The sequence below is a fragment of the Oryzias latipes genome, chromosome 14, assembly GCF_002234675.1.
Source record: "Oryzias latipes chromosome 14, ASM223467v1".
Taxonomy (NCBI): domain Eukaryota; kingdom Metazoa; phylum Chordata; class Actinopteri; order Beloniformes; family Adrianichthyidae; genus Oryzias; species Oryzias latipes.
Genome location: NC_019872.2, coordinates 18,407,813 through 18,551,991, shown reverse-complemented (window position 1 = coordinate 18,551,991; position 144,179 = coordinate 18,407,813).

Sequence of the window (144,179 nt, the reverse complement as noted above, 5' to 3'; positions counted from 1 at the left end):
AATCTGGAAAAAGTGTAGCCCCACCAGCTGGCAACAGGAAATGACATGTTTTACTTGGAGCATCACTGCTCCAACTAAGATGAGCAAACACACCTCAAAATGACATCCACCTGTTTAAAAGCCATTGAAGTTTACTCTGATAAAAAGCCATATCTTTCAAAGCGGGGCTGTGGTCGTGACAGAGCGGCAAAGTTGGGCGTCTCGCCATGCACACAAATGTTGCTCTCACGTGCACATTCCTTGTCCGATCTCACTGAAAATAAATGGTTATGATGAAGCTTCAATTCTGAACCCATGGATATGACAAGTTTGGACGAGCTCTATAGCGCCACCTAGTTATTGCATGGGGCACATTCTGCCCTGTATTTTCTCAGTGCTTTGTCCGATGTTCATAAAATTACAACAGGAGATACTCACAAGGGTCTTCTCTCATCGTTTAAAGTTTCATGGGTTTACACCTGACAATGATTGCGCAAGCCACCACCAAACAGGAAGTGGTTGATTGCGTTGCAGTCAGATAATTAAAAATTCATAAAAAATCAGCCGTTTGTATCACGACGCTGAGATTTCAGAATAAGATGCCTCTTACATATCTCCATTTTAGATATACAGCACTCGCATGGGTGCATAAAAACGGCTCAATAGCGCCACCTACAATGTTTGTTTTCGCGAGCCCCGCCATGTTCTTTAACATACAAGCTTGATATTTACAGGACATGTTCATCAGATGCAAAACTACAAAAAAGTCTCTTGGTACCAAGCTGTCAGTTGCACAGGAAGTCTGCTAAATTGGTGTCAATATGTCATTTTTTCTGTATTTTGGTCATTTGCAGGCCTCCTTTTAGAACGAACTCCTCCTAGAGATTTGTGAATAATGACTCCAAACTTTGGTTTTGTAAACTAAACACATGTCCGATGTTAAATTGCGAAGCTTTTAAGTTTTTACGGTTGTTTGTGACCGTGGCTGCGCGTCAAAATTGGAGGTCGTTTCGAAAACACGCCATGAAAAGAAGAATGGCCATAACTCAGCCATGCATAATCTAATCTGATCCAAAATTTATGTGCATGATTGTAGTCTGACTCTGAACAAATCTGCAGTGGAAAAATATGGAATAAGTGTAGCGCCACCTGTTGGCAACAGGAAATGACATGTCTTACTTGGAGCATCACTGCTCCAAGTAGGATGAGCAAACGCACCTCAAAATGACATCCACCTGTTAAAAATCCATTGAAGTTTACTCTGATAAAAAACCAAATCTTTCAAAGCGGGGGTGTGGTCGTGACAGAGCGGCGAAGTTGGGCGTCTCGCCATGCACACAAATGTTGCTCTCACGTGCACATTCCTTGTCCGATCTCACTGAAAATAAATGGTTATGATGAAGCTTCAATTCTGAACCCATGGATATGACAAGTTTGGACGAGCTCTATAGCGCCACCTAGTTATTGCATGGGGCACATTCTGCCCTGTATTTTCTCAGTGCTTTGTCCGATGTTTATAAAATTACAACAGGAGATACTCACAAGGGTCTTCTCTCATCGTTTAAAGTTTCATGGGTGTATATTTGACGGTGCCTGCGCAAGCCACCGCCAAACAGGAAGTTGTTGATTGCGTTACAGTCAGATAATTAAAAATTCATAAAAAATCAGCCGTTTGTATCACAAGGCTGAGATTTCAGAATGAGATGCCTCCTACATATCTCCATCTTAGTGTCCAGAGCCAATCACTTTTACACTTAAGGCCTACTGGTGAATGAAGCAGCAGTAATGCAGACATTTTGGAAAGTCTGGGTCAGCTTTACAGTGAGTGATGAAACCTGTTTGTCTATTGATCATAGCAGGAGGCCCGTCTGCAGTCACTGCTACCAGCTTATCTAATGGTACCTTTTTCTGCACAAAAACTCCTTTACCGTGTTATACATTTCAACTCCTCCTATATTTGTTTGTAAGGGCAGTTCTGTCAAGAGTTCTTCTCTTGATGTAAAGAAAAACAAAAAAAACAAACAAACACACAGCTGCGCTGCACTGCTGCTGTCTAGAGAATCTTCAAACTGGATGCAAAACAACATGCGCTTTGCAAGATCCCGGTCCACCTGATCGGCCAAGTTATCAAACATAGCTGACACATGTCTAGACATTGTAGTGGAAATTAGATCACTTCTATTCTTCACATCTTTAGGTTCAGTGTTAGTGATTATCATCATTGCTTGATTGACAACTTTTTAATCTGAAAAGGCCTTCTGGATGAGAAAATGAGCAGGACTAAACAAAGCTTTGTTTGAATTTTTTTTCACAATATATGCAAAAATATCAGTCCTTCAAGGAAACAGATTACAGCCCCCCCCCACCCCCACCTTCCGCCGAAAGGCTGCTGTCATGTTAAATGTAGCTTGCAGCGCCAGAATGCAGAAGGAAGAACGACACAAAACGGCTCGAGCAGGGCATTGTTCATTCACTCACTCGTTCATGCTATATGCAAAAGTCTTTGTCCCTTAAGGCAACAGATTACAGTCCCCCCCTCCCACACCCCCCACAGGCTGCTTTCATATTAACATTAGCTTGGAGCTCCAGAATGGACAAGAAAGAACGATGAGAATGGCTCGAGCAGGGCGTTGCTCACGGGGCGGTCGCTCGTGCCAGGCGGTCGCACGTGCTCGGGCCCGCTAAATGCTACTTGTAGCTTTAATTATTATTATTATTTTTCTTCTGCCGGAAGAATCGCATTTTTGAGGCCTTTAACATACCCCAAAACTCACCAAATTTGGCACACACATCAGGAGTCGCGAAAAATTTCGTATTTTATGGGAAATTGGCATGGGTGCGCAAAAATGGCTCGACAGCGCCACCTACAGTGACTTTTGTCCCGACGCCCCGCATACGCTTTAACGTACAAGCTTGATTTTTACAGGGCATGTTCTTCAGATGGAGACCTACAAAAAAGTCTGAAAGGACCCACCTCTCACTCGCACAGGAAGTCTGATATATTGAGGTCAATATGTCATTTTTGCTCTATTTTGGACATTTGCAGGCCTCCTTCTAGAACGAACTCCTCCTAGAGATTTGTGAATAATGACTCCAAACTTTGGTTTTGTAAACTATACACATGTCCGATGTTAAATTGCAAAGCTTTTAAGTTTTTACAGAAGTTTGTGGCCGTGGCGGCGCGTAGAAATTTGACGTTGTTTCGAAAACACGCCATGAAAAGAAAAATGGCCATTACTCAGCCATGCATATTCCAATCTGATCCAAAATTGATATGCATGATTGTAGTCTGACTCTGAACACATCTGCAGTGAAAGAATCCGGAAAAAGTGTAGCGCCACCTGCTGGCAAGATGAAATGACATGTTTTACTTGGAGCATCACTGCTCCAAGTAGGATGAGCCGACACACCTCAAAATTACGTCCACCTGTTGAAAAACCATTGAAGTTTACTCTGAAATAAAACATATCTTTCAACGCAGGTGTGTGGTCTTGACAGAGCGGCAAAGTTGGGCGTCTCGCCATGCAGACAAATGTTGCTCTCATGTGCACATTCCTTGTCCAATCTCACTGAATTTCAATGGATATGATGAAGCTTCCATTCTGAACCCATGGATATGACAACTTTGGACGAGCTCTATAGCGCCACCTAGTTATTGCATGGGGCACATTCTGCCCTGTATTTTCTATGTGCTTTTTCCGATGTGCATGAAATTAAAACTGGAGATATTCAGAAGGCTCTTCTCTCATCATCTCAAGTTTCATAGCTGTACATCTGAAGGTGCCTGCGTAAGGCACTGCCAAACAGGAAGTGGTCGATTCCGTTGCAGTCATATAATCAAGCTTTATAGGAAATCAGCCGTTTGTCTCAGGAAGCTGAGATTTCAGAATTAGATGCGTCCTACAAAGCTTCACGTTTGAAAAGCAGCACTATACGTAGGAGAAACATTTAACCACCTTAATCACCCTATTGTGCTAAAAGCAAATTTTTGGACATTTTGACTCAAGCAAATAATTTTATCATGACTTCTGTTTAGTTTATCAGCACCAAAATAAAAAATATTTACATTTATAAAATGAACTGGTCAACTCTAGGATTTTATTTATTCAATCTTACATCCTCAAGCTTTTCATCAATCTCCCCTGCTGCAGGAGTGGTGTTAGCCCCCCCCCCCCCCAACCCCCGGCTGTGTGCTCACATGTAAATTAGCCAGGAGTGGCAGACAGAAAGTAGAACAGTTAGAAAGCCTAGTTCAACACTAAAATACAGCAATTTCCTTTGTTTTGTTTGTCTTTTATACATCCTTAGCACTAATCATTGCTTTTTTATTCATCCAAAATACAATTAACTTTATATTTTATCTTTTTTTTTTTTTTTTTTTACAAACAAAACATATGAATGTGCTCCAAAACAAAACCCAGCCTCAGTACACTCCTACAGATGTAACATCAGACAGTAAATGTCTCTTTTATGCTTTTTTTTAATCAATGCTGCAACTTCTTTTCATTTCCTTTCAATACATCCAATAAAATTAAACTACAATGACAACAAACACAACATATAGCAAATGTCTCTAAGAAGATTGTGTATATACAATATGTACCACCTTTAAACACCAAATAAATAACAAATCTTTCTAATAAAATCACAAAAAATGGAACACAAAATGTAAAACCCAAATTAGAAATTGCAATTTTAAAAAGATACATTTTTCAGCAGCTTTTCAAAATCAATCACATATTTTACTATTCTGTGGATGAAACAAAGAAGTCCAGAATAATGTAGCCACTTCTCCAAAGTCTCTGTCACCTTCAGTTTTAAACAAAGTCTGTGAAAATCCATTATACATTGGTCACATGTATTCAGAGACCTGCTAAAAGTGCACAATTGTAAAAGCTCTTTTATATAGACAACTGTTTGTTTGCTTAGAGCTCTAAATATAAAAAAATGCTTTTCTATCACCTAGACACAGGTGGAGAACCATATCAACTGGATTAGTAACAGGGTGGCATGTTTAGGTTTAAACTTACATCAATAGACAACATGAAGCTGTTCATCACATTTTTGACCTAAACATGTAAACACATCCTTGGCTCTGCGGTTAGGAAATGGTAATTGGGAATCTCTTCATACCAGGAGCCAGCCTGAACATTGGAACATCACCACAGTGCCCATCCAGACTGGGACAGCAACGGGGTCCACTTCACAGCCGTGAGGCTGCTATGTTTAACCCCAGCAGTCCCAGCAAGGGAGACAACTGCAGCAACATCCACTGACCAAGCCGGCAAGCCCTGGCAGAAAAGATCCCCACAAGAAAAACACTGGCTCAGGCAAGCTGGTCAATAAAAAAATATAGTTTTGCCAATGTCTTGCAGCTCGCAGATCAAGTGGTTTAGTTTTCCAGTAATGTCAGTCAAGAATACAAGTTCAGATTCACCATATTCATATTCACCATATTCAGCAGATATCTCCACCAATAGCACCTTAAAAATCCTGTTCTGTTTTGCTTTGAAGCTGAGGTTTTTTTTATGATTTTCACAATAGGAGTCATTATGTGTCCAGAGCCAATCACTTCTGCACATAAGGCCTACTGGTGAATGACGCAGCAATAATGCAGACATTTTGGAAAGTCTGGGTCAGCTTTACAGCTTACAGTGAGTGATGAAACCTGTCTGCAGTCACTGCTACTGGCTTTTCTAATGGTACCTTTTTCTGCACAAAAACTCCTTCACCGTGTTATACATTTCAACTCCTCTTGTAGTTGTCTGTTACGGCAGATGTGTCAGGAGTTCTTCTCTTGTGGAAACCAAAGGCTATGCTGTACTGTTGCCGTCCACAGACTCATCACACTGGACGTAAACCCTCTGCACTTTGCAAGATCCCGGTCCAGCTAATTGGCCAAGTTATCAGACATAGCTGACACTCATCTAGACATTGTAGTGGAAATTGAATGAGTTCTATTGTTCTCATTCTTAGGAACAGTGATAGCAATTATCATCATTGCTTGTTTCTTAATCTGATAAAAACCTTCTTCTACTTGATGAGAAATTGAGCAGGTCTAAACGAGGCTTAGATTTAAGAATTTTTTTCATGCTATATGCATAAGTCTTTGTCCTTTAAGGAAACAGATTACAGTCCCCCCCCCCACAGGCTGCTGTCATATTAACATTATCTTGGAGCTCCAGAATGGACAAGAAAAAACAACGAGAATGGCTCGAGCAGGGCGTTGCTCACGGGGGCGGTCGCTCGTGCCAGGCGGTGGCACGTGCTCGGGCCCGCTAAATGCTACTTGTAGCTTTAATTATTATTATTATTCTTCCGACTTTTCCGTCGCCTTTTTGAGGCCTTTAACATACCCCAAAACTCACGGGCAAAGGTAAACAAAAATGGCTCGATAGCGCCACCTGCAAAATTTGTTTTCGCGAGCACCTCCATATGCTTCATAGTACAAACCTGATTTTAACAGGGCATGTTCATCGGATAGAAACCTACAAAAAAGTCTCTTGGGACCAAGCTGTCAGTCGCACAGGAAGTCTGATATTTTGATGACAATATGTCATTTTTGCTGTATTTTGGTCATTTGCAGGCCTCGCTCTAGAACGAACTCCTCCTAGAGATTTGAGAGTAATGACTCCAAACTTTGGTTTTGTAAACTAGACACATGTCCGATGTTAAATTGCAAAGCTTTTAAGTTTTTATGGATGTTTGTGACCGTGGCGGCGCGTCAAAATTGGAGGTTGTTTCGAAAACACGCCATGAAAAGAAAAATGGCCATTACTCAGCCATGAATAATCCAATCTTATCCAAAATTGATATGCATGATTGTAGTCTGACTCTGAACACATCTGCAGTGAAAAAATCTGGAAAAAGTGTAGCGCCACCTGCTGGCAAGAGGAAATGACATGTTTTACTTGGAGCATCACTGCTCCGAGTAGGATGAGCCGACACACCTGAAAATGACGTCCACCTGTTGAAAAGCCATTGAAGTTTACTCTGACAAAAAACCATAACTTTCAATGCGGGGGTGTGGTCGTGACAGAGCGGCAAAGTTGGGCATCTCGCCATGCACACAAAAGTTGCTCTCACGTGCACATTCCTTGTCCAATCTCACTGAAATTCAATGGATATGATGAAGCTTCTATTCTGAACCCATGGATATGACAATCTTGGACGACCTCTATAGCGCCACCTAGTTATTGCATTGGGCACATTCTGCCCTGTATTTTCTCTTTGCTTTGTCCGATGTGCATGAAATTAAAACTGGAGATACTCAGAAGGGTCCTCTCTCATCATGTAAAGTTTCATGGGTGTACACCTGACGGTGCCTGCGTAACAGGAAGTGGTCGATTATGTGCACCCAAATAATAGAAATTTATTATAAATCAGCCGTTTGTCTCAGGAAGCTGAGATTTCAGAATTAGATGCCTTTAATAACCTCCAGCTTTGATATGTAACACTATAGGGTCTACGAGAAACTTCATCACTTGATTTTTTTAATGAAATTTTGGACTGAACAAAGATTTTTAGCATAAATTATGTTTAGGTTATCAGCACCAAGAATTCAACTTTCATAGGCATTTATGTGCTACTGCTTCCTAAAAAAATTCAGAATGATTGAAGTTACAGGTGAACTTTTAGACAACATTTCATCCAAAAAGGTCCGAAAACGTCTTTTTAGGCAAAACTACAAACACCTATTTTTTTTCATAACTTAATCATCATATATCAACACCATTTATTTTTTTAAATGTAGGGATCTGTGTTTGCTGCCTTCCATATTTTTTTCAGAAGTCCAGGTGAAACAGATGATTTTAAAAAAATCCTGATTCATCCCAAAACCTGTGCTTTTTCCGTCTGGACTCCAAACAAGTGTGTTTTAAAATTACTTATGCTTCAAATATCCACACCAAGTTTCACACGCATATAGCTGAACATGTCTAAATGCTTCTTGAATATTCTTTACAGATATAAAATGAACTGGTCAACTGTAGGATGTCATTTCCTCTTACATGCTTCAGTCTTTTCCTCATGCTGCAGCCTGCACCTCAATATGCCCTGTTGCTGGAGTCAAATTTCCCCCCCCCCCCCCCCCCCCACACACACACACACCAGCTGCCTGTTCATATGCTAACTAACCCAGAAGTGAGGTGACAATAGTTTAGACACAAGAGGGAGGGCAGACTGCTTTTTCATTTGTTTTGTATGTCTTTCATAGATTTTTATGAATAATCATTGCTTTTCTAGTCATGTAAAATGCAATTAACTTAATATTTTATCTTTTTTTTTTACAAACAAAACATATGAATGTGCTCCAAAACAAAACCCAACTCTCAGTACAGTTCTACAGATGTAACATAAGACTTAGACAGTAAATGTCTCTTTTATCCTTTTTTAATCAATGCTGCAACTTCTTTTCCTTAATATAAATCCAATGAAATTAAACTACAAAACCAAAAAACACAACGTATAGCAAATTTCTCTAAATAAATTATGTGTATATACAATATGTAGCACTTTTAAACAAAATAATAACAAATCCTTCCAATACAAGCACAGAAAAATGGAACACAAAATTTAAAACCCAAATTTGAAATGGCAATTTTAAAAAGATAATTTTTTCAGCCTGCTAAAAGTGCACAATTGTAAAAGCTCTTTTATATAGACAACTGTTTGGTTGCTTAGAGCTCTAAATATAAAAACAATGCCTTTATGGACGTGGCACGGATGGCACGGATGTTCAGCAGGGTAAACCCCAGGAAAGCGGCGGGACCTGATGGAGTTCCCGGAAAGGTTCTGCGGGCCTGCGCCGATCAACTCTCCCAGGTCTTCACAAAAATCTTCAACCTGTCGCTAGCTCAGGCTTTCATCCCTGCTTGCCTGAAGTCATCCACTATCATCCCGATACCCAAAAAGTCCTCATCCACAGCCTTCCTCACGGACTTCCGCCCAGTTGCACTCACTGCTGTCATCACAAAGTGTCTGGAGCGGCTGCTCCTGGGACACATCAAAGACTCCCTCCCTCCAATCTTCATCCCCCACCAGTTTGCTTACAAAGCAAACAGATCAACGGATGATGCCATTTCCATCACCCTCCACACTGCGCTGAGCCACCTGGAACACAGAGACACCTACGCCAGGATGCTCTTTGTGGACTATAGCTCAGCCTTTAACACAATCATTCCTGACATTCTGGTCAACAAACTGTCTGAACTAGGACTCCACCCACTCACCTGCTCGTGGATCAAGGACTTCCTGACAAACAGACCACAGACAGTCAAACTTGACCCCCACCTCTCCTCCACCCGGACGCTGAGCACAGGCTCCACACAGGGATGTGTGCTGAGTCCTCTGCTGTACACACTGTACACAGCAGACTGCAGACCAGCCCACACCAGCAACACCGTGGTGAAGTTTGCAGACGACACTACTGTGGTGGGGCTGATCTCTGGGGACGACGAGACGGCCTACAGAGACGAAGTCCTGAAACTCTCAAGGTGGTGTCAGGCTAATAACCTCATCCTGAACACCACCAAGACCAAGGAGATCATCCTGGACTTCAGAAAAAACAGAACAGATCCACCCCCACTCTACATCGATGGAAACTGTGTGGAGAGGGTCCACAGCTTCACCCTCCTGGGCACCACCATCTCTGCTGACCTCACATGGTCTAACAACACCATGACTGTCATCAGGAAGGCCCAGCAACGCCTGCACTTCCTGAGAAAACTTAGGAGGAACGACGTCAGCCAGGAGCTGCTGGTAACGTTCTACCGCTCAACCATTGAGAGCATTCTGTCCTATGGCATCACAGTGTGGTTTTCCCACTGCACTGAAGCAGAACGGCAGAGTCTCCAGAGAGTGGTAAAGACAGCGCAGAGGATCATCGGCTGCCCCCTCCCCTCACTGAAGGACATTTACCAGTCTCGCTGCCTCAGCAGAGTGACTAGCATCACCACTAACTCCACCCATTCTGCTTTCCCTCTGTTTGAACTGCTGCCCTCTGGAAGGAGGTACAAGTGCATCAGAACCAGGACAAACAGACTAAGAAACAGCTTTTTTCCACAGGCAATTATCATACGGAATGCACATACGTCCACCAACCACACCTGCTGAACAGTACCCCAACTCCCCCAGGTGACCCCCCCCCCCCCCGCCCACCAAAGGACTGTCGGTGCCACTTACAGGCCCCACCATCCCAGCCCATCTGTGCTCCCACTTTAATTCACCTTACTCTACTGTATATAGTGTGTTGTTGTTGTTAACTTAATTTTTAACTTATTCTTAATTGCACTATACACCAAGTCAAATTCCTCGTTTTGTAAAGTGCGCTCTACTGAACCTGGCAATAAAACTTTTTCTGATTTCTGATTCTGATTCTATTAATCATTGTTTTTTATTCATTCAAAATGCAATTAAATCAATATTTTATCTTTTTTCTTTTCCTTTTTCTTTTTTTTTTATCTCTTATATCCTTTTTTATAATCAATGTTTGAACTTCTTTTCCTTTCTATTGTTATGGTTTCAGTTTGTTGTCTTGTTTTTCGCTTTAGTTCTTGTTCTGTCTTGTTTGGTTCTGTTTCCTGTTTTATTTTGAAAGGTTTCCTGTCTTGTCATGTTTCTTGAGTTTTACTTCCTTTGGTCCCCATCTGCCCTAATCGTGTTCACCTGTGTCTTGTCTGCCCTGTCTGTATATAAGTCTTGTCTCTGCCTTCCTCCTGTGCTGGTCCATTAACTTCTGCTCATGTTGATCACGTCTTCTTGTCTGGCGTCCATGTCCCTTGCCATGCCACAGTAAGTTTTTGTTTTTAGTTTTGTCATCCTGCTCTGCAGCGCTTTTTGTTAGTTAAATAAACCCACTTGCCCTGAACCCGTTTTCCTCCCGTCTCTGCGCCTGGGTCCTACCTGCTCTCGAGCCTCCCCCCCACACGACATCTATACATCCAATGAAATTAAACTACAAATCAACAAACACAACTGATAACAAATGTCTCTAAAAAATGATGTGTATATTTGCAGAACCTTAAAAACACCAAACAAATAACAAATGCTTCCCAATTAAAGCACAAAAAATGGAACACAAAATGTAAAACCCAAGTTAGAAATTGCAATTTGAAAAAGATACTTTTTTCAGCAGCTTTTCAAAATCAATCACCAATTTTACTCTTCTGTGGATGAAACAAAGAACTCCAGAACAATGAACCCATTTCTCTAAGTCTCTCTCACCTTCAGTTTTAAACAAGGTCTGTGAAAATCCACCATACATTGGTCACATGAACTCAGAGACCTGCTAAAATTGCACAATTGTAAAAGCTCTTTTATATAGACAACTGTTTGTTTGCTTAGAGCTCTAAATATATAAAAAAAATGCTTTTCTATCACCTAGACACAGATGGAGAACCATATCAACTGGATTAATAACAGGGTGGCATGTTTAGGTTTAAACTTACATCAATAGACAACATGAAGCTGTCCATCACATTTTTGACCTAAACATGTAAACACATCCTTGGCTCTGCGGTTAGGAAATGGTATTTGGGAATCTCTTTATACCAGGAGCCAGCCTGGCCATTGGAACATCGCCACAGTGCCCATCCAGACTGGGACAGCAACGGGGTCCACTCAGAGCCGTGAGCTGCTGTGTTTAACTCCAGCTGTCCCAGCAAGGGAGACAACTGCAGCAACATCCACTGACCAAGCTGACAAGCCCTGGCAGAAAAGATCCCCACGAGAAAAACACTGGCTCAGGCAGGCTGGTCAAAAAAAAATTGTTTTGCCATTGTCTTGCAGTTCGCAGATCAAGTGGTTTAGTTTTCCAGTAATGTCAGTCAAGAATGCAAGTTCAGATTCACAATGTTCATATTCACCATTTTCAACAGACATCTCCTCCAATAGCACCTTAAAAATCCTGTGCAGTTTTGCTTTGCAGCTGAGGTTGTTTACGATTTTCAGAATAAGAGTCATTATATGTCCAGAGCCAATCACTTCTGCACATAAGGCCTGCTGGTGAAAGAAGCAGCAGTAATGCAGACATTTTGGAAAGTCTGGGTCAGCTTTACAGTGAGTGATGAAACCTGTTTGTCTATTGATCAAAGCAGAAGTCCCTTCTGCAGTCACTGCTACCAGCTTTTCTAATGGTACCTTTTTCTGCACAAAAACTCCTTCACCGTGTTATACATTTCAACTCCTCTTGTAGTTGTCTGTTAGGGCAGATGTGTCAGGAGTTCTTCCCTTGTGGAAACCAAAAGCTATGCTGTACTGTTGCCGTCCACAGACTCATCACACTGGACGTTAACCACCTGCACTTTGCAAGATCCCGGTCCAGCTAATTGGCCAAGTTATCAGACATAGCTGACACTCATCTAGACATTGTAGTGGAAATTGAATGAGTTCTATTGTTCTCATCCTTAGGGACAGTGATAGCAATTATCATCATTGCTTGAATATTTTTCATGCTATATGCAAAAGTCTTTGTCCCTTAAGGCAACAGATTACAGCCCCCCCCCCCCCCCCCCCCCCCCAGGCTGCTGTCGTATTAACATTAGCTTGGAGCTCCAGAATGGACAAGAAAAAACGACGAGAATGGCTCGAGCAGGGCGTTGCTCACGGGGCGGTCGCTCGTGCCATGCGGTCGCACGTGCTCGGGCCCGCTAAATGCTACTTGTAGCTTTAATTATTATTATTATTATTATTATTCTTTTTCTTCCGACGGAAGAGTCGCCTTTTTGAGGCCTTTAACATACCCCAAAACTCACCAAATTTGGCACACACATCAGGAGTCGCGAAAAATTTCGTATTTTACAGGAGATTGGCATGGGCGCACAAAAACGGCTCGACAGCGCCACCTACAGTGACATTTGTCCCGAGCCTCCGCATATGCTTTGACATACAAGCTTGATTTTTTCAGGACATGTTCATCAGATGGAAACCTACAAAAAAGTCTCTTGGTACCAAGCTGTCAGTCGCACAGGAAGTCTGCTATATTGGTGTCAATATGTCATTTTTGCTCTATTTTGGACATTTGTAGGCCTCCTTCTAGAACAAACTCGTCCTAGAGATTTATGAATAATGACTCCAAACTTTGGTTTTGTAAACTAGACCCATGTCCGATGTTAAATTGCGAAGCTTTAAAGGTATTACGGATGTTTGTGACCGTGGCGGCGCGTCGAACTTGGAGGTCATTTTGAAAACACGCCATGAAAAGAAAAATGGCCATTACTCAGCCATGCAAAATCCAATCTGATCCAAATTTGTTGTGCATGATTGTAGTCTGACTTTGAACACATCTGCAGTGGAAGAATCTGGAACAAGTGTAGCGCCACCTGCTGGCAGCAGGAAATGACATGTTTGACTTGGAGCATCACTGCTCCAAGTAGGATGAGCCGACACACCTCAAAATGATGTCCACCTGTTGAAAAGCCATTGAAGTTTACTCTGATAAAAAGCCATAACTTTCAACGCAGGGGTGTGGTCGTGACAGAGCGGCGAAGTTGGGCGTCTCGCCGTGCACACAAAAGTTGCTCTCACGTGCACATTCCTTGTCCAATCTCACTGAAATTCAATGGAGGTAATGAGGCTTCCATTCTGAACCAATGGATATGACAATCTTGGACGAACTCCACAGCGCCACCTAGATATTGACAAATACATTTTATGTCACATTCTGACCTATCTTTTCTCTGTCCTTTGTCCGACGTTCATAAAATTACAACAGGAGATACTCATAAGGGTCTTCTCTCATCGTCTAAAGTTTCATGGGTGTACACCTGACGGTGCCTGCGCAAGCCACCACCAAACAGGAAGTGGTTGATGGCGTTGCAGTCAGATAATTAAAAATTCATAAAAAATCAGCCGTTTGTATCACGAGGCTGAGATTTCAGAATGAGATGCCTCCATACATATCTCCAACTTATATATACAGCACTTGCATGGGTGAACAAAAACAGCTCAATAGCGCCACCTACCATGTTTGTTTTTGAGAGCCCCGCCATGTTCTTTAACATACAAGCTTGATATTTACAGGACATGTTCATCAGATGAAAAGCTACAAAAAAGTCTCTTGGTACCAAGCTGTCAGTTGCACAGGAAGTCTGCTATATTGATGTCAATATGTCATTTTTGCTGAACTTTGGTCATTTGCAGGCCTCGTTCTAGAACGAACTCCTCCTAGAAATTTTGAACAATGACTCCAAACTTTGGTTTTGTAAACTAAACACATGTCCAATCTTAAATTGCGAAGCTTTTAAGTTTTTACGGTTGTTTGTGACCGTGGCGGCGCGTCAAAATTTGAGGTCTTTTCGAAATCACGCCATGAAAAGAAAAATGGCCATTACTCAGCCATAAATAATCTAATCTGATCCAAATTTGTTGTGCATGATTGTAGTCTGACTTTGAACACATCTGCAGTGGACAAATCCGAAACAGGTGTAGCGCCACCTGTTGGCAACAGGAAATGACATGTTTTAGTTGGAACATCACTGCTCCAAGTAGGATGAGCAAACGCACCTCAAAATGACGTCCACCTGTTGAAAAACCATTGAAGTTTACTCTGATAAAAAACATATCTTTCAACGCAGGGGTGTGGTCTTGACAGAGCGGCAAAGTTGGGCGTCTCGCCATGCACACAAATGTTGCTCTCATGTGCACATTCCTTGTCCAATCTCACTGAATTTCAATGGATATGATGAAGCTTCCATTTTGAACCCATGGATATGACAACTTTGGACGAGCTCTATAGCGCCACCTAGTTATTGCATAGGGCACATTCTGCCCTGTATTTTCTATGTGCTTTTTCCGATGTGCATGAAATTAAAACTGGAGATACTCAGAAGGCTCTTCTCTCATCATCTCAAGTTTCATGTCTGTACATCTGACGGTGCCTGCGTAAGGCACCGCCAAACAGGAAGTGGTTGATTGCGTTGCAGTCAGATAATTAAAAATTCATTAAAAAGCAGCCGTTTGTATCACGAGGCTGAGATTTCAGAATGAGATGCCTCTTACATATCTCCAACTTACATATACAGCACTCGCATGGGTGCACAAAAACGGCTCAATAGCGCCACCTGCAATCTTTGTTTTCGCGAGCCCCGCCGTGTTCTTTAACATACAAGCTTGAATTTTATAGGACATGTTCATCAGATGAAAACTTACAAAAAAGTCTCTTGGTACCAAGCTGTCAGTCGCACAGGAAGTCTGCTATATTGATGTCAATATGTCATTTTTGCTGTATTTTGGTCATTTGCAGGCCTCGTTCTAGAACGAACTCCTCCTAGAGATTTGTGAATAATGACTCCAGACTTTCGTTTTGTAAACTAAACACATGTCCAATCTTAAATTGTGAAGCTTTTACATTTTTACGGTTGTTTGTGACTGTGGCGGCGCGTCAAAATTGGAGGTCGTTTCGAAATCACGCCATGAAAAGGAAAATGGCCATTACTCAGCCATGCATAATCCAATTTGATCCAAACGTGATGTGCATGATTGTAGTCTGACTCTGAACACATCTGCAGTGGAAGAATCCGGAACAGGTGTAGCGCCACCTGCTGGCAACAGGAAATGACATGTTTGACTTGGAGCATCACTGCTCCAAGTTGGATGAGCAGACACACCTCAAAATGACGTCCACCTGTTGCAAAGCAATTGAAGTTTACTCTGATAAAAAACCATATCTTTCAAAGCGGGGGTGTGTTCGTGACAGAGCGGTGAAGTTGGGCGTCTCGCCATGCACAAATGTTGCTCTCGTACACATTCCTTCTCCAATCTCCCTCAAATTAAATAGATTTGATGAAGCTTCCATTCTGAACCCATGTATATGACAACTTTGGACGAGCTCTATAGCGCCACCTAGTTATTGCATGGGGCACATTGTGCCCTGTATTTTCTCTGTGCTTTGTCCGATGTGCATGAAATTAAAACTGGAGATACTCAGAAGGGCGTTCTCTCATCATCTAAAGTTTCATGGGTGTACACCTGATGGTGCCTGCGTAAGCCACTGCCAAACAGGAAGTGCTCGATTGTGTTGCAGTCATAGAAAAAAGCCTCATATAAGTCAGCCGTTTGTCTCAGGAAGCTGAGATTTCAGAGTTAGATGCGTCTTACAAAGCTCCAAGTTTGATAAGCACCACTATAGGGGCTACGAGAAACATTTAACCACCTTAATCACCCTATTTGACTGAAAGCAACTTTTTGGACATTTTGACTCAAACAAATATTTTTATCATAACTTCTGTTTAGGATATCAGCACCAAAAAAAAAACAGCTGAGGTTGTCTATTATTTTCACAATAGGAGTCATTATGTGTCCAGAGCCAATCACTTCTACAAATAAGGCCTACTGGTGAATGAAGCAGAAGTAATGCAGACATTTTGGAAAGTCTGGGTCAGCTTTACAATGAGTGATGAAACCTGTTTGTCGGTCAATCATAGCAGGAGCCCCGTCTGCAGGCATGGCTACCAGCTTTTCTAATTGTACCTTTTTCTGCACAAAAACTCCTTCACCGTGTTATACATTTCAATTCCTCTTGTAGTTGTCAGTTAGGGTACATGTGTCAGGATTTCTTCTCTTGTGGAAACCAAAAGCTATGCTGTACTGTTGCCGTCCACAGACTCATCACACTGGACGTTAACCACCTGCACTTTGCAAGATCCCGGTCCAGCTAATTGGCCAAGTTATCAGACATAGCTGACACTCATCTAGACATTGTAGTGGAAATTGAATGAGTTCTATTGTTCTCATCCTTAGGGACAGTGATAGCAATTATCATGAATCTGATAAGGCTTAGATTTAAGATTTTTTTTCACGCTATATGCAAAAGTCTTTGTCCCTTAAGGCAACAGATTACAGCCCCCCCCCCCACCCCACAGGCTGCTGTCATATTAACATTAGCTTGGAGCTCCAGAATGGACAAGAAAAAAACGATGAGAATGGCTCGAGCAGGGCGTTGCTCACGGGGCGGTCGCTCGTGCCAGGCGGTCGCACGTGCTCGGGCCCGCTAAATGCTACTTGTAGCTTTAATTATTATTATTATTATTCTACCGGAACAGTCGCCTTTTTGAGGCCTTTAACATACCCCAAAACTCACCAAATTTGGCACACACATCAGGAGTCGCGAAAAATTTCGTATTTTATAGGAGATTGGCATGGGCGCAGAAAAACGGATCGATAGCGCCACCTACAGTGACTTTTGTCCCGACGCCCCGCATACGCTTTAACGTACAAGCTTGATTTTTGCAGGGCATGTTCTTCAGATGGAGACCTACAAAAAAGTCTGAAAGGACCCACCTGTCACTCGCACAGGAAGTCTGATATATTGAGGTCAATATGTCATTTTTGCTTCATTTTGGACATTTGCAGGCCTCACTCTAGAGCGAACTCCTCCTAGAGATTTGTGAATAATGACTCCAAACTTTGGTTTTGTAAATTAAACACATGTCCGATGTTAAATTGCGAAGCTTTTAAGTTTTTACGGATTTTTGTGACCGTGGCGGCGCGTCGAAAATGGAGGTCATTTTGAAAACACGCCATGAAAAGGAAAATGGCCATTTCTCAGCCATGCAAAATCCAATATGATCCAAAGTTGATATGCATGATTGTAGTCTGACTTTGAACACATCTGCAGTGGAAGAATCTGGAATAGGTGTAGCGCCACCTGCTGGTAAAAGGAAATGACATGTTTTACTTGGAGCATCACTGCTCCAAGTAGGATGAGCCGACACACCTCAAAATGATGTCCACCTGTTGAAAAGCCATTGATGTTTACTCTGATAAAAAGCCATAACTTTCAATGCGGGGGTGTGGTCGTGACAGAGCGGCGAAGTTGGGCGTCTCGCCATGCACACAAAAGTTGCTCTCACGTGCACATTCCTTGTCCAATCTCACTGAAATTCAATAGAGGTGATGAGGCTTCCATTTTGAACCCATGGATATGACAATCTTGGACGAGCTCCATAGCGCCACCTAGATATTGACAAATACATTTTATGTCACATTCTGACCTATCTTTTCTCTGTGCTTTGTCCGACATTCATACAATTACAACAGGAGATACTCATAAGGGTCTTCTCTCATCGTCTAAAGTTTCATGGGTGTACACCTGACGGTGCCTGCGCAAGCCACCACCAAACAGGAAGTGGTTGATTGCGTTGCAGTCAGATAATTAAAAATTCATAAAAAATCAGCCGTTTGTATCACGAGGCTGAGATTTCAGAATGAGAGGCCTCTTACATATCTCCAACTTAGATACACAGCACTTGCATGGGTGAACAAAAAACGGCTCAATAGCGCCACCTACTATGTTTGTTTTTGAGAGCCCCGCCATGTTCTTTAACATACAAGCTTGATATTTACAGGACATGTTCATCAGATGGAAACCTACAAAAAAGTCTCTTGGGACCAAGCTGTCAGTCGCACAGGAAGTCTGCTATATTGATGTCAATATGTCAGTTTTGCTCTATTTTGGTCCTTTGCAGGCCTCGTTCTAGAACAAACTCCTCCTAGAGATTTTTGAACAATGACTCCAAACTTTGGTTTTGTAAACTAAACACATGTCCGATCATAAATTGCGAAGCTTTTAAGTTTTTACGGTTGTTTGTGACCGTGGCGGCGCGTCAAAATTTGAGGTCGTTTCGAAATCACGCCATGAAAAGAAAAATGGCCATTACTCAGCCATAAATAATCTAATCTGATCCAAATTTGTTGTGCATGATTGTAGTCTGACTTTGAACACATCTGCAGTGGAAAAATCCGAAACAGGTGTAGCGCCACCTGTTGGCAACAGGAAATGACATGTTTTACTTGGAGCATCACTGCTCCAAGTAGGATGAGCAAACACACCTCAAAATGACGTCCACCTGTTGAAAAACCATTGAAGTTTACTCTGATGAAAAACAAATCTTTCAACGCGGGGGTGTGGTCGTGACAGAGCGGCGAAGTTGGGTATCTCGCCATGCACAAATGTTGCTCTCACGTTCACATTCCTTGTCTGATCTCACTGAAATTAAATAGATTTGATGAAACTTCCATTCTGAACCCATGGATATGACAATTTTGGACGAGCTATATATGTTCATAAATGATCATGAAGCATGATCATATAATCAAGCTTCATAGGAAATCAGCCGTTTGTCTCAGGAAGCTGAGATTTCAGAATTAGATGCGTCTTACAAAGCTCCACGTTTGAAAAGCAGCACTATACGTACGAGAAACATTTAACCACCTTAATCACCCTATTGTGCTGAAAGCAAATTTTTGGACATTTTGACTCAAGCAAATATTTTTATCATAACTTCTGTTTAGTTTATCAGCACCAAAATAAAAAATATTTACATTTATAAAATGAACTGGTCAACTCTAAGATTTTATTTTATTCAATCTTACATCCTCAAGCTTTTCATCAGTCTCCCCTGCTGCAGGAGTGGTGTTAGCCCCCCCCCCACCCCCGGCTGTGTGCTCACATGTAAATTAGCCAGGAGTGGCAGACAGAAAGTAGAACAGTTAGAAAGCCTAGTTCAACACTAAAATACAGCATTTTCCTTTGTTTTGTTTGTCTTTTATACATCCTTAGCACTAATCATTGCTTTTTTATTCATCCAAAATACAATTAACTTTATATTTTATCTTTTTTTTTTTTTACAAACAAAATATATGAATGTGCTCCAAAACAAAACCCAGTCTCAGTACACTCCTACAGATGTAACATCAGACAGTAAATGTCTCTTTTATGCTTTTTTAATCAATGCTGCAACTTCTTTTCATTTCCTTTCAATACATCCAAAGAAATTAAACTACAACGACAACAAACACAACATATAGCAAATGTCTCTAAGAAGATTGTGTATATACATTATGTACCACCTTTAAACACCAAATAAATAACAAATCTTTCTAATACAATCACAAAAAATGGAACACAAAATGTAAAACCCAAATTAGAAATTGCAATTTTAAAAAGATACATTTTTCAGCAGCTTTTCAAAATCAATCACATATTTTACTCTTCTGTGGATGAAACAAAGAAGTCCAGAGCAATGTAGCCACTTCTCCAAAGTCTCTGTCACCTTCAGTTTTACACAAAGTCTGTGAAAATCCACCATACATTGGTCACATGTATTCAGAGACCTGCTAAAAGTCCACAATTGTAAAAGCTCTTATATAGACAACTGTTTGTTTGCTTGGAGCTCTAAATATAAAAAAATGCTTTTCTATCACCTAGACACAGATGGAGAACCATATCAACTGGATTAGTAACAGGGAAACATGTTTAGGTTTAAACTTACATCAATAGACAACATGAAGCTGTTCATCAAATTTTTGACCTAAACATGTAAACACATCCTTGGCTCTGCGGTTAGGAAATGGTACTTGGGAATCTCTTCATACCAGGAGCCAGCCTGAACATTGGAACATCACCACAGTGCCCATCCAGACTGGGACAGCAACGGGGTCCACTTCACAGCCGTGAGGCTGCTGTGTTTAACTCCAGCTGTCCCAGCAAGGGAGACAACTGCAGCAACATCCACTGACCAAGCTGGCAAGCCCTGGCAGAAAAGATCCCCACAAGAAAAACACTGGCTCAGGCAGGGTGGTCAATAAAAAAATATAGTTTTGCCAATGTCTTGCAGCTCGCAGATCAAGTGGTTTAGTTTTCCAGTAATGTCAGTCAAGAATACAAGTTCAGATTCACAATGTTCATATTCACCATATTCAGCAGATATCTCCACCAATAGCACCTTAAAAATCCTGTTCTGTTTTGCTTTGCAGCTGAGGTTTTTTATGATTTTCACAATAGGAGTCATTATATGTCCAAAGCCAATCACTTCTGCACATAAGGCCTACTGGTGAAAGAAGCAGCAGTAATGCAGACATTTTGGAAAGTCTTGGTCAGCTTTACAGTGAGTGATGAAACCTGTTTGTCGGTCAATCATAGCAGGAGCCCCGTCTGCAGGTATGGCGACCAGCTTTTCTAATGGTACCTTTTTCTGCACAAAAACTCCTTCACCGTGTTATACATTTCAACTCCTCTTGTAGTTGTCTGTTAGGGCAGATGTGTCAGGAGTTCTTCCCTTGTGGAAACCAAAAGCTATGCTGTACTGTTGCCGTCCACAGACTCATCACACTGGACATTAAACCACCTGCACTTTGCAAGATCCCGGTCCAGCTAATTGGCCAAGTTATCAGACATAGCTGACACTCATCTAGACATTGTAGTGAAAATTGAATGAGTTCTATTGTTCTCATCCTTAGGGACAGTGATAGCAGTTATCATCATTGCTTGTTTCTTAATCTGATAAAAACCTTCTTCTACTTGATGAGAAAATGAGCAGGTCTAAACGAGGCTTAGATTTAAGAATTTTTTTCATGCTATATGCATAAGTCTTTGTCCTTTAAGGCAACAAATTATAGTACCCCCCCCCCCCCCCCACAGGCTGCTGTCATATTAACATTAGCTTGGAGCTCCAGAATGGACAAGAAAAAACGACGAGAATGGCTCGAGCAGGGCGTTGCTCACGGGGCGGTCGCTCGTGCCAGGCGGTGGCACGTGCTCGGGCCCGCTAAATGCTACTTGTAGCTTTAATTTGTTTTTGTTTTTTTTGTTGTATGTATGTTGGTCAAGTTAAAAAGGCAGAAGAAAAGCTTGAGTTGTAAAGGGGAAAAAATATTAGAGCAAACACATTTCTATAAATGTTAATTTAAAACCAAATATCAAAATAGATTTCCTGGTTTAAATGCACATAAATGTAAGACTCTATAGTCAGGAAATAGCATCCTATGGCTTCTTTAAACCACTGCAAAGAGCTTTATTGTGGCATTCAGAAGAATCTTCATTAGATAAACATCAGTGATATTTTATTTCAGTCCAATGAGTGACTTTTAGCTCCTTCATGCAATTTGCATGCAGACCCATCATTCTTGCATTGGTTCACTGGTTTCTTGATTCTGACACTAACAGGATTAATTTCAGCAATTTACCCTCATTTTCATATTAAAGTGAGCTTTCTTAAACTGTTGGGCTTTCATATCTCTCCTCTTATCCTTTTAGCAACCAAAGCTCATTTTACTATTGCTTTCCAGAGAACTTCTCATATCCTTGGCAGTCGATTTATTTGCCTCAAATTCGATCAGTCCAATCCTCATATTTAATGTTCTCTGCAGGAATGCCTTCTTTTCTTAAGAAAGGCCATTATCACTCATACAAATGCTTGAAGTAGGGTTGTAGGCGAAGAGAGCATAAAACTTAAGACCGCATCAGACAGTTTAAATCAAATGTCTCTGTTCAAAGGTTACAAGTTGGATCTTTACCCACTACAACCATGTAAACATGTAAAAAAATAAAATGTTGGCTCCATATTATGTGGTCTTGACTATGGCTTCAGCTGGTTCTATATGAATCCAGATGCTAGTTCTATGGAATACTAACATTTTTCATCAAATCAATGGTTTGAAGTAGCATTTAATTAAGGAGTTTTGCTGGACATTCAAGCAACCCCATGGACTTGGTACCTTCAGCAGTGTGAGCAGGTGTCCAGTTCTGCTGGGTAATTAATAGTCATCTCTGTACAGCTTAAGGCTATATGAATTGCTCGATAATGTACAAGTATAAAGCTGCATTGACTGTGGACTCTAGAAAACACACTGGACCAACACCATCAGATGACCATAAGCCACCACAATCTGTGGAGCTTCATGCTAAACTTCAAACAACATGATATTTGTACCTTTCTACTCTTCTTTCAGAATCTTGGATTTTGATTTTCAAATTAAATGCAAACTTTTTTTAAATAAAGAAGACTCTGGATCACTGAGCACCATCCAGTGTTTTTCCTGTAGCACAGGTTGGACGTTTCTAATGTTGTATCTGGTTCAAGAGGGGCTTGGTACAAGAAAGATTACATTTCTACCCTCTGCCTAGTTTCAACTGTGGGGTGGCTCTCGATGTTCCTCTAAATCGCAGTTGTTAAGTTCCAGGCCTCAAGGGCTAGTGATCTACATTCCAAATACCCTGCCATTTATAGCTTCCTTATGGCAAAACCCACCTGATCCAGGTAATCAGCTGCAGATAGAGCTGCATTTCTTAAAAACCTGCAGGATGTTGCCCCTCCAGGCCTGGAATCTGACTCTCCTGCTCTAAATTATTGATTAGCTATCGCTTGACGATCTTCCTAAAGCTGCAGTTATCCCCGTGGCTGCTGAGGGTGTATTTTCTGAGCATTTATCAAGTCAGCAATATTTCCCATGACTACATAGCCCAGTGACCCAGACTGAGAGCTCAAGTGTTCTTTTGACTTCCATAACTCTTTTATTGTTTATGCAATTAATGTCATTCCAGAGGAGTCTAAAGCAGACAAAAGCAGTGCAGTTATGCAACACTTCATGTTGTTACAATATCCTTGCAAAGTTAATATGCAAAGCCGCTTTCTCCGCGTCAGAATCAGCTGATTCAGGTAAATCACAGCCAATATGTCAAAGAGCGTATGTTATTTAGGTGTCATCTCTGCTGTTAAAGGGTTAAAGACTCAGGAAATCTTTGCAGGTGTTGAGTTATTTAGCAGTTTATTTAGAAGGAAAAAGAATAATTCGGTAAGTTTTAATTAGGATTGTTTTTTTTTTAAGTTTGGACATAAAGATTGAAGAAAGAAAGTGACAATGATCAGCCTTAAAAGTTAGCAAATCAAAATGTTTTCAACATAACTCATTTTCCACGGACATAACTTGTGGTGATCTTTTTAAACTTAAAAAGATCCATCTTTTACAGAATAATGTGCATTCTATGTTTTTTTTGTACTATCATAAAAGTCCAATTAATTTAACATAATTGTGTTATATTGTTGTTGTTTGACATCTTTAACTACTTGTGTGCATAGTTTCCTAGTTTAAACAATGAAACCCAATAGAAAGACGGACTTATCAAAACCATTTCTCTTAAATTTTGGGGGTAAACAGATCATCCTTCCATCCATTTTCTTAACCCGCTATGTCCCTTTCGGGGTAACGGGGTTGCCAGTGCCTGTCCCGGCTACTGTAGGGTGAAGGCAGGGCACACCCCAGAGAGATTCTCTAACCTGTCTCAGGACACAAAATCACTCCTACACACACCTAGGGGACATTTTAGAGAAACCAATTAACCTATGAAGTTCGTTTTTGGACTGTGGGAGGAAGGCGGAGTACCCAGAGAAAACCCACAGGGAGAACATGGAAACTCCAAAAGGATCCCAGCCAGTATTAGAACCAGGGCCTTCTTGCTGTGAGGCAAGAGTGCCACTGATCACGGCGCCACCGTGCAGTGTAAACCATTGCGTAAACACATTATTCTTACCTTAAACATGTTTAGTTTAGACTAATAAGGTAACTTTTTCTACTTATTTTTTTTACTTGTCTTTTGGGGCTGTTAAGACTTAGATAAAACTTTAATAAAAGGGCCTATGCTATTCCTAGGTCTGAACAACATCCCTGTACATGATCATGTAAAACCTTTAACACACAAATACATTTTTTTTTAATGAAATTGCAGTTATTTTCGCCGCTCATTTTATAACCTGAAAGTAAGACGATTTGATCACTGAGGTACCGCCTTTCTCTCCTTGTGGGTGCCGCCCAATTCCTGACGTCAGCCTAGAGCCAGTTGTGTGCAACTCGCCCATGGAAACAAACAACATCCAAACTTTTGCAAAGATGAACTTGCATATTGTGCTTATAAAAGGAAAGATTTTTTACCAAACACTGCTAGCTCAGTAGAGAAAAAGGGTGTTCATGTAAGTTGTGCTGGCAGCACCAGTAGCAGTTTTAGGCACGGGCAGTTCAGGCAGTTGCCTGGGGCACCAATTCAAAGGGGGCGGCTGCACAGCGCTTGGAGAAAAAAAAAATCTCAGCCGCTTTGCGTTTCAATTATTGCTTGGTGTTTGGAATGGCCTGAAAAGAGGAGAGGGTCTTGCCGGAGACTCTTCCTGGAAAGGGCTGTTCCTGTTTTATCAACGTCACAATGTGAAAACCCGCTTGCTTTTGTGGATTGGGAGGGGCTGGATTTTTAGAGGAATACTCAGAAATGCATTAATGGATCAAAACACTGTTGTTGTTTTTTGTGATGAATGAACATTTTAAGACACTTAAATGCTCAAAAAAATGGATTTCTCAAAAATTGATTTAGCAAGATATGGGCAGTTTAAAGAATATTTACATCGGTAACAACCTTGTTGCCAAACAGGTTTATAAAATCATATCACAAGGCAAACACAAAGACACGGGAAGAGTGCGGGAAAACAAATTTTTAGTATGCCATATCCTTTTTTTTTTTTTAAATCTTAGTGTACCTGTTGATCAGAAAAATCACCTTACATGCAAGAGAAAAAAATTAAAGACATGTTTAGACTGCTGAACAAAACAGTAACACCAAGACATGTAACAGACTGACCCAAATATAGGACAGCTGGTGCAAACCACCTTTGTGACCTTGACACAACAATGTGGAAAATGACTCCCTGAAAAAAAAGAAAAAGGCCACACTCATCACACTATAACTTAACCCGAATGACATGAGCTGGTCTGCTGTCACATGAAGCACACAACACAATAGATGTGCACCACAGTCGGGTCTAAAGAAGAGCAGAAAGACGGCAATACAATTCCTTTTATAGAGGAAAACAGCAACATAAGTGCCTTCATCTTCCCATTAACAAACTGGACTAAAATGTCAAATGGAGAAAGCACAGATGTGCAGACCATTGTCTGGCAAAAATAATAAGTTCCTGAAAACAGTCTCTTGGATTATAATAAAGAGAAATTCATTTAAGGCTAAAGCATATTATAAAGCTGTTTAATGTTAATATTTTAATACTTTTCCACCAGGATTTAATTCAAAGCAAGCACATTCTATTCTATTCCTATCAAACGCCGTTTAAGACCACTTTCCCATTATAACATTTGTGAGGTTTTTTTCCACGTATTGGCTAAGTAATCACGTCTTTTAAGTGTTATAAGTGTGATCTTTACTGTGTCATCGCCCTGCACAGCAACACGATTCGGTTGGGGTAGAATTGTCAACATAGGAGAAAGACTTAACTTGGTTTGCCTGAAAATTAAATCCTCCTTTGTATTTTCAGTATTTAGACACAAACAGTTGGCTCATTACAGAACATAATTGTTTTGATAGAAAAATCTGCCATTTGATGTGCAGCTGTTTCTTTGTGTAAAGAGGGACTGAGAAGAAAAAAAGAAGAGTAACTGTGACTGCTGTTCAATCCATTATTTATAGCTGTTAGCTCCCAACCCAAGGGTAGACTGTTGAATTTCAGGCTTCTCCAGTCCCATGTCATGATGTCCTTGGGCAATACAATAAAACCACAGCTGCTTCTGGTGAGAGAAAAAGTTAAGAAAACTCAAAATTTCAAGGGGACCTCTGTTGACAACTGTTGACAACTGCTTTATTGTCCCCAGTTCCCAGTTTTTGAGTCAACTTGACAATAACAGATAAATTGTTGTAGCCTAAACCTTTTTTTTTTTTACAGCATGTGTTTGGTATGGCTGCTCCCAAATGATATGTATTTGGATAGATGAGAGGCAGTAAAAAGGTACTCTGATGTGATGTATCCATTGTACAGCTGCAAACCATTTGACATTTAAAATGACTTTAAATTTCAAAAAAAGAATGTGAAAAACGTCCATAGCTCAGTTGATTTATCCACAGGTACCTTTTTAGTAAAATGGCTCTTATCCACAAATGTCCAAAGGTGTTTTGATATCTTCAATTTCATGGAAGTCTGAGTTTGCGGTACAGAGACACTTACAGGTTGATGGAGAACTTGACTATTCACATGTTTTATATAAGTAAAGAACTGCTTGACTAAACCAGACCTGGTTTTATTATACAAGAGCCCCACTAAAAGTAGCCCTATATAACCATTTGTATAATATGCGAATTTCTAAGACCCCAATCTCATTAGCATTATCTAAAATTACCTTAAAAACCCATTGCATATAACGTTTATGTCCTGTAGTTTATTATCTTTCCACTAGGGGCAGTAGAAGGGCCTTTCCTGCTAATTTCAAAACGGCTACTTCCACGCATTTAAAAAATAAATGAATACATTTACTACATAAAAAACTAACAAACTGACTGAACTAAACTGGACATCCCTGCCCTTAGACCCTCCGTCGCGGTAAGGAAAAACACATAAAAAAAAGGATTACGGAAAAATCGAAGAAATCTCAGGGGTGTCCACATGAAGGAGGGATCCTCCCCAAGGACGGATAGGCGATTACCAGAACTCATAGAGAAGAATTAACTTATCTAACACTACAACTACATATTTAAAGTCCAGCAGAGGAGCTTCATCCAGACGGAGTTGGGGGGACAGTTGGGGGCGCGAGTCGAGCCGGAGACAGGATCCACAGCCAGGTGTAGGAGCAGGAGCAGAGACGAACACCCATGTCAATATTTTTGTATCTCAAACTAACATTGATGTTCGCAAAACCTAATCAAACCACACAATGCATCTTAATTGATACTACTTATGTATATCCAATTAATACGACAGAGTTTTAGGGCCACCAGAAAAAAAAAAAGTAAAATAACAAGATTTATAGTCATAAATTCACGAGAAAAAACTCTTACATTTACGAGATTAAAGTTGAAGTGAGCATACACGGTGCAACAAGTGAACACCACGCAGCAGCAGAGCAGACCGACTAGATGAACAGGTAAGCTGAATGTTTAGTGATAATATTCCAAATGTTTGGAAGCTAATTTGTTTGATTTACGATTTATTAATGCTTTATTCATTGATTGGTGGCATGCAGGCTCTCTGTGGCCCCTTGATGAACACATCGGTGTCCCTGCAGCTGTCCACTTCAATCCTTTCTTCCTCCACAAAAGGCAAAATCTCTAAGTCCATGTGACGCTTCTGTCTGAGGAGGAGCAGTTTTCTGCGTTTTCAACGTTCTAATGCTAATATAACAGAATATACACCCATCCCAGAGACACTTCAACCTCCTGCCATCAGGGAAGAGACTACAAAGTCTCCAGGCCAGAACCAGCAGACTCAAGGACAGTTTCCTCCACCAGGGGATAAGGAAACTCAACTCTCTCCCTGCCCTCCCCCCTCTGCCCCCTCCACTCCGTGCTACAAACACTGCCATCACAGACTCATCTACTTACTGTTCTTAGCACTGTTGTCACTTTAAACTGCCACTTTAACCATCTCATTGCTCTTTTGCACTGTTTAGATTACTGTTATTCTTCTTCTTGTTACTGTCATTTAATCTATTTTATTTTATTTATTATTTTATAAGCTGCTTGCACTGTGGGGCGAGAGGAAAGCAATTTCATCTGTGCTGTATGTCTTGTGTCTGCAGCATATTTGACAATAAAATTGACTTTGACTTTGATATTTTCATCTGTGTTTTATGTTGAAACTGGACATTTCATCTGGAGGAAGGGGCGTATGTAACACTGTTTACCTTCTCCATTGGTGTTGTGCGCATGACATATTCATGACGTAATGAGACTGTAAATGAAAAGGAGAATAAAGTTGCGGTCCTCTACACCCAGACGTGTCTCTGAGCTCCTTGTTTTACGTATGAAACTCCGCTTTAACAACACCGAACCGCGGAAAGTCGGCTACACTAACAAGAATTTAATTTTGAGTCGCCAAAAGGTTCAGAATTTCTTTTTGAAACCTATCCGGAAATAAAGCTTTACAAAATGCTCCACATCTTTCATCTTCAGGCAAGGTTGCGATAAAAGGACAACTTTGGCATTTTTTCCTAATTTATGACTTTTTTCTCATATATTTACATTTTTCAAAGTCGAACATTTAGAACTTTATTCAGGAGATTTAACAGTTTTGAATTTTTTTCCCCCGTAAATTTATGACTTAAAAGTCGTAATAAAAAAATTAAAATAAATGCTTGTAAACTGGTCCTAAAACTAAATTTAAAAAATGGTTTGAAAAATATATATTTCTTGTCAATTCTTTTTTTTGTCAATTCTTTGATGTAGTGGGGTTCACAGGGTTAAACTTTGTGTTTTTGTGTTAAACTTTCTGCTATTGGAATTAAGCATTCTTTTTCTAAAGCTTTTAGGTCAGTAATAAAAAAACAAAACAAAAAAAACACTGAACACTCCATTTTAATGTCACTAAAGTCAGATGTGTTGCCCATCCTGTGTTAAATAACACAGTGATGGGCAAAACTAAAACGCTTTTAATTCATTCTGTAGTTCACTCTGAAATTGAGTCATCAGGTGAGTTCTTATTGGAACATTAGTCTGCTATATGTCAGGCAGTCAATACACCAATTCACAATGAATATCACTGTTAGCTCAATTTTACTGGCTTTCTTTAGTTTGCAGTGTTTGTGCTATCATTCCAATCAGTTTTCTCTAAATTGAAACTCATATTTACTCAGGCAAGTTCTTAGCGGCAAGTCTATTATTCTCTTTAATGTAAAGGATTTAGCTGTCAAAGCACAAAACCACATACAGGCCCACACAACCTTAAATTTAAAGTTTTTATCGGCATTTTCAAAGACTTTAAGTTGTGAAATGTTTCAGGGCAACAGCTAAAAACTCCAAAACATAAAGATATTCTGAACGTATCAAAACCAACTCAGATTTATTTGTGGTAACAGAATACTCTGGATAGGACAAAGTAGGTAAGAATGATGGGTAGACGGACTGTCATTTCCACAAAAAGGTTAAAATTTTTGCTCTTTTTGGTTTTGTTTGCCAAAAGATTGATTTGTAACTTATTTTCTGCAATAACAAAAAAATGGTTTTATTAAATGTTGCATGTTTGTTTTTAAACTTGTGTGAGCAAGAATCCAAAAAATAGAAACAACTTCATCTACAACATGTATCCACTCTGGCAAAAAAAAAGAGTTTTTTTTTCAATTTTTGGTTGTGAAAATTGTTTTGCATGTTAACTATTAAGTGATTATCAAAGAAAGTAGAAATTCCAGCCAGGGCCTTCTCACTGTTCTGTGAATGCCAACCACTGCACCACTGTGCAGCCCCATATCTAAATATATATAAGTATGTTAAATACTTAGCAATAAATAAATCCCATAATTGCTTACCCACAAATCAATTTAATAAATATTTAGGTCACTTTCAAAAATCATTAATCTTTGAGTTGTCAAAATGGTTACTTAAATTCAAAGGGAGGTATTATTTGTTTGATTTCTGCTCTAATCTGTGTGCATTTGTTGTATGTATTTAGTTTCATAAAAGCTATAGCAGAAGATATCCTTAGAAACAAGATGATGACATTGCTAACTATGAGGAAGCACATAATGAAGGAGAAGTGTGGAATTCCTAAGTAAACATCAAGAGGCTTTTGGAATTTACTTTCTAACCATCATAGGACATTACTTCCTGCAGTCTAACCATCATTGATTTTTTTCGGCATGTTGTTCTCTTTTTAAGTATCGTCTTCTGTCTGTTCATTTGACATTGAAACTCTGTTTGGTAAATTAATCAGTTTCCTTTTATTCTGCATGTTTCCTACATCTGTACACCAAAAATAGAATTCTATCCACAGGCTATTGAAAGAGAAATTTTCCCAGATTTATACAAAAACTTTAAATATTTCTTTTCCTATAGAATTTAATGCAATTAGTTGTTGCAGATATTTAATGGTATTTTTTTTCATACTTTTTACTCAATACTTGAACTTTGTTTTTTATTCCAAAGTGAAAAAAAGACTGTTTTGATTTCTGTGATATAGGGTTTTTATATAAATGATTGAGTTCAGGGTATTGATAATATTTCATATTTTTTTCATAAGAACAATTTAAACACAAACTATATGGCTAAATATGTAAAATAAAATATGAATTAAACGTTGAATATTTAGTTATATAGGACAGTGAGTTTCATTAAAAATATAAATATATGATTAGACAATAAGTTGAAAAAAAGAAATTATAAATGTGTGTGGATAAAACATGACATTAACCACACATAATAGCTAAGAAGGTAACAAAGATGTGCTGAGCAAGTGTGAGTATTTGACAAAAATCTTTTTTTTAAAGATTTTAAAAATAAAAAGTCATCTTTTTTATTTTTCATAATATTCATTACCATGACGTAATGCATGTTGAACAGGAAGACAACTATTATTTTAGAGGTATTGAGCAAACTCCCTTAATGCACTAGAGCTTTTCCTGAGTTTCTCTTTAGAAATTAGACCTTTTGAATTGCAATAGCTGTAATGGAAAGAGTCCATCAAGTTTTCTTCTGTAAGGTTAGAAATCAGCACAGTGAAACATCATTATGTACTCCTGAGCTAAAGTAACCACTGAATGTGTGAGAGGACCTTGAGGAAACAGACTGCTCTGTCTGTCTGTGGCTCATGTGCCAGTCACCATTAATGCTTGTTGAACCACTATGGCTTTTCCCTCTGCCTGACACTCACTTGTACTCAGTCTACCCTCAGCTGCTGTCACTGGTGTCCTAAAGGCTGTCATCTCCACTTTGTGCTCCATTGCCACTGTGCCTTCTCCCCTGCTTTATTGTTCCCAGTTCAGTCAAGCTTGTGGCTGTTTGTCACTGGAGGTTGATAGCCCCGTTATTTGCTTTAGCTGTCTGCCTTCCTGTTGCTCTGCCCCTACATTTCTGCTCCACAGAGACATTTCATTATCCATCACAGCCTTTAACAACGCGGTATTTCATATGGCGCCTCATGCTCATCATTTTCACGGGATGTGATGACCTATTGTCAAGCGATCAGAAAAACAAAACCGCAGTCTGCAGGAATTCATTCCTGCAAAGCTAAGAAATGCTTGTTTTCCTGCAAAGTCTAAATAACTAGTTCCATTTAGTTATGCAGAAAGCCTGATCATAGGCTTCATAATGCAGTGATGTCTATCAAGAATGCAAGTCAAAATCATACCTGTAGAGGTCAGTATATGTCTAATCTTTCTCTAATGGAATTTGGATATGATGTGCAGTTTTATCAACCTCTGGTTAAATAAAATGGATTTCAAGGTTTAAAAAAGGCAAATATTTCTAAATTAAACACAGATAAAGAAAATAAATATAAAAAAGAACAATCATAATTTGTGGTTCAATTTTAAGGCAAACTTGTGTTGGTTTTGAAATATTTCTGAAAGTGTTTTTAATGAGAAACTAGGAATTATTTAATACAATTAGATTAACTCGTGTATATAAATGTTTTCTGACTGAACTCGGACACTCAGTATAACACACAACTGAATGTGTAATAACCCTGTTCACTATGACACTTTACTTCACTTCTTAAAAAAGCTTCATCAACTTAATAATTTAGATTCAGTTTATTTCTTTTCTAAATCAGCCTTTAACAAACTTCAGAAATGTTAAAAAATATATGTGCATTTGCAGCTACCATAAGGTATTCTTTGATGCAAGGATGATAAAAAAAATAATTTTCTCTGTGTCACGTTCTATTAGCGTTCACGTCAACCCTGTGCTATTTCTCAACACATTGGAGTCAGTCAGAGGCTTGGCATTTTAATCTCATCAAAAGAAAGATGGCTTCTTTAATTGGCACTTCTTCGAGCTGCATTGGAAAGCAGCGATTACAACGCGTGCCTTTAGAAATTGCGTTCTCTATGCATCAACAACAACACTTTAAATCGCTCAAACGTTTGGATTCAACTCTCTTTTTCATCAAAATCTTCATTATTTGCAGAGGTATGTTTTGGTCAAAACATGTCAAATAAGATTCCAATCACAATTTTATGTTTATTTTTTACCTTATGTAAAGTTTTCAGCACATAAATTAGCAAACACTCCCTGAAAGTCGGTTTTCCACTAAGTAGAAGAGCGTTATGAGCTCATACTAGCTTGTGCTTTTTTCAATTCCGGCCAAAAAGGCATTTTACATTGTCTGAGAGTCTCTGATGTATAAAACAATGTTTCTGTTTTAATAACCCTTTTAAAGCATGATTTTAATTTTAAAAGTTTTAAAAAAAGTATAGCTCCCTATTTATTTTTTGGCAGTTTAAGTTTCAACATACTAATTTAAGTGTGCAATGTTGATATAATATCATTTTTTCATGGTGATAAATGAGTAAACTACCACTTCATATCCTAACAGGAAGTTCCCTTTAAACCAGTAAGAACTCTATACTCCGGGCCAAATTGCTGCCCCAGATTTCTTTGCTGCCAGCTATCAGCAGGGCTTGAATTTTTATGTGTTTGTAAATAAAACAAAGAACATCTTGTTAGAATATACCATACTTTCTATTTTCTATTATAAGACAATGATTTTTAATCCTTAAAAGCTTTGCATAAGTCCAATGAGAAAATTGACCAGAGAACTGATGAACTGTAGTCGCTGGTATGGTTGCAGAAAAATATTGCATGGATACTGTATTTTCCACACTATATGGCACACTTACCAGCCTCTATTTTTTTCACAAAAAAACAAAAGAAAAAAATGACAGTGCATCTTATAATTGGAATTTTTCTGGTTGTACTCTGATTTCAAAGTGATTTTGAAAAGTACAGTTTGTGATAATGTTTGTCTTTGAGTCAAATATCCAAAGATTTTTATTGTAATTGTAAACCTACAATGGCACTCATTCAAAAACAAAAGTAATAAATAAAAAATTGAAAAAATCAAAAAGTATTGTAAATAAGCTAATAGCTTTTTTAAGAAGTGAAGTAAAGTGTCATAGTGAACAGGGTTATTACACATTCAGTTGTGTGTTATACTGAGTGTCCGAGATAAATGAGATTGGGGGTCAGAAGAAGGTGGGAGGAGTGGGGGTAATAGAAGCTTTAGCTCTGGGAAAAAAACTGTTTCTCAGTCTGTTTGTCTTTGTTTTCAAAACCCGGTACCTCTTACCTCATCGGAGCGGTACAACGGCCAATGTGCCGTCATTTCATGGAGTGAGTGTTCTACAACGACCATTTATGAATCCACTGTGTTCTGATAATGAAAATGTTGATGGTTTATTAAAAAAAACACTTTTAAATGTTTTGTTCTCACAAAAATTATTCAAATGTACATGATTGTGGTTTATATTCGACAATCTTGTAAGCATCAATGCACACTGGTTTTTCACAGAGACTCCTGGGAAATTTGTAGGGTACCTAATTCTGGAATTGTAGATTAGGACAGCACTACAAAATAGGTAACATACAATATAGGGCAATATGTAGTGAGTAGTGAAGGAATTTAGTCATAGCCTGTGTTGTTTTTTTTCCTGTTTTAGTGACAAGGTTGGAAGTTAGCGTAGTCAAAGTGACGTCTGTTTTAACGATAGTAGTCAGTTTTTATGTGTTGCAAGGAGAGTTCGAAGTTACAGATATTGTGAATACGCTAACATGACTAACCCTTCTAGCATGTAGCATGTCAAAAACAAGTTCTGGAAATACTGTGAGTGTAACTAATTTTTTGTCTTGCATAGTTCAATTCCACTTAATAATTTACCAGTTATTTTGACAACTCTTACTTGAACTCAACACGCTGACGTAGCAGGCGCAGACGAGTATGCCTGCAGAGGTTCACGGGCTGTGGCTGAGGAAAAAAAAAGTGGTCAGAAGTTGGGAGAGCTGTTGACTGTCTTAATTTTTTTGTCAAACAGAATAAAAGAGTCATTGACACCAACCCAGGGTCGTCTTCAATCAACAGCAGAACGCCAAAAACAGGGAACATGACCCATGAGATGAACGCAGTCAATAAAGTCTTAATAACTAATTGACTTATCTCTGACTCTTTTGTCTCACTTAATGCGCCTAATAGTTTAATGCGTCTTATATATGACATTATTTTGAAAATAGACCATTCACTTAAAATGTACCTCATAATCCAGTGTGTCCTATACTGTGGAATATACAGTATATATAAATAAATAAATACATACATACATACATATGATATACATTCATGATAACATTTGATCTTTTATAACTATATCTAATGGCTTTGGAATTTTTGTGAACTACTTTAAGATTGACTGACAGAAACAGGGTGCAGACATCATTTTCTGCCTAGAAAAACTCGGAAGCCTCTAAAGCAAACACTGTGGCTCAGCTAGTTAGTGGGAACCGACGGCAAAGGAGAATTCAGCTGGCGTTGTTTGCATAAAGACAGTCAGTTGAAAGATGTAGTTCAGGCTGGAGGGCTTGCTGAGTAGGTGGACAGGTATTGAGAGGAGGCTGTAGAAGCGGCAGCCAGAGCCAGTGGAGATGGGCTAATTCCACCTCCCACAAATCCTCCAACACTTGATTGCCTGGGTGGGCAGTGTCTGAGGCAATCCCCCCCTGCCCTCCTCTTTGCTCTGGCATTAGACGACTGCTCAGTGGAGAGCAACTGGCAAGCAATGGCCCTCTCAGCTGGATGAAACACTGCAGTTTTTTCCTTGGAGCAAAAAGAAATGGAGCTGTGGCAGACTGCAGGGGATATCAGGACAGTCCTGATTGTCAGATCTTTATCCCCTAGGTATAGGATGTGCTCTGCTATCTTACATCTGGGTGTCTCTTTTGTGAGAAGCAAAACTGCAGATTTATTGGACATAATGGTCAATAATAAAAGTGTTTTTCATAAACCCTTTTAGAGCTATTATTGGTTGGAAATACTGTGTTATGTCTAAATGTCCCGGAATAATATAATCTAATTAAAATCCAATTGCTGGTATCATTGCCACTGTTTAGCATTGCAAAGCCTTCAGTTCTGGTAAACAGCAATTACTTGGACAATAAGAACAGAAATTAACTTTTGACCATAGTGTTTAGTTAAAAGGTTAAACTGCATAAATGGCACCAAATGACCAGACTAAATTTGAATGATATTTAAAAACCTTTTCGCATGCAACGATTAGAAGTGAAAGTAGGTCTGTTTCCATTCCACAGCACAGTAAACACAAACACACCAATTTTCCTTTACTAAATTCTCCTTTTGTACACACTATACACCATAAATATACTGTAGAGTAACATGCACGTCTGGGACTGCATTCCTGCTTGTCATGCAAAATGATCCTGGAGGCATCACATTGTTCCACAGTGTAGTGCACAACACTCCATTGACACAAAATATAAAAAGATGTTTAGCCACACAAAAAGAGTCCTGCAGAATCATGGAATCAATACATGCCGTCCCAGTGGTCTTGTTTCCGGATTTAACAAGTTTTTCAACAAGCCCGACCTGTCAAGTGACTGAACAAACGGTGTGAAAGTATACCAAAGAGAATTAGTGCCATTTTTCAAATGTCGGTGTAATCTGTGGTTTTTACACAATGCAAATTGAAATGGAAACATCCGCATCCTTTTTACCTTCTCTTCATGCCGTAGGACATTACCTACCTGCTGTTGCTGGCTTGCTTTGATGTGATTTGTGTTGTAGGATGAACCACTTAAATCGGACTATAGGGATATCAAACGTTTTACACAAACTTGTAAGGGAGGTGACGTGTAAGGTGTGGCATCGATATTGCCTTAGTCGCAACTGCCGTTACGGGTGGGTATGGGCTATCATGGGCAAAAAAAGGGCAAACCTGTACAGGCACTCAGGTGGCCCGCACACAGGCAGACCCTGTGCTTCAGCATTTACACATAGTCAGTAATGAGCTAGTGCACGCACCTCAATAATGACCAGAGTGCTGCGTTAGGGAACCATTCAAAAGCATCATTCATACGTCATAACTGGTTTAATTTACATTTCCCTTACAATTCACAACACATTTACCCCTAACACGACATTGGTGCATTCCATTTTCATGAAATCTCTTAAAGAGCCACAAGGGAACTGCAAGACACACCCTTAAAGGCCATGTCACACACCTACATACATTGTGCATATTTTTCAAGTATTAAATTCCTGTCTTTCGTGATACATGCGTGATATACACAATTCATGTCTTTACTGCGTTTGTCATTTGTTGATATAAGCAGATGTCTGTCACGGGTTTCAGCCGATGGGTCTTTACATGAATTCAGTTTTGAGCCAGTAAACATTTTTAATCGTCCAAGAATTATGCAGTTTATGCATTTTTTATATGCAATTGTTATGTAACTCTTATGCAATTGTGTGTGGTTTTTGTGAGATGCACACGCAAATTTGTGGCCTTCCAGGACTTTTGCATGTCCACGTATGCCTAACAGACTTTTCATGCATGTACCACTGATGTATAACTTATATATGGCGCACATATTTGTTGCATGTTTTAATGTGCTTTTTCCGTGCTTTAAACAAGTTTCATTCATAATACATCTGGGACAATTTCATGTAAAGACCACAACTTTTCTTACCTTTTCCACGTATATTCACATATGACCAATTTTCATCTGAGCCACATGTAGTAAATGTACATAGTGGCTGTGTGACATGGTCTTAAGACACAGCCTCTCCTGTCTTCAATCGTCTATGGGCGCAGATAACCCAAAAACCCACAAGACCCGTACAAGTCAACCCCTGTAAGGGTGCACGTGACTCAGGCATGACCTTGTATGTTGCCTTTGGATGTTAGGGTCCTTCAATGTTCTTTGAATTTGAGCTTTTTTTCTTTCCCTAAATTTCAATCTGGATTTTGTTTTTTGTTGTACCATTCTTTTGCTTTAAAACCACATTCTCATATGGATCAGTGGAATAGGGATTTGGACAGGCACAGAAAGCAATCTGATTTTAAATCAAACCTTCCAAAGGATTCTGAAGCCAATTACCTAAAATCATAATTATATGGGTTTTTTTTCTTTTATCTTTCTCCTTCCTCCTTATTTCTAGTATCTCAGGAGCAGCCTAAAAAAACTCTATATACTCCAGTATAGTATATTCCTGAAATCAATTCTGCCAGGAGGCCAAGCAAAGTTGTGCACTTTGACATTTTGAGAGAGCTTCCAATGAAACCTGCCACATGTTTTTTTTCCACTAATATGGCAAAGAAACTTGAAGGCCCTGGATTCTGAGCTGCTGTCAAATCACACCAGCTCAAAATCCAGGGCCTTCGATACGTTTTGAACTGACGCAGAGAGGATTATCTTTAGACTCTCGATGAGATTATAATTCGGCTTCCTTGAAACAGTTCTCGCTTCAAATTACTCACTCCTATTTCTGTTCACATTTAGTATTTCTGGACTTAAGCCAAAGTGTTGGAGTGTAACTAAGAAGTCTTGAGCATCAAGTACATATCTAAATGTCACAGCTGAAGAGCTTGAGGAAATCTATGGTTCTTTTTAACTTGCATGTGCTTACATGGACGGCTACACAGCTAAAAGCTGTTTCAACAAGCAAAAGCAGAATGTTGTCGTCCAGATGAAGCATGCTGATAATGGGTTCTCCTTCTCTATTGACCTAATAGGCCAAATCAAAAGCGGGGGCTGCAACAGACTGCTAAATCAATAGAAAGCACTTATCGTGATTGGGCACTACATAGGTACATCTACGTTAAAGCTGGTAAAGGGGTTAGCTTGCTTTGATTCCCTGCCTTTTTGTTGTCTGCTTTTCAACTTTGTATGGAATCAACAGAAGAAACGCTGCTGCACTTACCTATACATGGATTCACATCCAAGCCGGACCATCAGGGGAACAAACATTAATGTGGTTTTATGATCCTAATCTCATAATAAAACACACAACATAGAAATGACAACAGCTTGCATTGAATCAGTGTTGATGCAACTGTCAGATAAGATAAAGTGCATGCACTATCTTCAATTTCCCTGAATGCAACATGGCTCCTATAGCTGTGAGCATGTATCATGTGTCCATTTGCAGGATGCTGAGCATTTGACAGTTCATCACTGGTGATGCTATTAATAACTTAGTTACAGTGCAGCCAAAGCCCTGGGGACTAGTTCAGATAAGAAAATCAAAATCTCACCTCATGAGATCACACTGAAGCATTAAGGCCCTCAGTGGTCCTGAATGTCCTTATTAGACACCACTAAGGCTTTTAATTCTACAGATACATGAAAACATGTTGAGATCAATTCCACAATTGTTATTAATTTACCCTTTCAGTTTTCAGACTGTTTATATTTCCTTCTTAGACTTGTAAAGCCCAGGTAGTTATTTGTGAGATTATAGTTTACATTGTTGCCCTGCCAGCGTAAAATAAAAATAATAATAATAATAATTTCAAAAAAAGAAAAACCTGTTTTCCCCTCAGCTTTTAACTGCTCCATTAATCAATAAGCTACTCCCATACAGTGATAATTTATTTTGCATGGGGAAGCTGCCCTTTTTACAGCTAATGCATGCATGATGCACCACGGGCTTCTGCTGAGCAATAAAATCAATGAGTAACTTTTATAGATGCACTTTAGTTTGTCCAATACCGTCCTTTAAGTCCGTCTAGGTCTTCAAGGCTAATTCGACCCGTATATTCAACAAACATTGTGCATTTACTTATTCATTTACAGTTGGCTTGATATGACCACAGCATTGCTACTCTTTTCTCTTGTTTTTCCAGATCATATTTTGAATAAATAAATGAATAAATAAACAAAGGTGCCAAATATCTGCCTCTTGGTGTGTGAAGTCCAAAAAGGCTAAAAACTGTTTCTCCCCCCACAGCAAAGTTGAACCACCCAAATGATGCATATAACCACATATAAAGCTGAGAAAGTAGTTCCCATCTGGAGTTTTAACCTTCACTGAATTTTTTTTCTTTGCAAAGCTGCTCTTGAAGTTTTCTGTTGTCCTTCATATCTCCATTGAGGGATTTAGAAGAAATACTGAAGTTCTTACCCTGTTTAGTGATGTTGGCATATGATATGATGAAAAATCTAAGTTTTACTCTAAATATGTATGGTCCAAAGTCAATAATTCAGGCCACTTTTGGCTATTCTCCTAAATATACAAATTATTTCTTTCAATTGTGCGTTTGCCTGGCAGCCCAGTTACAATGTGTGGCAAGCAAGCTGATTAAGAATTTTTGCAAAGGAGAACGCTGCAAAATACAGTTATCAACTACCATGACATCTTGATCCTTTTACGCAATTAACCTAATCCCAACAGATTTGGATATGGTAAATCTGAATTACTTTAATTACGTAAGCACTTCCCTACTATAAAATGTTGCTCTTCGGCACAATGCTGCTTTTCTACACTTCAGAACCTGCTGAACATAATGTCATCACTGAGGCAAAAGCTCGAGTATATTAACGGGTTGAATATAGATTTAGATATGAGTTTATGTTTTAAAACATCATATTTGAAATGAATGCAGTTTTAAATATTGTCTATAGCAGTGTTTCACGTCCCTGGTCCTCGAGGAACACCGTCCTGTATATTTTCAATTCAACTCTGCTCAAACACACCTGCCTTTCATGAACCTGAACCTGATGATGAGCTGATCAGGTGTACATAAGCAGGACAACATGGAAAACATGCAGGATAGTGTGCCCTGAGGACGAGGGTTGGGTAACAATGGTGTAGAGTTATTTTCTTTTAAATATTGCTTATCTTTGGCTGTCCAAATAAACATAAATAAATGATGTCCCATGACCACTTGCAGTGCTTTGACTGCTTCCCATTGTGCTTTTCTAAAGCAACATGCCTTCACATTCTCTTTGGTGTTTGCTGGAATATCCAGCTTTAGTACCAATGAAGTCCCAGCAGAGACGCTGTACAAGGCAGCCGTTCAATGACAAACTGCCTTCACTCAGTCTAGGACAGGCTCTCGACTTGTCAGCCCTGTTTCTAAACCAATCAATCTTAATTCTGTTTAATGCCATTGAAGATCAACACCCATTTAGAACTTTCCGATTTGCTGAAGGAAGGTTGGCACACAAGCCGCCTCACAAGAATGACACCATCGACTGTTTCGGAGCCTCCAGGAATCAGAGCCACTTGGACAGCTTGGACCTTCCTGATGAACGGCAAGAATCAGCATTCTTTCTAATATAAACAACACTTAAAACATTCTGCGGTTAACCACCTATTAACTTATTAAACTAAGACTCTTGTTTGTCCTTACCAAGTCCCCAACTTCCACTTTTGAATTTGAGGGACACAGATAGGACCAAATATTAAGGGATTGTTGAAGAATGGCAGAATACCCAATTGACTAAAATCAAGGCTTTTGCAGTATGGAGTCTTGTATTTGGATCTTTTAAAACACATTTCTTTAGGATACTATTCATGTCTAGTGTGTGTGAGGGTGGTGGGTTTATATATTATTTTAAACAGTAGCTCCTCACTATATCACTGTTTTCCTTTCATGGTCTTTCTGTTTTGCAGATTTTTTAAAAGCTATTTTGTATGCTGTTTTTCAACGCACTCTCTCTCCTATGTTCAGCTCACCACATTTACATAAATCTTTGATTGCAATCAGATCTTTCTTCATATTCTACAACACTGGCCTTAGTTTTTCCATTAAGGTTTATGCTTTGAGTTTAAACAAAAAAGAAACATGTAAACACGTCCATGTCTGTTTAAGAAAGGACAAGTGAGTAATGACAGATTTTACAACTTTAAAGTCCCACTCCAATCATCTTTCGACCTTTTTTAAAAGCATTCCTACTGATATTTTAATTATGATTATGCCATTTTTAGGCAAAATACAAAAAATCTCTGTAGTTTTCTAGTTTCTGCAGAACGGCAGGAGTTTATTAGAAAAATTGTTTTCTGAGTTGTGGCCCCTCTCAAACCCCAATTTAATATGAGCAGTGCTAAAAAAAAGGCAATATTGGATACCAGCTCAGACCAGAAACAGACGTACATGGATTTAGTTGTCTAAATGGATGCATTGGAAATGAGCGGAGCAGGGAGCTGATAGAGGCTTTTTCCAATGGCATTTTTTCATCTGCTCCTGATTCAGAATGATTTGAATAAAGAAACACTCAGAAATGCATTTTTATTGTTAATTGTCTTATATGTCCTCCATCATGCAAAAAAATGCTACAAGAATGTGTTAATAACACCAAAAACAAATCATTTTTTGGAACGTACCCCTCGAAATAAATGAGGGAGGGGTTACTGTAAAAAGCATTTAGATTTGTTGTGAATTTCAGGGTATTCTTATGTTGGGCGGAGCAATGTCTGGTCAACCTGTCTAAGACAAACTTAATGACACTAATAACAAACATATAGGAAAACAATTCTTTTTATTACAATCCTTTTAATTTGGAACCTTTAAAAAAAAAGAAACAACAAGAACACATTATAAATTAGTTATGGGTTTGAGACAAAGATTTACTTTTTTTCAAAAGATCCAACCTTTGTTCAAAAGTTTGCTTAAATACCACTTAGCTGCAGAGGTTTATGTCAGGAAAACATTAGGTACCAAGGTCATTAATTTCACATTAAAGCCAAACCTTTGGATGACAGATGAAAAGCCACTTTTAATGAATCATACTGGGGAAAACCTGAGAAGAAAGCATCATTTAGAGAAGACACTAGTATCAAAGAACTAGTGATCAGAATATTGCTTTGTTGTCTTCCAGACAAAACATTTATCAGTTTTGAAAATTTAGTATTTACTCAGACCCCTGATGGGAAATGGAGCAAGGAGAATCCCTGCTACCAGTGTGCTGATGACATGTCTTAGTAACACAATCCCCGTTCATCCTTAATGTTTAAATGTGCTTCTGTTTGCCAACTTATCTGATGACATTACTGAGTAATGCGATTCCCTCCCTTGTTTTTTCAGAGTGTAACAATTTGATTCTCATGTGATGCAATGAGTGGCAATGAGTTTTGAACTATAAGAAAAAAATGCAATTACAAGAACATAAAGATGTAAACTACTTAGCAGTACAAAGCCATTTTTAATGTGTTTGAAAGACAATCAGGTTCATTTGACCTATTCAACAGTTCTTTAGCTGTACTTTATATTTAGATTTTCTAAAAGACACCATCAACTGCTGTTTTGTTTAAAACCCTTATGACCATTTCATAAAACATGTAGTATTTTACATTTAACCATTAATGGCTTTAAGCTCAAACAACAGCATTTTTGTCAACATTTTTCTTTCAGAAAAAAGCATTTGTAAAAAAGCATTATACACAAAGGGAAAGGTGTCCAGTTCAAGATTGGAGCAAATTCTGTATGTCAGGGATACAGGGATGGTGACATTGTCATTTTTTTAATTAAGTATTTTAAGTGCTTATGTATAGATTTAAATTGTTTGAGTTGTTTTGGAGGTTTGCGACAAACATTTACTATTAAATAAAGCATGTAGAAAAGTTTTACCCTCTCTGATTTGAGTGTTTAACATTTTTTAATTGAGAGGTTACGATTTATTGTTTAGTACATTTGCTTATTGGCTTTTTTAAGATGAGTATTGAGTTGAGCAAAACTTCACTTAATCTAAAATAAGTTACACTTTCCTTAAGTGTTCCCTCGCTATGTCACGTTTCATCTTTTGCAGTGTCACTGTTTTGCACATTTTTTAGTGCAATTTTGCATGCTTTTTTTTCCCTTCTTTTTAAACAGCACACAATGTTCTGCGTTCTGATTGGCTGTAGACCACAGTCAATAAATCGCTTCCGCTGAATGCAATCACTTTGCTAAATGTACATAAATCTTAAATTGCGATCAGGTCTTTGGGTTTATTCAGTATTACTGGATTTATTTTCTATTAAGGTTTGAACTTTGAGAGTTTGAACAACAGAGAAAAGTTTGAACATGTTCATGCCAGTTTAAAAAAAAATCTGTATTAAAAGTGTGTAATGATAACATCAATTGTTATGTTTGGACCAATGATTCCTTTAAGTCTTTTATGAAATAATAGTGTGTCTGTTTTATTTGTGTTCAGTGATGCATGATTCCTGTAATTATTGTGTCACCCTCACCGCTGCAGATGCTAATCTTTTAGCCACCAGCACTGGGTCCTTTGAATAAGTGTAGAAGACAGTGTTGTTTGCATACATTCAGATTTTAAATGTATGTCATTATTGCATACAGATAGTTAGTAATTTAGTGTACGGGTTCTGTGGTTTAGTTTGTTTTTTATTTTTTGGTCATGTTCTGAGTTACTATTTATCAGTCACATCAGTTTTTGATTCTTCATGATCCACAGCTGTCTTTATTTCAGTTAATTGCCCTCAACGTTTGTAAGCGTCTGGTTTTCAGTCAGGTAATATGTTCTGCTTTGTCTCCTTTTTGTTTCCCCATGGTTTTTGTCATGTTTCTGTTTATTTATTAAATGTTTTAGTTTTATGCCACAATGCTGGTCTCTTGCATTATGGGTCATACACCACCAGGTTCTAACATTTAGACAAAGAGAATAAAAATAGAGGGCTTTAAGACGAGCCCTGTGGTACTCGTATAGAATTGATTCTTGACTGGGACAGCTGGTGAGCTTTCTCAGTACTTGATGATTGTTAACATTGAACAACTGACGGAACCAAAGTCTTACTTAAGTCTAAGAAAATATCACTACTAATATCTGTGTTGCCTATATTTTTTTAGTGGTAATTGTTTCAATGAAATAGCAGTATGGTTTTTTTGTGAATTGGTTTTCTAAAAACAAGGTAGGATATCACAGTTGAGCAGATTCAAGATGTTCAGTTGGTTGTGGTGTTACACCCATTTCAAGATTTACAAAAAATAATGGAAGCTTACTGATTGGTCTGTTGTCAATAACCTCCTCTCTATTTCCTGCTTTAAATAAGATCATTAGAATAGTTAATGTTAGAGTTTGTCAAAAAGATTACTCTGATGCTAGTTCATGAATTTGTTAGAAATAGTTTTTTCCTCATAAATATCAGATCTAGTCCATGAATATCTGTGGCTTTTAAAACTGAGTAATTTTGTTAAATTTCATTTAATCTTTCTGTCTAAAGACCCATTTTGTGGCATAGGGTTCTTCAGTGGCCAGGACTACAATCTTGCTTGAAGGTATGACTGGAACCCTGGACAGATCTAATAAAATATTCAAAAAAATATTGACTACAGTTAAACTGTCAGTTTAAAAAAGGTCTTAGCCTTTATTGTGTTTCTATGACTCTGTGTTAGATAGGCTTACATTGACAGTTTTCCTACCAAATTCATCTATATAGTGACATAAAAGAAGTAGGGATCTTTACAAATGAATCAACATCGAGCTGGACAAAAAGTTGATACATCTGTCAGGTTTCTCGTTGCTTGTCAGAATCAGGAATAACTCCCCTATTTCCTTTACATATGTAGGTGTTTATTCCCTGTGCCTGTCTGTGCCAGTAAAATTTGTCGTGACAAATACCCTGACATTTCTAGGACCTGAGGTGACAGAGCAGATCTCACCCTCTGTGCATTGTATTAGAATACATATATACATATATATATATATATATATATATATATATATATATATATATATATATATATATAGCCAGCACTTCCATGGTTCTTGTTATTCAGAAATCTGCTAAAGGGGTGTTGAAGAAGATTATTCTGTAAAGATGTCAACCATCAGTGTGTGGTGAAGGTTTGATGCAGACAAAAAGAGGTAAGGCAGCTTTGTTTTACATTTGGCTCGAGGCATAACCTGACTTCCACTGTGAAATTGCACTGCAGAGCCTATTTATGGTGAGAGGAGGTGTTGATTTATGTATTTGTAAAAGCTCTCGGGACATTGACTCTAATATCTGTTTACAGGTGAAACCCTTTTTCTTTGCTCTGATTGAGCATTGAGTCCAACATAGTCCCACATAAAATCCTGGTGTAATGTGAAAGATGCTGGAGGTGTTGATGCTTTGCTTCTGGTGCAAACCCTTTACGGTGTTGTAAAAAAGCATGACTTAATAAGGCACACAAGGAAAAAAAGAAACATTTGAAAGGTGAGTATTAATCATTAAACCTGTTTTTCTTTCTGGCATATTGCATTTCTGAAGAAGACTTGACCAAAAAAAAATCCTTTAGACTGATTTTACAAATATTTTATTAAATGTTAATAAATAAATAAATAATACACAGAATTGCACTGTGGGAGATGAAAGTATGACATCAACACTGAAATATTTAGTACTACATTTAATATTCTTAACAAAATATTTAGAGAAAATGCATTCCTGGATGGGTCCTTCATCTGTGGAGTTCAAATGTTCTCATCGTTCATGCATTGTTTCTCCGGGCACTCCTGCTTCCTTTCACAGTTCACAAAACGTGGTTCATTGGCCAATTGGTGTCACTAAATTAGTAGCTCTGCAATTGATGAGTTGTCCAGGGTGTACCCTGTCTTCATCGTAAGGTAGCTTGGCTTGTTAGGCTCCAATCCCATTATGCAAAATATGAATAAAGCAGGTTCAGCAAATGGATAGTATTGCTATTAACATATTGGGTAATGTATCATTGTACTTCCACAGCTTTAACCTTGTTGGTAAAAGAGGTTTTGAGTATGTGCCAAGTATTTCTTTTTTTCTTCTTTTGGACTGACATGTTGCACTGAAAAGTTTAAACTCAAATTAATTTTTGTGATTCCAAATTTATTAGCAAGACTAATGCACACAGAGTGTGAAAATTCTATTTTTGTTTCTAATGAGCTTCATACAAAAGTTGCTTTACATTTCAAACACTCAGGGTAAACTGATACTTTCTAACTGAACGATGAGGTTCGACAGGAATCTCTGTGAACCATGATGTTTGCAGATGACACTGTGATTTGCATCAAGAGAAGGGAGCAGGTGGAGGAACATCTAGAGAGGTGGAGGTTTGCTCTGCAAAGCAGAGGAATGAATACAGCCGTAGCAAGACTATCTTTGTGTAAATGAGATGAACTTAAAGGGAGTAGAGAAGGTGGAGGACCCCTAAACAGTTAATATGCACTTAAAGGTACGTAAACAACAACACACTGTAAGGAATTCAAGATTTTTACCAAATCTTGAAATCATTTATGAGAACCCATCCAGTCAAGTTTGTTTTTATGATATTGTTGACCATTGTAGCCTGAATAGATTTCAAGATGGCCCCCAGACGAAAAGCACATTCCTTCTGCTTGGAACAGCTTAAAATTAAAACAGAATATTCCACAAATCTATAATATTTTCTCATAATTTTGGTAAACTTTTGTTAAACATCCTTATTTTAAAATCTATCCCACGGACACTCCAGTTGACAAATTTAAACCATCTATTTCTATCTATTTTTCAAATGATTCGGACAGGTACAAAATCGTAGCCTGCTGCCGAAATCGCTCTGCTGCCAGACCTATGCGCCGCACCGGCCGCAAAATTTGCACCGCTGGACCCCAGATCAGGTCTGTACCATTGACTAAACATAGAAACTTGTATCTGTTTTGAGGAATTTTACAGCTGTGAGTTTAGATTTCATTATTTCCAAAGGTGTATCATCTATTATACATTTAGATTTTATTTTTTCCCACAAAGTATAAACAGCAAGTTCATTTTATGACAGAAAGAGTAAACAAGAGGGAATGAGAGGGAGCATGACGTTCCCTACATACAGTATTTCCACAAACTCAGGGACCAGCAAGGAGAAGTAAAAACTCTGTCAGGCAAGGGGTGAAAAAGTCACAAGAACAATAGTTGTTTTAAAAGAAAGACAAGAGGGAGAAGAAGAGTGAGAAAAGAGGAAGAAGAGGCAGCAGCAACCCCAAGAGCATCCTGAAGAGTACATTTATAGGTGACAATGTCTGTTCTTTATAAAACGATGTGGTGAATTGTGTTATTTTGTATTAAAATTTAAGACATTAGTGTATCTGAATGGGATAAACTTGTACTCGACTAACTGATTTGTAACCATGTATGTACACAATGTGTATACACATTTTGGGCTGCTTGAACGTGCATTGCTAAGGGGGCTATGAACATAGCTGTAACCCTTGTGCTATCCTAGGCACATTAACATTGGGAGTTGGGTCATCTAGACCCACTAGACAGTGCGCTGAACCTTTTTTCTTCAATGATTTGTGATCTTCACTGGTGTCCATGGATTACATGAAATCTTTCCACCTTTATCCACTTTTGTAGTGGTAGGAATAACATGTCGATGCAATGGTGGGGTCATCTAAGATAGCACAAAGCCAAAAGGACTAAACACACTTTCTGGAGACACGTTCTGATTCACCAAACCAAATCTGGAACAGTTTGAAATCAGACAGATGTTTTAAAAAGTTGCTGAACAGTTTTAAATTTCTTGCAAAAGAATACAACATGGAGCTGGAACTCGTCCTCATATTCTTGAACACCTGGAAAAATGTCAGATTTGAAATATTTGTGAAATTTCAATGTTTTTTGATAGGTTTTGTTTTTTGCTCACAACACCATGATAGAACCCTGAGATGAACTCAACAAAGCCTCATTTAATGAGCACACACTTGTTTTATCTTTCAAAAATTTCATTTACATAATGTTCTGAAAATATTTCTCATGCTTTTGAATGGTTTTGATTTTATTATAAATATAAAGTTTTATTATAAAAATACTACAGTGAATCCTACAAAAAAATGTTTCATTGGATGAGTGAAAACTGTAGAAGCAGAAAGATTGTAAAATCTTTGGGAAAAAAAAGTATGTATTATTCGAAAGAAGATGTTGGGTGTATTTTTATGCATGCGTAAGACAATCTGGCTTTAGTGAGCTGTAAAAGATGAGGACATTGAGATTGACACTGACATTGAGGTGACATTCACGTACACAGCAGTTAAGACCTGCCAGGACCTGAGATACAGGATAAAAACAGAGTGGTAAGAAAAACAGTGCCCAGGGGGCAGTTCCATATCATGTTTGTGCTCTATGGCCTCTGATGGTTAATTACACACTTCTGATTATCAGTCTGCTGGTTTGTGACCCAGTGATAATCTGCTCTGATCATGCTCTCACTGAGGCGGTTTTAAATCCTTCTGGGCCACTCCTGCAAAACTGGACTCTGAATCTTTCACTGATAATATTTATGCTTTACAATCATGCACTAGTTTGGCAGATCTGCCCCCAATCGAATGATAGCGACATAGACAATTTGGCCCCATCAAACCAGGCAGTAAAATATTTATTTGGCACTTTTTTTAACTTTGGGACTTGACAGACATTTTTGAGATTGCCCGTCTTCGACCAATTTATAATCTGATTTTTATATCTGCAGCAGAAGAAAGAAAAACTATGACAGGTAGGGTAGATGTGTTTTCCAACCATATCTTTACAAATGAGACGGATAAGATTAAGCATCCTCTTACAAACCTCATTGGCTTCCACATTATTGTGCCTTCCTGCAGCATGATATACCTATATACAAACTGACAACCGTGACCAAAGTGTATTAATGCCTCTCCTATGCAAGTAAACAGGGTAGTTGATTTATACATAATCAAAACACACCTTGAACAAGACGTTCTCTTAGAACATAAGCGAGAGAACACAGACACATTAGCTGCGGAGCAACTGTGTGGCCCAACAGCTAATGAAATTCCACTAAGCTGAGCTGTGATAATAGGATTTGATTTGAGGTTGCCATGAATAACTTTAATGTTGCAGAATTAATGCTTGGTCCATGTTAGAAAGCTTATTGAGTTAATTTGGTGATACTGTCTTCTTGTCAATATGTGGGAAGTAAAGTTAAATAATATCTCTATTTTGAATAAATAAGGGTCACTGGAATTAATCATCTTGGTGTTAATTATTTGAATACAAGTAAGTGATGAAAAGAAAGAAAAAATAATAATTCATTCGACTTGAAAGCAGGGAAGATGTATTGATGTGGCTGATTAATTTACTCCTTAAAGCTGTCAAAGCAGAGGACTCAGTGATGGGGAGAACAATTTCAAATATTCAAAGGGATGAATCTTCTTGCGTAACATCTATTAATCATGAAGATTTTGGTCAGGCAGATGAATTGTGGTGTCGGCTCTCCATGCACGCCGGCGCGGGATCATTAACAACGACATTCACTCAAGACAGAACAGACACTGGGGCTAATCAGCAGCAGTAATGGACACACTTCATAACAGTCAGACTTTAGAAGAATGGTAAGAAGACGAAAGCTGGGGAAGCTGAGAGAAAACTACGAAGACAGCTTTGATCACATGAGCTGGGGAAGTGATGTGCCTATATATTCATTATTTTATCCCTAAGACTTTGGGCTAAAGAACACAGAGGATTCTTAATATTTAATACCACAGTATTTTCAAACTACAAATGTCGTCCCATTCTTATAGCTACTGAAGCAAAGTGAGTTCCCTATAATTAAGGCAACTACATTGACACTGTTCCCATGTGAGTGTGTGTACCTGAGTTAGATGTTTCATCTTTATTAGCCACAGCATGGTAAGCCTAGCTCTTCATGCACTAATCCCCAGCTAAAGAAACAGCTTTCAAGGAATTAACATCAAAAGTAAAGCTTTGCGTGCCGGCGGGGGAGCTTTCAACAGAGCCTGCCTCAACTATCTCCTAAGTATTTTTCAGAGCCTTGGGGATGAAGAGGAAGTTAAGTTTAACTTGCTCTGTGTTCTTCTGCAAGTCTTTGACCTTATTTTCAGGTCTTTTAGTAATCCGGAATTCGTACAGTGTTAGTGGCATTTCCGTGGGGCAGTGCCAGAGGCAGGAGCTTTTGTCCCTCCAGCCAATGCCCATTCTTTTCCTCAATCAAGATTGCCATGATCAGGAAGTTACAGTAGGAGCGGGATGTCAATATTGATTCTTATTTATCCAGGTGACATTGTCTTAAAGTTGAATCATGGCATCTGGATTTATTGTCTTTTTGTCCAGATGCCATTGCTCAATATGAAAACAGCAGGAGCTGTAGTTTTAGGTCAGGACTTGCTACACTAAAAAACACGCAAGACTTTCAGGTAAAAGGCAAAACTTTCCATTTTAGATCAGAATGTGTTTATTTTAATGAAGAAAATTCAAAGGTAATAACAAATAATGTATTTAACCTCCTGAAATCTAGCCCATGATCGATAGACTCAGTTTTGTTTCCCTGGGAAACCAAACTTCCAGTTTTCCCACCCAAAAATGAGAGATATCCTTAGAAATGCCAGGATGTCCTTGTGTAAGCAAATCAGGTCTTAGTAGAGAACATCAAATGTGTCAAAGGAAAAAATCTAAAAACAAAAATTTCTTACAAAAGACATAAATGAATGAGCTGGTTGTAAGGAAGTTAATGCAAACCTAAATTTATTTTATTTCAAAATTGTCACGGAGGGGAGGTTGATGATGTACGTAGGTGCAGAGAGGAGGAGGTAGGAGGTTCCAGGTGTTAGAAAGTTTTTAATACCAAAATAAACCCACCCTTAAGCAGAAAAAGCCAAACTAAGAAAACTCGAAACAGGGGAACAACATAATAACGACCAGCCGCAGTATTTCAAAAAGCAGGTTATGCGAGTTACCACAGTAAGTTTGAAGCTAAGGAAGCGGACAACCCCAGCTTTCGGTTCCAAAAATGGAAGTATGTTTTCAGGGTTTAAGTGTGGGTTTTTGACCATAGGTGTTTAGTTGTTTACCTGTTTTACTGTGTTTTGCCTAGTTATTTCATTCTGTTATGTTTAAATCTCTGCACCATGAGTGAGAGGGAGGGAGAGGATGATAAGTTTATTCAGCAGCCCTACTGCTTAATAGTGTAACGTTAAAGTCATAGAAATGGTAAAAGACAACACATTTCATGTTGTAAATCCATATTGTTTCATTCAAGAAGTACAATAAATTAAGATAGAAAATCATTTAATTGAATTGGGTTAATATGACATTTATTTAGATAAATATGTAAATTTGAGTTGTAAAAAAAAATTGAGTTGGATATACGTAAAAAATTAGGTTGAATAGATGTAACTCGATTACTTGAATTACAATTGAAGTAATTCATTTAAGTTGGATAAGTGATATATATATATATATATATATATATATATATATATATATATATATATATACACACAGTATATGCGTCACAATGAAAATAGAAATGAGATAGAAACTCCTCCATTTACTTTGTCTGTTCTTTTTCTCTAAGCAGAAACTCTTTTGCAGATGCACCCGTGTTACTTTTTGATGGCCGTATAATATCTTACGGCGTTATTAAATTCTTAGACTCCGTCTCACTGAAGTATAGCGCTCTCTTTTTTTCTTCACGTGTTTCCATGGTGACTCCGGAAATCGGCGATCCATTGTCTTTATGTACTTGCCGTGCACGTGCATTAACCCAGGGTTAGCAAGTCAAGCGCTAACTCGTATCCAGTCTTTTGGAACCGACATATCCAGAGTAAGCAAGTTCAGGCGGACTTCAGCCAGAGTTCAGGGGTAAAGTCAGGGTAGTTTAAACATGCTTTCTGGAATACCCCCCATGTGGTTAATTATTACCCTTTAAAACTGTTTACATAATTGACAATGGGTTAGATAGCATTTGAAAAGGAGATTGAATTTAATTAAACATGACAAATATTTAAAAGTCTTGAAAAACAAAACAAACAAAAAAAAGATTTCATGCCAATTCGTTTATACATTTTTTTATTGCAGTTTAACCAGTTTAGTAGGATTTATTGTGTGGGTGTGTAGAATTAAGAAATACTAAAGCTTTATCCACTTACAAATGAAACAGTTCTTAGGCACTGTTTTTTTATGCACCTACCCACACCAAACTAGTTCCTAAAAGTTTTAGTTTTGAGTTAACCAACAAATGATGCATGTGAATAGCAGTTAAAAAAGGTAACTTTTGCCAAAAAGTTATGTCAAAAAAGTAAGAATTCCCGAGAGACATCCTTGGTTAAAGTCCATGACGAAAATGTCATTGATTTCCAACAGTAGCCTAAAAACTAATATTTAATGAGTACACATTTCACAATGTTCTGTTTACCTTGGATATTTCATTTTTTGTACTCAAAAATAACAGAACACCAAACAACTGAGAGTGGTTCATAAAAATTAAATATTATATACAGAAATTTCAATCAATGTTTTTCAGTTTTACAGCCCAAACTATGTATTTTTAAATAGTTTATGCAGTATCAAAAGCTTTTTGTGTTGTTTGTTTTTCAAAATGTGTTTTCAATAATATGAGAGATCTCTGTTTTAAATGAAAGACATGTTGGAATTTTGACTAAGCTTTCCCAGAATTTCCCACATGATTTAATACAAGCTGTTTCCGACCGATAGATTGCCATCAGTATTACTGCCTTGAAAAAATGTTCATGGTGTGACCTAATGAGTAGAGTGTTAATTTTTTTGGGTGGCAAAACAAGATCAAACTCAATTTAAAGTCCCCCTCTGATGAAAATCTTTTTTCTTTCTAGATTTGGACATGTACTTGTGGCATTTTTCTAATGAAAGAGAAAAAAAAAACAACAACAAAAAAACATTTTTGCATTTCGGAGTATTTCTCCTTTTAAATTGCTGTCAATCAAACTGTCGCAAAGACGCTTGGTTTGAATTAATGAGCTGATGTGGTGTTACAATGGCCCAGTAGCGCATGAACAATGCCCAAGCTCGCTAATTTTCCCTGTCCCACGTGCACAAGCTCAGGTTCAAGAGAAGAGAAGATGGCACATTGCTGCATTCCCGCACGTATGTTAAGTTCGTCCAAGGCTGGATTTTGTTGCTGGCCGCACATATTTAAAAAGAAAAATTAAAGTTCAAGTCCCAAATGTGTTCTCCCCACTTGTGTTCTCTCTCTGACCGAGTGTGAAAGCTTGCTGTCTTGCATTAACCAGAGAAGTTAAAACTAAAAACAAGAAAAAATCAGGGGACTTTTTTTCTTTTGCCTCGATGAAAATAAGAAAATGTCTGAGTTAGAGTGGAGCCACAAAGACAGAAGCGGCAGCTCAGAACCCCCGTGTTACAAGAAAATGGGTTCAATAAAAGTTTGGATTTTGTAGCTAGACACTTTTTTATTACGAGGCAAAAAGTCAGGTGTTCAAGCAACTCTAAGCCCCTATGAGTGCACATGCTAACTGAACTTAAAGTCCCACTGTGACAGTTGTTTTTTTTTAAATTTTATACAAATGTTCCCATTGTGTATTAAGTGGGATTTTGGTTCAAAACTTCATAATCAAGAGAGAGAGTTAGGGACAGCCGGAGACAGCGAGAGAAACTCCTACCCCATGGAGAACTGAAGACAAATGCCAAACAGTGAAGCAGCTTGAATCCAAAGGTATGTTCTGACTGGGAAACCATTTGTTTCCGGACCCTGGCCTCTTAATTTGCTCCGGACTGAGCTCTGAACCTTGAGTTTGGTGTGTATTCAGACTGCCGTCAAAGAGACTTTCCTGATTCTAACCAAAGAAAATAAACAAAACCTTTTGACTAAAAACCTTTTCACTAATTGGTCAGGAATTACGAGGGTGGAAAAAACTTTTGAAACATTATTGCCTCTACAGACAGAAGTTGGAGTTGAGTTTCCAAATCTTCCTTTGGTTGAAAATTTAACGAAAGCAGGTGAACAGCTGGGTTGTATGTTCATTTTACTCATGACTTAATTTAATTATGACCTACGTAATAACTCATCTGCTTTTGTGTTTTTACCTTTACTGATGATAGGCCTTTAATGGGAAGAGACATAAATTTTGATGGAAATTTAAGTTAATAAAAAAAAAGAAAAAAGAAAACAACTTCAGCCAGTTCCTAAATTGTACCTCATTTATCTAAATTGTTTGTGTACCTCATCAAAAAGTGTTACCAAAGTTACAAATGACATCCACCTCAAAGTGCCCCATTAAAGAGGTGGTTGCATTGCTGGTAATGATTGCTTCTACAATCGTTGTTCAGGCTTATGTTGTCATAACTCATTTACTCTTTCATAGACTCTGACAGCCTGCGTTGAGCCAAGGGACGGTGGTGACTGATTCATTGTGTCTTTCCTAAGTACAGTCAGAGAAAATGGCTTTGGCAGCTTTTCTTTGATGCTCAAAGCAATAACAACACTTATACCTCCTATCTTGTAAAGTCTGTGGTGAATTCTCCATGGTGCAATAAATCACTTGACTACCTGATGTTAACATCCCGTTGGGCAATCATCAGACCGTCTTCTTTTTATAAACGTGTTCACATGGCCTCTCAGAAGAAGGGCCACAGGACTTTTTTGTCACATGTCACACAGGCTGCAGAACTGTGAAAGTGACTCTACTTGTCACATCATGATTCCTCCGTGATACATTAAATAGGGTAGGACAAAGGGGTGGAATAAAAGATTGGTTCTTGTGTTTTTACAATAGTGGTACAGTGTTACCATGCTTATTCGCATTTTAAAATTTGCGATTTCATGTATTTGCTGATTTTTTAGTTTTTTTAGTCATGTGACTCCTCCCATGCCTCACAAATCGCAGCTCAAGACGCTTGTATGAGACTTTTGCGATCGAAGGAGATGCTACTGGAGAGGAGGGGAGCAGAGATGACGAGCACGCCAGCCCTTCGGCTTCCTTGCTGGCTGCTGAGGAATATTTCACAGCTATTTCATGTTCCTGAATCGCTATGCACAAAGTTTGTCCCCCTGCATGGACAAATGGCATCAGCTGACTCAGAAGCGTCCGGAAAATATCCTGAAACCATAGGAAGATAATTGCGAAGAATAATCATTAGCCGGATGAATGAATGATGGATGAAACCGGCCTCTTCTGAAAGAAGATGCACTTAATTGATGAAGGAGGAAGCACGGGCTCCTGGTTTTAAGACACAGAGTGACATTCTGACACTCCTAATGTGCGCTATAAAGTACGCCATTGTACAATCTATTGCTATAAATAAGAAAATACTAGTGATGTTGCGAAAAATTTTATATTTTACAAAGCATCAGAAATGTTTATGAGGGTGGGGGTGGGTCTCTGTATTTGCAGATTCATATTTGTGGGTGTCTTGGGTCTCTAACCCCCCTGTGAATGAGGGGTGGATACTGTAAATGATTTCCAGTGATCATTTATTTCTTTGCCAATGCCAAGTTGCTTGAAAGTTACTCTACTCCTAATAGACCGGATTTTGAATCTTTATCTCAGTTTCAATCGTCCTCTTTGAGCTGTCCTGTGCGTAGGTTGCATTATTTGTTATTTTGATTAATTTAATTTAATTAAACTTGCTAAGACAGTACTGTTGCAGACAAAAAAAGATTATAAAGTTATTCTTTCAAATATGCAAGCAGATGACCTGCTTATGTTTTTTTTTGTTTACCCCATTCTTGCATTTATTTATTATAGAATTTTAAGAGGATATCATAATCAATTTGACAAACACGGGTATTTGATTACATTGTACATTTCAGACAAAGGAGGGTGAGGGGAGGACTTGGGTAAGAGAAAACAAAAAGACTCCAAGGGGAAGGGGGTTACAGACCATCTATCCATCATTTCATCATCTAAAGTCTCTTGGCCCTGTTCAGGAGACAGAGAGGTGCTGAGCTAAAGGTGCCCAGCTATTTCACAGTGATGACACTAAATACCCTGGACAATTTGTCAGTCTTTTGTAGGCCACATACATACAAATACTCTCACTTTTGCTCTTGAGAGATAATTCAATAAATTAACCTTTAAATGTTTTTGGAGTATGGGAGAAAGCTACCTCAGAGGAAAGCCCACATGTAGGCTTGTGTTGCAAACTCCAAACCAAACTACAGCCTTCTGGCACCCTCCGTGCACCCCTACAGGAAACCATAAAAAGATAAAGGATTTGAATATTTGGGATACCAAACATGTTAAAAACACAAGATACCCTGTCAATGTAGTTTACATGGGCACAGAACCTCAGTGGTTAATCCAGTACACAGTAGAAACAAGGACCATACTATCAACACCCCCTAGCCAGGAGGAAGGTGCTGACAAGAGGTAGAGGTCCTTGACAGAAAATATAAAAGCTATAACCAGGTTGGTGATTGAAAATGTTGAATTACCCGCACCCAAAGAAAAATACCAGAATCAGTCCCAAGGGGACACCAACACCCCCCAGCTCAGATTAAATGTAATCTCAGATTAATAGTATGTCCAGAGATTCCAGGGATTCCCCTCTCAATGTGGAGAGAGGGACACAGGGCTTGGGGACCCAACACCTAAGGTACACAACTACCACCATCATACCATGGAGCTGCTGGCTCCACTCACAAGGTATGGGGTAAGGGTCAAAGGCTCAATACCCTCCCAACCCTCATCTGGCAATCTGTATGGGTACATTTCTCGCTGTAACTTTGCTCACCTTTCTTGGCCTTGCGGTTTTGATGTTTTTTTGTGCAGTTGTGCATGTTTTAGTTTTTTTAAATAATTTTATTGTGTTTTATTGCGTCATTACTGGCAATAAAATTATTGTCAGTCAGTCTCATTTATAGCATATAATACATTCCGTGGTGAAGATGATTTGGGGTTTCATTCAACAATGAACACACTATTCTGTTTAAACTTGAGAGTTTAAACAAGAGAGAAAACTATGAAGAAAGTGTAATGTCTGTTTAAGAAAAGTGTAAAGTTTGTAGTAAGGGTTTTGACAGCCTTAAAACTTCCTTTGGCTGTAGTGGGTTATTTTTGGACTATCACTCCAATAAACAAGGGACCACTGTATGTACTGAAAGGTGTAATTAAAATGTAATGGCTGGAGGCATAATTTGTACACCTGCTGTTTGTTGGTAGTGCTGTCTAAGGCACCGCCCTCTAAAGGGGGGGAAGGGGGGCAAAGAAACATACTGCAACCAAGGCAGGGCGCTTTCACTGCCAAGTAGCCCAACCCCAGAGGTGTGTCAAGCGCAAAACATCTTCCAAACATCCTGATGGATTGTCCTGGCTGTTAGGGAACATCTTGCAAACTCTCCCCAGTTTTTGGAGACTCACGGCCTCAGATGTAGGGCACAAACTATAAATCAAAATGTTTGATTAAATTGGATGTGCCCTATACTGACTTCCCTTTTAGCACACACACAATTTTTGGAAGCAGCCAGACTTATAAGGAGAAATGGAAATAGCAATAAAAAATGTGTAGAGCATCAAAATGTGAAAGTGATTCCATCAAGTGGTCCGTCAGTGGATTTCCTGATATATAAAGGCTGTTTTTGCAATATTTACTTCATAAATCAATGTTTATAGAAGCACCTGCCAATTTATTGTTCTTATCTGCAGTCCAGAAACACTTAGCTGATTTAAAGGCAATCTCCTTAGCTGTAAATACACTCTTGGAACAAAGCCTGATAATCCATAACAGATGCTTCGCTGGAACCAAATCCCATCCAGTATACGAGCCATTGGGCTTTATTAAACCTAATTTGGACAGAACACCAGGCTGTGAGATTGACAGGGATATTGCTGTGACCCTCTGACACTTTTTGTTGTTTTGAAGCTCAGCAATGCCCTTTATCTTATGCTTTGTTTGTGCAGACTTTAATTGCAGTGGAATAGAATGGCTTGGTAAAGGTTTAGAACCTTTTTATTAGTATTGAGTTATAGTGATATTTGACATTGATCCTTTATTACTTACTAAATAATTACTTTTCCATCTCAGTGGACTCTTATTGAGTAAGAAAATAGTACAAACACACTATTAAATTATTTTCCGTTAATATTAAAGCAATCTGGGGAGAAAATTATTATTATTTTATCAAGAAATCCTTCCCCTTCAAATCTCTAAAAAAAGGATCTCTAAAAGGACTGTACCAAATTCTGCATAAACTCACCTTGTGGACTGTTGTGAGTAAGTTGCAAACTCAGTGTCTACAACTGAAATCAACACTTTGATGGTTAACAGACTGAAATTAGAAGAAAAATATATATATATATCTATCTTCTGTTTGTGTTCTTTAACAGGAAATCGTGTCTGGAGACAAACAGAGATCACCTGACCTCACTGCTTGCTTCATATCTCATAAATAGTCTGCCTGTGCCTGGCAAGCCAATGCTGTCTAGCCAGCTGTCTGCAGATGTCAGGCTGACATTTTGTCAACATAAACAGTGCAGATTAATTAGTGAGTATCCTGTCAGTTCTGTGTTGTCTACACTTGGATTGATCATTAAAGTGGATGTCTGTACAAAACTGAGACATCTGTTACTGACACTTCTTGCCTACCTTTATTAAACAAACGTTTTACATTATAAAGGATGTGCATTGTATGAAATAAAATTCTCCTTCTTTGTAGACATGACTTTGTTAGGAATATTGGTGATTTTTTGAATCAAGAGTTTAATTCTGGTTTTAGAAGTTATTTAAAGTTAAACACCCACTCCAATAAAAATCGTGTTTTTGACATGTTCTTGTAGCATTTTTTCATAATGGAGGACATATGTAAAATGAAGCTTAAATTTTCTTGAGTATTTCTTTATTGAAGTTACTTGGAATCAGGAGCAAATGGAAAAAATGCTGTTGGAAAAAGCTTGCAGCAGTGATATAGGTGCTACAGTAGGCAGGCCACAAGCCTTCTGCTCCACTCCATTCTGATGCATCCACTTGTAGACATCTAGATGAATGTACGTCTTTGTTTTGATTGGAGTGGGACTTCAAATGTACAATCACTGTCTTTTAAGCGTCATGATAAGGTATTACGTCTACTTTTACAAAGATGTCTTCATTAGACAGCACACATTTTCTTAGCTATAAGGAGTAAAAAAAAAGGCTATTGAAAACTGATAATTGGGTCATTTTGTTGTTAAATTGATTAATTTTAGACTGGAAAAAATCTGGACAAACCTCAATGTTTGTCCAGCCACATAGGGAAATTTTGGTTATCTGGTCTCACTCTGGCTACTCAAGATTTAAAACCCGGAGAGAATCTGTTTGGTTTTCAAATTTGAAATTTGTAAGTAATCTCTTTTTATTGCCTTAATTTGTAGCTGAAATCAACTAATAAGAGAACAATATATATATATATATATATTTGTATATTTGTATATGCAAACACACAATTGTATTGCATAGTAAAGGAGTTTTTAAGTCAGTTGCTGGTGATGTGTGGCCCCAGATGTAGTAGACCAGGCTTGGTGGCAGAAACCTATAAATAAATGAACTCAAACATGACAAAAGAGCGACAAAACAGACGACCTGACAACAAAGAACTGAAACACACTGGGGGTTATTAACACAAATCCAGACAGCTGTGACAGATTAACATTCTAAACATGGCAAAAGGCAAAGAAACTCACAACAATCCAAGGGTTAAATCTGCATATTCAAATGTAAATTTGGACCTTTTTTCAGGTGTAAATGTGAGCAGAGGAACTTAAAAGTAATACACAAATTACTTGTTTACATTTTACATAATTACATTTTTTTTGATGCAAAGTGGAAAGCGAACTTTCTATCTAATCTTGATGATCCACACTCATAAAAACTGTACACAATACTTTAATTAATAAAATAGTGAAATAAAAGAATGGAAATTTAAAAAGGTTTAAATAATGATGCCTTTTGGAATTTAAGTCTACTTATACCCACAGTTGATCAGTGTTTCAACAGATACAGTTCAGTCCCAAGCTGTGTCATCAACAGGGGTTGCTCCCATTTGTGCCAATGTGAAAGACAGTGGAGGTGAACATGACAATCTTTCTGAGGAGGGAAACAATAACAACAGTGTTTCTATTCATCATCTACACATCGTGATACACATCAAACAAAACCAGTCATTCTAGAGTCTTAATAAAGCTTATTATGTGTATTTAAATCACTCTGCTGTCTTATTACAATCATGCTCATACGATGGTTGAGTTGTGGTTAATTGTTTATCATCCACAAAATCTTTTTGCAAAAAACAAAAACAAAAAATAATAATATGAAAGCATCTTTTTTTTCATACTTTTCAAGAAATCTACAAACAGGACAAGGCAAAGGATTGACCTTTCTATCATTTTATAAGACATATGTATGACAATGATTGAAGCTGTGGAGACGGATAAGAAACATTTACAAGTATGACCTGTCAAAAAAGATTCAAATGGTCAGATTGGTAACAAATACACAACAAACATCATAAAACATGATGCACAAAAGATTTTCTCCAAAATATAAACCACATGTATATGACAAAAACTTACATAATCATTTAAATGTTTTATTTATTATGAAAAAAATGATAAAGAATGATAGAAATGTGTTTCTATGGCTACATTTTACTTTTTCCATTACTCAAGAGGTTAAGCTTTAGTGTGACAGCCCTTCCACAAGTGATATGAAAAGTAAGTGGCTGTATTTGTTCAATTTTACCTTGAACAAAAAGCAATTGTAAAATTTAGAAATATGTTTTCTTGTTCAAGCAATTTCACAGAAAAAAAAAAGTTTTTTCTTTTATATGTGGTTTACAACCATTCTAGAACAATGCCCTGTCCTTTTAAATATTTTGTAAATGGTATTCTTTTAAAATGACTAAATAATTTTGCACAATAGATTAGGAGAAAATGCTACAATAGGTTAATGATTTGTGAAGCCACATTTTTTAGACTAATTTTTCAGCCTCAACTTTTTTTGTTTTTTCATTGTGCTACATGCATATGAAAATGTGTTTACGCCATCAGAGGAACTTTAGACTTGAGCTTATAACATGTTTATATTTACAATGTAATTTAATCAAATGATTTTTATTCAAAACTTTACAATTTTGGAATTTTTGCAAAGGGTTGGGTGCTGGACTGGTACATGGGGAAATTAGGCTTAGATTCCCAGGGGGTGTGTTGAGCTTTATCCAGTGTTGGTCCTTGAGGAAGACACTTCACGCTGCTGCCTAACTCTGTAACAAAGGGGTGCAAGTCTGGGTCTCCCTGTGCCGGTTTCCAGCCCGGATAAAGTACAGGGTTGTGTGAAGAAGGGCATCCGGCATTAAAAATAATCTCTACCAAACCACCTTTGCGACTAAGTAAAATCTGATTTGCTGTGGTGATCCTTGACCCCTGAAGGGATATGCTGAAAGGTGAGCAACAATAAATAAGTCTGTTTTTTTTTTGTGAAAACTATAAAAAACAAATATTGAGTAATGTTTAACTCTGACTGTGTGTATTGTTTGTAAATCTTGATGTAAAAAAGAAGCATTGATTAATCATTCGTTGTTTTCAATATTTAAGCATTTGGGATAAACTGAATCATAGTCTTTTTTCAAATTAAAAGCTTTTCAAGACTAACTTATACTCGACAGCAAGAAGAATTTTCTAAAATTAAGAGCTTAGTTTTCAGTTCGTCAGGGACAGATCCTCTTACTTTTGCCCTTTTGCTCAGTCATTTTTATGCAACATTCTTGTTTTGCTTTTCTTAGTCATGTTCAGTTTAAGTTCGCTCATCAAGTCAGTGCATCTGCTGCACTGTGTCCTCCATCACCATTTTCCTGACTCAAAAGTCACATTTATATTCAGTTTTTGGCACTTGCTGTCCACTGAAAAAGAATACTTTGCCTCTAGCAATGAACACAGACTCTGGTTTAGTGAGTTTGTTTTCACATGATGAATTCAAGCACAAACAACTACAACTGGCTGATGATTGTACTTTCTATTCCACAGTACAACATAAGGCACTTAAAATTCATTTTTGCAAGATTATATCCCAGAACTAATTATTTATATCTATTGTTTTGTTTCATTTCATTGTTTTCTATTATTTGTATTCTTTTTTATATTTGTTTTACTGCTGTGAATCTTCATTCTTCTGAATATAAAGTGGGAGACTACAAACACAAAATATTTCTTCATCTTTGCATCTGTCAGATGCAGTTGCTTGATAAGGATACGCTTACATTGTCCTTTGTGCTACAAAGTTATAAAAATTACTAAGCTTTATGCATATCAAACTTTTAGTAATGATAAAAAGCTAATAAGACAACTAGCCCTGGCTTTTTTCTGGTATTCGTGGTGCGGGAGAAGCCCTGCCTCAATAAATACTTGTTTGTTCGGCGCCAATCTTTTTAAAAAGCATTCAGATAAAAAAAAAAAAAAAAAAAAAAAACATAAAACAAGCATTTTGTGTCTGTGCATGTCTGATGGTAATGAAGCTTATCCATTACAGTCTATTTTTCTTTTTTTTTTTAGTTTCTCTCCTAAAAGAAAAAAAAAACTTGGTTTATACGTGGTAAAAGTGCCCTTAACCACAAAGAAGCTAAAGTAAAGTCTAATGAGCTAATACATTTCCCTAATGTTCATCCATGTGTTATAAATGGATACATATTTTAATTTCCTTGTACATCGCAAAACCAAAGCTCAATAGTTTTATAATATGTGGTGTTTTTCTTTTTTTTAACAAGCATTTATCTGGTAAACTTAAAGTCAGAATTTGGCTAATTAATAGGAAATTTCTCCAATTTTTTATTGTGTTGATTATTTTAAAATTCTATTTGAGTCCAGAGTGTAGTAAAGTAGTGACTGCATTCAACTAACAGGGCATTTTCTGCTGACAATACACAGATTTAAGAGATTTCTGCCTCTTGTTACCTAAGTTTTGTCCAATTGGATGCGTGCCCAACATTTGCCAGAACAAGCCAAAATAAACACAGTATTGGTGCGTATGTGGAAAAATGAAAACAAGTTTACTGGGAAAACGAACATCAGACTAAAGTGTGTAGAATTAATTAAAAAATATCAAAATTGTCTAAAATAACAGATAAAGTAAAATCATCAACAGTTAAATAATGAACTGATGGTACATTTTAGAAACAAAGAAGAAAGTCCCACTTTCTGTCACACACCTAGGTCTGCCAAAATTGTTCTCTGCATTTGACGCATCCCCTGGGGGAGCGGTGAGCTGCAGACGAGCCACGCTCAGGAGCCAGCAGCATTAAGGGTCTTACCCAAGAGCCCTCTCTGGGTGATGTTAATTGCTCGCCATTGATATGGTAATGAACACATTACCTTTGTTCATTCCCGTCCGGGAATCAAACCCTGGATTCCTGCATGGCAGCCTTCCACCTTACTAAATGAGCTTTAGAATTTTAGAATATTAATAAAACCACGTTGTGTGCATTAAAAAAGTTAAACATTGGATTAATTAAAGGTTCTGTAATTAAAGGTTCTATCAATTTATCACCTTTAATATATATGTAGTCAGAGCTTCAAGTAACACATTTATAAATAAACATTATTTTTAACGGATGGCTTTTCTCTATGTTTTTGCTGAGCCCCTTAAGGTACATTGGAGAAAAATAAAAAAATTAATGTAAAAAACAACGTGCTCAGCAGTTACTAACTGTTGAGCACAAGTTAGTAACTGGTAAATACCAGTTAGTTTTTATTTTTGTATCATTCTTTTATTTTTTTAACTTAAATTTTTTGTCTTCTTCAAAGTTTCTTTAGAGGCTCCGGAGATTTTAGCTCCATAGAAACCATTTTTTTTTTTATCACCTGGGGCCATGAACGGGTCTATGTAATTTTTAAAAGAATCAGTAAATTAAAATATTTGATTTTGTCTTAGCAACTGGGACTTTTTGTTAACCACGCCCACCTTCCTGACATGCTCAAATTGTATGTCATATTGTTTTGTTCAGCTTGAACCAATGATTCATGTAATGCATTCTCACAATATTCTGGTAAAAAAATTCTTAAGCAACAGGGGAACCACACCACTCTTGTGAGCTCGCCATGTTATGACGTTCAAAATCTTCACCTTTATTTAACCAGGATAAAAAAAACTCATTGAGATTATATTTGCATGAACGTCCTGGCCAAGAGGCAGCAGCACAATAACACACATTTCTCAATTACACTCACACTCAGTTAATATTAAAAGATAGTCTTAAATAAAGCATTTACAGTTTGGTAACTTTTTCTGACGTTCATTTAATTTGAAAGAGTCCAGAGACCAGTTCTTTCAACTTAAACTCTTTTTGGAATTCATTCCAAAACTGCGCTGCAGCAAATCTAAGCCTTTTTTTCCATCTTTGTGCGTACTTAGGGCACAGAGAGCAGGAGCATATCCCGAGAGCGCAGGCTGTAGCTGCTGCTACTCTTCAGTTCTATGAGCTGCTGGAGATAAAGACGGTACCAACCCAAGAATACATTTGTAGATTTAAAGGTACCAATGTTTCAGTCTGCGCTGGGACAAGGAGGGGCCAACCTACCCAAGCATACAGAACACAGTGATGAGTTAATGACCTCAAGTTTGTTATAAAACGCAGTGCACCATGAAAAACAGTCTCCAAAGCATGCAAAGCATCAGCAGAAGCATTCATATAAATCATATCCCCAAAATCCAGTCAGACATAAAAATGGCAGTGACTGTCGAGTCTTTTGGTCTCCCCCAGCTCCTGTCTGACTCGATAGACCATGTTTTCCAAAGGACATGGAAACAACTCAATCACACATCTACCTCTTTGCCTTTGTATTTATTTCGGCAGGTAGATCTCTGATTTTAGATGAAGGTGATAGTTTGAAAACCTTAAGACATAAACCAGAATTTCCATTTAACATTTCAAAACTTAGCATGTCAAACATCAAAATGCTCATGACATTCAAATTATAACCAATAACCAGCATTCAACATAAAATAGATTCTTAATTCAATATCAGTCCATACCAGTTGTGTCTTTGGCTTGGTTTCTGGAGCTGGAGTGGAATCAGACCAAACAAAGATGCAGGAGTACGTTTTTTCTAGTGATGAATGAGTTGAGTTAGGTGTGTTTGATGTTGACATTGGCATATCTGGCCCGGGTGGAGACTGTATGTTTGGCCCGGGTGGAGACATTCCCAATAGCTACGATGTTTAACATGACAGTGACAAGTTTCTTACGGGCTTCAAATGACAAACATGATTTGATTCTAAAATAAAAGCATAATTTTAGTTTCAGCCTGTAAACCCGTTTCTGAATATGTGGTTTAAAAGTTAGACTATCTATAACTTTAAAACCAATGATGCTTGAGGACTTAGGAGCCGGTCGATTGAAATCCATTGGAGTTTAAATTTGTAAAAGGTGGGAATTGGGCCCCATTCTTTAATTTATTTATTTTTTGTGTGTGGTTTCTCTCAGTGTGATGGTTTACTGGGTACTAGGCCAGATTTATACTCAAAGAAGAATTTCAAAAACATTATTGTCCTTTTAGTCCAGACTAAAAAAAGCGTACATATTTTGTGCTTTGTTCCAAGTCGCATGACACGTTAAAAACACATAATTCCCTGGCTTTGCCTTTCATCTTTTTAAAGAGCAAATTAACCTATCAACAGAAATGACTTTTCATTTTATATGCACACATTATATATAAGAAAATGCAAATCACTACACAGTTTGTAATGAAACCATCATCAACTCTATGTATTTTCTGTCATGATTTAGACATCTATCTTTACAGAGCTGTTGAGAGAAAAAGGTGCACCTCAACAGCAGGATCATACTGATCATGCTTCTGAAAGATGTGCCTAATCTGTTATCTCACCTCACAGGCTGGAAATGTTCTGAAGCGTGATTTAGCTCAATGCACTACAATTTTAGCAACACCCAAAACACGGAATCAAATAAAAGGATTCCAGAAAGCATGTGCACAATAGCTTTTTCCTAAACACTTCAACTGATTGAAAATAATTTTGCAGAAGGGCTAACGCAAAATATGCAAGAACTAATTACCAAAATGCATGTTAAAAAAATGAACGCTGGGATTTTTTAATTTTTTTAGATGAAAGTGACTGCATGAGTATAATTGTTTATACCAGATTACAACCACTTGTGAGATTGCACATTTATTAACACCTATTGTTACAGGTGAAGAGATGGAGGAAAAAAAGTGCATCAGAGAAAGAATCCAGCTCTGTAAGAGAAGACAAATTATTTACAAATTGATTGTTTTGCCTTTTGATAGAATTGGCTTGTTGCACACTTCTAGATTTTCTGTTGATTGTGTTTAGATGTAGCAGAGTCTGCAGCCATCTTGTCTTATATAGAAAAAAAAATTAAAACAGACTGGGAAAAATGTTGGCTTGCTTCAACATGATTTGCAAAGCATATGTCCTCTGCTGAGAGTTTTTCTTTTTTTCCCCCTCTCTTTTCTGAGGTCTGTCCTTGGCAGGCCATTTTACTTACTTTTCACTGACATATTTCTACAATAAATGCTCTTTTGCCCCTCTGGGATGCTGTCACTTCAAGCTGTATCAAGTCTAGACAGGCTGTGTGATGAGTGGAGTGTTAATAGCGTGACAAGAACTTCCATTAGTATCTACGCAACAGAGTGTCATTCAACTCAGACGCTATGCAAAGGTACAGTCACTGTGGTTACAAATGTAAAGCAGAAAGAAATGAAGTTGAACTCTGAAAGGAAACTTTGAAACTTCATACTTTCTGCTCTTTTTAATTGCAGTCACAAAACAGATTTCAAACTGTGAAAAAAATACTTACTTAGCCCTCATTTTCTCTGTTTTGGAAAGAAATGCTGATAGATAATTCTACGTGTTCAGTGTTCCCTCGCTGTATGGCGGTTCAGCTTTCTCATATGTATGTATATATATATTTTTTTTTATTCCAAGTAAATTAGAAAAGCTTGTGGTGCTTCCATAGTGCTTCTGTCTCCTTTGGTACTATGGGCATTGCGTGCGTTAAACAGATTTGTGAGCAAAAATTTTGTATTACGATCAAGCCTGCTAAAACACACATTCTTGGAAACTGTTTTTTTCTTTCAGCATTAGATGCACTCAGGGCAAACATTTATTAACTGATGATATCAATAAGATCCCAAAATAAATGGATAAGTGGGTTCTTTACCAAAATCCCACTGCACATTTTTTAAGACTAAAAAGCTTGCAGTGCTTTTTGTATATTCAAAATCCACCTGTTTCTAGCTACGTATATGCAGCGGATGGACTCAACATTATTCTTACTCTACTCTTTTCTGCCCAATTGCTTTACTAATATATATTTGAATGGGATACCTGAATTATTTTTATTTCGATGTTCCTATTTCACTTTCTTATAAGAGCAAGACTACATGAATATTAATTAGTAATCATTTTGTTGCAATTTCCTGTTGTTCATCTATATAATTAAAGGTGTTTTCATTATGATCTGTCATAATGTTTTGTTATCACCAAAACACCTAAAAAGTTTTTTTTCCTCTTGTTTCTCCTAATCCTTTATGTTATTATCACTGTCAAAAAGAACCTCAACATATTCAGCTCTACTAGCTACAGTTCTGCTTCCTGTCTCTTTTTCAGTGCTACTGTTTCTAAACCAAAAATATGGCTGCTCTCACTAAGAATATCATTCTTGGTGACATTCTTTTGTCACAGATCACACCTGTAACCTTCCTCCACATGTTTCCCTGCTTGAAAATGCTTCTTCACCTCTTTTCAACACTCTGTTGACCCTAAGTACTTAAAGTCCTCCATCTTCTTCACTTCACCATTCCTATTGAGTTCCATTTTACTCAAAAACACAGGTACTCTGTCTTGCTGCAGTTGCTCTGTATACCTCTCCTTTCCAGAGCAAACTTCCACTTTTCTAGATGTTTCTCCACCTTTGTCCCACTACTAGAACACAATAGCTGCGTTTACGTGGAAAGAAGTAATCGGAAAGAACGCCTGATTGGAAGAAAAATGCGTCATGTTAACACACCGTTCGGAATAGTCTGCCCCCATCAGACTCATTCGGATCAAAATGTCTTTCCGATCGAGATAGGTGGGCCGATTGTTGATCCGATCGTTGTTCATGTAAACGGTTAATTCCGATCGTGTGTCACTACTGCTCTGGTTTAACGTCATGCATAGACGGTGTTTCACTCCAGAGAAAGATTTGGAGCAACAACAGAACCGACCGGCTGCTCTGCGGACGCCCTGTGCGAAGCGCCGCTCCGCCTTCGCCCCGCTGGCTCTTCGCCTCGCCACTCCTCACGAAGGGGTTCCGGGGGAGGAGCGCTTCGTGCCCCGTCACGTCTGGACCCTGCGCGGCCCAGGTTCGGTTGCCAGTGGGCCGAGCAAACTGTGTCTCTGAGCAGAGCAGTCGGATTAATAACTTTGTGTTTGAGGGTAGGGGAGGATGCTTTGTTACGTGTGCGTTTTGTTGTTTGTGTGTGTGGGACACTCAGGAGAAGCGTGTGTCTAAGCAGAGCTCAGACTTCCAGCTGGCACAGCGGCTCTGGGGCGGTGTGTGAGCAAACTGCCACTCAGTCCTTAGAAACCGTTCAAACAATCACGTGGATTTGTGTTTCCAGTCGTGTCCCGACTAAATAAAGGCTGATGTTATTCCCACATATTTACGTGCATCCAAGATGCAGATTGCAGCTTTTCCCGCATGGATTTTGTGTTCATCAAACAAGGCTAATATTGTTAGCGCGTGTTAGCCCACTCTTAACCCTGGCTTCTTCCAACTCCGTTCTTCCACAAAAAAAGCACTGACCACACGGATTAGAAATAAAGTGTTGAGCGAACAGGCGTTTTATAATATTCATAACATTATTAAAAGCACGTTTAGAAGATCATCTCGTATATTACCGAGCTGCCATTTATCTACTGTGTGGCAGCTTGTTTACAACGGGACTCATTTCCTCTTCCGGTATTTTCAACACTACTGCGCATGCCCAAATGATTTATTCCAACCAAAAGTGTGACCATGTGAACGTTCGTTCTGATCGGAAAAAGTTTTTTTGATCCCATGTACACGGTTGGATTTTAATCCGACTATTGATCCGATCAAGATATTGTGCGCACGTAACTGCAGCTAGTGTCATCTGCAAATATCACGATCCACTGTCTGATATCAAAGGTCAATTTGTCCATTACCACAGCAAACAAGAAAGGGCTCAAATCAGCTTTTCAAAGTTCTTGTATCCTTCTATCACACTTATGGAACCTGTCAGCAAAACACATCCATGATTACACTAACCTGATGAACACCCTTCCCATTTATGTTTTCTTTGCCTCACCTGTACAGATCCACCTCTCCTTCCTTTAAGTCCAACATGTCATACAAGTCCTCACACACCCTTTGACACCTCCATCTTTTCCTTTGTGTTCATGTCTCTGTTCTCCAGTTTTCTGACTTGGCTAGCCTTTTATTCCTGAACTACTTTCTTTCCCTCACCAAGTCTCCTTTCCTTATTCCAGATGACACATTTTGGACCTTCCTCTTAGTCTCACTGATTAGTTTAACTGTAGCTGTCCAATCATCTGGGAGAAGCTCCTGATTTCCCAAAGCCTGTTTCAACCCCACCCCAAAACCGCACTCTTCAATTTTTGATTTCCACCTCTGCCTTTTCATTTTTCTCATCACTAGAGTCATCCTACACCCAAAATCATATGCTGTCTCACGACACTCTCATCATCCACCACTTTAAATTATTTTACATAATTCTAACATTTTACACATCCAGAACTATGCAAACTGATTAAGTGAAGCAGTTTCTTTAGTGCACACATGAACAGTGAGTTCACTGTTGCCCACTACTGCTTTCTCTTAGATTCCATTCCATGGAAACTGCAGTTTAGCAGAAGTCTTAGTAGTAACTATTTTTAAATGAGGCAGTATATTGTTGTTAAATTAAATAATTACATTTAAGCTTAGATTATAATTCTTGTCTGCCTTTAGTTAGATGCCTTGCTGTCTAGCATTGATTGACAACAAATGAATAGTTGCTTGTCTCATGAAGGCAGAGTGGAGCCCAAATAAGGCTTGCAAATCACAGGTCATGAAGAAAAAACAAAGTTGATGCTCTGAATTATGCAAATCCCTAATACTTATCTTAATGTCAAACTTTTACCGCCACTGCTTACTAGAGTCTTACTGCCAAATGTAGATATTGAAGTGAAAAATAAATAAATAAATAAAAACTCCTAAGCATTATTTGCAAATTAATCTAAGGCTACAGATGAAAATTTCAGAATCTAAACTATGAGATCAGCTTAATCTCTTGATAGTATTTCACCTATGATGAGTTAACAAATCAGAACTATTTTAGTGGACTTGATAAATGAATTCTTTCACCCTCATTGTCAGCTCACTCCTAATGCTCTGAAGCTGCCTAAACAATACTTGAACAATAAATCAAAGCCCACTTTTACAAATGACAACAAATGAACAGTCTCTCAAAATTAGGATATTATTGCAAGCTTTGTTGTGGTCATGGTTAGAAATTTGTGTAATCAGGGCCTTAGTCAAACAAAGGACAGCTCTATTTTTTTAGACTACCTGCTGGCACATCTGCATCCTGTTCCCTCGCCCTGAGCCCAAAGGCTATTCGTTTACTTAGTGCATACACTGGTTAGCTTGTGGTTCGCAGCTTAAACTGAGTCATTTAAGCAAGAATGGAGATGGGTGTTGTCACATAGAGAATAAAGAATGTGGTCTAATTTTTTATAGTCGATCAGTGTGGGTTTGCCTTGTTGGATCTGAGTTTGGAACCGAGCCGCCTTGCCACTGATGTTAACCAAACATGTATTGTTTTAGTTATCCATATCATGAATACTCCACTGTAAGAGCGCCCATAAAACTGTTCCATCCATTTTATGAACCTGCTGAATACCTTTTGGAAACATGGGGTCACTTGAGACTGTCACAGCTGGTGTTAGGCGCAGTGGGTTACACCATGGACAGGTTGCCAGCATTGACTGTACATGGGAACTGGATCAAGTGAGTGTGATGTTTCCCAACTAAATAGCTTACTTTGGGCTCCAACAAAATTATGTCATTTCAGTCACAATTTTTTTGTAATACCGATGGTAACATGTTGGAGCCAGACATTGTCAATAAATCGCAATTGGTCCAAATCTGTTTCAGTCGTTGTTTCTCTGACAGCCACACCTGCCAATCAGAAGTGAGCTTGTTGGAAGTCCACCTCCCTAACACTTGAAAATGGGTTCAGGAAAATCTGTCAAAAAGTTTGAACATTCAACATGAGATCCCATACTTTCATTGAGGGATCTGATTTGCCAGTTTATAGGTTAAATAAATTGCAATAAAGAAAAATATATCATGAAAAAAAAAAGAAATTGTGAGAACACATTAGAAACAGGTATTAGAGCAAGAATATTTATTTTGATAAATAGAATGACTGAGTAAAAGCTATAGTCCCAAGAATGCACAAGGAGAACATGCAAACTCCAAACAGAAAAGTCCCACCCGAGATTTGAACCAGGCATGAGTACTAACCACTACGCCACTAAAAAAATGTCCCATAAGCTCATGCTTCATAAAAATTGCAACTAAGCAGTCTTTTGGTTTATTTTCAGTATTTTTTATTCTGTCGTTTTTCCCATTTTTTTTTCACTCTCGAACCCTACAACTTCCTTATGGAGTTATGGTCAATAAGAAGATGGAGATTAGTTTTTTGTTCAGATTTCACTTCAATTTCAGCTGGGATACCTTCAGCTGGAGTGCTGGAGTTTGCTTAATGATCATTTTGAATGTCTCTGTCATCAAGGGAAATCTAGCTTAGTACCTACTGCCACCAACAGGGAGGATCTAATTTGAACTGCCAGTCTACATTGTCTTCACGATGACTCACAGATTTCATGGAAGATAGTGCAAGCAGAAAAGAGAACTGAGTTCAACTGTGTTCTAAATATTTAACACGCATGAGCATTGTTTCTTTGTTTAGTGGGTTAAAGCAAGCCTGAACAGCTGTGCTTCATTGTATCTGCAGTGGAACTGTTTGCATTTTAATTAGCATTAACCCGCCCTCAATGCAGATGCTCGCATTTGTGAAAAATTCTGTTCTAAGAGCAAAAAGACATCCGACCCTTTAATGGTCTCAACCGACAAAACTACTGACATCATATTATTTCAGTGATCATCAATATTTTTCAAAACATCTGGCTGTGATCTTGCAGTTCAGACTTTGCCCATTAACTTTTGAAACAATCAAGTCACTTGTGTGTTGCCTGTGTAGTGGGTTGACTCTTTCACAGATGCTGTCAGATTGCTCTCTGGGGAATTTGGAGTCAAGGAAAATGGGAAAATCTGTGAAAACGCTTAGATGGGTATAGGAGGTAATTAAACTGAATTTTATGATATAAAACATTATGTGGCTCATGAGAAAGATGAACTTTTAAAAGGCCCTATATTAAACAAAAAGTGCAAAAACAAAGGATCAAACTTGTTTAAAGACCCACTTAGATGAAAATTATGTTTTTATCATGTTTTAGTTAAATATTTCTGATGATGGAGGACATATATAAAGAAAATTAAGCTCAAATTAGAATTTCTGACTATCTTTTTATTCAAATTGTTGTTAACCCAGGAGCAGACGAAAAACTACCTTTTCTGTGATGCAGAAAATACACTGGGTGGGCCACAAACTCCCTGCTCTGCTCACACACGTTTCACAGGGTAATCAGAGAGCTCTTAATAAAGGGGAGGGGATGTGGGGCGGGGTTGCTCCGGTCCTGCCTTCAACTCAACAGCGAACCTCCAATGTATTACTGCTGCTCTGCAGAAACTATGTCCTGAAAACGACACAGGTTTCTTGATTTTGGTTAAAAATGGCATAAGCATAATTATAAGACCACTAGAAATTCTTTAAAAATAGGTCAAAAGATGATCAGAGTAGGGATTGGTTCAGCTGACTTTCTGCAGTATCTGTGCATACGTCAGTATACCATTTACACATTAAAGTGATGTTGTAACATATAAAGATGATGGGTGAAACAAAAAAAAAAGAAAATAATGACAAATAATTCAAATTGAATAAATAATTGGTTCTTGCTTTTATTTTGCATTTTAGGTTCAGCTTGACTTAATGCAATAAGGCAAGCTTCTATTATTTAACAACATAAAACATTTCTTTGTTCTTGCACAAAAACACATACAGGTGCACTAAAAAGAGATTTAACTAAAGGATTTTTGCATTATAAAATCAAGTTAATATTGTTTAGAACATTTTTCACCTGTTTTCCCTTCTTCCCCTCCCCTGTTTTATGCTTTATGCTTCTTTGGTTTTTTTTCATCCTCATCAGTGGATACCTCTAGTAATTTGTAGATGAGGGCAGATTTGTTTTCCCTTAAATAATGTTCAAACACTCTGGCTAATCATAAACCAACCTTTTTTGAGAAAAGTGTTTTCCAACCTTTATTTCACTGCATTTTCCAGGTATCTCCTGACAAACATATGCAAACTGGTTAAGCTATTCAAAGACCTAACGCTACCCAAGGCTCACATTGGTACAGCACTAGTGCAATTAGACAACATAATAAGTACGGGGGCTTAGAATGGAAAATTCCTTTGTTCCGGATTGAGTCAGCTAAATTGTTTCTGGATAGAGTCCCAAACCTTTCGTTTAAACTGTATTCAGACTGGCTCAAAGCAGGCCATTCTCTTACGGACCAAAGCTTGCAAACAAAACCATGTGACTAAAGATCTCTTCTGTTATTGGCCAGGAACTATGAGTGCGGGTCAAAACAACAAGAGAAGGACAGAGGTGCTGCACTTAACAATTCCTTTCAAGACAGTTAAAACTTTATATTTTGCTTACCAGTTTTGAACGTAGGGAACAACACTTTTTACTTGTTACTTTTGTAGGGCAGAGGCATGCTGCAGGGCAGTTACCAGCAAGGAGACGTGCCGTGTGTGCTTTAACTCAGTGATGCTAGCAAATTAAGTGATGAGATGGGTATGAGGGCACGCTCTTAAGTGTTTCTGACAAATAGATTGTTGGGAAAACAGTAATGATTATAAAAATCACGTGATTTATTGCTTTATGCTGCTTCATGGTCCCCCCCCCTCCCCGATCTAACATCCCTTTCTCTTCTTCCCTCCCTTCTTTTTCCGTCAGGTCCAACAACAACAACAACAACAACAAAAACAAAACTGTAACAAATATAAGTAAGATGAAGAAATTTTAGCCTAAATTACAAAAGGGGTTAGGTCAAATAAACATCTACTATGTCAAAAGATTCATAACCCCTATTGAGAACCCCTAAAGAGAATTCTGTTAAGGAGCTACAAGGTAGCTTTTAGGGTGCCGTCACAGCACCGCATGCGTGCCACCTAACGAGACAAAGAAAAGTATGTAAGAAGTTTTCAGCTATGTTATAATGAACATTCTAACAGGTAAACAGTTAGTATATTATTTTATGTTTGAAAACACGGCAATTGTTGGTTTTATTCCTCCGCGGCTCATTTGTTGCTTCATTCCTACTCTGTTTAAGTCGACTACGATGGCCGTTTTGCTCCAGTTGTTCCGCTTCGAGGACGGATTGTTTTCATACTGAGGAATTTCAGAGCAAACTGAAGCTCAGTCCGATTGGAAATACAAAGAGAAAACCTCCAAAGATGGATCTGAAAGCGGTTCCTGGTCCCAGACCAGGGTTAGCTTGGGTGTTTTCAGACTGAAAATTTGTTCCAGATTATCAGGGGAAACAAACTCTGAATCACTTTAAGCGGACCAAATGTGTCCAGTCTGAATACAGTAAACCCTTGTTTTTCGCGGGGGTTACGTTTCAAAAGGAACCCGTGATAGCAAAATCCGTGAAGTAGAATCCTTTTTTTTTTTTTTTTTTACAATTATTATCCAATTAAATACTCTATTATGCATTGAAAAGAAAGAACAAACTATTTTACAGGCTCAAGCATTTGTTTCACAAATCAAAGTACTTTAGATACGTTTTTTTCAACAAATAACTTCTGTACTGTCAAATATAATTTTAATCATCAATGTGAACAGAAAGCTTCAAATTGCGGAGATTAGCCCCGCCCACCGCGACCCGAGTAATAGGATTAAATTAAAAATGATTATGAAAAAAATACAAAAGTACAGTTGGACAAATAGTGAATCAGGTGTATTTCACTGCTATTCTGACTGAGCCGCTGCATCCTGACTGCGCTCTGCAGTGTTTTCTTCTTTTGAAGCCCGCGGTGCAGGTGTGTTTGTTCGGGGGAAGAAGAACATAGTGTTAGGCAGTTGTTGTCGCTCCCTTTTCTATGGGTTTTAGAGAAAGTCGAAATTGCAATATAATTTGCACGTATGTAATTTAAATTTGGCAAGCTGATTGTAAACTGATGTGTACATATTAAACTGCAACGTTACTGACGCACAGGTTGAGAAGAAGCGGAGTGACTTTTTAGGCAATCAGAATGCAGAACACAATGCACGATGCAAATCCGTGAAGTAGCAAAACCGTGAAAAGTAAACCGCGTTACAGGAAGGGATCACTGTACACCCTAAAACACCCTTATGATAGGATGGAGCCTAGATCAGTGATTGGTACATTTATTTTAAGGGCATAGATAGAAAAAGGTAATGATATTTTTACATTTTCATGGCAGAGTTAGATTTTTTTAAGATGACGTTTACATTCTTCCACTTTACTTATTCATTACGATATATTTAGCTAATCAAGTCAAAAAGATCACTTTCTCATCTTGCAATTTCAATATTATGACTAACCTCAAACCATGTCAAAATTATATGATGCTATCTCTTATGTTTGACTTGGATGTCATACAATTAGTTCTGAAGTTGGAGCAGTGTTATTGCACACACTAGTGAAGGCATGGATTTATACATAAAGAAAAGTAGATTTTTAGATGAACTGCATAAAATAACTAGTTAAAGTAAAAACTACAAGAACCAACTTTAAAAACAGACACGATAAAAAGTTACAGCATATGCATTAACAAGAATCACAAAGACAGAGCATTTACAATAAAAGCCTTATTCTAAATTATGAACTGGACCAAAATGGGAAAGAGCAGCCAAAACATACATTAGTTTGGGGCAAAACATTTATTTATAGAATGAAAAGATAAAGAGACAGTCCTGTTGCAATTTAGACCTTTTGCTTTAGCATTCCCTTCATTTTAGATCATTTCAAGTGTCTCAGTTTCCTAGTCGTACCATCTGCCCTAATGTGTTGTTGATGTCTGCAAGTGTACTTTGCATAAGCAGCACTGATCTAAAAAGCAAGCTGTCACTACAGAGACTTAGAACAAGTTCTAGATTCTAAAAGGGTAGTTGACATGCATGGTACAACCAGAGAAACTAAAGAGGATGTCTATTTTCGTCTGTGAGCTGTGTTCTTATTTGTTGGCTGTGACAGCTCTGAAAGAAATGTAGGCTAGAATATTTGCTGTATTATAACAAGTGGATCACTTCTGTGTAAAATGTCATTATGCACCGCAGCAAGTGATAGAGGTTGATACTACAGCCTTTACCTATTACTAATTGGTTTTAGGCATTACATTACTGATCATTTTCAGAAGACCAAATAAGGTTTGTTATATAAAAGATAGAAATGAGCAAATCGTACAAATGCTAAATTATTTCAAAATACCCATTATTGCCACAAAACCTTAATGACGCTTTTATATGCCATTGAATAGTAGGGCATGTCTTAATTCACATTTTTTCACATCATTCATTAGTGATGATTGTGGTAGTCTAACTATGATTGTATTGGGAATGAAACTCTCAAAGTTAAGATTAATAAGTGACTTACATAAAAAATTGGTCAAATTGATCTTGGGTACAGTGCAATATAATGTATATATCACTGTGGACATTTCTTAAAAAAAAAAAAGTCAACTATACATTTGTAATCAGACAGTTTGAAGAAATGTGCTGCAGGTCGTAGCTCTGTCCTTGAACTTTTTCTTTTCGAAAGAAATGACTCAATCCATTTTTTTCTCCTTTCTTATTCTTATTTTTAGTGTTTTGAATAAATTTGCAGTTTATAATGTATAAATTTATTGGATATTTTTTCAACTGCTAAAAAATGTTGGATATATTTTTTGTTACAATTCAAATATATATATAGATATAGGTGTTGATATTGAATATTGTGTACTGTATCATATTACTGCTGTATATATAATGTTTAACACTTTACTTATTTTTGTTTTTATTCATGATTTTTAGAAAGTTTTTCAGTGCATATTTTGCAAACTTTACTCAAAATATGTCTGTTTTTATGTCTTATTGCACTTTGGTCTTCCTGTGTAAATGTGAAATATAACAACTATTCCAGAAATACTTTTTTATTTTAATTTTAAAATTGCCTAAGATTTTAACCAATCCATTCATTTTCTTAACCTGCTATATCCCTCTCAGGGTCATGGCTACCTTAGGACGAAGGCGGGGTACACCCTGGATGTTACCAGTCTGTCACAGGGCTAAGATTTAAATACAAAGTGATATTTGTTTTTATAAGATCCATTACTGTATATTAAAAAGATAAAGTACAATGTGTTGGCCTTTAAAAGAAAAGTTGTGCATTTCTAATAAAGAGGAAATCTAAACTTTGTGTTTCTGCAGACACACTTAAGTATTGGTGTCTGCAAATATCGGCTATCAGCCACAGTTGCAGGGGAAATGAAGGTTATCGGAATCGTCCAGAAAAAAAAATATCGGTCCGTACCTAATTTTTCAAGTCGCTGACTCTATAAAAAACACAAAAGTTTAGTTGTTGGTTGTCAGAAGTCAGAGCTCTGTCTCCCCCTGTGGTCACCAGTGTTACGGCTGTGGCCGTATTTGGTTTTGTTTTGTTCTGTTTGTTCTGTGTTTTGTGATCTCCAGAGTTCTAACCACATCAGACATCTCCCAGCAACCCCAGCACACACGTCCTGGATGCTGCACACCTGACTCTCATTCACTCAATCAACCACAGCATACTTTAACACTGCAGTGAGTGACGCTCAGTCTTGTTTGTGCCACTCTGCCTTCCTTACCAAGCGTTATATTTGGAACTAATCTTCTGTTTCCTGACTCTGTTTGCATGCCACCTGCTGCTTGCCCCGACTCTCGCCTGGACCTGACTACCCTGTCTCTTCTCTGATGCTCTCGTGCCTGTTATTAACCCCTGCCTGTCTGCCTGCCTGACCCTGATTTAGCTTTGAGGACTTTTAGCTGAGCTACGTAATAAACCTGCTGCAATTGGATCCAGCCATCTGCCTGTTCTTGTGACATTTGTAGTATTTGAATAAATTAGTTGACTGGACTGGAGCTGGCTGTAGATTTTAAATTATTATTTGCATTAGTTATCTTTTCTGCACATGTTTGTTTGGGTAAAAAAGCAATGTCTTTCTGGTTTTGTGTTCTGTGGAACTTGCTTTTGAAACTGTGTTGTCTTCCTAACTGATGTATTAGCTAGTGTATTAAATCTGCCCTAAACCTCTTGTTTATTCTGTTTCCACATCTGTTCTTCTGGAAACTTTTTCCAAATAAGTCTGAACTGGCTGGGGAGAGTTTAGTCTCTCCTGTCTTCTCTTCTTGGGTCTGTCTGCCTCATCATTCACTTTCATTTTTCATCTCTCTGGCTTTAATATTTCTTATCTCTATCCTGAGGATTGGAAATTACCACAATAATTGTTAGGATTAACTAATTGTAAGCATTGCCTGCTGCTGGCTGATTTGCATCCCATGTTCATAGAACTGGGGGTATGAGTGCAGATGAAGTACTGGAAGTAGTTCTGGTTTGGTTTTTGTTGGAACAGCCCTTTCCAGGAAGAGCCTGCGCTGCCAGCGCAGGCAAAGGGCAAAGACACACACCCGTTTTCTCTGTGGAGCTAGCAGTGATCGACATAAACCCTTTTCATTTTATATGCACATCTATCTTTGCAAAGGTTCGAATGCGGTTGTCGTGGGTGAAACAAAGACGTTGCCGAGGCCGACTCTAGGATGATGTCATGAAATGGGCGGCACCCACAAGGAGCGAAAGCCGGTGCCTTGAGAAATCGAGTCGTATTACTTCTGCGAAGGATAATAAACTTAAAAAATTTGTTTTTTACAGTGCTAAATAAAATATCATCATATATGTGAATATAGTTTACTCAGAAAGGCAAAATATAGGCCCTTTAACCTCAACCAATGGGTTAGAGCGTCCTTTAAAGTTTCTTCATGCCATGTTTCAGATTAAAAGGTTGCCTTTTAATTTTAGTCTATTTATATATTAATTTATTGTTTAATTTAGTTATTTAGGAATGTGTTATTGGCACATCCACTGGTGTGTTTTACAATGCAGAAAAGAGAATGTATCAGATATCTGGCCATAGGGTTAAATAAAATAAGACTCTGTAATCAACACAAATCTCCTATGGTTTGTGTTATCAGAAGGAACGAAAAGAAAAAGACAAAGAAAAGAAGAAATGCATGTAATAAGGGACGATGTAAGAGAGGAAAGCAGGTCAGTACATCGGCTCACTCTGTGGTGAGCTTTAGCTGCATTGCACAGTGCAAGAACAAAGAGCAGCTCTAATGGCCATCACTGCTTAATAATGAGAAAGTTATTACTCCGTTACTGTATTATTCATGACTTCCTCATTACACAGGCAATTCTTAACGGAAGGGATCACATTTCTCTCCACGTGTGTGCTACACTGCACTACTAGTGAGGAAGAAAAAGACTGCTGGAGGGCCAACTGTTTACCCTAAATTGTATATTTCCTATGTGGGATACCTGCAGCCCAGGGGAATACAAAATGTGGGATATTACAGCGGTGATTTACTGGAGACACGGTATGTGAGGTGGAAAGAAAAATAAACACACTGGAACATCCACCAGAAGCTTAAAATACAACTTATACAGTTGGCGAGCACAAAAAGCTCAAGCATTGCCATAGATTTTTCATACAGATGCAATAAATTAATTTTACACACAGTCGTACTTACAGAGCAAGCCTTTATTTTTGCAGATCAATAGCTATTCAGAACTAATTCACACATGTAGCTCCGAGCTCGAGAATGTGGCATCAAAATAACAAGAAATATATATATCGTCAACCATTTTTATTTATTGAGTTTGATCCAGAAGCGCAGATTATTCCAGTCTGTGCTTTTTGCAAACACTGTGGTGAGCTGCAGCACATGATTTCTGTAAGGAAGTGTCTCTACTCGAGTGAAAAGGAGACGAATTATCTCACAATTATCTCACTCGACTGAACGACTGAAGCATAATTAGTTAAAAAATGTAGTGAAAGGGGGGATTTAGAAAGTGACAAACGTGATGGAACCGAATAGCACTTTTGATGTTTAGGCAGCACAATGGAAGCGTCTTAAGAAGATTTAAATGTTGCATGTATTATGTTTTTTTTTTTTTTTTACTATACATTAGTTTTATTTGTAGGATGCTTTTTTCCATCCTTTTTTCGGGTTTTCCAATCAGGCCATTTAAGTCAACTGTCTATGCTGCTGCAGTCAGTGGTTTCTGCTGTATATGCCTGATAAAAAAAATAAAAATAAATAAAAAAACGTAAACAGTTAGCTAAAGAGCTAGAATTCTCCCCCATGGGTTGGTAGATGCTTCGTTTGAGACTATAAACTGAGCTAAAGCAGGGGGAATACTTGATTTACATTTGCTGGTTTTGCTAGAAGCAGAACTCCAAAAATAATGTCAACGCTGCTCTGAATATGTTAATAAGCATCTATTTTTTCTGATTACTTTTTATAGTAACTTAAAAGGGGATACTTTTTGTTTGCAGCTTTGTGCTCCTTAAAAAACAATTTAAAGATAATGTGTGTTTAAAGAAAATAAGAGTTTCTTTTTTTTTACCCTGAGCAAATCAATATCAGTGCAAAAAGCAGAATACTTTGTTGGTTGACCTAAAAGCATGAGCTGGATCAACAAAAGCTTTTTACTGGGTCAAAGCTGAGTGAAGGAATGCCAATGTTTTTATTTTGTTTGTTTTATCATTACTCTAGGGTAAAAGTGAGCAAACTAACTGAACTCTAAGTGGCCAGAGCTTCTCCCTTTGTTTAGTTTTTTCAAGTGTAATTTCTTGTAGTAGTCTCTAGCTGGTATGTGAAAATACACACACAGAGAAAAAAAAAAAAAAAAACTACTTGCTGTGCAACAGAGAACATGCATCTAACTGACAACCATGGCCGGCCCTCCCTATACGCGAATTACGCAGCCGCGTAGGGCCCCCGTCATCACCAGGGCCCCGAAGTGGCGAAAAAAATGAAATAAAGAAAGACCCAAATCTGGCAACCCATTTCATAGAATTTCCGTACCAACGTGCGCCCTGAATCTTGTGCAAAAGAAACTTGCCTGCACTTTTGTGATCCCCCCTTCAACACACCTGAACCAATTTGGCAACCCAAATAAGGGCGTCACGCCCCTCTTAGCAACGATTGGTCAACATCATTCCATCTGAACCATACACAGCGTGCATTGACGAGCGCATTTTGTTTCAATAAAGTTGCGAAAAAGAAAAAAAACGAGCACATTTTATCACACTGATCAAAACGACAAGAGAACTTCATGCCAGAGAGACTTTATCCATCAGGAGCTGAAAAAAGATTAAGAACTTCAACATCAATCTTAAGGTAAGTTTGGAGGATGTTGGAGCCATATTATCCTGCCTTTCTGTGCAGATGCGCAATTTACGTAAATACTAATCGATCCGAGGTGAAGATTGCACATAAACGACCCCGTTTGTCGTCATTTCCAATGGAAAACTGGAAAATAATTCTGATATCCAAGTTTCCAAGATCATGAGGTCGGACATGACCTTCCAAAACGGCTAATAGCAAAGAAAAGTAAATAATGATGATGGTACGGTGGCTGAAAAATGTTTTAACTCATGTCATAATCGTATTGTTTAATTGTTTTGCTAACACATATAGTGCGTTCTGCATTTTCCGGTTTATGTCATTAAAAAACTGCTGTTTATTATAGCAGGTCAGGTAGTCTGACTTTTTCAACATTGAATGTGTCTTAAAATCTTGCATTGGCATAAAATATGGAGAATCAAAACTGCCAAATACAAATAGGAAATAAATGTTCTCATTTATAAATGATAAACAAAATAAATGTACTTATTTTAAAATCATGAACGTAAAATAATAGATAAAGACGTGTATAAATGCTTGTATTTCCATTTATACTCAAATTAGTGTTCACATTTATTATTTATAAATAGGTACATTAATTTCTCATTTGTATTTTGCAGTTTTGATTCTACATAATGATGTTTTGCACAGTTCCGTCTCAGCCGACAGTTTCTTCTGCTCTCATAACGTATTGGAGGAGGTGCAGCGTCCACATCCCAAGATGTTCTTGTCATCACTAAGGATGGACTCTCAGGTAATTTTATAGCATGTAAAGTAGCTTGAAAAACAGTGTCTGCATAACCCCTTATATTTATAAACAGCAGCTGAAGAGAATGGAGTCCCAAGTTCTTCATAATTAAATTAATAAATATCACCTCATGCAAATAATCAAACAATAAATCTCTCATAAATGTATAAAAAGATCATGAAATTGTGAAAAACTGGCTTTTTATTGGCTTTATCAGTGATTATTCTATAATAATATTTCTTGTTTTTTAGCTGCAGAAGAAACTTCTGTCACCACATCTACTGTTGAAAGGGAAACATTTGACTGTTTTACTTTTCACTGTTTTCTTTTGTTGAAGTTCTGTATCTTATGTTCCAGAGGCTCCAAGAGAGACTATGGAAGAGGAGCAGACTGGATCCAAAATTCCACCAACCTCCAGTCCAGTTGGTCCAGCTGAATGACCAACCACACTCTCTGATCCAGTAAGAATGGATTTGGTGCAGAGAAGTCCTTTTCAGACTGAGAAAGACTATGACTTTCCAAAATCCCCCTCATTGAGCTGTTGTGTTCTTTATGTTGGATTTTTTTATCGTCATTTGATTTTCTGTTAAGTTGCTGTTTTAAATAAGTTGGAGTTTTGTGAATGTCATTTGTTGAGTGCCTAATGTTACATTAAAAAATATATATCTATATGCATTTGTCATTCATATTTATTTCTTTGCATTTAAAATTTGTTGTGCACCACTAAATGTGCATCCAACATGCAGGCAATATACTGTATTCAATTCTTCGGCAGCAACAATAATTCACAAATGTATTAATGGAGATATTTCATTTATATTACAACAACAGTTGCGCTTTGTTGGTGCTGCAGATCAGTTAGAGGGCCCACAAATAAAATTTCGCTTAGGGCCCCCAGAAGACCAGGGCCGGCCCTGCTGACAACCCTTTGAAACAGGAAAATATCCAGAAGTGCCATCACACCAGGATAGCAGGAATCTTAGTGAAGTCAGTACTGTAAGATTTGGTGAGTTCTTCTGGGAAATTTTCCGATTCTAGTTTAGAAATAACTCAGTTCTAACTCAATTACCATGAAGATCAGGCCAAAAAAAGCTGTCAAGTCTGCCATATCCCAAAAATTGAAAATATAATAATTGTCCGTAAAGTAGGCCAATGGTTTAGTCATGGTTTCATCCTGGATTTCTGCTTTTCATTGTAGGTTAGAAGATCAAGCAGGTGGAATCTCCAGGCACTGAGTTTTCTTTTTCTTTTCTTTCTTTTTTTTTTTTTAACCATACTAACTCAGTATGTCTCCAACTGAAGGAATCATTTATTTAAATGATAATCAAGAATCAAGTTGATTATCATCTAAATTGATGATAGGATCAGTTGTTTTTTAGAAGCAGGCACTAAATTCTGAAATACACTGTTATATCAGCGGTACATCTCTGTTGCATTGACACAAAAAAGAAAATGTTCATTAATAAAGCGGGATGTTTACATCGGCTCTGTCATGTCTAAGTCTGGCGTCCGTCTCTCCACAGGAGTTCTAGTCCAGTCCAATCCGTTGACGATGTTGACAATTTTGGTGCAAAGAGCCGAAAAACGGGAAACAGGTCTTGGCTCATTTCTTGAAACAGAAATTACATTCTCAACTCATCTCATCTTTATTTATATAGCACTTTCAGTCAACAGCAGCCGACACAAAGTGCTGAACACGAGAAAAGAAGAAAACAAACACTAAAACATCTTAAAACACAAGATTAAAAATAGAGAGATAAAACAATAAAAATCAGTACAGCAGCACAGCAATAGCAGAAGTCTCATGTTGTATTAAAAGCCAGAGCATAAAAATGGGTTTTCAGGCGTGTTTTAAAAATGGACAGTGATGGAGCTTCTCTTATGGACAGTGGCAGAGTTCCAAAGCTTTGGAGCAGCGACAGAAAAAGCTCTGTCCCCTCTGAGCTTCCGTCTGGCCCTCGGTACCACCAGAAGCAGCTGATCAGCTGATCTGAGGCACCGGGCTGGCAAGTAAGGAGAGAGAAGTTCAGAGAGGTACAGCCGGGCAAGATCATGTAAAGATTTAAAAACAAATAAAAGAATCTTAAAGTGAACTCTAAAATGCTCAGGCAGCCAGTGGAGCGAAGCTAAAATTGGCGTGATGTGGTCTCTCTTACGTCCTCCAACCAGAAGACGGGCAGCTGCATTTTGAACACGTTGGAGACGTGAGAGAGACGACTGGCTGAGTCCAACATACAGAGAACAACAGTTATCCAGCCGGGACGTGATGATCGCGTGGATGACTGTTTCAAAATGTGCAGCTGTTAAAAAAGGTTTTACCTTGGCAAGTTGGCGAAGATGAAAGAAGCTTGACTTCACCACTGAGTTTATCTGCTGATCCAGTTTAAAATGACTGTCCAGTTTAAAACCCAGATTAGAAACATTGGTTTTTAAAAAGTTAGTCAAGGGACCCAAATCAACTTGGGAGGGTTCACTAAAATCACTTGGTCCAAAAAATAAAACTTCTGTTTTATTTTCATTAAAACTCAAAAAAGCTAAGGGCCAACCAGTCCTTAATGTCCTGAAGATATGACAGGAGCTGCTTCATGGAGAGATCATCTTTTTTTAATGGCAGATAGATCTGGCTGTCATCCGCGTACAAGTGAAAAGAAATGCCGTGCTTCCTCAAGATTGACCCTAAGGGTAACAGATACAGAGAGAACAAAAGTGGCCCTAGAACCGATCCTTGTGGAACCCCATAAGAAACCTGAGTTGAGGTAGATTCAAAACCACCCAAGCTGACACACATGGTTCTTTCTGCCAGGTAAGATTTAAACCAATCCAGTGCTGTACCTTGGATCCCCACAGAGTTCTGGGGCCTCATTTATAAACGTTGCGTACGCACAAAAGAAGGCGTACGCCACTCTCTACGCAATAGTTGAGATTTATAAAAAGCAAACTTGACGGGAAAATGTGCGGTCCTCCACGCAAGCTCTGACCCAGGCGTACGCACAAAAACGGGTGAAATGAGAAACGGCGACACCGTCGGCAGATGGAAGAAACACGTGAAAGTGAAAATGACAATCCTGCCTCTCAGAAATAACATGAAGACTTCACAAAGCAAGTCTGACAATTAACAGCCTACACGAACACCCGTTTGATCGATCAGCAGTGAAACAAACAAAACAATCAAACGAAAATTACAACAGAAATTCAAATGAACACTTATTTGGAAAAAGAAAAGTGAAATATGTTCTGCAATATTGGCATGTTGTGCAATTCATCCTCATAAATAATATAGTTAACAGAACGAAATAATGTACAAAACTGATATTCTCGTCAGTGTGTCCGTCTGGAGGAGCAGACAAAGATGTGGGCGTGCGGACGGACGTACTAATTATCCACTGGGGAAAGTTGTTTTCATATTAAAACATTTCTTCATAAGCTATGGAAGTATGGTATTCATGCATATGCCTTTAGTTTGTTTTATTTTTGATAAAACAATGTATGGCGTATGTCTCAACCATTCAGAAAGCAACAAGAAATTACATTTGCGCAGATCAATTTCCCATTTCCACGTGGATTATTACCGACATCCATCTGTAGCTTATAAAATGCCCCATCACAATGCGTAATGACGCACAATGGCTGATCTTACGCTCTTAGAAGATGTGGCAAATGGAAGAATTCGGAGTGAACGCATTTTTAGACAGCAAGAAGACGTGCTGGCAAATGAGGACGAGTGGCTTATGAGCCGGTTCTGACTTCCTCCAGCCGTCCTGTTGGACCTCTGCGGGCTTTTGGGCCCGGCGTTACAGAGGAGCACTCGGAGGAACCACGCGTGTCACCCGGTGCATCTGGCGCTCCGGTCCCCCCGGCGCATGCATCTGGCGCTCCGGTGTCCCCCCCCGATGGAGCGCTGTAGCCTCACAACCTCGAATGGTTGTGAGGCTACAGCATTTACGGCGTCCGCCACCGTTTGCCGCTCACGTGCCTTTTTGGCATTAGTAATGCCCACACTGTGCCCTCCAAACAACACTTTTCTCCTCTTTTCCACCTCGCCAACGATAACTTTTACTTCACATTGAGTGAAGTTACGTTTTTTTGATTTCCTCTCGGTGTTTGCCATGGTTCCGCAATCAATGAATATTCATTTGTGGGCGTTTCACGGACTATTTATGGACAAATATGGGCGTGTCATGAAGCCGCAAAAAGCTGCGCTGCATTTAGAATCGGTTGTGATTTATTAAGGGAAAGATGCGTAGGATGTGCGTGCGCACGGTTTTATAAATCCGAATATTTCTTTGCGTACGCACGTCCTATGTTTCATCCGTACGCCACTTCTGACGCAAATCCTACGCAAAGTTTTATAAATGAGGCCCCTGGAGACTAGATATTAGAATACTGTGGTCTACGGTGTCAAATGCTGCTGTTAAATCCAGCAAAACCAGGACGACATAGTCTCCATCATCATTAGCCAGTAGAATGTCATTTCTGACTCTTAGTAATGCTGACTCTGTGCTATGCAAGGGTCTTAAACCAGACTGGAAGACTTCAAGAATTTGATGTTGGCTTAGGAAGTCATCTAGCTGCGAGTAGACCACTTTCTCCAGGAGTTTTGAGATGTAGGGCATCTTGGAGATGGGTCTGAAATTAGCCAACACAGCACTGTCCAGGCTAGGTTTTTCAAGTAGAGGCTGGACTGTTGTATGTTTAAAAACAGCAGGGACGACACCAGCAGCCAGACTGCTGTTGATGATTGAAAGGACCGTCTGTGCAACGCTGGGGAAAACCTCCTTGAACAGTTTGGGAGGGATAGAATCTAGGGGAGAACCTGATGGTTTGCTTTGACTGACCAACTCATTTAAGAATTGAAGAGACACTGGCTCAAAGTCTCTGAAAATGGCTGAGCAACAAACATAAGTCGAAGGGTCAGAAGAAGGGAGAATAATGCCAGCCCTTATGATCGAAACCTTAGTATTAAAAAATTCTAAAAACATATTGCACAGGTCGGGTGAAGCTTCAAGAGACTCTGCCTGTAGAACATTAAGAACTGAATCTACCATTTTAAAAAGCACCCGTGGGTTGTGCTGATTAGAAATAATAATATTGGCCAGGTACTCTTTTTTAGCCTGTTTTACAGTGTCCTGATAAAGGTTCCAAATGTTCTTCAGGATTTGTAGTGAGATCTGTAATTTGCTCTTCTTCCAGCAACGTTCTGCTTTTCTACAGGCCCTCCGAGCTGCCCGGGTTCTCTCATTGAACCAGGGCTCAGGTTTAGAACGAGGCTTTAATATCTTTAGAGGAGCCACAGTTTCCAGGATGTTACTGCAGGAGGAATGAAACCAGGAACTGAGCTCCAGAATGTCAGCAGCAGAGGAGGGAGCAGTGAGCTGGTTAAAAGCAGAGGAGAACTGGCCAGCAGTGGAAGAGTTAATAATCCTGCAGCGCTGAAGAGGAGCGGTAGATTTAACTGCAGCACGAAAAAGTTCAGCTTCAAACACCACAGGCATGTGATCTAAAATAGCTAAGCCACAGATCTCCATATTAAAAACAGGCAATCCATAGGAGAGAACAAGATCCAGTATATGTCCTTTTTCATGAGTGGCTCCAGACACCCACTGAACTAGGTTAAAAGAGTCAATGATCTCTAAGAAGTCCTTCACCAACGGCTTTTCAGGACAACACACATGAATATTAAAATCCCCAACAATAAGAACACGATCATACAATGGCATAATTTCAGCCAAAAAGTCAGAGAAATCCTTCACAAAGTGTTTGTTGTACTTAGGAGGTCTGTAAACGACAGCGCATAGGACCGGGTCAGACCTTCCCACCTCAAATAAAATCAGTTCAAAGCTGGAATATGATGAGCGCACACAGCGTTGTTTGCACTTAAAATCATTCATAAAAACAGACGCCGTTCCTCCTCCCCGTCCAGACTTTCGTGGGGAGCTTAAATAAGAACAACCAGCTGGTAAAAGTTCTACAAAAGTATTGCACTCACCGGGACATGCCCAGGTCTCAGTCACGAAGAGGAAGTCCAAACAGCGAGAAGTGAAAAAATCACGCAGAATAAACGTCTTGTTCGCCAACGATCTGGCGTTTACCAGTCCAAGTCTGGCCGGAACAGCAGACTGTGGATCGGAGGAGACCTTGGGCGGATCCAAAAAGGGCCAGGACGGCATGAAGCAGGGAAATAATCCAGATCCAGTTCGTGAAGAGGACGGGGAGCGTGCCCAGACGGCCCCCGCGCTTGCCGCGTTTCCGATGACGCTTCTGCCGCAGGATGAGGGCCGACGCCCTGAGCAGGTGAGCTGGGATGCCCGAAAGCAAAGGGGGTAGTGTTTGGCGCCCATAATAATTAAACAAAGTTAGATCAGAGTTGGCATATTGATGACCTAAAAGGAACTGACGATTGTATACCAGCAGAGACTCTGTTAATTGCGTACCAAAGTACAGAAATAAAACAACTATGAACAACAGGAACGAGAGTAGACGAGCGGCCACATACACCGGCGCCATCTTTCTTCTCTCAAAACAACATGGACAAACCTCCAAACCTCTTGGCAATTGTTCACAACAAAATTAAATTTCTCATTAATTTCCTCAAATTGCAAATGTCTTAGTACATGTCTCAATGTCTCAGTACATCTTTGCAAATGATTAAGTACAGGTAGCCTACATTTAGCACAATTTCCAAGTGAATAGATCTTGTTGATCTAAACTGATTGTTGATTCTCAGTAATGGTTGTTCACTCCAAAATGAGTCAGCATGATTTCATTGTGTAAGTCATCACATGCACAATAGCCTGTTCAATCCTCAAAATTAGTCAAAAACATAATACCATGAATACGATATATGAATCCTTTGGAACATTTGATACATTGATTATTATTTTGATTTGATCCCTGAAAATGAGAGAGGTCTCGTAGGGCCTCACCTAAATGTTATTGAATGGGACAATGTGAATTTCCACTGTGGCCCGCTCATCAGGGCCTGGTTCACTACTCATCCAAGGATCGTCATAGTGTTCCTACCACCTTACTCTTCTTTCCTCAATCCTATTGAGGAGTTTTTATCCGCTTGGAGGTGGAGAGTGTATGAGCATCGGGTTCAAGATCAGAGAGCCCTGCTCCATGCAATGGATGCTGCGTGTGAGGATATTACAGGAGACCAGTGTAGGGGATGGTTGCGTCATGCACGCCGTTTCTTCCCTCGTCACATCGCAAAGGAGAATATCTGCTGTGATGTGGATGAGAATCTGTGGCCAGACAGACAGCAGCATGTGGATGGCCAGCAGGGTGAGGACGATGGCCAGGACAGGGAGGGTGAGGACAGCAACCAGTGAAGAACTGTTAGTTCTGAAACTCAAGCATTATTTACAGCACTGTAGACTGCATATCATTTTTACTGTTTTTTTGTGTTTATATTATTATTATTATTATTATTTTATTTTTTATTTTATTTTTTTAAACTTGTCCTGTCCAACAGCTGGGCAGACAGATGAAAGCTGAAGGCCTCTTATGTAGGACATATTTTACTTTAACAACAGTGGGTTATAAATCTTCTGACAAACCAGAGGTATGTCTGAATAAACCCCTTTTGTAATAGAGGCCAAACGTTATTCATTTTAATCATATTTGAAAATCTTTTGTGTTGGACCGGACGGAGAAGGAAAGAAGGGAAAAAGAGAGAGGGATGTTAGAGAAAGGGGGATAGGAGGGTGTTCAAAGGAGGGGGGGGGGGGGGGGGGGGTAAAACCATGAAGCAGCATAAAGCAACATGCTACTGGATGTTTATCATTACCGTAAGGTTCAGATGTAATACAAATCTGAAAGGGCGGGGCCTGTCCACACACACAGTCAAATGTTTTAAACACACCTGTTGGCTCCAAAAATGTCCACATGTCAACATAGATAAGATAAAGATAAAGATACTTTATTGATCCCAGCTTGGGAAATTCAGTTGTTGCAGCGTCGGCGTTAGGCTCAAGATACAAACTTACACACAATAGATGACAGAGAACCAAAACAATCAATCGGAAAGAAACATCAGTGAATTAGCACAGTCGTATTGCATGCCACATCAGGAGAGAGAAAATAGACGGACCATAAATGACTTTATCTATTGCACATGGATGACAAGTTATAGAGTCCAATGGAGTGAGGAATGAAAGATCTCCTGAAGCGGTTTGTGTGACAGCGAAGCTGCCTTAGTCTGTTGGAGAAGGAGCTCCGCTGACCGTCCAGTACAGGATGGAGAGGATGCTCAGGATTATCCATGATGGATACCAGTTTATTTAAAGTCCTCCTCTCCATCACAGATTCAAACGTGTCCATTTTGCAACCAATTACAGAGCCAGCTCTTCGGATCAGTTTTTTCAGTCTATTGCTGTCCCTAGCAGATATGCTGCCCCCCCAGCAGACCACCGAGAAGAACAGAGTGCTGGCCACAACAGACTGGTAGAATATTTCAAGCATCTTGCTGCACACGTTGAAGGACCTCAGCCTCCTCAGGAAATGGAGTCTGCTGCTGGCCTTCTTATACACAGCAGTGCTGTCGCTCTTCCAGCTCAGTCTGTTGTCGATGATTACTCCCAAGTACTTGTACTCCTCTACCTCTGCCACCTCTCTGCCAAGGATGCTGAGAGGCTGGGAAGCTGGTGGTTTCTTCCTGAAGTCCATCACCATCTCTCTGGTCTTTTCCACATTCAGCTGCAGGTTGTTTTCTCCAGACCATCTCACAAATTCATCCACAAGATCCCTGTACTCCTCCTCCCGCCCACCATTAATGCAGCCAACAACAGCAGAGTCATCAGAGAACTTCTGAAGATGGCAAGACTCTGAGTTGTACTGGAAGTCACTGGTGTATAAAGTGAACAGGAAGGGAGAGAGCACAGTTCCCTGTGGGGCCCCCACACTGCTTGTCACCACGTCAGACAGGACACCGCCCAGCCGGACAAACTGCGGCCTGTCTGACAAGTAGTCAATGATCCAGGAGACTAAGGCGCCGCCCACACCCATCCGCTGCAGCTTCTCACCCAGTAACCAGGGCTGGATGGTGTTGAACGCACTGGAGAAATCAAAGAATGTGACCCTCACAGTGTCCCCCCCTCCATCCAGGTGAGAGTGAGCACGTTGCAGCAGGTGAATAACAGCATCCTCCACCCCCAATCGTGGCTGGTAGGCAAACTGAAGTGGGTCCAGAGATGGTTTCACCAGAGGTCTCAGGTGGGACAACAAAATCCTTTCCAGCACTTTAGCTGCATGGGACGTGAGGGCAACAGGGCGGTGATCACTAGGTCCAGAGGGTGCAGTCTTCTTGGGGACAGGAACCAGACATGCTGTTTTCCAGGTGTCCGGCACCTTCATCTGACTGAGGCTCAGGTTAAAGAGGTGCTGGAAAACAGTGGAAAGCTGGGCGGCGCAGGACTTCAATATCCTGGGGCTGATGCCGTCTGGGCCAGGAGCCTTCCGTTGGTTAATTTTTTCCAGCTGTCTCCTCACCTGGTCGGTCGTCACAGTCATTTGGGGGGGCTGGGTTGGTGTAAGGTCGGGGGTGGTTTCAGTCTGGTCAGGTAGACAAAAGGAAGATGAGGGAGAGGGGGGTTGAAGGGGGGTTGCATAATGAGGGATGGGTGGTTGTGAGGATGCCGGAGGGGGGGTGGGGTGGACCTGTGCAGTAGGAGAGCTAAATCTATTGAAAAAGATGTTCAGGTCGTTAGCTCTTTCTCTGTCGCCCTCACATAATCTGCTTCTCCCCCCGCATCCAGTAATCCTTTTCATCCCAGACCACACCTCTCTCATGTTGTTTTGCTGGAGTTTTGCCTCCAGCTTTCCCTTGTAGGTATTCTTACATTCCCTCAACTTGTCTCTCAGCTGGTGCTGCACTCTTTTCAGCCACTCCTTGTCACCCGACCTGAAGGCCCTCTTCTTCTCATTCAAAAGGGCCTTCAGGTCACTTGTAATCCACGGTTTGTTGTTGGGGTAACAGCAGACAGTCCTCGTGGGCATGATGGTGTTCTCACAGAATTTAATGTATTCAGTGATACAGTCAGTCGTGCTGTTGATGTCCTCACCGTGGGGCAGACAGAGAGCATCCCAGTCTGTGCACTCGAAGCAGTCCTGCAGGGTCTCCTCAGCCTCTGGAGTCCACTTCTTCACCCTCCTTTTGGACAGGGGCATTCTCCTGACCAAAGGAATGTACTTAGGAGAAAGCAGTACAAGGTTGAGGTCAGACCTCCCGAGGGGGGGGGAGGGCTGTAGTGCTGTATGCTCCCAGGGTATTAGCATACAGTAGATCTAGGGTTTTGTTGTCACGGGTGGGGCAGTCCACATACTGCGTAAATTCAGTAAGAGTCCCGTCCAAGTTAACATGATTAAAGTCCCCCGTGATAACTATAAATGCGTTTGGTTGTTGTTCCTGTAGCCGGGAGATGGTGTTGCTGATGACGTCAGTCGCGGCGTCAGCATCAGCTGATGGTGGAATGTAGACAGTAACCACGATGGCAGATGTAAACTCTCGGGGCAAATAGTAAGGCCGCAATCCGACCGCCAATAGTTCGACGTTCGGGCTGCAGAGTCGCTCCTTGACACAAACGTGTGTTGGATTGCACCATCGCTCATTCACGTAGAGTATTATTCCCCCTCCTTTCTTCTTACCGGATGCAGCGGCGTCTCTGTCCGCTCGCACGGTCACAAAGCCAGGTAAAGCAACACTGTGGTCCGAGAGATGGGGATGGAGCCACGTCTCAGTGAAACACAATAAACTGCTCTCCCTGTATTCCCTCTGCGTGTTGATCGTTGCCGCCAGCTCATCCGTCTTGTTGGCCAAAGAGCGTACATTCCCCGTAATGATCGCCGGAACAGCGGGCTTATGTTTCCACTTCTTTGCCTTGACCCGGGCTCCAGCCCGGGTCAAGGCAAAGAAGTGGAAACTTCTTGCCTTGACATGTACACAATTCGGATAGTGTTCACACATGCATACTTATGCCTTTAAACCAACTATTGTGAAATATTTCATTCAATCACGCAAAGTGTTTGTGCAAAGGTGAGCTAACACCTGTGCTCAGTTGAGTGTTTATGTTCTTCTAAAATGGATGGTGGAACGTGACAAGAAGGAGGGAGAGTGCCCAGCCATCCCCACCCCAAGACCCCCACCGCAGGCGGCTGTGGCAGCCAGAACCCCCAACACCACACGGAAGAAGGCAGAGAACAACCGCCCCCCGGGCGATCACATCCACCACCCAGGCCAGGGCCAGAAGGAGCGCCGCGGGGCCCCCAGAGCCAGAGAGCAGGGAGGCACGGGGGGACAGAGAGCGCAGCCCCGGCCCAACCAGGAGAGCAGCCCCCCCGCTGCGCCAGGAGAGGCCAACGCCGGGCCCCACCCGAGAAGGGTGAGGCCCGGCCCCAGACGAGCACCACCCAACCAGCCCCAGACAAGCACCTCATCACCACCCAGGAGTTCTGAAATGGAATGAGCCAAAGCAATTGAGAAGGATCTTTGCCATTTTCGTGGCACTGACTTTTTACGTGGGAAAGGAATTTAGTTTTGAAGCATTAGTGAAAAGTTTTGGGAGATATATTTGATTTTGCAAGTGAACTAAAGTGTTGTGCTGAACTGTAAGACTGTTTTGCCAAATTATCTTAGAATTTTCACAATGTAATTTCTGTTTCAAGAAATTAGCCAAACCAATGGAGGAAAACTAATACAAAAGGATTGAGATACTTGCTGTCACATTTGAACGTTTATCAGAAGAGTTTTTGAAAGGAGTCTGAATCTGTGAAGACCTTTCTAACTTTACCAAGTCCTCTGAGTGCTGCACTCTGATTGGTTGACTCCCCCCTCCTCTAACCCTCCCTCCCCCCCAGTTTCATTATCAGACACAGATCCGTTTTGATGCAGTTTCTCGCATGGAATGTGTGAGGAGTCAGACCACAGTTGTAGCGCAAATGTGATTTGCGCCAGCAGATTCACGCAGAAGCACATTTGAGCAGTTGTAGTCACAGATTTGACGTTGTTACTCTAAATGAACACATGCAAATGGAAATTTTCCAGTTCATAGCAGAAGAACTTTACACACAGATGCAGATTTTTGGTGCACAAGTTTTCACATTCTATTTTACAAGTTGTCACATCAAATCTACAAGTTCGTCCATTTAGACACATTTTTACCTTAATAGTTTTCCTCCATAATAAGCCAAATTAACTCCACACCTGCAAAGATTTCCTGAGCACTGAAATGGTCTCTCAGTCTGGGTCAGTCAGGTAATCATGGGGAGTATTGCTGATTTGACAAAAGAGGAAAAGATATTGAACGGTAAAAGTTACAGCTAGGAGAGAAAAAAAAGGACTGAATACAGTTGATTTTTGCATTTCATTTGGACATCAAATTCTCCAGTAGATAGTGGAGACCCACAGAATCTACACATTTTGAAATCCAGTGTAATGGGTTTTCTAAGACAATAGTCATTGGATCTGGAGTCAGTAGTCTAGAGCACTTGATACGACCCTCTGCTGACAAGTTATAAGAAAATGCTGAGTTTCTCTTCTGCCAGAACGTGAAACTTGTCCTCAGTACCAAAGGCACCAAAAAGCCAGTTCAAATACCAGGACAACGCTGTACTTGGTTAGCCAGAAAACTCACCTGACCTGCGCATAATGGAAAATGTATGAGCTGTTGTGGAGACGAAAATGAGAAACAACCCACTACAACAAAGAAGATGACCTGAAAGCAGCTTTCACAACAACCTGGGCTTCCATTACACCTAGACAGCTCCACAGGCTGATAGCCTCCATGCCAAAGGGCATTGGTGCAGTATTTCAAGTAAAAGGAAGTCCAACCAAGATTTCGATGCACAGAGATGAACAAGATTTTCAGAAGTCTGACATTTGTGCTGGTAACATAGTCTTTTAATTCGTCTGATGTGAAAATTAAAATTTTGAGATGCATATTTTTGGCATAAGATGGGCCCCTGCAATGGATTTGCAACCCATCCAGTGTGTACCCTGCCTTTACCCAAGAGCTCCAGCAACCCCGTGACTCCAAAAAGGATTCAGGGGGTTTGAAAAATTGATAAATGGATTTATCTGTAGTAGAGTATTTGTGATCCAGAGGACTATTATTGCTGGTTTAAATATAAAGTAACTTTGTAAGTTTCTAAGAAATGTTGGATGCTTTTTGCCATTTGTTGCAATGAGTCCCCAAAGGAACAAACATGTTATGTACATGAGCAAGGCGTTTATTCTTGCCCTTAAATTCGACTGCAAGTTGAAATACCTGGTATCCTTGCCAAGTTTAAAGAAAGGTATTGCAAATGCAAAGCAGAAGCAAAAATGACAAGAAAGAAAAGGAGGTTTCAGCTGTTTCTTCGCTCAGTCAGCATGAGCCACATTAGATCACTGGTAAGATGGATGGTTTTAGAGTATTAACCGACACACAGCTATAAAATTGGGAATGAAGTGTTATATGTTCCACTAAGACTATGAGAACATATATCCCTAGGTACCTGGGTGTATTTGAGACTATAAGAACATATATCCAACTTCAAAATCCACCTAGCTTTTGGGTATTTTTGCAGTGTTAAAAAGAAAGTAGGAGGAACTACTTTTTTTAAAAAGATGGCATCAAAGTCCCAGCACCCTAAAATATAAAACTGAAATGACTGCATAAAAGAAAAATAACTCAAGGTCATATCAACTACAAAGGTTGTTTTTTTTTGCCAACAAGTTATCAATCACTTCTGCTTACACTGCATGTGAACTTAACAATTCCACCATCTCCATATTACAATTACCATATTTAAGCACTTATAGTGTAAAATCCTTAATTTCTTTCAAAAAACGACAGTGCACCTTCTAATCCGAAGCACTTCCTATTTCGGTTAATTCGGCTTACTGATGTCAGTGATTTTAGGAGCTACACAGCGCTCCGTCAAAATGTCAGTCTTTTTTTTTTGTATGAGTTGCAAACAAAGTTGGTTGTTATTATAAATATGCTAATATGGCTAACAAACACCAGTGTTGGACTATGTTTTTTATACATGCTACTAACAAGGTTGGGAGCTACAGGTAAGGTTAAAGTCGCATCAGCTGTTACGCACCTTGGTGTATTAAATTTGCATTGTTGGGAAACTTACTTAAACAAAGTAATTTGTTATGGGTACTAGTTACACTGCCCAAAAAGTAATTGACTTATAAACTGCATCTTAAAAGTAATTAGTTACTAAGCAAAGTCAGTACTCCAGTTACTTTGCTAATTGAAATAATTTGATATGTTTCCTTAGCTGCCCGCAAAAATAACAAAGCATTTAAATGCAATAATTTAATGAAAGTGACACTTTGGTATTCTGGTATATTTCTGCCAATGTAATTATGTTGTTTAATTACAATAGAGAGAGGGGGGATTGAAGTATAGAAACGTAGATCTTCCTCTTTTGGCTTTTCCCATCAGGGGTCGCCACAGCGAACAAGTCGCATGGTAAACTTGGCAATGTTTTACGCTGGATGCCCTTCCTGACGCCACCTTCTCAAAGCAAATGGGCTTGGGACCGGCACAGAAGTAGAGAAGGGAACAGGGAGCAGCCTGGATTTGAACCCTGGTTTCACGGACGGAAGGTGCCGCAAACCAGCATGAGCTAAACCGGCTCCCAAGTATAGAAATGTAAATATTTATCATAATTATCACACAACAGCTCTGTAACAAGCCATATTCAAATATTAATTATATTGACTTCATACAAACTGATCGTGAAGATTTTAAGTATCAAGTTCTATTAGCTAACATTACTTAAGTAATTTTCCATTATGTTCCACCTTAACCTAAACTTTAACATTGTCATTCAGAATTATCACACCAGAAAACAGTATCAAGAAAAATATAACTATAAATAATATTAACTTTGCATGAGGAGAAAAATAAACTTTGCATAAAAATAAAGGTTTCTAGTATCAGCAAATATTGTATGAAATTATGTTTTTAGCTGCATATTTAATTTTGTGTTCTCGTCATCCGTGTACATTATGAAAACAGTTATGATCTCGAATGGGACTCCCACCCCTCTCCCTGTGTCACACAGAAGACAGTCTTGCTGTGAAGCGCTCGAGGGAACAAAAAGAAGCGCTCCGCACTGATTCAACTGTGAAGTAACGCACCATGATTTATACTAAGTAACTATAACAGCATTGTAGCAAGGATAAAAGTAATTATTTAGATTACTGCGTAACTTAACTTGCAATGCCGTTACTGCGTTACTCCCAACACTGGAAATTTGTTCTCTGCAGTTCACAAATCGTCAAGGGGAAGAGTGAGCTGCAGGCACAGGAACCATTTGGTGGTTCAACCCCCCAATCCAACACCTTTATGCTGACTGTCGAGCAGTAATTACGCTTTAAATATGCTAATGTGGTTAATGTTTAGTGCAGGCATCTTCAACCGTGTTCTTTGTGAACTACTGCACCGCTTATTTTGCAACCGTGCTTCAGTAATTGCTGATTTGATTACCTGGATTGATTGAGTCCACTAACTGATTGACTGACTTTACCTGATCCAGGTGACAATTAATTACTGAAGCAGGATTGGCGGCAAAAAAGGAGGGCAGTAGCTCACGAGCAACAAAGTTGGGGACCACTGAAGCGTATTTCAAACAAGTTCTAGAGTCACTGTGAACGCAATTAATAAAGTCTGATTGACTGGCAGCATTATCTCTGACTCTTTTGTCTTGCTTAATACGCCTTATAGTTTGGTGCGCCTTTTATATGACATAAGTTAAAAAATTAGCCGTTAATTGACAGTGCGTCCTATAGTGTGTGTGTGTGTGTGTGGGGGGGGGGGGGGGGGGGGTATACAAAAAATTATTCCAAAAATACTTTTAGCTGTAATTATGCCTCTCTTTCTGTTCAATTCCCAATTTACCAGTCATTTGTGGAGTGCTTCTACAGTTGTTGATTGCAAATAAAAAATTGTTTCTGTGCCTTTTTTGTAACAATAACCTGTGATCAAAGTCAATGAAGGGATGGTCAGAAGATGCTGTAGAATCTCCACAAGAATGGATTCGTATGTTATGCAGTGATAATGTCATTATTAGGCTAAATATGACCATGTTAATTTCAGTTAGGAGTATTAATGTGAAAGGAACTACAGCATCCACAGTACGTGTATGTTGTTCAGTTTATTAGTCTATGAATATGGTACATATTGTAATATATTGCAATATATGAGTAGAGTAAATTTTGTCTTTTTGAATTTCAAAAATGAGGTGACTCCAGGTGTCATGCGAATACATTTAAAAATGCCCAAACCAGAAAAAAGAGGTGCTTGCATGGAGGATCTAAAGAAACCTGAGTTTTTAGCTAGAAAAAAAACAAAAACAAAAAAAACCTCTATCCTCTGTTTTTTTGCTTTAATACACAGCAAAGCAGACTGCATATCTTTATGAAGTTTAGCTCCCTCAGTGTTTAAAGTAAGATGTTCCAGATCTTTTAATGAGTGTGTTGTGGAGAGTGCAGTTTTATATGCCCCTATCTGTAGGAGCAGCAGCATTAGAATCAGAGGCTCGAAGTAGATCTAAATAAGCTGACAAAGGTTGTTTGTGTACTAGGGAAAAATCTGAAACCTCTGGAGCTGTTTTCCACAATGTACCAAACAAGATTGTCTTCCCTTTACACATTGTGGTGGCTGCAGTGCTTATAAAGGCGTTACATATCTTAGACATAATTTACCTAAAATATGGCCTTAGTAGACATTAAATTGTCTTAAGCTCTGAAGAAGAAAGAAAAAAAAAAAGAAAGTCCCACTTTCTGTCATACACCTAGGTGTGCGAAATTTGTTCTCCGCATTTGACCCATCCCCTGGGGGAGCGGTGAGCTGCAGACGAGCCACGCTCGGGAGGCAGCAGCGTTTAGGGTCTTGCCCAAGGGCACCCACTGATATGGTAATTGCCCCCAGTACCATTGTTTACTCCCCTCCGGGAATCGAACCCTGGATTCCTGCAGCCTTTTCCCTTACCAACAGAGCTACCCAGCCGCCAATGATTTGACTAAAGAAATACTGCACTATGAGAAGAACAACATATTTAAACAAACTGTTTTAAATATTTTTCTAATCAATCTGGTATAATCGTCAATATTACACCAAAATTTAAAAAGTAATACTGTTGAGGTTACGTGCTGCATGGTGGTGCAGTGGATAGCGCTCTTGCCTTTACAGCAAGAAGGACCCGGTTCAAGCCCATCTGGGGGACCAGAAAAAGAACATCAATGGGGGATCTTTCTGTGTGGAGTTTGCATGTTTTCCCCGTTCGTACGTGGGTTTTTTCTCCAGGAACTCTGGCTTCCTCCCACCGTCCAAAAACATGCTTCATAGGTTAATTGGTTACTCTAAATTGTCCATAGGTGTTAATGGGGGTGTGATGTGTGACCCTGCAACAGACTGGCAACCTGTCCAGGGTGTCCCCTGCCTTTGCCCACGAGTGGCCGGGATAGGCTCCAGCAGCCCTGCGACCCTGAAAGGGACAAAACGGAAGAAGATGAATGAATGATACTGTTGAAGTTTTTTTAAAAACCCACTCTAATAAAAACAACCTGTCTTTGGTGTTTTGAATATGTTCTTCTTCTCATAGTGGAGTATTTCTTTAGACAAATCATTGACAAAAATTGCCATTTGAAAAAGCTAATTTTCTTTACGTAAAATCTAAAATTGGCAGGCCACAAGCCCCATTCGGATGTAACCACTAGTAATATTAATAGTGATGGATTGGATTTATCTCCGCTTTTTCAGACGCTAAAAGCGCTTACAAAGTGTCCATTATTCATTCATACTGATGAAGCCACAGCTGCCCTGGGGCAGACTGACAGAGGTGTGGCTGCCAGCTCGTGCCTATGGCACCACTGACCATCACCGGGACATTAATGAACATTCACACACCAGTGGAGCCACACTGGAGGAAGGGGTGGTGAAGTGTTTTGCCCAACGACACGACAGGTCACTGCCGCCCGACAACTACATCCATGTAGGTCTTCATTTTCCCTGTCTGAGCTGGAATCTGGCTTAAAACTGTACAGCTGGATAGCTCCAATATTACTTTTTTTTTGTTTGTAATGTTAGGTTGGGGTTGCTGTGAGCTAGCGGGACAGGATGCAAACAAATGGATGACAGAAAATAAAAGAAGGCTTACTTCATACCAACAGTCCTGCCCACAACTCATGGGCGAATTTCTTAAGAACTCCTGCTGCTCTTCAGAAACCATGACTAGACAACAACACAGGATTTTTGATGTTGGCTTTCATCATAATGAAAAGAACACTGGGAACAATTTTACAATAGATCAAAAATGATCATTAATCATCAATTTAACTCTCTGCGCTTGACTATGGGTCATAAATTGCTCCAATGGCTTCAGCTCTAACCTTCACCAGCAGAACATGGGTGTCAAAAAGGGACACTATTACCTGTGTGGAACTGTTTTGAACAGAAGCATCCTAAAAAGAAAGACTGATCAGAAGTTGTGGGTTTGGTTTCACATGCTTGTGTGCAGTTGACGTATCCTTGGGCAGGACGCTGAACCTGACTTTGTGTCTTGCAGAGAGCTTTGGCACCATCAGTCCATGAATGTGTTAGTGTGTGAATAGGTGTACAGAATGTGCTCAGTAAAGCTTTACGCTTCCCAAGAAGAGAAAAGGGGTTGAATAAGTACACTACTTCACCTAATATGTACTTTTGTAAGTAAATTATCAAAACTAGCCTCCGATTTTTTACAGGCTACAATAATTTAAATGTTTTTTTATTATTTTAATATTAAATAAAAATGTAATACTTATTAAAACGTCATCAATGGTCTTTTAATTATGTTTATACAGTTTTCAGCCAAAATTAAAAAGATATTAAAGCCTACTTTACTAGATCTGCAAAAAAAAGTGCAAAATTTTATGTATATAAAATAATTTGCAAATAAAGTACACGTGGTCTTTGATTTGGATTAAATAAGATCAGTTAAGACTGAGTGCACAACAGGGATATTAATAGGGGTTAAGGATTTTTCAAACTACGGTAAATGAAAAAAAAAAGGAAAATAGATATGGAGCACAAGGATCATGAGCAACTACCGGTAGTTGAAAAAACATCTATAATATACAAAGCACGTGCTGGTTTCTTTGACACAAGGTGGGATGCTCAAACCATTACAGTGCACAATGGTCAGTTGGTCGGCTTGTATCTGTGCCAGTGATGGGGTAGAGGTGGTGGTTAAGGCTGTCAATGGTACTTCCCCCAGAATGCAGCAGCAGAGAAAGGAGGGTGCACTGGAAGGAAGGAGCAGACTGTGCACAAAAAGAAACAATGAATATAAAAGTGTGACATTGGAAAAAGAGATAACATCATTTGACATAATTATTGTTATCTTTAATCACAAGAGCGGGTGGGATATTAAGACTACATTAGCGCCCAAAAAATTCTATATTTGCCCAAAAAAAGTCCAGAAGCTCCAAGATTGCAAAGGTGGAAATGTCTTAAAAATCTTTGCCTCTAGCATTCTAGAGTATTTACATAAGCAGAAACCATGAGCTGTTTTTGGTGCCTTTGGTGGTCTCCTACTCAAAATAACGGCTGCAGTCATTTGTGATTTTTCCCGTTTGCACCTGCCTTCCAGATGTGCTGAATATGGTAACGAAACAGCAGCCACATTCCTACTTTACGCTTGTTAAATCTATTTGAATTGTTTTTCTCCTCAGGGTCTTTTGTGTGCATTCTGTCAGAAACATTCAGGTTGCAAGTTTACCAGTAATTTAGCAAAAGTGAAAAATAAATTACTTGTTCTGCTTTTCCTATAAACTTATCAAGTGGCTAGGTATCTGTAGTAACAGTCCGAAAGATTTTTACAAGATCTAGAAGTATTGTGTTAGCACTTTTTCCTCCATGAATAATGATTTTCCCATATACTGTATATCTTCCACGGTTCCCTTAAAGTTTGAAGTAAAATGCAAGGCATCCCATTTAAAATACAATACAAAAAAGGTTACAATTCCTAAATCGTTAAAGAACAAAACTGCATGTTGGACCTATTTTTACTTTTACCTTCACAGTACTGTATTATTCCGAGTATAGGTATCAGTTTTATACATAGTTTGGCCAGGGGTGTGACAAATGTGATGTTCACACCGGGCATGGAAATTGGCCTTCAAGCAATCACTTCCAATAAATCTTTTTAAATGCGCGTAAATGCGCATTTAGGGGTTTTTGGGTTCCAACCTGCTTGCGTTCATGTGTCACTATATGCTACTATGTTCTAAGTCCATTTTTGGGCTATACATACAAAATGTGCAGTAATTGAACGTGTGTTGAAAGTTAAACCAGTTGAACTTTGACCAATCAGGCATTCAGCTTTAGTAGTGACGTATGGATTAGGTCCTTTTCAATACACGGAAGTGACAACCATTTGAAAAGTGATCATAAAGAAGATATAACTGCAGTTTGTGTCTGGCCGGAATATATGGCACCACGTCTTTTATATATCAGAATACAGGTGTGAAAGAAACAGTCTAAAGTGAGATTCGCAAGAAATGCACTGCTTCGACATTTCGCACCAAGTCTCTTCCAGCTGTGAGTACATGCGCTGGTATTAATGTTAAAATGTTGAAGTGATATAAAAGAGTTTTGTTGACTTGTTAGCATATGAATGATTGTTCATATGATGCATTAATATACTAAATTCCTCAAATGTTTCATTAAGCTAAATAAGCATTAATGTGTCACAGTAGTGAAGTGTTCATATATTCTGTTTTTTATCGTTATCTTTTCTGTTATGATTTGCTTTTCAAGATGACATTTCCATTCTCATTCACGTTTTGTTATTTCTCCCAAAGATGCGACTTATTTATGATTTTTTTTCTTCTTCATATTGCATTTTTTTTTGTTTCTGTGACTTATGCTCCATAAGTACCTACTGTACAGTCCAAAGATATGGTAACTGCTTCATTATCTGCTTTTTTTGTTTTATTATTTTTTTTTAGTGTCGAATGTACAAATGTAAGGACTGTCTGACCATTTTTCTCGTAAATTGTATATTTAAGACGATATTTCATCTTTTTTATGAAATAAAAATGAAGGAAAAACATATTAGCAGTTTAGACTTGTGTCACTAAAGAGTGGATGGTTTTTGAGGTGGAAGTCATCACCTTGTCTCATTAATCAAACATTTAGATGAGTTGAGTTTTCATAGTTTTCTTAGATGAAAAATCATTTGCATGGTTGGTCGCCCACTATGGGAAAACAGGAAACCCTGTAGCTCAAATTAACATTCATTGCTGTAAATCAGATGCAGGCACACCTTAAACTCTCTTCTGTCAGTTTTTAAATGTGATAATAAAAATGACAAGCCTGCATTGCTTAAATTCCACACTGTGTTTGTTAAGAAGCAACGCGTGGTTGTAAGAAATACATCTACATACAACAGATGCAAATTCATCTCTTGCCAATGTGGCAAGTTATTCTGATTAATTTTAAAACAAGTGCACAAAAGTTCATAAGGTGAGTAAAAAATGTGCTTGTTTCCATGGAATCCACAGGTATGCATGTGTAAGACTAAGCTGTAAAGGTCTAAACACACTATAAAAATGGGATTTAGCTGTGAGACTGAGAAAGATGGCAACAAAGAAGCCGGAGACTGCTGGGGGTTTGTTGGTGAGTTTCAGGAAGTGTGACATCTCATAGGAACCAACCGTTGAGGTGATGCGTGACCCTCAGTCCCAGATGCAAGTATTTGGCACAGATAGTATCCAGGGTGGACAGGAACGTGACAGCTCTTCCTGACCCTTTTCTCACTCCAACATCAGTCCTTCCTCCTTGTTGATTGGGGGCAGCACAGGGACAGCGCTCTGCTCTGTAGTCAGTGCGACATGTTGCAGCTACATGGTAAAAGAGGGTCCTTTGAGCTCTAGCTTATTCTCAGATTCCCTTAAACTTGCAGCATTTTTTTCTTGCAGCTTATGCTTTCTCATTAGCCATTAATTCCAATCCTCAAACATTTACTACTTGAACAGAGAGACCCAAATCCCAGTTTGCCTCTATCCACAGTTTCTAATCTTTCTAATCTTGCACGGTGTTGTTTTGCCCCTCTTTAGCTAGATTCACCACTCGCCTGAGCACAACCAATTTCTCCTCCCTATTGCATCACCTCCATTCTTCCCTTTTAGTAAAACACACTTTCTACAAAAGCACTATAAACTTTTCTTCTCTCTTGGTGGTTAAAGGAAGGTTGTTAACAGTTTGGGCCATTGCTTTGTTCTTCTCATCCTTTCAATGCGGATAGTTGCACAATACAAGGGAATTTATTGGATGCACACTTTTACAAAAATATAATTGATATACCTTTTTTTATTTGTGGGTCCAAGTTTTATGAAAGGGCAAAAAAAGTGTTTTTATTACTTTTTAGGCAATAGGAACATCTTGTAGCTAAATGATCCCCTTCCTTACTTTTAAGATTTTATTTCACAATAATTACTTTTACTTGAAAAAAAACAAAATACAAAATTTCAACTCATTATAGACTGCAGGGGGGTTGTGTCCCACTGAGCTGCAACTGTTGGTGACAAATATCAGAAAGGTTTCAGGAGGGAATTTCAGACATGTCTGGAATCGACTGTGCAGGCTCCTAGTCCTTGTGCATGAGTCACAAGGCTTCACTGAATGTGCTCAAAAGATTTTAAAACATAAATTCTCCAAAAATTGCCATAGCAGGCAACTTACAGCATCTAGAGTCTTGTAGGTGTTTCAAGTTTTAAACAGTCACTCTGAGGAAAACCATGTTTTTGTAGCATTTTGTCATTATAGGGACATATATAAAGGAAATTAAGATACATTTTGCTTTTCTAAGTATGTCTTTATTTCAATTGTTGTGAATTGGATACCTCCAACATTGGATACCTCCAATGTTGTTTGCGATTTTGGTTGCACCACTAACGTCAGGTTGTGGGTGTCAGGGGACGTAGGCTAGCGGGAGATAATGTGAACATGTAGATAATGAAAAATGGGGAGAGGCTTACTCTGTACCTATTGTCCTGCCCACATCTCAGAGGTGAATTTCTAACGAATTATTGCCGCTCTGCGGAAACTATTTTTTGAAAAATGCCTGAATTTTGGATTTTGGCTAAAAACTGCCTAATCATAATTCAAAGAACACTGGAAATGTGTCAAAAATAAATCAAAAGATGACAGTATAGGGATTTTATAAACTAAATTACATAGCATCAGAAATTGCAACAAGATGCTAGCAGCTTTCTTGTTACTCATTTCAAATTGATACAAAAAAAATTGACATTTTGAGTATGTGTCAAACAAGGGCTGACAGATGGATTTTACTTGGAGACTTGTAAAATTCTTACATTATAATTGGGTAAGGCATTTTTTGTGTCACCTTTGAAGAGATACCAGCTGTTTTAGAAAAGCAAGAGGCAACTGTCTGTTTTTTTTCTAATAAGTCACAAAGAAGAGCATTTTTTTTACCACCAAAACATGGAACAAAATATATGGACGTATTCACAGGTTTGATTTAGAATGTTTTTACTATCTCTACTGTAAATTAAGATAGTTTTCACCTCACCAGTAAAACTCCAGCTCACTGCTTGCATCCACCAGTACTTTTCTCTCATTTACAGCCCTGCTGTGGGCTGACTGTTCTGCATCTGCAGCAAATTGTTAATCAGCTGCTGCTTGTTGACATCCACAGTTGTAGCCTGCCAGGGGAATTCTAGTTGCTAGGGGATATGTTGAGCATGACACTTAAAGCATCTAAAACAAGTATCTATTTGTTCACTTACAGTTTATACATATTTATTGTTGAAATCCAAACATAAAAAAAGCCTGTTTGCCTGTTTTGTTTCACAGGTGTGCTGGTAGCTGGTAAGTAATGACAATGCTACAAGTAACCTTTAAAACACAACCCTGGAAATACATTGCACATGAAATGCTGGTTCCACACCTTGTGGCTTTAACTGGATTTCAATGAAAAGAGATCTTTGGAATATGATTAATGATGTAATTGTAACAAAGGAAAATGTGCAGAAAACTAATAAGTACATACATTTTTAGTGGTTAGACTCTGAGCCGATGACATCTTGGATGCGTGGGATAAACTCAGACTATAATAAACCCCGTAGGCAAGATGCTGATGGTGGTTAAGGGCCAGACCAAGCCAAAGTATCATTCCTGACGGAGAACGGGGTCAAGAAGGTCTGTAGAAACCTTATGGAATGTGAAGAATTAAATATCCATGGCTATAAAAGGCAGAAATATGATAGTGATTGGCTTTAAGTTTTACTCTCATCATCTTTTGATCCATTGTAAAAGCATTCTTAGTGGTCTTTTGATTATCATGAAGCTGTTTTTCGCCAAAATAAAAAAAAACCTGTGACTTTTTCTAGGATATAATTTCTGCAGAGCGGCAGTATAAGTTAATATCTAAGTTGTGTGCAGGACCGTTGGCATATATCAACCCCACCCTCACATCCTGTCATCCATCTGGTACGTGCTCTCCCACTAAACACACCCCCAACCTAACATTACCGGCGCAACAGAAATGGCGAACAATATTGGAGCTATCCAGCCAAACAGTTGTGAGCCAGATGCCAGCTCAGACAAGAAAACCGAAGACAATGGATCTATTTGTCTGTGAGTGGATGCATCAGAATGGAGCAGAGCAGGCTTTCCATAATAGCTTCTATGTCACTTAAATACTTTTTCCAAAAGCATTTGTTCATCTGCTCCTGACTCACAACGATTTTGATAAAGAAATACCCAGTAATGCAATTTTAAGCCTAATTTTCTTAACATATGTCCCCCAACGTCAGAAAAATGCCTCAAGAAAATGTTAAAAACACCAAAAACATGACATCAATCAGAGTGGGTCTTTAAAGGGAAGGATTTGAAATTTCTTTTGTGACACAAATAAAAATGCAACAAAAAGATTGTGGTCGATTCCTGGCCAGTATTTCAGGGCATACTCAATGGCGATTTTTCCCAAAACTTGTTGGAAATGCATCGGATGATTGATTGCTCAACTTCCTTACCTTCAGAATAAATCACTCTTTTACCATTTATGCTTTGGCAGTTTGTTTTTACTCCAGGACATTTGGTGGGAATGTTTACTCTTTTGGTCAGTCGTGAAACATTTATGTGTTCTCTCTATTTACCTTGAGTCTGAGAGGCTCTACTTTTGCTCCAGTGCTGTCATGTTTTAAAGTTTTTTTTACAATCTGAATGCTATGATTTTTTTTACTGTATATATTGCATTACATTGTTAAACTTCACTATTGCACTTTACTTTTTTTTTAGTCACATTTACAGCATACAATGACATGTTTTGTTTTTCATTTTAACTTTACAAAAAACACATTTTAGGTTAGCAACAGCTTAAACAAAAAAAAAAACAAATCAAATACCGTCACCCAAATTAGTGTGCCTTTTTTTCCATTGCCTCATATAGTAAGGAGACTATTCTGTGTTAAATTTTCTTTGCCCCCAAAAAATAAAATTTGATGATTTTTATTGAACTTTTTATGCACAGAAAAGAGGCCTTGGTAACCTTGTTCGGTTTTTCACTGTCATTTTTTTTTTCTTTTGGAGGAGGGGGTGGGTCTTGGTGCCCTGCAGGAGTCAACTGATTCATCATTTTTGCTAATTTATACTGTGGAGAATGTAATTTATGGCCAGTGATTTCACAGCTTGGGCTATCTGAGACACAGGCAGAAATGTGAGGGCTTATCACATTTCAGTTTTATCTCTGAGACGACACAGGTCGGATCAGGGTGCCATGCTTACTCCCAGACACAAACATCCCAAACAGCAATTTGGTATGAAAGACTAAACACACGGCTGATTAGCATATCAACTCACATACTCTTATTTCTTATTCTGCTCTCAGTATCTTTGTTCTCACAGGCAGTTTGGACATCATCAACACAGACTCTGGGCTTCTAAAATGAATGATTACATAGAGCATCAAAAACACATGGCTACTAAATCTGCTTGCTTTTAGATTCTGAGATGAAGTTATCTCAGTGATTTTCTTGCCATTGCTGTGACTTCCTTGCATGTTTTATGTGCTCAGCCGTATTTGACTGCATCTTAACTATGTTTGCACAGATCTCCCTCATGTTTGCACTACCTCTATCATTCAGTGGTATCTGGATGCAATTGCCTTTACCAGACAAAAGTAAAAAAATATATCTTTAAAAAATCACGTTGACAAGAGCATTTCAACTTAGAAAACAAGTTGTAAAAAAGAAAAAAAAAAACACTTTGGAAAACAAAAGTAGTTTCCAGAAATAGAAATGAAATGTTAAAAAATAATAGAAAAAAAGTAACCGGAAAAAGTAGGAACTATGACGACATCACTGCTTGGTTAATGTTGATTAAATAATCTCTTTTCTGGGCTCTTCTTGTTTAATTTTTTTAAAATATTTTTTTCATGATTTATGGAAATGACATTTGTTTTCAGAAGTGGTGCTTTTTTTGTTTTTGTTTATTACTAAAACTGAAAAGGGTAGGTACAATGGGACATCGCTGATCATCATTTCAACTGAAAGTTATTTGGCATGAAAAGATACTCTGTAATAATCACAAGAATTCTGGTTTCCTATTGTGTTTCATTTTTTTAACATTTCGTTTTGATTTCTTTTTTAGATGTGATTTGCCAAGAGCAATGACAGAACACTTGGTCCACTGCTCTGTGCTTATTTTTAAAATGTTACACAAAAGAAAATTCCATGAAGCTTTCCAAAATAGTATTTATCATTTTTAATCTACAAATCATCTCTGTTCCTAAATCAGAAAATGGAACAAATCAGAAAATTGACGTGTTTGCTGAATGACGTGTGAGAAGAAAAAAAAAAGCTTATCCCAAACGCTTTGATTAAAATGTCAGTCCAATTTGATTGTCTATTCATGTATAACTATATTTTTTAATACATTTTATATGCAAAAAATGTTATACTGATTAAATACAAATTATAGATTATAAACTGACTCAGGTTCTTCCACACTGTCAGGAACTGGTGGTGTAGAACTCAAGATGTAGGAGACCCAACTTGGTTGCAGAAACATTTAATAAATAAACTAGAACATGACAAACCCCATGGTGAAAACAAAAAGGCGACAAAGCAGATGTCCCGACCACTTTGGACCAAGCAGGAGAATCTTTGGTGTAGGTTTTTTTCCACTGCAATCCACACCATGTCATGTAGATTGGGCTTTCCTGCAGCCATTTTCAAGCCTCTCAATGCCACATCCATGCTTCCATTTCTGAGGGGATAATACTTCAAGTCTTCTGTTCCTGTGGAGGACCTTTTTATCAAAAACAGAGTACAAATAAGAGACAATACGTTTTTCAAAAGCTTCTGATTTTATCATTTGTAACCCATGGAAACACATTTACATAAATGTTCTACTTAGCTTAACACAGTGAGATACTTTAAGACATCCGATGGTATGAATATGCTCCAGATGGAACTTTCAAAATCACAACAAGGTCATCAGAAGGTCACTACAAGGTTAGGGGTGAGAAAAACAGTTGCAAAGTCCACCTTTGAAACACAGCACATTTAGGATTGTCACATTTCTTTTTGCATTCAACAATACATCAAGTTAATAAAATTAAAATAGCAACTGGATACTGAAAGACTGTGACACTTCATCATCCCTTTTGCAAACTGCATTATTACCAGTAAACCATCACATTTTGAACAGTTCTTGCTAGTTACTGTGAATATAAAAGACAGCCCAAAGTTATGACGTAAATTTGATACATTTACACAGTAAAAGATGGCTTTCTGACCTCTCTCCTGTTTCTCTATAATGTGCAAGCTTCTGAATCATTTACACAAGTCATCGTTTATGCTCTCATGAACGAAAAGGAAAAGAAAATTGAGGAGAATGTTTCATTTCATAAAAATGTGGATAATTAGTCCTTTCATTATTTCATACTTTTGCTGAATTTGAAGATACAAAAGAAACGGCTGTTGAATTTCGTATCGCGTTCTGCATTTAAAGCGCTTTTACAGGTTTTTCATAGATATTATGACAAATCTTTGATGAACTCATATTTCATTCAGATGTAATCCTCTGAAAACATCTGCTCTTGGCATGCAATTTAACACAGAACTGCAAATCTGTGGCATGGCCATATTGGACATTACCAAAAAGACAAGCAATAATCCATCTTTTTAAGAAAACAGTAAGGCAGAAAAAGTTGTTCCATAATTTTCTGACCACACCTAGTTTCTTAGTCACAACTGCCCTTATTTGTGGTTACGGCCTGTCTACTGGGAAATAAATACACAAACCTGTACGAGGCACGCATGCGGCCGCACAAGATCAAAGTTGTAGACCACTGGGTAAACCCGTAGAGACAATTTCTGCAGAAATATGGACCAGACTCTTTCAGGAATGTTTCCAGTACCTTGTTAAATCTATGCCACGAAGGATTAAGGCAGATCTGAAGGCAAAAGGGGATACCTAATAGGAGAGGACGATAATGGGAATTCGGGTATCAATCCAATACCATGCAATTACAGGGCTAGTATTGCCGATATCAATCCCAAAATATAATACTTATACTTGAAATGCTGAGATTATAGAATAATTCTGGAAATGCACCACTTTTTGTCAAGTGTAATAAAAAACAGGACAGAGACTTTTGGCAAAAATGTGTTTGTTACCTAATTACAACAACAACTGAACATACATCAAATATAGAACATGTATATTAGTATTGGCAAAATAGACATATTGGCAAATTACAATAATAACAATAGGAAAAAAGTAACTAATTTTGAAAAGCTACTAGAATGTAATAAAAACAAAAAACAACGACATAAACAGGTAAATTAGGAAAATAAAAGTAAACAAAAGCAACACTCTAATAAAGTTAAGTTAAAGCGCCATTAGTTGAAATTTGCTCCCCTGGGGGAACAGCGAACTGCAGACACAGCAGCACTCAGTTTCAGGTCGTCTTTGCCTCTGTCCTGCCAAGCCCTGAAAGTCTCATGCTTCTGAGCTGCCTTCCCCTTCCCTGTTGCCTCTCTCAGGAATTTTTAGTTGTGAGTTTTGTTATGTTCCCCACAGGTTTTCAAGAGGAAAGACTGTACTTTAAATAAAAATGGATGCAAATGAATAAAAAATGTAAATCTCTTGGAATTGGTGATTCTCTCAAAGTGAGCTCCAATTGTTGCAAATGACCTATCGCCCCGCCCACTCCCAGCATCGTGATCACAACACAATGTCAATTTTTATTCACATTCAAGTTGACTTGGTGTTATTACAGCCTAGTTTGTGTTTTCTCCTAAACACCATATAAAACCAGAGTTCATTATAACTAATCTAATCAACTTGGATTTGGATTAGAATGAATTTCTTAAGTTTAAAGTTAGAGAAATACTACACCATGAAATTAGGTAACATCTACCATTGTATTTCAAGTTGAGATGGCTTAACAAGATGATGTCAGATCATATCTAGCTTTGTTCCCATTACTTATACAAATCTAGTTAAACTGCACCTTGATCACCATGTTACTAAAACATAAAAAAATGATGTTGCACCAACGTAATTGCGTCCAGATCTCCCAACACAAATATTTATTTATATATAAACCCATTTGATTTAGATGGAAATACTTTCCATAAATTTCTTATCTTCCCCAACAAATGATTTTTTTTGAGTAAGCCTCTAGCGCTGCACATACTGCTCTGTTATGGTAAATGGGGTATACTTATATAGCGCTTTTCGACCTTCTTCGAAGGCCAAAAGCGCTTTGCAGTCACAAACCCGTTCACCTATGCACACACATTCACACACTGATGGCGGCTCCGCTGCCGAACACTGGCGCCAACCTCCCACCAGAGGCAAGGTGGGGTTCATTGTCTTGCCCAAGGTCACTTCGACACATGGGCGTGCAAGGCGGGAATCGACCGCCCTACCTATGCACCACGGCCGCCCTGTTATTAGGCATTGATGTTGAACTGCATGCAAACACCTTGGATAGTAAGTATATCTGTGACAAAAACACAATGCCTTTAGGCGCATTTCTGTTTTCAGTTTTCATGTTCAAGTGTAATAAAACTCTTTGGAAAAACATGAAAAACAATAGCACAGAGGATGTTGGTTGTGTTGTTTGTAACTTTTATAAAAGGTAAGTTGTCTAAAGTTCCCAATTAACGTAAACATTATCAGTCTTGAAAAAAAAGTCATGTTCTTCAACCTCTGAGTTTTGAGGAAACATTCAGTGATTCAGCCTTGTGCATTCAGTGTTTAGTGTTTTTTCAAACTTGATGAGAAAAAAAAAAAAAGAAAGTAATTACAAAGCTAAGCAAGGCCATGAAAAGATGCACCAGAAGTCTGAAACTGACATCAAAACAATAAGAGAAATCTGTTTCTATAACCACTTTCATCATTGTTTTCAACAATTCCATTCATTTGGCAATGATCACCTTTAACTTTCTTTAGTGATTTTTTTTTTTTACATATACTTGAAAATTTTGCAATTGTTACTCAAAGTTCAACTCTGATCATCTTTTTATATATTGTAAAAGAATTATGATTATGCAGCCAATAAAAAAAAACGTGAGATATTTTTTCTTTTTATATGACCTCCCCTCATTTCCCATCATCCCCTTATTTAAACTCTGTCCTGCTAGCTTACAGTCCCTCACAAACCAAACATAACATTACCAGTGTAACTAAAATGGCAAGCAATAATAGAACAGTTTTGAACCAGATGCCAGCTTGGACGAGGAAAACAAAAACACACATGGATTTATTTGTTTAAAAATGCATCCGAATGGAGTGGAGGATGAGCTTGTGGCCCATTAAGGTTTTACGTCACAACCACAAGCTTTCTCCAACAGCATTTTTTTTGTTTGCTCCTGATTCATGACAGTTTGACCAAAGAAATACTCATAAATGTAATTTTAAGCCTAATTTCCTTTATGGCACATGTGTCAGACTCAAGGCCCGGGGGCCAAATGTGGCCCCCCATGTCATTTTATGTGGCCCGTGAGAACATAAAAGTTTTTAACTTCTTAAAATAAAAATAAAAAATTGGTGTGTATTTATTCATATCTAGGGGGAATCGGACATGAAATATCAGATTGGGGTACTATACATTAGGACTTAAACACTGTCCATAGAACCTAACCTGTTAAAAACACAAAAAAAGTCATTTTCATTAGAGTGGGACTTTAACTTTGTTTCTTTATTATTAGTTCACATTTCTAAACACTGGTAGTTGGTTTCTAAGAAATAATTAAAGCAAATTTGGAATATTTTCCTTTAAATGCTATTCCTCTGAGGGGCCATGACAATTTTCACAGAGAAAACATAAAAGGACAGTGCCGAATGCTGCTGAAAACTGGTGAAATTGTTGAAAGGTCACACTCCAGTCTTGTCACTAGTCACTCTGTCTCCTCTGAAAAAGCATACACCTGCAAAAAAGCCACAAGTCTCAAATTAGGGAGCATGCAATCTATCTATGGATAGATCAGCAGCTCAGGACGTTGTAAGGAGTCAGCACCTTACTCATTGACATTTCAGCATAGTGAATATTGAACAACAGGAAAGCTTCAATATAAGGCGCCTGGCTTTAGATCCTAACAAGTAAAAAATGGATGCTATTTACATGTCCTAACGTCAGACAAACATAGAATCATATGAATATCAAAATCTACATCAATGCTTAAAAATAAACAAACCAATAAACAGACAAAAATGAAGAATCTTTAAACCCAGCTGTTTCACTTTCCATAGTGATTAAGAGGCAAAACAACTGAGTTTCTCCTGATCAAGGGTTCTTGATTAATTGATCATCAGCAAATGTGAGCATCTCTACAGGCAGAAGTATCAGCAGGTTGAATGGAACCCACAAGCATCTAATAAGTGTAAGACTTTACTTAACCCTCAAGATGAGTGGGGTTTCACAGGAAAAGGATTATATACACAATTAGGTGTGCATAAGCAGCATTGTTTGGCATCAGAGCCGCCATCAGTGTGTGAATGAGACTGTGAATGTAAAGCACTTTGGGTTTTTGAGGATGGTAGAAAAGCTATACAAGTATATGCCATTTACAATTTTTTGCAAACAACTTGTTTATGAAGAAGTTTCACAAGCTGATCGCCATTGATCCATTTTCAGTTTTATCATCAACATTTTTTCAAAATCTATTAAAAAGAAAATGCATTTTATTTCTATCCATGGTCATTTGCACAATAGTCATTATGCCAAATAACATCCCCAATTTATTTCCATTATCTTGTCTACTGTAATCTTTTTTAGTCGGTTCATTATCCGTGCTCCATTTATGTTCTTAGGTTTTAGTCAATTTACCCAATACATAATAAATTGACTTTTGATTTCTGGTTTCTGGTGCAGTCGCTTTTGGTGCCCATGAGTTAGCAAAACGAGAACTCACCAGAACACATTCAGCTTAGTGCATTTTCGGATCATTTTTTGTCACAGTGGTGTTGTACTCACAGTAAATGATCTAGTTTTTACGTTATAGCAATTCAGGAACCGGTGGAAAAAGCTGCTTCCTTGCAGCTGGCAAGGAAGCCCATGGGCCGGCATGCTCTTCATCTCCACTCACCTCCTCAGAGATTCCAAAAGCACCTCCTTTGAATACAAAGGTCTCATACAAGTGTCTTTGAGTTTTCTGAGCATTTGCGATCAACCGGGGGAGTCACGTGATTGAAAAAAAAATAAAAATTTGCCAATACATGAAACTGCGAATATTGAAACAAATCAAAAAAATGATTGGAGTGGGACTTTAAAAAATAAGCATCAGTGGTTGTCTGTGTGTGTGGCTCTGAATACTCTTAATTAAGACAGGGTTTAAAAATATGTTATTAAATTCATATTCAGTCAGAAAATGTCATATTGGTTTGTCAAATCCATGAACAGTATTCATTTGTACAAGCAATTTTTTGTATTTCAGCTTCAAAAACAGCTTTTCTCTTTTAAAATGATTCATGTTTTTTAAGACAATTTCCATTTTTTTTAACTGCAATAACTTATGCTAAAACTGCTTTTTTTAAATAAAAAAACAAACTTCTTTAAAAATGGAAATATGACAAGTAAATCAGTATTTAATAATACTCTTCTGAATTCCAAATCTAAATAATTGGGAATGTTTTATAGCCTTGTTCAGGAAGAAGTCAGTAGATTATCTCACCTTCAACAGAAGCAAGTTAGTATGTTAAATGTTTATAATTCCCAATTAGTAATGTTAAATGTAATAAATGCAAAATAAAAAAAAATGGAGGATTTATGATAAATATTCATAATATTATTGGTCTGTTATAGCATTATACGCTCATATTAGCATTCATGGTGGTGGAAAAACACTAACAGTGTTTTTTTTGTTTTTTTTTCCATCTCCTTTTTAGACCTTTTTCGGTAAATGTTTAAAGTCATCCGAGAACTGTTTTGTACACTCACCTGTTCTTGATTAAAGCTAACTCTTGCCTGCCGTGATTACGTCTTGTCTGTTGTTAAAATGAATCTGAATTGCTAGCCAAAATAATTTAAGAAACAGAGGATGAAAATAGAAAAATTCAACAGTATTGTAGAATGTCAGGAAGAATCTTGTAGTGTGCCACTCATCACAGCGTTGCATGTAGTCTTTGTGAATAAAGCCATAGTGTTGTACATTCTGAAGGAAAATGTGTAACATTGTTGGACCCTCTGGAAAAAATACATTCTTTTCAATTTAACGTTTGTCTTTGCAAACTTTCAGCATGTACCTCTTTCTACATTAATGGCACCTTCAAATGTTTATTTTTCACATTATGGAGTGGCATTTTGTCATCAAACAATGGCTCAATACTCAAGAATTGCACACATCCAGCTTGACCTTTATGCACTCCATTTTACTACAAACAATAAATAAATACAGAAATCTTTTTGTAATTTTGAAAAAAAGATTAAATGTCTTCTGCTGTATCTTTTCTACCAGTTAGGAAAAATAAAGTGAAAGAAAAAGAGAAAGAAAGAAATAATAATTATTTCTTTTACTCTTGAATTTAAATTAGTTTATAAAACATTTGGGATTAAATCACAAGGTCAATTACCACTGTTCCGAACTGACAGAGAAATTATCTTTATGTACAAAAATGTTATTTGACCTTTTAAAAGTGCAATTCCTCTACCACTGGACTGGCAGACAGGGGGATGGTTCCCCTTTTTGAAAGAGGGGGCAGAGGGTGTGTTTCAACTACCAGGAAGTCACCCTCTTCAGCCTCCCTTGGAAAGTTTGTCTGATAGTCGAACCTCAGATACAAGAACAACAGTGCGGTTTCCATCCTGGTTGTGCAGCAGTGGACCAGCTCTAGACTTTCTTTGGGATGCTTAAAGGTTCATGGGAGTTCGCTAATGCTGTCCACATGTTTTGTGAATTTGGAGAAGGCGTTTTACCATGTTCCCCGTGGTGCCCTGGGTAGGGTGCTCTGATAGTCGCGGTGCGGTTGGGGTCTGGGGACTAGGAGCTTGGTTCCCATAGCCGGCAGTAAGTCGGATCTGTTCCCAGTGCATGTTGAACTCCAGCAGGGCTGCCCTTTATTTGAAAGTGAAAGGTTTTGCACTTTCGTGTGTTTCTTTCAGTTTCAGTTTGTTTCTTTTTCTTGTTTTATCTGCAGCTGGATGACTAATATTGCTGCGTGTAGAAATCAGGGTTCGATTCCCAAGGGGCACAATAACCTTCAACCAATGTGGGAGCTTGGGCAAGACTTTTTGTACTCCTGCTACATTTTAGACACAAAGGGGCCCAAGTCTGGGTCTTGCTGTGACAGTCCCCAACCTGGATAAAAATACAGGGTTGTGTCAGGGAATCAGTGAAAGCTGATTCACTGTGGCAAGTTATACCACTCTAACAAAAATGGCAAAAAAACTACGCCAGGTCTGCATTACTGCTGTTAAAAGAATGAGGCGACACAAGGGACAAATCATTGGTGGACGACATGAATTTGTTGTGATTGATGAGAGTCACTTCCAACATAAAAGAAAGGTAAGCAGAAGGCAGCATAGAATACACAGAAAGTGACTATTTCCACATAAATTTCTAAATACGTGTGACCAGTGCTGAAAGTTTTTCGTGGCTGCATGAACCCAGAAGAGGGTTTTGGGTTACGGTAAAAATAAGGGTCAGATTAATTCACCACGTGGTTTCCAAGCACAGCTGTTTCTGCAACTCACCTCTCCCCCAGGAGATGGGTCAACTATAAGAATACATTTCACACACTTAGGGTGTGTAATAGCTAATATTAACTTTAACTTTAACTTCAAAAGCATGCGACCATCAACAAAATCCAGCCTTGGACGCACTTAAAATAAATGCTGGCATGTAGAAATGTGCATCTTGGTTGCACGAATTACGTGTGGCTAATGTGAATTTCCATCAGTTTTTGTGCTTGAACTCACATAAATATGTATGAATAACATCAGCCTTTAAAAAAAAGCCCCAAAGAAAGACATCTATACTGAAAAAAGGAAAAGGCATTTGTGTTTGGAAATAACAACTGTCATACAAACAGTATTCATTCAAAATAGTATTTGGGGTATAATAATCATCAAATACTAACTTTCACATATGGTGCAACCAGCACAAAAAAGTGATGGAAATTTATGTTGGCCACACGTAAAATGTGCAGCCAAGGTGCGCATCTGTGTGTTGCCTGCATATGAGGGGCCGTATAAGACATTATTTATTCTGAACCATTCACATTCATACATTCTTGCTCTCACAGTCATATATACTCTCTTTCGCATACATATATTCTCTTACGCATCCATATATTCTCTCTCTCACATTCATACATTCTTGCTCTCACAGTCATATCTACTCTCTTTCGCATACATATATTCTCTTACGCATCCATATATTCTCTCTCTCACATTCATACATTCTTGCTCTCACAGTCATATATACTCTCTTTCGCATACATATATTCTCACTTGCACATCCATATATTCTCTCTCTCGCATGCATATATATTACTTTACACATACATACATTCTCACTCTCATTGTCACTCTTAAACAAGAATGTATGTATGTGAAAGACAAGTATATATGAACATGTGAGGAAGAGTTTATATGTGTGTGTGAGAGAGGAGTATGCATGAAACGGAAGTTACTTTGCATGAAAAGGAAGGCACTTTGAATGAAAAGGAAGGCACTTTGAATGAAACGGAAGGCAGATGATTTCTCGTGCTCTGATTGGACGAGAGGCCGCCACCTCCCATTTTGAACAGACGCTAACACGAACCAATAAGAAGGCCATCGGAACTTTAAGAAATATTTTATCTTCACCTCAAGTGGTCACAAATCTGTCTGCATCTCTAGAGACACAAAGGAATGTCTCAAATACCAATAATGGTAATAGAAGTGCCACCGAAACAGAAAATCCGTATCCACCTTATTCCTAGCCCCCATGAGCCTTTGCGTGAATTATGGGCGACACTTCCTGTGGACGCTGGAACACGCATTTACATTAAAACAAATTCCTCTTGTTTTCGATCCATAACTACATATAAATGTGGGAAAACCAGCTGTCATTTCTTAAAAAAGGCAACGGTGAGGTGGAGATGAAATATTTGTTAAGGTTCCGATGGCTGCAGGACCCCCGTGGCTACTTCTTGCCGGTTCGTTTTTTTTTTTAAATAAACTTTATTAACAATATCTTGCACATACAAAATACCAAACACAAAACTCCACTGTGTGCAAAATACAATCTTCACGTTCGCCATGAGAATGAACAAAAAAAACATAATGATAACCATGTAAAACAGGTTATGCAAAAAGAAAACAAAAATAATAAGGCAAAGGAATCTGTTAAAGTTTCAGGAGAGACCATGTTTCAACTGTTCTGACAGCTTTTTTGTTAGTGGAAGATTTAATACTGTTCACATACAAAACCATTTCTTTCTGAAAAACATAAAACACGTTTTTTTTGTTGGCATATTTACACTTGTGTATAAAGTATTTAGCCATAATTATAAGTAAATTAACTACATATATTTTTTCTGCATTAAGTCTTTCTTGTGTAAAATATCCAAAAATAATATGCTCGTAAAATAATCTATAATCTTCACATAGATGAGTTCTTATAAAATGTATCACATCTTTCCAAAATAGTTGAGTGAAAGAGCAAAACCAAAAAAGATGAGGCACAGTTTCTGGTGAGGAATGACAGAATGAACAGTTTATGTCCAGATCTTTTTTAAACTTAGTAAAGAAATGTTTCACTGGATAAAATTTGTGAAGAATTTTGAAAGAAATTTCTCTGATTTTATTGGTGATGAAATACTTTTGTGGCAGGGTCCAAACCTTTTCCCACTGAATTCTACATCCAAAGCTGTTCCAGTATGAGATAACATACGGTTTTGTGGCAATCTCATTTTGAAACAGAGAACGGATACTTTGATTATTCCTGCTACCTGAAAAACATACCTTTCCACACCACAAGTCTGTTAATTTGGGATTTCTTGCTGGTTCATGTTAGCGTCTGCACTGTAATCCCTAGCGAGTTGACTGAACTTAAAAATTATTGTGTAACAGATTACGCAACAGTTAAGTTATATTATTAAAACTTTTAAGTTAACATTTATTAAAATTCATATTGTCAGTTGGCTTACATTTGTATTATTTCATATAAAAAATATTAAGATTCCTCAACTTATAAAAGAGAGATTATTTACTTAAAGTTTTTAATATTTTCCAACTAAAAAACGCTTTAACTAACTATATTTTTATATTACTCAACTCATAAAATATGTAAAATTCACTCAAATGCTTTATAAATTCTTTAACTCATTAAATGTGTAGCATTGAAAATATTTAAAATTCTTCAGCTTAAAATGTATTCTAAACAGAGATATTGATACTGCCCCACTACATTTTAAAGGCTAACATTGATAAAAACCAACAAACGTGAAGGCCACACAATAGTGATTGCATAATACACTTTTTTTAATTGCTCTTTAAAAAAAAGCACAAATATCAAGAGGATGAAGAAACAATAAGTGCAATAAAACTGCATTATAAGAGTGCCACACAACATATTGACAAAAAGAGTTGGTTTTGTATTGTACGGCAGAAAAAGCATATGATCACAACAAAACACATTAGTTACATAACACTTAAACCAACAAATAGTCCATTCTGGAAGACTCACTCAACGAAACATTCTTCAGCGTCAATAAATGTCCTTTCAGTGGTTTGCTGTCCTCAAGGCTCAAGACAGCATTCTGAATAAATATGAAGGCAAGTTCAAGTTTTTTGGGGTGCTGTAGGTCCAGAGCATAGATATCCCCGAAGAGTTAGAAGAGATTAGTCAGCCAGATGTGTGGGACCACTGACGGCAGCATCAGGAGCATCACCACGACAACTGAGAAGATACCCACAGCAGTGTCTGTGAGGTCTGGTATTCTGGAAAATACAAAACAAAAAACACAGATGAGTTCAGACCCTCAAAGATATTCATCACACTAATGTCCAAAACTGACATTCCTGCCATCTGTCAATGGGAATCTTTTCATGCTAACATTCTGTTAGCTTTTAATCAACTGGCTATGATGTTTTAAGGACCAACTCCAATTAAAATTGTGTTTTTAAAAAGTTCTTTAGCATTTTTCTGAAGGAGGACATTTATAAAATAATTTAAGACTAAAGCTTCATTTTTCTTTATTCAAATAATGATGGATCAGGAGCAGAAAAAGGTAAACGAAAATGTTCCCACTCCTTCCAATCAGGAGTCCCTGATGTTCGTCTCATCTTCCATCTCATTTTTAAAACCATTTAAAAATATCACTCAGTTTACAAACTACAAACAATTGCCCTATTTATTATGTCACTCAATAAAATCTCAATCAATATTAAAGGATTAGTGAAAACCATTGACAGGGAGTCGTTTGCACTTACTGTACAGGTCTTGAAGAAGTTGGAGGCATCTTCATGCAGATAAACAGGAAGTGCAAGGAGGACAAGTGCCCGTCTCATGTTCACGTCACGCTGGTCCTAAAAGAATAAAAATAAATATCCATTACCTTTGAAGCAAATGCAGAGCAAACACTTCCAATATTTATTTAAGGAACTTTAAGAAATAATAAAATGATACCTTTTCTAGATGTCTATTTCTAGTGAGAGTACAATACAGTGTTCATGGCATGATCCACTTCAGGTCAAAGACCCAAAGTCATTTTTAAGGCAAGTTACACCTTGGCTTCTTACAGCTGTTATCCGTTTTTGAATTATGCACATTAGAAATTCACCTGGAGGTCATAAATCCTAACCAAGCTGGCCAGTTCCTGTCTGTTTTGGTGGACTTAGTCTCAGAAAAGGGCAGCTTTAAGTTACACAAACATGTAAAAACTGCACAATTTCCTCTGACTGCATCTACTCTACATAAATCCATTTCAGATCTTGACAGATGAGTTTTCATGGTTTCAAATGATGGAATGGTGCTAATGCAACATCATTTTATTATTGTAATATACTGTCATAAAGACATGACAATATTCCAAAGTGTTTCCACATACATGGCAGTGGAAACACTTTGGAATATTTGCTATGTAGTACTGCAGTATTATATGTAGTACTGCATAGTGCCAAAGTAACAGAACACAACTTGCACCTCCATTCCATTGTGCCACCTTCAGCCTGCAATCTAAATATGTTTAGTTCAAATGTAAATAATTTCAGCTCTATTTAGACCTTTGGCTAGTTAAAATGTGCATAAATGTTTCCATGCTGCCGTATAAATCTAATAATGGTAATAGTTCAGGATGAATGCATTAAATAAGTATAAAACTCACCCACTGACACCTCTTTTCTGGTGAAATGGTGACTTTCTGGTGAACTTTCTGAAGTTCAGTTTCTGAAGTTCAGTATCTGAAAAAGTCCAAAAGAGATTTTTTAATGTTAAAAAATGTTTCAATTATATTCTGATCAAAAAACATTTATTGCACTACACAACCTATTGCATTTTTTGTTTTTTTAAAATAGCTGATCAGGAGACAAGTTACCTGGCTGGCCTTGGCGTCTACCTGAGGTGAAACACTGAACACTCTGTAGTTCGTTACCTGAACACAACACGAGCACGTTGATTAATTTATTTTTACAAAAACCTTTTTTATAACGGAGATCAGTGATTTATAAAAGCTTAAAGCTGCATTCAAAACCCAATGCTTCCATGTAGCAACCAGGCTTAAAACTGTTGGCGGTAGCTCCTCCCACACAACCGTTAGAGGCTTTGAGTGACATTTTTGGACAAATGTCCAGCAGCAAACTTTAGCCACAGACAGAGGCCTCCAACGCGAATTTCACACGCGGATCATGTTTAGTGTGATTGCAGCATAACAGATCATTTCTACCTCTGAAAAAAAAAAAAAAACCTCATCACTGTCGTAACTTACGGGCAGAAATGCATTTTGGGTTTGGCTCGCCATACGTCTGCTAATACGACAAACTAATCATGTATGCATTGCCACATTAAGCTCTAAAACAATCGTAACACACATATGTTTAAACAACAGTAAACCACATTTACGGTAGTATAAGAGCATTCTTAAAGCATTCATTCAAAATAAACCATGAACGATACTTACCAAATTAAATCAGGGCTGAAGACAAGACGGCACCATCAGCGATGAGGCGGATGAAAAAAAAAAACCCGAGGTTGGGGCGTCTTGAAGCGGGACGAAATCGCAACGCTTTGCAGAAAAATAAAATGCTCGACTTTCAATTTCAAACGTCGCATACTCGCATTCGGCAAATCCAACATGGCCACCTGAGCTAACGTAGAGAAAACGAAAGACCCTCCCACCAGTACGTGATGACGTCATGACGCTACTTCAGGGATCTTAAAATTTTTGAGTGCTAGATACAAATAAGCTTTAAAATATTTAGCACTGTTAAGTTAAATTTGAAAAAATCTTGATAGAGCTTAATACTTTATAGTTGAATCAACTACAAAATGACATTTAAGTTGTGTAACCTTAATAGTTATGAGTCAGTACAAGTGATAGGGTTTAGAGTGTGTTCAAAATGGGAGGTGGCGGCCTCTCGTCCAATCAGAGCACGAGAAATCATCTGCCTTCCGTTTCATTCAAAGTGCCTTCCTTTTCATTCAAAGTGCCTTCCTTTTCATCCAAAGTCACTTCCGTTTCATGCATACTCCTCTCTCACACACACATATAAACTCTTCCTCACACGTTCATATATACTTGTCTTTCACATACATACATTCTTTTTTAAGAGTGACAATGAGAGTGAGAATGTATGTATGTGTAAAGTAATATATATGCATGCGAGAGAGAGAATATATGAATGTGCAAGTGAGAATATATGTATGCGAAAGAGAGTATATATGACTGTGAGAGCAAGAATGTATGAATGTGAGAGAGAGAATATATGGATGCGTAAGAGAATATATGTATGCGAAAGAGAGTATATATGACTGTGAGAGCAAGAATGTATGAATGTGAATGGTTCAGAATAAATAATGTCTTATACGGCCCCTCATAGGTGTGTGAAATGTGCTCTCCTGGAGGAGCGGTGAGCTGCAGAAACATCTGCAGTCAGGAATCATTTTATGAGGGGCCGTATAAGACATTATTTATTCTGAACCATTCACATTCATACATTCTTGCTCTCACAGTCATATATACTCTCTTTCGCATACATATATTCTCTTACGCATCCATATATTCTCTCTCTCACATTCATACATTCTTGCTCTCACAGTCATATATACTCTCTTTCGCATACATATATTCTCACTTGCACATTCATATATTCTCTCTCTCGCATGCATATATATTACTTTACACATACATACATTCTCACTCTCATATTCACTCTTAAAAAAGAATGTATGTATGTGAAAGACAAGTATATATGAACGTGTGAGGAAGAGTTTATATGTGTGTGTGAGAGAGGAGTATGCATGAAACGGAAGTGACTTTGGATGAAAAGGAAGGCACTTTGAATGAAAAGGAAGGCACTTTGAATGAAACGGAAGGCAGATGATTTCTCGTGCTCTGATTGGACGAGAGGCCGCCACCTCCCATTTTGAACACACTCTAAACCCTATCACTTGTACTGACTCATAACTATTAAGGTTACACAACTTAAATGTCATTTTGTAGTTGATTCAACTATAAAGTATTAAGCTCTATCAAGATTTTTTCAAATTTAACTTAACAGTGCTAAATATTTTAAAGCTTATTTGTATCTAGCACTCAAAAATTTTAAGATCCCTGAAGTAGCGTCATGACGTCATCACGTACTGGTGGGAGGGTCTTTCGTTTTCTCTACGTTAGCTCAGGTGGCCATGTTGGATTTGCCGAATGCGAGTATGCGACGTTTGAAATTGAAAGTCGAGCATTTTATTTTTCTGCAAAGCGTTGCGATTTCGTCCCGCTTCAAGACGCCCCAACCTCGGGTTTTTTTTTTTCATCCGCCTCATCGCTGATGGTGCCGTCTTGTCTTCAGCCCTGATTTAATTTGGTAAGTATCGTTCATGGTTTATTTTGAATGAATGCTTTAAGAATGCTCTTATACTACCGTAAATGTGGTTTACTGTTGTTTAAACATATGTGTGTTACGATTGTTTTAGAGCTTAATGTGGCAATGCATACATGATTAGTTTGTCGTATTAGCAGACGTATGGCGAGCCAAACCCAAAATGCATTTCTGCCCGTAAGTTACGACAGTGATGAGGTTTTTTTTTTTTTTTCAGAGGTAGAAATGATCTGTTATGCTGCAATCACACTAAACATGATCCGCGTGTGAAATTCGCGTTGGAGGCCTCTGTCTGTGGCTAAAGTTTGCTGCTGGACATTTGTCCAAAAATGTCACTCAAAGCCTCTAACGGTTGTGTGGGAGGAGCTACCGCCAACAGTTTTAAGCCTGGTTGCTACATGGAAGCATTGGGTTTTGAATGCAGCTTTAAGCTTTTATAAATCACTGATCTCCGTTATAAAAAAGGTTTTTGTAAAAATAAATTAATCAACGTGCTCGTGTTGTGTTCAGGTACCGAACTACAGAGTGTTCAGTGTTTCACCTCAGGTAGACGCCAAGGCCAGCCAGGTAACTTGTCTCCTGATCAGCTATTTTAAAAAAACAAAAAATGCAATAGGTTGTGTAGTGCAATAAATGTTTTTTGATCAGAATATAATTGAAACATTTTTTAACATTGAAAAATCTCTTTTGGACTTTTTCAGATACTGAACTTCAGAAACTGAACTTCAGAAAGTTCACCAGAAAGTCACCATTTCACCAGAAAAGAGGTGTCAGTGGGTGAGTTTTATACTTATTTAATATATTCATCCTGAACTATTACCATTATTAGATTTATACGGCAGCATGGAAACATTTATGCACATTTTAACTAGCCAAAGGTCTAAATAGAGTTGAAATTATTTACAATTTAACTAAACATATTTAGATTGCAGGCTGAAGGTGGCACAATGGAATGGAGGTGCAAGTTGTGTTCTGTTACTTTGGCACTATGCAGTACTACATATAATACTGCAGTACTACATAGCAAATATTCCAAAGTGTTTCCACTGCCATGTATGTGGAAACACTTTGGAATATTGTCATGTCTTTATGACAGTATATTACAATAATAAAATGATGTTGCATTAGCACCATTCCATCATTTGAAACCATGAAAACTCATCTGTCAAGATCTGAAATGGATTTATGTAGAGTAGATGCAGTCAGAGGAAATTGTGCAGTTTTTACATGTTTGTGTAACTTAAAGCTGCCCTTTTCTGAGACTAAGTCCACCAAAACAGACAGGAACTGGCCAGCTTGGTTAGGATTTATGACCTCCAGGTGAATTTCTAATGTGCATAATTCAAAAACGGATAACAGCTGTAAGAAGCCAAGGTGTAACTTGCCTTAAAAATGACTTTGGGTCTTTGACCTGAAGTGGATCATGCCATGAACACTGTATTGTACTCTCACTAGAAATAGACATCTAGAAAAGGTATCATTTTATTATTTCTTAAAGTTCCTTAAATAAATATTGGAAGTGTTTGCTCTGCATTTGCTTCAAAGGTAATGGATATTTATTTTTATTCTTTTAGGACCAGCGTGACGTGAACATGAGACGGGCACTTGTCCTCCTTGCACTTCCTGTTTATCTGCATGAAGATGCCTCCAACTTCTTCAAGACCTGTACAGTAAGTGCAAACGACTCCCTGTCAATGGTTTTCACTAATCCTTTAATATTGATTGAGATTTTATTGAGTGACATAATAAATAGGGCAATTGTTTGTAGTTTGTAAACTGAGTGATATTTTTAAATGGTTTTAAAACTGAGACGGAAGATGAGACGAACATCAGGGACTCCTGATTGGAAGGAGTGGGAACATTTTCGTTTACCTTTTTCTGCTCCTGATCCATCATTATTTGAATAAAGAAAAATGAAGCTTTAGTCTTAAATTATTTTATAAATGTCCTCCTTCAGAAAAATGCTAAAGAACTTTTTAAAAACACAATTTTAATTGGAGTTGGTCCTTAAAACATCATAGCCAGTTGATTAAAAGCTAACAGAATGTTAGCATGAAAAGATTCCCATTGACAGATGGCAGGAATGTCAGTTTTGGACATTAGTGTGATGAATATCTTTGAGGGTCTGAACTCATCTGTGTTTTTTGTTTTGTATTTTCCAGAATACCAGACCTCACAGACACTGCTGTGGGTATCTTCTCAGTTGTCGTGGTGATGCTCCTGATGCTGCCGTCAGTGGTCCCACACATCTGGCTGACTAATCTCTTCTAACTCTTCGGGGATATCTATGCTCTGGACCTACAGCACCCCAAAAAACTTGAACTTGCCTTCATATTTATTCAGAATGCTGTCTTGAGCCTTGAGGACAGCAAACCACTGAAAGGACATTTATTGACGCTGAAGAATGTTTCGTTGAGTGAGTCTTCCAGAATGGACTATTTGTTGGTTTAAGTGTTATGTAACTAATGTGTTTTGTTGTGATCATATGCTTTTTCTGCCGTACAATACAAAACCAACTCTTTTTGTCAATATGTTGTGTGGCACTCTTATAATGCAGTTTTATTGCACTTATTGTTTCTTCATCCTCTTGATATTTGTGCTTTTTTTTAAAGAGCAATTAAAAAAAGTGTATTATGCAATCACTATTGTGTGGCCTTCACGTTTGTTGGTTTTTATCAATGTTAGCCTTTAAAATGTAGTGGGGCAGTATCAATATCTCTGTTTAGAATACATTTTAAGCTGAAGAATTTTAAATATTTTCAATGCTACACATTTAATGAGTTAAAGAATTTATAAAGCATTTGAGTGAATTTTACATATTTTATGAGTTGAGTAATATAAAAATATAGTTAGTAAAAGCGTTTTTTAGTTGGAAAATATTAAAAACTTTAAGTAAATAATCTCTCTTTTATAAGTTGAGGAATCTTAATATTTTTTATATGAAATAATACAAATGTAAGCCAACTGACAATATGAATTTTAATAAATGTTAACTTAAAAGTTTTAATAATATAACTTAACTGTTGCGTAATCTGTTACACAATAATTTTTAAGTTCAGTCAACTCGCTAGGGATTACAGTGCAGACGCTAACATGAACCAGCAAGAAATCCCAAATTAACAGACTTGTGGTGTGGAAAGGTATGTTTTTCAGGTAGCAGGAATAATCAAAGTATCCGTTCTCTGTTTCAAAATGAGATTGCCACAAAACCGTATGTTATCTCATACTGGAACAGCTTTGGATGTAGAATTCAGTGGGAAAAGGTTTGGACCCTGCCACAAAAGTATTTCATCACCAATAAAATCAGAGAAATTTCTTTCAAAATTCTTCACAAATTTTATCCAGTGAAACATTTCTTTACTAAGTTTAAAAAAGATCTGGACATAAACTGTTCATTCTGTCATTCCTCACCAGAAACTGTGCCTCATCTTTTTTGGTTTTGCTCTTTCACTCAACTATTTTGGAAAGATGTGATACATTTTATAAGAACTCATCTATGTGAAGATTATAGATTATTTTACGAGCATATTATTTTTGGATATTTTACACAAGAAAGACTTAATGCAGAAAAAATATATGTAGTTAATTTACTTATGATTATGGCTAAATACTTTATACACAAGTGTAAATATGCCAACAAAAAAAACGTGTTTTATGTTTTTCAGAAAGAAATGGTTTTGTATGTGAACAGTATTAAATCTTCCACTAACAAAAAAGCTGTCAGAACAGTTGAAACATGGTCTCTCCTGAAACTTTAACAGATTCCTTTGCCTTATTATTTTTGTTTTCTTTTTGCATAACCTGTTTTACATGGTTATCATTATGTTTTTTTTTGTTCATTCTCATGGCGAACGTGAAGATTGTATTTTGCACACAGTGGAGTTTTGTGTTTGGTATTTTGTATGTGCAAGATATTGTTAATAAAGTTTATTTTAAAAAAAAACGAACCGGCAAGAAGTAGCCACGGGGGTCCTGCAGCCATCGGAACCTTAACAAATATTTCATCTTCACCTCACCGTTGCCTTTTTTAAGAAATGACAGCTGGTTTTCCCACATTTATATGTAGTTATGGATCGAAAACAAGAGGAATTTGTTTTAATGTAAATGCGTGTTCCAGCGTCTACAGGAAGTGTCGCCCATAATTCACGCAAAGGCTCATGGGGGCTAGGAATAAGGTGGATACAGATTTTCTGTTTCGGTGGCACTTCTATTACCATTATTGGTATTTGAGACATTCCTTTGTGTCTCTAGAGATGCAGACAGATTTGTGACCACTTGAGGTGAAGATAAAATATTTCTTAAGGTTCCGATGGCCTTCTTATTGGTTCGTGTTAGCGTCTGTTCAAAATGGGAGGTGGCGGCCTCTCGTCCAATCAGAGCACGAGAAATCATCTGCCTTCCGTTTCATGCAAAGTGCCTTCCTTTTCATTCAAAGTGCCTTCCTTTTCATCCAAAGTCACTTCCGTTTCATGCATACTCCTCTCTCACACACACATATAAACTCTTCCTCACACGTTCATATATACTTGTCTTTCACATACATACATTCTTTTTTAAGAGTGACAATGAGAGTGAGAATGTATGTATGTGTAAAGTAATATATATGCATGCGAGAGAGAGAATATATGGATGTGCAAGTGAGAATATATGTATGCGAAAGAGAGTATATATGACTGTGAGAGCAAGAATGTATGAATGTGAGAGAGAGAATATATGGATGCGTAAGAGAATATATGTATGCGAAAGAGAGTATATATGACTGTGAGAGCAAGAATGTATGAATGTGAATGGTTCAGAATAAATAATGTCTTATACGGCCCCTCATATCATTTGGTTTAACCCTAACTCGTAAGCTTAACGTTAACCCCTTCATCTGGGAAGGGAAAGGGGTTAAGGTTTCATCTTATTTTGAAAATTGCCTGCAAATAGTCACTTTCTCTTTTTTAAAAGATGTTTTCTGTTACATTTTTCAATACGTACACATGTAATGCTTCTGTAATTTTGCAAGTAGTTGTTAATAACCAGTGTGTAATATTAAAAGAAGTATAATTTATCACCAATTCTTGATCAAATACAGTAGGTGTACATATAATGAAAATCTCATATTTATTCTTGCACCATTAGTCAGTTATCTGTTTTTACATTAAAAAAATCATTAGCCATAAAAATTTTGTGTATACTGTTTTTGTGTTAATCCTTTTCTTAAAAATTTTTTAAACAGTATGGGAAAGGAAGAATGGCGGGAGCATGGAAGAGAAAGATGTGGGTTTTTGGCATGCTAGGAGTCCAGGGGCAGAGGAGTGGAAAGCCAGTTTTGAGACTTGTGAAGAAACGTACTTGCAGAGAACTTGTACCACTCATTGCCCGCCACATGAAACCCGGGTCCACTTCACTGTTAATCACAGTCAGTTTTACGTAAATCCACAGAACGGTGCTCACACACAACGTATAGAAAGGGCATGGCGGACCTATAAAGAGCAAGTATGGAGGCTTCGGGGAATCAAACTGAAGATATGCTACGTGATCACCTCTGTTTGATTGAATGGAATGAATGGCTTGCAAAAAAATATCACAGTGGTCCACTTGGACGGTTACTACACGACATTAAGAAAAAGTACAATTGATGCACTTAATGTTTTTTTTTTAATGTAGGAAGGGCAGATATTGACTGACTGCTAAAGTTAATAAAAGACAAGTCCTGAATATTATTATTTTTATTCGACCCTAAACTACAATATCAGCTGTCTGACAACAGACCAGCCAGTTGCCCAAATGCCGGCATACATCAAAGAGCTCTGCGGCGGAGCTAGTAGTAGCCTAGCAGGAGCTATCGTATGACAAAGCAGCCTAGTTGTCATAAATCTTTTGATATTTTTCTTATATTCATTGAGACAGTATTAAAGTGATCATTTTTGTTTTTCATGTTCCTTTTTTGAATGAATATGGGTCACAGAGAAGTTCGGTAAAGTTAGAAAGATATTCACAGATTCGGACTTCCGGCCTCAATAACTCTTCCGATAAACGTTCAAATGTGCCAGCAAGTATCTAATTCCTTTTGTATTAACCCAGAGAGTGAACTACAATTTCACTTCAAAAGAAAAAAGATCGTTTTTTCACCTTCTGATCAAAATTGTTCTCTTCGAGGTTTAAATGCAGACACGCAGCGAGCCGGCAGCCAAGGGACCGTCAACAAAGTGCAACCTCTGTGAAACACCATTCTATAAAAATCAATACTCTTTTGAAAAGTGAATACATCTCTACATTTATATGAACTGGTAATGAATATCTGTCAGCATATTCATGCTAAAATAAATATTTTTTGTGTCTTTATTTATTATATTTTATTGCACATATTTTTCACATTTATTAGAGACAAGAATCATAATTAAAGTGATCAATAGCTTTTAAAAATACTGAAACTTCAGTCACCAAACTTTCTGTACTAAGTATTCATGACCTTATTGTCCGACTACAACAAAGACTTGGTCAGAAAACCGCTTTGTTTATGTTTTTCTATTAGTCATATAGAAATATGGATCATATTCGGTCAAAAATCCTCAATAGCTCTGAAGATACTTAAGCTACAGTCACCAAACTTTCTGTACTAAGTATTCATGACCTTATTGTCCGACGTCAACAAAGACTTGGTCAGAAATTAACTTTGTTTATGTTTTTCTATTAGTCATATAGAAATATGGATCATATTCGGTCAAAAATCCTCAATAGCTCTGAAAATACTGAAGCTTCAGTCACCAAACTTTCTGAACTGATTAATCATGACCTTATTGACGGACTACAACAAAGACTTGGTCAGAAATTAACTTTGTTTATGTTTTTCTATTAGTCATATAGAAATATGGATCATATTCGGTCAAAAATCCTCAATAGCTCTGAAGATACTTAAGCTACAGTCACCAAACTTACTGTACTAAGTATTCATGACCTTATTGTCCGACGTCAACAAAGACTTGGTCAGAAATTAACTTTGTTTATGTTTTTCTATTAGTCATATAGAAATATGGATCATATTCGGTCAAAAATCCTCAATAGCTCTGAAAATACTGAAGCTTCAGTCACCAAACTTTCTGAACTGATTAATCATGACCTTATTGACGGGCTACAACAAAGACTTGGTCAGAAAACTGCTTTGTTTATGTTTTTCTATTAGCCATATAGAAATATGGATCATATTCGGTCAAAAGTCCTCAATAGCTCTGAAGATACTTAAGCTACAGTCACCAAACTTTCTGTACTAAGTAGTCATGGCCTTATTGTCCGACTACAATAACCGAATATGATCCATATTTCTATATGACTAATAGAAAAACATAAACAAAGTTAATTTCTGACCAAGTCTTTGTTGACGTCGGACAATAAGGTCATGAATACTTAGTACAAAAAGTTTGGTGACTGAAGCTTCAGTATCTTCAGAGCTATTGAGGATTTTTGACCGAATATGATCCATATTTCTATATGACTAATAGAAAAACATAAACAAAGCGGTTTTCTGACCAAGTCTTTGTTGTAGTCGGACAATAAGGTCATGAATACTTAGTACAGAAAGTTTGGTGACTGAAGTTTCAGTATTTTTAAAAGCTATTGATCACTTTAATTATGATTCTTGTCTCTAATAAATGTGAAAAATATGTGCAATAAAATATAATAAAGAAAGACACATAAAATAATTATTTTAGCATGAATATGCTGACAGATATTCATTACCAGTTCATATAAATGTAGAGATGTATTCACTTTTCAAAGGAGTATTGATTTTTATAGAATGGTGTTTCACAGAGGTTGCACTTTGTTGACGGTCCCTTGGCTGCCGGCTCGCTGCGTGTCTGCATTTAAACCTCGAAGAGAACAATTTTGATCAAAAGGTGAAAAAACGATCTTTTTTCTTTTGAAGTGAAATTGTAGTTCACTCTCTGGGTTAATACAAAAGGAATTAGATACTTGCTGGCACATTTGAACGTTTATCGGAAGAGTTATTGAGGCCGGAAGTCCGAATCTGTGAATATCTTTCTAACTTTACCGAACTTCACAGAGACACGGAAGTTACCGCTGAAAGCGGCTTAGTTTTGCCGGCGTACAGAGAGCATATCCGCGTGTATGACTTATGACGTGAATAATTACTGCGTTCGAACGGATTAATTATTGTGTTCGAACGACATAATTATTGCGTTCGCACGAGTTAATCATTTCGAGGGAACGGAATAGTATTTTGAGGGAACGCAATAGTATCTTGTGGGAACGGAATAGTATTTTGTGCGAACGACATAATAACCTGTGGGAACAAGATATTAATCTGTGGGAACAAGATATATTTTTATATCTTAATGTCAGGACACGGGCTCCGTAAAAAATACTACACAGGGAAACAAACATAATTTTGCTTGTACTTTAGGATCTCTACAAAAGTCACTTGCTTTAGTGCCAGAGCTGGACATTAGCAGTGTAGCTTTTACACAGGATCTGGTGTCAGACCGTGGAACAAGTGATCAAAAATAATAAAGCTAAGAGAAGTGAGTCTGTCTGACATCACTACATCTCCCAAGATGCATTGTGTTAAAGTGACAACCTCTCTGCACTACTATGAGTCTTCCCTGCTAAACGTCTTGAAACCACAACGAACACACATAAAAAAATATTCTTGATGAAATCAGAGGTCAACAGTTTAGTTCTCCTTCAAGGTTTGTGTTAATTAACAGCCAAAGATCCCAGAGTTTGGTCCTAGTTATCTTTCTAACTGAACCCCTTTTTGATAGTGTCTGGATTATTTTATATGATAAAGGTGAAGTGGCCAACAGACAGAATTAAACTAAATTGAAACAATTTAATCATCTGAAAATAAATAAAGCGTTTTTGTAAAAGTTTTCATTCCTAGCTACAGAAAACATAAATATAATGTTAGTCTTTTTGTTTAAATTTATTAAACATATTGTGATCATATTGTTCAAAGATTGCAGTTGCCTTTGAACTAACATGTAACAAATAAATCACTATTTAGAAAGAATATCTTTGTTTTTTGTGAGGTTACATAAAATTGCATATTAATAAACTTAAGGGAAAAACAACTAGAGGCAAATTTCAAATAATTTAGTTGAAAATTATAACAGAAAACTAACTTTTCTTACAACTTTTAGACAAAACAGCTGCAGCTTCCAGCTTTTTCTGCCACAATTATCACAAAAATGCATGTGAGATTGCAAAGGGACTGCACATCAATATAGACTATAGAGTTTCTCCTTTTTAAATTTTTTGGATGCTGGTGTGCCGCGGGATTTTTGTCAAGGATAAAGTGTGCCTTGTCCAAAAAAGGTTGAAAAACACTGCATTAATAAAAGCTTCTTTAAGCGTTGCAAAAATAATAAGTTATTTCTAACACTAATGTTAGAAATGTTGGTAATAGCACATCAGCTGAAAGAACTGCTATTTTAATATCAATAACAAGAAAAAAGACGTTTTAAATAAGGATTTTTTTTAACTTGTCCTGTACAACAGCTGAGCAAGCAGATCAGAGCTGAGTGCCTCTTGTATTGGACAGATTTTATTGTTATATTTGTATAAACCCCTTTTGTATTTGAGGCTAAGCTTTATTTATGAAAATTATATTTGTATGCATTCCTTGTTGGACCGGACGAAAAAAGAAACAGAAAAGGAGAGAAAGAAACAGAGTGGGATGTCAGAGATGGGGGATAAGGGGTTAGAGTGGGGGGTAGTCGATATCACAAAGTTAAAACCTTAAAGATATCACAAGTAAATTAAATTACATAAAGCAACACAAAAAAAAAAAAAAAAAAGAAAACAATTTTCTCCACACAACTATTTATAGGTTAGAAGTATAACAATGCAACAATGATTAAAAATTTATCTCCCAAGATTTCTGCACATAGACAGGTAAACGCAATAATCGCATTACCGATATTCATGAAGAGGGGTGTAGAAAAAGAGAAAAACAATACCCATGCCCATACTTGTGCAAAGGTGAATAAGCGGGTGGGTTGAATGAATGTGTGCCTCTTAGAGTGTACCTTGATTAGATTGAATGCTCCAGCAGAGGCAGGAGGAATGGCACCCCACACCCCAGAGCTAGGGGCAGACAGCACAGCAACCCAGCCAATCCAGGCATCCAAGAGCCCCACCACCAGACAAAGATCCAGGAGCAACCACCCTCCTGTGCACCTGACCCCCACCACAGAAACGGAGACAGGGGCCAGGACCCAGCAGCCCCCTGGCCGAGGAGTAGGAGGAACAGAGAACACGCAGAGCTGGAGCCCCGGCCCCGGCAGGGACCCGCCCAACCCCAAGGCCCACCGGGCCTACACCCAATGCCCCGACTGCTCGAGACCTACGCCGGCGGCCAGACGAGAGGCACGCCACCGCCAGGGAGTCCTGAGCCCCAGAGGCAGGCCGGCACAGCCCATTGTCAGCCCACACTGCGCTCTCGTGCAACCTGCCTGCCAGCCCCACCGAGGTCAAGAGAGGGGAAGCAGCAGAAACTGACCGCCCGAGTGGGAAGGCAGACTGCAGGCGACCAGCGGAGGCCCCAGACAGGACCAGGGGACGGTGAGCCTGAGGACCAGGCTCTAGTTGCTGTTAGCAATGATGGAAAAGATTGGGGTGTCCCGGAATGCCCACGAGAGGGGCCCCACACTGAAAAAAGTATTTTGATGCTTTCATTTCTAGTTCCTTTCAACTATGCTGTTCTCATTTGTCACCCTTACACATTTTTTCCCCCCTATCACCTCCATATAAAATGTTCTAGCTCCGCCCCTGGGGTTGACCCAATAAAGCAGCTGACAAAGAGGACAATAACCAGTAAAGTTGTCCTATATTTGATGTTTTCTGGTTAAAATGTTGGCTAGTTAGTGAAAGAAAAGAAAGAAAAAAAACTAAAACGTCCTCTGGGATCCCCCTTGACTGCTCTGCATCATCGAACTGCTGCTGACATGCAGATTTGAGCAGTGATAGGACTGCAGAAGTCAAAAAGTAAAAAAAAAAAAGTGGAATAAATGAGTCTAGGTGTGACTGCAGCCTGGCAGCCTTTTTGATTACCAATTGCTGTTTATTTTCCATCTCTCCTGATCTCAGAAAGGTTGGCAAAACTGTCATCCTATAAAATGAAGCCAGGATTTGCCATGAGAAGAGTTAACAAGTTTGGCAGGACATGTAAAAATGTAAGATCCAGTAAAATGGAAGCTTTTTTTTACATTGAAAAACTGGCCAAATTGGCAGTACCTTGAGGGATTTTTAAAATATAATTATTTATTCCATTCTATTAATACAAGATATCAAAACTCCCTCTTAGTGACAAATATAAATGTCCTTACATTTGTTTTTAAATAAAAGCATTAAAAGTCTCATCAGGGTAAAGATTTTTTACAGAAGCCTTGATGTTTAGACAAATAATCTAGAAGATCACTTAAAAACCCAAAAATTTTAACATGACACATTTCCACCAAGAAAATAGAAAGAGACAGAACAAAGGATTTAATTTTAAGTGAAATAGCTGGTGTGGATACAGTTTTACAACAATAAAACCTGCTGTGATTTTCACAGAAGAGCCACAACAGAGAACTAAACTACACAACATGAGGACGAAATGAACTACTGATCACAGTTTCTCTAAGGAATAATAAAGGAAATGTTTAAATGTCAAACCATGACACAAAAGAAAATTCACATTGGAAAAAACAAATTAGATTAATTTTCCTTTTTAAATAATATGTATTTTTAAACAGGGCTGCACAGTGGGGCAGTGGTTAGCGCTCTTGCCTCACAGCAAGAAGGCCACAGAACACCAATGGTTGACCTTTCTGTGTGGAGTTTGCATGTTCTCCCTGTGCGTGCGTGGGTTTTCTCCAGGGACTCCGGCTTCCTCCAACCGTCTAAAGACATGCTTCATAGGTTAATTGGTTACTCTAAATTGTCCCTAGGTGTGAATGTGAGTGTGCATGGGTGTGTGATTTGTGGCCCTGCAACAGACTGGTGGCCTGTTCAGGATGTCCCCTGCCCTCCCCCATGAGTGGTCAAGATAGACTCCTGCAGCCCCGTGATCTGGACAGGTACACAACAGGTTTATACGATGAATGATGAATGAATTTTTGAACAAAAGGACTGAAAAATCACAACTATATCTTGCCAAAGCTAAAAGTATTTTGGGAAAATATTCATGTATGCAACAAACTAGCTGGCAAAATAAATATCTAAGCTCATGAATCAAGCTTCCAAGTCAGCAATATGTAAACAGGAAATTCTGCAGTCTACTTCTATAGATTTTCCACTTATGGTTTTTTAATTCCTACATATATTAAATCTGTTGTGTATTTAAATGATTTCGGGTTATACAAAATGTTTTGAAGGACCTTTTTATTGACACTTATCAACAGAGTGGTTCAGAAATCTAGAGATATGTCATGGATTTTTATTTTTATTTTCCACTTGAGATTGAATGGGTGTAGGTCAGCACATTTATCATAAGAACTGATTAACCTTCTTGGGTAATCCTGTTTGGAAAAATCATCCTAAGGAAGGACAACGTGGTAAAGCTGAGCACAAACTTGTGCAAGTCTTTCTACTCCATCTTTTCAAGAAGTTCAAAGCAGTTTGGACAAGTCTGACTTGAAGTGAGCTTCCCTTATCAAAGCAAGCTTGAATTGTCAGATAAGCAAGTGCGAGTTGCTATTTAGAAATGACAGCTGCAGGAGAGTAAAGCAGAGAAATGAAAGCGCAAACCTCAGTCGTCTTGGTCTGATTGCTATTGAAGATGGTACCAGCCAGCAGGTTGTGTTTTAATGCACATTGCCCATGTGCTCTCTGTTGTGTTTTCTATGGACTGTCTTTTTAAAGTCACTCTCATCCCTATGTCTTTGTAAGCTGCAGTTTCTCAAATTTACTCCTATCTTGGAGCTATGAGCAGGCAAGTTCAAAAAGTATTCAGCATAACAGGTTTATCCTTTTCTCCTTGGCCTTCCTTCAGTTCTTACAGCTGGTGAACTGTGTGACATACAGCCAGCAGAAGTGTTTTTGGTACAGCAGGGTACTAAGCTGAGCCATCCAGTGAAGCTGTCTTTAGTGAAGTCTTTAGTGTTGCATGTTCTGAGGGGAAGCTGGCCTCTGATTGTCCTTGAGGCTCAAAAAAAAAAGCAGAAAATAAAAGTTCATCTGGAAAACTTTTCTCACATAATAGAATAGAATAGAACTTTATCAATCGCACAATGGGTTTATTACTTGGTACTATAGCTCTAATAAAAACTGAATATAGATAATAAACAACACTGAAGATAATAACAATAAGAATTATGGTACAGTGTCTCTAAGTTGTTCTAAAGTCCAATAGATGGATCAGCTTTTAAAATTATCCTTTATACATTGATGATAATAATAATAAGAAGTCAAACAAAATCAAAAATTCCTATTAATCAGTGGTCCTGAACTTACAGGTCATGAAGTGGTACTGGCCTGCATAGTTGGTACCAGGCAACAGCAAAAAAATAAAAAACACAACCTACGTTTTTTCTGATTTGTTTGAAATCTGACTCTGAAGGATTTTTTTTTTTTTTTTTAACTACTGAATTCTCTCCAACACACCCGATACATTCTTAAAGCATGAAGTTAAGTCGTTCAGTGTTGAACATCCGTCTGCTACTTTCTCAAAGCGGCTGCACTGACCGTTAAATGGAAACTTCAAAGCCAAGTTAACAAAAAACACAAGTATTTAGAGTTTATTTTAATAGTAAAGTTTATTTTTGCAGAAAGGAGCTAGGGAGGAAATAGAAGAAGCGCCTTGAATTTCAAAGTAAAAGTAAGCTACTTTTAACAGACAAAAACCAGGAGTCTTTTTTCCAAATGCGTATTTTTTGCAATAGTTTTTCCTACACAGCATAATAATAATGTAGAGTTTTCAGCAACTGACTGTGTAATGTTTCGAGCATTCAGGTAATAAAGTTTCTCAAAGAGTGGATTCACGTTTGTAATTATATTTTAGTGTTAGTGATCATTGTCTTTTTGTATTTATTCGTCACATATTTCAGATGAGGCTGAAGCTGGTGTCCGATTTTTTAGCTTTCACTTTGTCAGGTATGGCAAATGAAGTTTAAAGGAACTTTTACAGAAGGTTATGATAAAACATTACCCTAAAAAATTACATGAAACTGGGGCTAAAATATAAAATAATTCCAATTCCAACTGCAGCGTTGAGCAAATAACAATCGTATATTGCTTTGCATATTTTTGATTGCAGCGTTTTAGATTATTAAAAACTGTTAGTCCCTTTCACAACCTAATATTAGATTAGATTAGATTAGATTCAACTTTATTGTCACTGCACATGTAGGTACAAGGCAACGAAATGCAGTTAGCATCTAACCAGAAGTGCAATAAGCAGTAAGTACAGAATAAAGGTCTATAGTATGTACAATAACTATACAGGTAAATATTATGGACATAATTTACAGATATTAATACTATAAGCACGATATACAGATAGGTGTACTATGAACAAACTATTCAGATGGGCTATGTAAGAGTGTATGAACACTATAGGCAGAACTATGAACATAATTTACAGTATTGCAATGGACAGTGAAGTGCATGGAAAATATTACAATGTGCAGATGGATTCTACAGTGTTCCCGGATAAACAGACAGTAGTGCAAGTAATAACAAGTTACTGTTTTTGCTTGTTGTGAGTAAATAAATAATTCAGAGTGTTGAAGAGGGGGGGAGGAGTCTATGGTGGTGTGGGGGGTGTTTTAGGGGTGTCAGAGGGAAGAGTTCAGCAAGGAGACAGCTTTAAGGCCCGTACACACCGGGACGAATATTCGCCAGGCGTTATTCGCCAGCGTTTTTCGCCACGTTTTTTGTGTTCACACCCAGGCGATTTTCGCTGACGGTGAGCCGAGCGGACATGCAATTTCATTCCCTGACATTAGATGGCGCTTAATGTAAACAGAAATACTCCTGTACACAAGGTGGCGCTGCGCAACTTTACGATTCTTAAAGTCGCTTTTCACTCAGAAGAAGAGAGCAAGTATTTACGCGCTTGTCAGAATAATACAAAGAAAACATGAATATTTCAAGCATCAGTAGCTCCAACTGGTACTTGGTAAGGGGATATTTTATAATGTCCGTCATTATTTCTTTGCGCTTTAGCGCGTGGCGTTTTTTCGCGTCGGTGTGCACACTCTCATTGGTGCCCTTTGTTTAGTCACGAGGCGTTAAACGTCGGCGAAAATCGCCGGCGAAATTCGTCCCGGTGTGAACAGGCCTTTAGGGAAAAAGCTGTTCCTGAATCTTGTGGTCCTTGTCCGGAGGCTCCTGAAACGCCTCCCGGAGGGGAGGAGGTTAAACAGTCCGTGGTCAGGGTGAGAGGAGTCCTTGAGAATGCTGCGAGCTCGACGTAGACAGCGTTTCTTCTGGATGTCCTCAAGAGCAGGAAGTGGTGTCCCTGTGATGCGCTGCGCAGTTTTCACCACCCTCTGCAGTGCCTTGCGGTCAGCCACTGAGCAGTTCCCATACCAGACTGAGATGCAACTCGTTAGGATGCTCTCGATCGCACACTGGTAGAAGTTCACCAGGATGGATGAAGACAGCTGGTTTTTCTTCAGTGTCCTGAGGAAGAAAAGGCGCTGGTGAGCCTTCTTGACCAGGCTGGAGGTGTTTGTGGCCCAGGACAGTTCCTCCGAGATGGTGGTTCCCAGGAACTTGAAGCTGGAAACACGTTCAACAACCATCCCGTTAATGTGGATGGGGTCATGAGTGCTTCCATTCTTCTTCCCGAAGTCCACAATGAGCTCCTTGGTCTTGTTGTTGTTAAGGAGCAGGTTATTGTCAGCGCACCATGTGGCCAGGTGCTGTACCTCTTCCCTGTAGGCAGTCTCATCGTTGTCACTGATGAGGCCAATCACCGTGGTGTCATCTGCAAACTTAATGATGGAGTTGGATCCATGCACGGGCTTGCAGTCGTGGGTGTAAAGGGAGTAGAGGAATGGGCTCAGCACACGGCCCTGTGGTACGCCAGTATTAAGACTGATGGTGGTGGAGTGGGTGTGACCTGACCGAACATGCTGAGGCCTGTTGGTCAGAAAGTCCATAATCCAGTTGCAGAGGGAGGTGTTGATTTCCAGGTCTCCAAGTTTAGTGGTCAGCTTGGAAGGAATGACGGTGTTAAATGCTGAGCGGAAGTCAACAAACAACATCCTAACATATGTGTTGTTATTGTCCAGGTGTGTGAGTGCAGAGTGCAGCACTGTGCATACTGCATCCTCTGTGCTTCTATTTCTGCGGTAGGCAAATTGGTGTGGGTCCAGTGTGGGTGGGAGGCAGTCTTTGAGGTGTGCTAGGACCAGTCGCTCGAAGCACTTCATAATGATGGGTGTGAGTGCCACGGGGCGGTAGTCATTCAGGCACGTAGGGGAGGAGTGTTTCGGTACTGGCACAATGGATGTGGACTTAAAACATGTTGGCACAGTTGCCTGGGAGAGGGACAGGTTGAAAATGTCTGTGAAGACCCCTGCAAGCTGCTCTGCACATGCCCTAAGCACACGTCCAGGAATGCCATCCGGGCCAGCAGTCTTGCGTGCGTTGATCCGGCTCAGTGCAGTTTGGACATCTGAGGGGGTAAGTTTAAGGGGTTGGTGGTCTGCTGAGGGTGAGATTTTGGTGGCCGTCTCCTTGCTGTCGCTATTGAAGCGAGCATAAAAGTCATTTAGCTCGTTAAGGAAGGAGACGTCCGTGACTGTTGGTGTGGAGTTGCTTGACTTATAGTCACTGATGATCCGGATGCCCTGCCACATGCGTCGGGGGTCAGAGTTGGAAAAGTGTTTCTCTACCTTCAGCTTGTAGCAGTACTTGGCCTTTTTGATGCCCTTTTTCAGGTTAGCCCTGGATTTACTGTAGGTCTGAGCGTCATCTGACCTGAAAGCAGCGTTGCGGTCTTTCAGCAGGAGTCGAACCTCCTTGTTCATCCATGGCTTCTGATTAGGGTATGTTGTTATCTGTTTTTCTGTTGTTACACTGTCAATGGTGGAGTTGATGTGATCCAGTACAGAGGAGGTGTAGATATCAATGTCTGTGTGAGAGCCACAGGCAGCCTGTGAAGCAAACATGCTCCAGTCAGTGTGTTGGAACCTGTCTTGAAGTAAAGTGTCTGCTCCAGTTGGCCACACTTTGATGGTCTTCACTGATGGCTTCACACGGTTGATGAGGGGTGAATACTTAGGGGTGAGAAACAAAGAAAGGTGATCAGACTGTCCGAGGTGGGGCAGGGGGCTCGCGATGTAAGCTCCATCGATATTTGTATAAACATGGTCCAGAGTTTTGTCTCCTCTGGTGTGGCAGGAAACATGCTGGTGAAATTTGGGGAGTACTGTTTTTAATTTGCAGTGATTAAAATCCCCCGCGACAATAAAAGCAGCCTCTGGGTGAGCAGTCTGTTGTTTGCTAATGGCTGCATGAAGTTCGTTCAAAGCAAGCTTGGCATTAGCATCCGGTGCGATATAGACTGCGGTTATTATGGTGGAAGTGAACTCCCGTGGCAGATAAAAAGGTCTACATTTAACCATGAGAAACTCTAGGTTAGCTGAGCAGTGTCTTCCAACAATGACAGTGTTCGTACACCAAGCTTTGTTGACATAAATGCACAATCCACCACCTCTTGTCTTGCCGGAGTCATCTGCCGTTCTATCTGCCTGGAGCATGTAGCGTCCTGCTAGCTCAATAGCATTGTTGGGTACGTCGTTGTGTAGCCATGTTTCTGTGAAAACCATGACATTGCAGTCCATGAGTCTCTTACTGTGGGTGATGCGGAGTCGTAACTCATCCATTTTGTTCACCAGTGTTCACCAGTATATAAGTTTACTTTAAACACTTGGTAAATATGACTTGTCTTTAATTTCAGTTATAGGTAAAACAATATAACTTACTTTTTTGGAGATAACTTGGGTGTTTTCTTTTTCTTGTATTTATTTTTTAACCACTTTTCGAAACAAATAACCTTTTTTTGTATCCTAAACGTTAGCTATAAAAACTCCATTTATTTGATGAAGAGCAAATCACCTCCTGCTCTGCTTCTGAATACTTCAGAAAACCCCTTTTGTTAAAAAAAATGAAGCTTTTAAGGGCAAGTACAATTCCACAGAGACCTTTTTAGACCTTATGTTCATTAAAATGTTTTTTTTTACCCAATAAGAGACTTTCCACTTTGTTTTTTCTTCCTGCATTACTGTGCTACCGATCAAAGGTTCTTCCTCCTTGGCGTTCCTCATGAATGTTTGCAAAAATAGCGCAAGAGATGTAACCTTCCTACTTTTATTTTACTGCACAATACTGTCACTCTTTCTTGCTGCTGTTATAAGCCAAACTCGTTCTTTCTTTTCATAATTTTATGCGTTTATTGAACCTAGTGACATTTAAGAAGACAGGGTCACATGTGATGGTTTTTCTGACATGTTTCCTCTGTCTCGGCTTCTGATAATTCATTGCTAATACCTGTGCTCTGGAACAAGAGTGTTTGGAAGAAGAAAAAATGATTGGCCTTTCCATATTACGACAGGCATCTGAAGCCAATTTGTTTCACATCACATATTTTATTGAAGGGATGCCCATGGGAAGCTCTTATCTGATGGACGCCTTCCAACAGCTTTGTGAAGACTAAAAGCCTTGGAAAAGTCAACCATTTACCTCAGCCCAGAGGTTTGGGATGGGTCTTTGTTTATGAGAGCTCAAAGGCTCAGAAAGGCCAAATGTTTATCATAGACCAAAAGACCTTTAAGGCTCTAAGGCCAGTCTCTCACAAAAATAAAATCGTTTTTTGTGACTCTGCAGCAGGTGAGTAATGCTGCAGTGAGTTGACAAAAAGCCCACCAAACTCTTTACCTCATTCTGGATGTTTTGAGCACTTATCCTCATTTGTGTCTAATTTCTCTATTATTAGTCATAATTATAACCAAAATTCATAGATTTTTTTTTTACGAGTAAACAAAGATATATTTTATATTTTACATAGGATTTTAAATAAATTAAATAATACTTCT